This window comes from Mobula birostris, chromosome 6 (genome assembly GCF_030028105.1).
Source record: "Mobula birostris isolate sMobBir1 chromosome 6, sMobBir1.hap1, whole genome shotgun sequence".
Taxonomy (NCBI): domain Eukaryota; kingdom Metazoa; phylum Chordata; class Chondrichthyes; order Myliobatiformes; family Myliobatidae; genus Mobula; species Mobula birostris.
This window is the reverse complement of record NC_092375.1, coordinates 71,431,228-71,550,589: the sequence shown is the minus strand read 5'-3', so window position 1 is coordinate 71,550,589 and position 119,362 is coordinate 71,431,228. Positions and strand designations below refer to the sequence as shown.

Sequence of the window (119,362 nt, the reverse complement as noted above, 5' to 3'; positions counted from 1 at the left end):
CCCACTACCCACACATTTTACCCAATAGATCTGTTCCCCTCCAAAAAGAAAACCTGGTTTAGTCTGTTTACCTCTTGCCCAATTAGTCCCATTATCATCTTCCCCACTTAGATTACAGCACTGATAGGACTCTTTGTCTATCCTGAAACCCTTCAAAACAACATCCCCCCCCCCACCCCCCCCCACCACCGCATCCCATCTCCAAGACATCTGCCTTTCTCTTTGCTTGCCTTCATCTATCATCAACCTTCCTCCTACTTCCAGTTCCATCCCTTCCTTACCTGGCTGTTTCTGTCCATCATCCACGGTTTATCAATCACCAGCTGGTCAGGGTTTCACCATTTCTGACCTTTCCTCTTTATACTGGCTATCTTCCTTCCTCACTCTTTGTTCTGATGCAGGTTTTTGACTCAAAACCTCAAAAATCCAATTCCTTCACCAGTACCTCACCTGCTCCATCAGATGCTGCTCGACCCACTGAGTTTCCCCAACATGCTTTTATTGCTGTAACACCCCAGATGGTTATGTGGCTTATTCAGTGCAGAAATTAGCATGTTTTGCAGATGTTTTATTTGGAGCTAACACAAGTAAAGTTCTAAATGGTGTCACTGACTTACTGATTAAGCCTTAATACTCCTGAAGAGGAATCCAACTTGTGAGATGGGCTTTGATGTTATGTCTAATCAGGCAACCTGTCTGATGGATGTTAAGCAGATGAAACTTTGAACTGATTTTAATCTATTCTCTGGCCTGCTTCAGACGCAGAAAATTTTTTAACCCTTTATCTCCTATGTTGTAGTGGAGATGGAAGAATATAGTGAAAAGCTGCTTTTAAAGTATGAGAAGATTAGTATATGGTGCAGTATCATCTTGCAGTCATCTCTTCACAATTGACAAAAGTTAATATAAATTTTAATAAGGGTTTTAGAATATTAAAGAAGAATTGATTTTACATATCAATATATAGTCTGCTAAAACTGAGAGATTGTTCAGTCCAGGCTTCAGCCAAAAGTTTGGTTGATTTTATAATGTGCTGTTCATTTGCTGCTAGTTTTCTGAGTATCGCCATTGACTCAAAATCCAAAAATGCAGCAAGGGACTGATCTTTTCAGCCTTACAATTAACTGAGGGGTTCATGGACCCCATGTTGGGATCTTCTGGTGGAATGATTATTTTATTTGAGTCAAATAGATCCTTGCACATCCTTGGTAGTTTTGCAAGCAAAATGTTGATGCATGCATGAAGATTTTTTTCAGAGTGACTTACTTTGGTGACTTCTCTGCATTTATTACTATGTAGGGTCCATGTTTGTATTTCTTTGAACATCTTTGTTTCTCCCCACCATTGTGAAAATTGTATAAGGAGTTGGATCTAATCCTGAGTGTGACTGTGAGGTGAGTAATAGTGGATGATGATATCGTCCTCAAGACAAAAACAGAATGACTGTAATCACGAGACAGAAGAGACTGCAGATGCTGGAATCTGAAACAAGAAAACTTAAGTGCGAGAGGAACTCAGCAGACCAAATACCATCTGTGAAGGCAAAGAAATGGTTAATATTTTGAAATGGAGTCTATCTCTTTGCTTCCATGGATACAATCAGATACAAGAAGAATGAATGTCACAAGCTGGAATGACTGGATTCCACTGAGTCAGGAGTGAATTCATTGCTGGAAAGGAACGAATCCGGAGGCATGCAAACTAATCTATTGGTGAACGTGTAGAGGTCAGGAAAAGGAAACTTTTATGTCCTTTAAACTTGCGTAACAGAATTATTTTTCCTTGCCATTGCACATGATTTAGGTTGATCCCAGTTAACAGTCACTAACTGGGGAATACTCTACCAAATTCCCACACTGGTTTCAGAATATTTTCAAAGCAGGTGAACTTTGAGCTGTTAGTATTTTTACTTGCCAGTGAAAAGTAATTTCAAAGTTATGCGAAGTATTTGGGAGTACACTGTGAATCATAATGCTAATCTTTTGATTGCCCACTATATTTTGTTAAAACAAAAACATATTATTTCCCTTTATTTATTTGGAAGGAACATACCTTTATCAAAGTCAAAGTAAAATCTATTGTCAGAGCTCATACATGTCACCATATACAACCCTGATATTCGTTTTCCTGTAGGCATACTCAGCAAGTCTATAGAGCAGTAACCGTAAACAGGGTCAATGAAAAGCGCAAGAGCATATAAGACCACGAAATGTGCAAATTCAAATATAAGTTAAAGCAATAAATAACGAGAGCATGAAATAACAAGATAAAGAGTCCTTGAAGTGAGATCATTGGTTGTGAGAACATCTCAGTGGTTAGCCCCTTTTGTTGTAGAGTCTGATGGTTGAGGGGTAGTAACTTCCAGAACCTGGTGTTGCGTGTCCTGAGGTTCTTGTCCCTTTTACCTAATAGCAACAACGAGAAAAGAACATGGCCAGGGTGGTGAGGATCTTTGATGGATACTGCTTTTCTGTGACAACATCTCATGTAGATGTGCTCAATGGTTGGGAGGACTTTACCCGTGATGTACATGTTTCATAAGTTATTATAAAATGTGATTTTACTGATCAGTTGGGGATAATTATAAATATTCAGAGTGATTGCATTTTATAATATCCACTGGAAAAGCCACAGCAAAACTTGTTTTCTAATTGTAAGAAGTTATGATTTAATTTACAGCAGAACTGCTAGTATTTATTAGATTGAAATCACTGACAAAATTATGATCATTCAATTCTCATTGTACAATTGATTTAAATGCACAATTTATGCAAATATTTTAGCAATATCCTTCTATTTAAATATGTGCATTTTCTAAAAATTAAATACTAACATTTTACTAAATTAGTCTTGTTTTCCATTTGCAGTTTATATTTCCTCTAAAGTTAAGAAATTGTCTTTTGAAATTTTCTATTCCATATAGAGCCAATTTTTAAAACTCTTTAAATACCCAATCTTTTATAAAGTATTGTATATAAAACTTCCCCACTGTACAATTGTTCAACAAGAGATTTTTAAATTATGGTTGAAGGATACCTTTTGTATTGCTATAGAATGGCTTATTTTTAAATATTATTTGTCCACATGAAATAAACATTTGAAAAATGTTTTGATGTGAAAATATTTAATCTCTGAAGTATTAATGTATTGAAATTTGAATCTTTTAATTTGCGCAGAATAATGTCACTGAACCAAAGTCTGCAAAAGGGGATTTGTGTTGATCTGTTGAAATAATAGTTTTCATGTCATGTCAATGAATCACCCTGTTGGACTGGTTCAGTGTCGATCTATGGAAGTAAGTACTTAATCAGATTTGAAACTGGTTTATTATCACTGACTTAGATTATGTGAAATGTGTTGTTTTGCAGCAACAGTGTGGTGCCAGGACATAAAATTACCATAAATTACAAAAATAAATAAAAGCTTTTTTATTTTATAATAAAAGCTTGTTTCTGTAAGAGCATATAGACATTAAGAAAGAGGATGTGCTGGAGCTTTTGGAAAGCATCAAGTTGGATAAGTCACTGGGACCGGATGAGATATACCCCAGGCTACTATGGGAAGCAAGGGAGGAGATTGCTGTGCCTCTGGCAATGATCTTTGCATCGTCAATGGGGATGGGAGAGGTTCTGGAGGATTGGAGTGTTGCAAATGTTGTTCCCTTATTCAAGAAAGGGAGTAGAGATAGCCCAGGAAATTATAGACCAGTGAGTCTTACTTCGGTGGTTGGTAAGTTGATGGAGAAGATCCTGAGGGGCAGGATTTATGAACATCTGGAGACACATGATACGATTAGGAATAGTCAGCATAGCTTTGTCAAAGGCAGGTTGTGCCTTACAAGCCAGATTGAATTTTTTGAGGATATGACTAAAACACATTGATGAAGGTAGAGCAGTAGATGTAGTGTATATGGATTTCAGCAAGGCATTTGATAAGGTACTCCATGCAAGGTTTATTGAAGAAGTAAGGAGACGTGGGATCCAAGGGGACATTGCTTTGTGGATCCAGAACTGGGTTGCACACAGAAGGCAAAGAGTGGTTGTAGAGGGGTCATATTCTGCCTGGATGTTGGTGACCAGTGATGTGACTCAGGGATCTGTTCTGGGACCCCTTATCTTCGTGACTTTTATAATGACCTGGATGAGGAAGTGGAGGAATGGGTTAGTAAATTTGCTGATGACACAAAGGTTGGGGTGTTGTGGCTAATGTGGAGGGCTGTCAGAGGTTACAGCGGGGTATCAATAGGATGCAAAACGGGGCTGAGAAGTGGCAGGTGGAGTTCAACCCAGATAAATGTGAGTTGGTTCATTTTGGTAGGTCAAATATGATGGCAGAATATAGCATTAATGGTAAGTCTCTAGGCAGTGTGGAGGATCAGAGGAATATTGGAGTCCTAGTCCATAGGACACTCAAAGCTGCTGCGCAGGTTGACTGTGTGGTTAAGAAGGCATACCGTGTTTTGGCCTTCATCAACCATGGAATTGAGTTCAAGAGCTGAGAGGTAATGTTACAGCTATATAGGACCCTCGTCAGACCCCACTTGGAGTACTGTGCTCAGTTCTGGTCACCTCACTGTAGGAAGGATGTGGAAACTATAGAAAGGGTGCAGAGGAGATTTACAACTATGTTGCCAGGATTGGGGAGCATGCCTTATGAGAATAGGTTGAGTGAACTTGGCCTTTTCTCCTTGGAGTGATGTGGGATGAGAGATGACCTGATAGAGGTGTATAAGATGATGAGAGGCATTGATCATGTGCCTTTTTCCCAAGGCTGAACTGGCTAACACAAGAGGACACAGTTTTAAGGTGCTTGGAAGTAGGTACAGAGGAGATGTCAGGGGTAAGTTTTCTACGCATAGAATGGTGAGTGTGTGGAATGGGCTGCCAGCAACGGTGGTGGGGGCGGATACAATAGGGTCTTTTAAGAGACACCTGCATGGAGCTTATAAAAATAGAGGGTTATGGGTAACCCGAGGTAATTTCTAAAGTAAGTACATGTTCGGCACAGCATTGTGGGCTGAAGGGCCGGTATTGTACTGTAGGTTTTCTATGTCTCTTTTTGCAGCTTTGAAAACAAAGAGGTAGTTTTCACGGACCGTTCAGAAATCTGATGGTGGAGGGGAAGAAGCTGCATCTGAATCATTTAGTGTGGGTCTTTGGGCATCTACACCACTTCCTGATGGTAGTAACAAGAGGGCATGCACTGTAGGTTATAGATTGATGCAAAATGTAGAATAACAGCTTCCATGGTGATTAGAATTCGCATGCCATTGGCCAGTCTGACTCCTTTCACTAAGGCTAACTCAAATCTCTGTGAGAAACCAACACCTATTTCCTGCCTTTTTCTTCGGTGGTGAAGAAGACAGACGTTTGCTTTTGACTCTTGGAAACCTGTGTGCTAGTGATAATGTACACTGTGATTCAAAGCAGATAATCCTGCAAATATTATCCTGAAAAGTAATTCTCTCAGAGTGGAGTAATCCAAGCCACAGGTACAGGGCTTTCCTCACTCACCTGATGACAATACAGAGGCATGTGATCCGCTTGGGAAACCCTTCTTGAGGAAATTCCCTGAGCCGTGAACTAACATTTTAAAATCAATGAACAGTGGTAGCAGAAAAGAAAGAATTGTATTACTTTATACTTTATTGTCGCCAAACAATTGGTACTGGAACGTACAATCATCACAGCGATATTTGATTCTGCGCTTCACACTCCCTGGATTACAAATATTAAATATTAAAAATAGTTAAAATTAGTAAATATTAAAAATTTAAATTGTAAATCATAAATAGAAGATAGAAAAATGGGAAGTAAGGTAGTGCAAAAAAACCGAGAGGCAGATCCGGATATTTGGAGGGTACGGCCCAGATCTGGGTCAGGATCCGTTCAGCAGTCTCATCACAGTTGGAAAGAAGCTGTTCCCAAATCTGGCCATATGAGTCTTCAAGCTCCTGAGCCTTTTCCCAGAGGGAAGAGGGACGAAAAGTCTGTTGGCTGGGTGGGTTGTGTCCTTGATTATCCTGGCAGCACTGCTCCAACAGCGTGCAGTGTAAAGTGAGTCCATGGGCAGAAGATTGGTTTGTGTGATGTGCTGTGCCGTGTTCACGATCTTCTGCAGCTTCTTTTGGTCTTGGACAGGACAACTACCATACCAGGTTGTGATGCACCCTAGAAGAATACTTTCTACGGTGTATCTATAAAAATTAGTGAGGGTTTTAGGGGACAGGCCAAATTTCTTCAGTTTTCTCAGGAAGTAAAGGTGCTGGTGGGCCTTCTTGGCAGTGAACTCTGCTTGGTTGGACCAAGTCAGGTCATTTGTGATATTGACCCCGAGGAACTTAAAGCTTTTGACCTGTTCCACTTGTGCACCACCGATGTAAATTGGGTTGTGCGGTCCACTACTCCTTCTGAAGTCAACAACCAATTCCTTCGTCTTGCTGACGTTGAGGGATAGGTTATTTTCTTCGCACCATGCCACCAGCTTCTTAATTTCCTCCCTGTACTCAAATTCATCATTACCTGAGATACGGCCTACAATTGTTGTGTCATCAGCAAACTTATAGATAGAGTTTGATGGAAACTTGGCTACACAATCATGGGTGTACAGTGAGTGCAGCAGGGGGCTGAGTACACAGCCTTGTGTGGCACTGGTGCTCAGAGTGATTGTAGAGGAGAGCTTGTCCCCTATTTTTACAGCCTGGGTCCTGTCTGTGGGGAAGTTGAAGATCCAGCTGCAGATCTGAGTGTTAAGGCCCAGGTTCCGGAGCTTAGGAATCAGTTTATTTGGAATGATGGTATTAAAGGCAGAGCTGTAGTCAATGAAAAAGATCCTTATGTATGTGTCTTTATTCTCCAGGTGTTCTGAGGAGGAAGGTAGGGCCAGAGAGATGGCATCTGCTGTTGCCGTTAATTGTAAAACCCCCCTTGATTTAGCAGCCAAGAAGTTTCTTCTGCCGTTACCATGAAATAATGTGTTTTGTGTATAGAGATGCACTGTGTAAATCACGGGTTAGAAGCAAATCAATGTGAGTGAATGTTTGCTTTACAACGGTTGTGTACTAAAGCAGTAGCAGTCTCGTGCTGTCCCAGTGCTGCCTGGAAGACTATGTTACAGAGGTAGATAGGAAAAAGTTCCTAATGTTTACAATCCCTTGGAGCAAGCCCCCTTTCTCAATCAACTGTTGGTCATGATCCAACAATTTCCATTTCATCTTCCCCAGACTCATCATGTTGGTTACTTGCCTTATCATTCAATTTTTGTACCTTTTTCTTTTAACTTTGCTTTGCCGACTGCAGAACCTACTTGGAACCCTCTGTTCCCCACTTTTCAAAGATTGTTAGATTTAATCATTTTCCAGCGCTGGTGGAAAAATCGGTGATCTGAAATGTTGGGTTGGATCCTGAATGATTTAATCATGTTTACCATCCCCAAGGCTGCAATTTGAGGACCTGTGGATCCAAGTGCTCTTGATAACTCTACTACAAATAATGCCGGGCGCTTTGAAGGTGGATACTGAGATTTCATCTCCAGACAGCTTTGATCAATGATATTTAAATAAAGTTCAAAAGGATATTAACTTTTTTTAATAATTTGAAATTGTAAAAATTCTGTATGAGTTTACAAATTAGATTTTAAAATTCCAAATAAAATAACAGGAACAGCTGGATTAAGTTGAAATTGGCACTTCTGTCCAGGTGAATAGGATGCACTTCTCCCCTTAGCTCAGTGTTAATCAAGTTCTTTATTCTTTAGCAACACTCACAACACGCTGGAGGAACTCAGCAGGTCGGGCAGGATCCGTGGAAACGATCAGTCAATGTTTCGGGCCGGAACTCTTTGTCAGGACCGAAGAGGGAAGGGGCAGAGGCCCTATAAAGAAGGTGGGGGGAGGGTGGGAAGGAGAAGGATGGTAGGTTCCAGCTGAAAACCCAGTAAGGGGAAAGATAAAGGGGTGGGGGAGAAGAAGCTGGGAGGTGATAGGCAGGAAAGGTGAAGAAGGAATAGGTAGCAGAAGGAGGCAGAACCATGAGGGAGGTAGTAGGCAGCTGGGGGAGGGGGCAGAGTGAAATAGGGATAGAGGATGGGAATTACCGGAAGTTGGAGAATTCAATGTTCATACCAAGGGGCTGGAGACTACCTAGATGGTATATGAGGTGTTGCTCCTCTGACCTGAGTTTAGCCTCATCATGGCAGTAGAGGAGGCCATGTATGGACATATCCGAATGGGAGTGGGAAGCAGAGTTGGTGGCAACCGGGAGATCCTGTCTGTTGTGGCGGACGGAGCGGAGGTGCTTGACGAAGCGGTCCCCCATTCTGCATTGGGTTTCACTGATGTAGAGGAGGCAGCACCGGATGCAATAGATGACCCCACAGAGTCACAAGTGAAGTGTTACCTCAACTGGAAGGACTGTTGGGACCCTGAATGGTGACAAGAGAGAAGGTGCGGGGACAGGTATAGCAGTTACACTTACAGGGATAAGTGCCGGGTGGGAGATCCGTGGGGAGGGACCAATCCCTGCGGAAAGCAGAGAGGGGTGGAGAGGGAAAGATGTGCTTAGCGGTGGGGTCCTGTTGAAGGTGGTGGAAGTTGCAGAGGATAGTGTGCTGGATCTGGAGGCTGGTGGGCTGGTAGGTGAGGACAAGGGGAACTCTGTCCCTGTTGTGGTGAGGGCCGATGTGCGGGAAATGGAGGAGATGCGGGTGAGTGCATCATTGATGAAGGCAGAAGGGAAACCATGATCCTTAAAGAAAGAGGACATTTGAGATGTCCTGGAACGGAAAGCCTCATCCTGGGAGCAGATGCGGCAGAGGTGGAGGAACTGGGAATAGGGAATGGCATTTTTGCATGTGGAGGGGTAGGAAGAGGTATAGTCGAGATAGTTATGAGAGTCAGTGGGCTTGTAGAAGATGTCAGTGGACAGTCTGTCTCCAGAGATGGAGACCAAGAGATCGAGAAAGGGGAGATAAGTTTCCGAGATAGACTAACTGAATTTGAGGGCTGGGTGGAAGTTTGAAGTAAAGTCGATGAAATTGATGAGATCAGCATGGGTGCAGGAAGCAGCACCAATGTAGTTGTCAATGTAGCGAAGGAAAAGTTGGGGAGCAATACCAGAATAGGTTTGGAGCATAGACTGTTCCACATAACAATGAAGAGGCAGGCATAGCTGGGGCCCATGCAAGTGTCCATTAGCTACACCCTTGGTCTGAAGAAAGTGGGAAGAGCCAAAAGGGAAGTTATTAAGTGTGAGTACCAGTTACGCCAACCGAAGGAGGGTGGTGGTGGGGAACTGGTGAGGTCTATTATCCAGAAAGTAGCGGAGAGCTTTGTGGCCTTCTTGATGGGGGATGGAGGTGTACTTTTATTCTTTATATGGTTGAGAAGAGTTTATTCTGCAGCTGTGGTTACACTGAATCATTTGAAGAGCCACCTTAGTGTGGCGGTTAGTGCAACGCTGTAACAGCTCGGGGTGTTGGAGGTTGGAGTTCGATTCGGATGCCATCTGGAAGAAGTTTGTAAGTCTTCCCGTGAGTGTGTGGCTTTTCTCACACGTGACAAAGCTGTGCCGGTTCATCTCTAAATAAATAAATAGGAGAGATAACTGGCCAATTATTGAAACGGTATGCCAAGAGATCTTGTTCCATTAGGCGGATTCCATCCATCTGTTGTAAGACTGTATTGCATCTCCATGATGTAGATTGATGTTTGATACATGTGCTCTCTTATATGTTGTAAATCACAAATATGTTTTGTAATAAACTTAGAATCCTTGTTTTAGTGTGGAATGCAGATATGGACCATAAGACATATCAGAATTATGTCATTCAGCCTGTTGAATCTGCTCCACATAACCTTTGATGCCCTTAATTACCTATCTACGTCTGCTTTAAATATACCCAATGACTTGTCTTCCACAGCATTTATGGCAAATTCGATAGATTCACCACCCTCTGGCTAAAGAAATTCCTCTTCATTTCTGTTCTAAAGGAATGTCCTATTCTGAGGTTGTGCCCTGTGGTCCTAGGCTTTCCCACTAGGAAACATTCACTCCATATCCAGTTGATCCAGGTCTTTTAATATTCAATAGGTTTCAATGAGATTTCCCCTCTTTCTTATAAAGTACAGACCCAGAGCCGTTTAATGCTCCTCATATGTTAACCCATCAATTTCTGGGATCAATCATGTAAACTTCCTCTGGACCTTTTCCAAGGTCTGCAAGATTTTCTTCAGATAAGGGGCATCAAACTGCTCACAGTACTCCAATTGTGACCTGACCAATGCCTCATAAATCCTCAGTATTACATCTTTGCTTTTATACTACAGTACTCTCAAAATGAATATTAACATTGCGTTTGCCTTCCTTACTAGTGACTCAACCTGTAAGTAATCCTGTATTACCACTGCCAAGCCCTTTGGACCTTTGATTTCTGAAATCTCTTCCCATTTAGAAAATAGTCTATGGCTTTACTCCTTCTACCAAATTGCACAACCATACCCTTCCGTACACGATATTCCCTCTGCCACTTCTTTGTCCATTCTACCAACCTGGCCAAGTCTTTCTGCAGACTCTGTACTTACTCAACACTGCCTGCCCCTCCGCCTATATTTGTATCATCTGCAAGCTTGGCCACAAAACTATCAATTCTGTCATCCTGATCATTCACATATAATGTAAAAAGTAGCAGATCTAACACTGTCTCCTGTGGAACACTACTGGCTGCCAACTGAAAAAGGCCTCCTGTGTTCCCACTCTTTGTCTTCTGCCAGTCAACCAATGTTGCTATCTGTGTTTGCATCTAACATATAATGGGTTCCTGTCTTGTTTAGCAGCTTCATTTGTGGCACATTGCCAAAGGCCTCCTGGAAGTCCAAGTAAACAACGTCTGCTTTTTGTCGATCCTGGGTGTTGATGCCTCAAAGAATTCCACAGATTTGTCTGGCAAAATTTCCCCTTAAGGAAACAATGCTGGCTTTGGGGTATTTTGTCATGTTGCCTCCAAGTACCCTGGAAACTCATCCTTAATAATAGACTCTAAATGGGCAGCATTGCGGCATAGCAGATAGTGGAACCCTTTACAGCACCAGCTGTAAGATCGGCGTTCAGTTCTTGCTGTTATCTGTAAGGAGTTTGTGCATTTTCCCAGTCACTGCATGAGCTTCCTCCAGGTGCTCCGGTTTCTTCCAATGTTCCAAAGACATATGGGTTAGGGTTAGTGAGCTTGTGGGCACGCTTTGGCACTGGAAGTGTGGTGACACTTGCGGGCTGCCCAGCACAATTCGTGTTGATTTGATTTGACACAAACGACACATTTCACTGTATGTACATGTGGCAAATAAAGCTGATCTTTAACATTTACCAACCACTGAAGTCAGGCTTACTGGCTTATCTCCTGTTTCTACCCCCACTCCCCCTTCCCGTTAAAGACTGGAGTGACATTTGCTATTTTCCAGGCCTTTGAAACCATTCCAGAATTTGGTGAATCTTGAAGGTCATTACTACTGCCTCCACAATCTCTTCAGCTACCTCCTTCAGAAAGCTGGGACGTAGTCCATCTGGTCTACCTTCTGATTTCTCAGCTTCCCAAGCACCTCCTTAGTAATAGTGCCAGTAACTCACTTCTGCCCCTCTGACATTCTCAAATATCTGGCATGTTGCTGGTGTCTTCCACAGTGAAAACAGTTGCAAAATGCTGACATCTTCCCTTTCTTTGTTCCTCTTAACTATCTCTCCAGCATCATTTTCCAGTGGTCTAATGTCCACACTTGCCTCTCTTTTACTGTTTTTATATAGCCGAAAAAAACTTGTATACTCTTTGTTTGTTATTAGCTTGCTTACCTTCATATTTCATGTTTTCCTTATTGCTTTTTTCATTGCCTTTTAATAACTTCCCAGTCCTCTAGCTTCCTACTAATATTTGCTGTATTGTATGCCCTCTTTTATGTCTTTATGCTGTCTTCAAATTCCCTTGTCAGCTACAGTTGCCTCGTCCTCCCTTTAGATTACTACTTTGGGATAAACTAATTCTGCATCTTCTGAATTACTTCCAGAAACTCCAGCAATTGCTGCTTCACCATTATCTCTGATAGTGTCCCTTTCCAATTAATTTTGGCTAGCTCCCCTCTCGTGCCTCTGTAGTTGCCTTTAAGTCAACTGTGATGCAGATACATACAATTATGGCATCTCCCTCTCAAACTCCCCATACCAAATGGAAATGCACCCAGTTAAAATGCTCTCCACGGTACATGTATAGAAATTTGCAAGTGTCTTTGGTGACATATCAAATCTCCACAAACTCCTCATGCAATATAGCTGCTGTTGTGCCTTCTTTGTAACTGTATTGATATGTTTGGCTCAAGATAAATCCTCAGAGATATTGACACCCAGGAACTTGAACTGCAATATCTGCATTTCTAGATTCATTTTTAGACACAGTTTTGTATTGCCTAATATTAAGTGCTGTTCTCCTTTTTTATTCATTGTTTTGAATTTAGTGAACATTTCTGCATGACATTCCTGTCTTCAGTCTCTTATTTTTCTACTTGTACACTTAATTTTGATTTGAATTATTTTTTTGATTCAAACGATCAATAAGCACCTTATTTTATGTGAAAAGGTTCAACAAGTTGGACTTGCACCCACTACACTTTATAAAAGTAATAGATGATCTGATTGAAATAAAGGAGATTTTTGAGATATTTTTACAGCATGTACATGAAGAGAGTATACCCTCTTGTAGGAGAATTTTGAACCTGGGGTTTACTGTTGTGTCCTCTTTTGTGATGTGATGAAACCTCCCCACATACATCCTCCCTCCTCCCTGCCCCCCCCCCCAGGGTCCTTCTGTTCCTCAAAGGATGGTAGAAGCAAAGTCTTTGAATATTTGTAAGGCAGAGGTAGATAATTATTAATGTCAAAGGTTGCTGAGGGTAGTTGGAAATGTTGAGTTGAAGTTGAAAACTGATCATCTAGCATCTTATTGAATGTTGAGTTGGGCTGCAGAGGCTGAGTCAGCTACTGTTGCACGAAATTTGTATGTTTGAATGCATGGCAGGAAACCCAAGACACAAGCTCAGGGAAACTTTTTAGAATCAAGATTCAAGATTGCTTAATATCATTTCCTGTTCACAAGTGTAAAGGAGAACAAAATAATTGTTACTTCATTATCCCAGTAGAAGTAATGTACTGAATTAGATCATTTTACTGAGTAAATGAATAACCCAGTTTATAGCTGAATGTCAAAAGTTATGACTTTGCAAATCAGCCCTAGGTCACTAACTAACAAATATTTTTTGAACCAAAGAAAAAAGGATCATCCACTTATTCTAATAACTTCTGATTCTCCTGTAATACTTTGGTGATAGGTAGATGTATTGCCCTGACTTTCATGGGTCTTAACTGTGTGTGTGTGTGTGTATATATATATATATATATATATATATATATCCATCCATTTCAGACAATAAAGTAAGGCTATTAAATGAATCTGCATCAATTTGCCCAAGATCATTTATACTAAGTTGCTAATAATTTAAACACGACAAATTTCTTTGAGTGTCTCTTTATTTTTAATATTTTGCTCACAGTAACATAAGTGCTTTAATGCATTGATGCATTGAGCTCTATTTTAACAATCCTAATGGAGCATAATGGAAGGTTGCCATTTTGTTCTGCATGTTGAAAGCTATAATTTATTGAAGATGTTGACATTGCCTTCATCAATTAGTTCAGAACTGGCAATCTGTTTCCAGCATATATAATTTGTGCCAGTTTTCGTAAACAAAATCCTACTCTTTTGAAGGGCTGGAGCAAATGATTAAATTAACTTTAGTATTTTAGTCATATTCTTAATCCTCTAGCAAACAAAATGACGTAAAACCCTTTCTGAGGATTGAACCATTCTAGGTCCAGCATGTTTTTGAGATTTCAGAAGTTTACAATAGCAATTTTAATCAAGAAGGCTGCCATCTCTGAAAGTAAAACATGTGACCAGTGGAAAAATGTGAGAAATTGATAAGCAAATAAAGTGTTGGCAAAACATTATAGTTTCATCAGAACTTTAATGTTTAATGATATTTTAGAGTGATGGTGGGGTCTGAGAATATTGTGCTAATGAAAGGGTCATATTTCAAGTTATTACTATATTGCTTGCCCCTTCAGTTGTTGATGGACTTGTACAAATCTAGGCTTCCAATTTATTGCAGAGAGTTAACATTGTTGCATTCATGGCAAATGTCCTTGCACATAGGAGCAGCTGAAATCCAACCAATTTACAAAATCCTAACAAGATGCTGTTTCCTTGCATGCTTTTGGAGAACATTGCTGAGAAATAGGGATCCAACAAATTCCTCACCTCTATGGCTGGTGGAGACCTGGTGACAGTGACCTGGCTCTGCTGAGGAAGGGCCAGATGTAGGTGGTGTGAGAGGAAGCAAAAATGTGACAAGAGAGCTGGGGCACTGGTGCAGCTGAGAGCTAACCTGACCAGACCGATAGTACCATCACATTTCCCGGCCAATGTCCGCACGCTGGATAATGAGCTGGACTGACTGAGAATGAATGTACAGAAGGAGATGAGAAGCTGCTGCATTCTTGTCTTCACTGGAATGTACAATGCCTATAAAAAGTATTCACACCTCCTTTGGAAGTTTTCATGTTTTATTGTTTTACAACACTGAATCACGATGGATTTAATTTGGCTTTTTTTTACATTGATCAACCGAAAATGACACTTTCATGTCATAATGAAATCAGATCTCTATAAAGTAATCTAAATTAGTTACAAATATAAAACACAACATAATTGATTGCATAATTACTCAACCCCCTTCGAGTTGGTATTTAGTAGATGCTCCTTTGGCGGCAACTACAGTCTTGAGTCTGTGTGGATAGGTCTCTATCAGCTTTGCACAACTGAATGCTGCAATTTTTCCCTATTCTTCTTTACAAAACTGTTCAATCTCTGTCAGATTGCATGGCAATTATGTGTGAACAGCCCTTTTCAAATCTAGCCACAATTTCTCAATTGGATTGAGGTCTAGACTCTTGACTTGGCCCCTCCAGGACATCAACTTTTTTGTTTTCCTCCAGGATTTCCCTGTATTTTGCTGCATTCATTTTACCTTCTACCTTCTCAAGCCTTCCAGGGCCTGCTGCAGTGAAGCATCCCCACAGCATGATGCAGCCACCAACATACTTCATGGTAGGGATGGTGTGATTTTGATAATGTGATAACATAGCATTTAGTTTGATGGCCTAAAGGCTCAATTTTGGTTTCATCAGACCATAGTACCTTCTTCCAGCTGACTTCAGAGAATTCTACATGCCTTCTGGCAAACTCTAGCTGAGATTTAATGTGAATTTTTTTCAACAGTGGCTTTCTCTTTGACTCTCTTCCAGATAGTTGCAACTGGTGAAGCACCTGGGCGACAGTTGTTGTGGGCACAGTCTCTCCCACCTCAGCCACTGAAGCTTCTAACTCCTCCAGAGTTGTCATGGGTCTCTTGGTGGCCTCCCTCACTAGTCCCCTTCTTATATGGTCACTCAGTTTTTGAGGACGGCCTGCTCTACGCAGATTTACAGCTGTGCTATATTCTATCCATTTCTTGATTATTGACTTAACAGTACTCGAAGGGATATGTAGTGACTTGGAAATTTTCTTGTATCCATCTGCCGACTTGTGCTTTTCTATAATCTTTTTGCAGAGTTGCTTGGCATATTCTTTTGTCTTCAGGGTCTAGTTTTTGCCAGGATATTGACTCATCAGCAGTTGGACTTTCCCCAAACAGATGTATTTTTACTATAATCAATTGAAACACCTTGACTGCATATGGTGATCTGCATTTAACTAATTACATGACTTCTAAAACCAATTGGCTGCACCAGTGATGATTTTGTTTGTCATATTAAAAGGGATGAATACTTAAGCAATCAATTATTTTGTGCTTTATATTTGTAATTAATATAGGTCACTTTGTAGAGATTTGTTTCACATTGACTCAAGAGTCTCTTCCTGTTGATCAGTGTCCAAAAAAAGCCAAATTAAATCCACTGTGATTCAATGTAGTAAAAGAACAAAACATGAAAACTTCCAAGGAGGCTGAATACCTTTTTGGTACCGTAGTTAAACAACAAAATGCCTGACTCTATGTTTCAACTCAATAATATGACTCTGTTCCACACAGACAGGAACTCCCCGTCAAGGAAGTCCAAAGAAGGTGGAATCTGTGTGTACGTTAACAAAGGTTGGTGCACAAACACATTTGTAGTTAGCAGTCACTGTTCTGGGGAAATAGAACATCATACAATTAAATAGCAGCCATGTTACCTGCGAAGGGAATTTACAGTTGTATTCATCACCAATGTGTACATCTCCCCCCCCCCCCACCCCCGCATGGGAGAGCTTTACAGTATCTTCAGGTCCCCTACAAAACAAGCAGCTGGACAGTCTCTTCATAATTGCAGGAGACTTCAATCATGTTAACCTGCAGGACATTTTGCCCAAATTCCACCAACGTGTTACCATGGCTACTGGGTTACAAACAGACGTGGTTCTTACAAAACTATCCCTTGGCCTCTCTGACCACATATCCATAATGATAATCTCAGCATATCGACCACTGCTGAAAATGGAGAAACCAGCCAAGAGGACCATCACTGTATGGCCTAATGAGGCAATCTTTATGCTTCAGGATTGTTTTGAATGGCCCAATAGCAGATGTTCAAGGAGGTCGCCACAAATGGAGTAGACACAGACCTCGAGGTATATACCTCATCTGTTATCAACTTAATCAGAATCAGGTTTAATATCACTGGCATATGTCGTGAAATTTGTTAACATTGTGGCAGCAGTACAATGAAATGTGATAAATATAGAAAAAATGAATTACAGTGAGTAAATATGTATATTAAATAGTTAAAATAAGTAGTGCAAAAACAGAAATTTAAAAAAAAAGTAGTGAGATAGTGTTCATGGGTTCAATATCAATTTAGGAATCGTATGGCAGAGAGGAAGAAGCTGTTCCTGAATTGATGAGTTTGTGTCTTCAGGCTTCTGTACCTCCATCCTCCTGGTAACAATGAGAAGAGAGCATGTCCTGGGTGGTGGGGGTCCTTAACAATGGACACCACCTTTCTGAGGCACTGCTCCTTGAAGATGCCTTAGATACTGTGAAGGCTCGTACCCATGATGGAGCTGACTAATTTTACAACTCTCTGCAGTTTACTTCAATCCTGTGCCATAGTCTTCACCTACCCCCCCCCCGCCATACCAAATAGTGATGCAATTAGTCAGAATGTTCTCCACAGTTCATCTGTAGAAGTTTTCATGTGCTATGGATAAAAATCCAAAGTTCAAACTTCTAATGAAATATAGCCACTATCTTGACTGGTACGAGAGGTGATTGATAAGTTTGTGGTCTCAGGTAGAAGGAGTCAATTTTAGAAAACCTAGCACATTTATTTTTCAACACAGTCCCCTCCTACATTTACACACTTAGTCCAGCGGTCGTGGAGCATACGGATCCCTTCTTTGTACAAGTTCACAGCAAGTGTGATTGATAAGTTCGTGGCCCAAGGTAGGAGCAGATGAGTTATTAACTTCAAACTTTCTGCATAATCACATAAAAGAGTTGAACTGCACGTGCATGTAACGAGAGCGTCTTGGACCTCCAGGTGGTCCACAGCAGGGGTGATTGATAAGTTCGTGGCCTTAGGTAGACGGAGATGAACATGCACGTGCAGTTCAACTCAGTTCCACAGCAATCACCACTGCTGTGGACCACTTTCTGGAGGTCCAAGACACTGACTTCTGCAAAGAGGTGATCCATATGCTCCACGACCGCTAGACTAAGTGTGTAAATGTAGGAAAAAATAAATGTGCTAGGTTTTCTAAAATTTACTCCTTCTACCTTAGGCCACGAACTTATCAATCACCCCTCGTGTATAGCTGCATCGATATGTTAGGACCAGGTTAGATCCTCAGAGATATTGACACCCAGGAACTTGAAATTGCTCACTCTGTCCACTTCTGATCCCTCTATGAGGATTGGTTCTTGTTCTTTCGCCTTACCTTTCTGAAGTTCACGATCAGCTTACTAACATTAAGTGCAAGATTATTGCTGTGAAACCACTCCTCTAGCTGGAATATCTCGCTCCCATACGTGCTCTCATCACCATCTGAGATTCTGCCAACAACTATTTTATCATCAGCAAAATTTTAGATGGCATTTAAGCTGTGCCTAGCCAAACAGTCGTGGGTGTAGAGAGAGTACAGCAGTGGACACATCCCTTGGTGCGCCAGTATTGATTGTCATCAAGGTGGAGATGTTGCTACCAATCCGCACAGATTGTGGTCTTCCAGTTAGGAAGCCAAGGAGCCAGCTTCAGAGGGAGGTACAAAGACCCAGATTCTGTAGCTTTTCAATCAGGACTAAGAATGATGGTGTTAAATGCTGAGCTATACAAAACAATCCTAACATGCGTACTTCTTTTGTCCTGGTGATCCAAGGCCATGTGAAGAACCAATGAGATCGTATCCATCGTATACCTATTGTGACGATAGGCTAACTGCAGGCCCTTGCTGAGGCAGGAGATGATTCTAGCCATGACCAACCTCTCAAAGCATTTCATTACCGTAGATGTGAGTGCTACTGGACAATAGTCATTAAGGCAGCTCACACTCCTCTTCTTGGGCACTGGTATAATTGTTATCCTTTTGAAGCAGGTGGGAATTTTCGACCATAGCAGTGAGAGATTGAAGAGGGGCAACCCTCTACTACCACTTTGTGGCTTCTCCCACAAAGCCAATATCTGATGCAATTCACTATCTCTTCCTGAGTGCCAAACGACTGAACCTTTTTGATCAGCCTTCCACGCCGGACCTTGTCAAACGCCTTATAAATGCCCATATGATGTCATACCTAGTTTTCTTGTACAGACCTGAGTCACCGGACTTAAATGTCACATATCTTGCCATCAGCGGAGTACAACCCTCCTGGTTCATCCACGGCTTTTGGTTTGGGAATGTACAGCAAGTTTTCATAGGCAACACTCATCCACACAGGTTTTAACGAAGTTGGTAACAACTGTGGCACACTCATCCAGATTTGAAGATGAATCCCTGAATACAATCCAGTCCACTGATCCAAAGCAGTCCTGTAGGCGCTCCTGTGCTTTCCTTGTCCATACCTCCTTGGTCCTGACTACTGGTCTTCAGTGTCTGCCTATACTCAGGGAGTAGAAGTACACCTAGGTGATCAGACTTTCCAAAGTGAAGGCGTGGAATAGCACGGTAGGCATTCTTGATGGTGGTGTAATAGTGCGTTGCTTCCTCTGGTACCACAAGTGATTTGTTGGTGATAATTGTTTGGTGACCTTTTCAAGCTAGCCTAGCTAAAATGATGGGGAAGTCATCAAAATGTGCTGTTTCACACCTGTTGATCCCATTGCTCAGGTCATCTAGAGCCTGTTTGACATTGGCCTGAGGTGGAATGTACACTGATCACTGAAATCTCCCATGGCAGGTAAAATGGACAACACAAAATGTGTAGATGGTGTTCGTAACTCAAGAATGGTCATCTCCCTGCCCAAACAGAAGCGCTGGCTGAACTCAATGGTGTGCTCCCTGCTAAAAGCCCGGGATATTGCCGTCAAGTCCAGTGCCAGAGCAGCCAGGAGATACCTCGTTGTAGGTGTCAAGAAGGCAAAGACCGTCTATGCACAAAAAATTCAGGAACATCTGTCTGATAATGGTCCCCCGTGTATGTGGCTGGGTATCTAGGGCATTACTGACCATGCAAGGATAAGCAGCGTCGACTGTACCTCCCTGATGCTCTAAACAGCATTCCTGCATGCTTTGAGGCATGCGACATAACACCAGCCACGAAAGCCCCCCGTCCCAAGACAGCAGCCACTGTCTGTAACAGCAGCAGGTGTGAGAAAGACTCTACAGGGAGTCAATCCCGATAAGGCCGGTGGACCAGACAACATCCCAGATTGAGTACTCAGGAAGTGAGGACACCAGCTCATTGCCGATTTCATGGATGTTTCCACAACACTTCACTAATCCAGGCTGCTGTCTCCACATGCTTCAAATCAGCCACCATCATCTCTGTAGTAAAGAACTCTACACTTTCAGGAGTAATTGACTACCGCCCAGTGGCACTGACTCCAATGTCAATGAAGTCCTTTGAATGGCTGATAATGGCACATATCAAAAATTCCATTCCTACCACATTAAGCACTTATGCTTAATAACAGAACCACTCTATAAAAGATGCCACAGCATCTGTCATGGTCATGGACCTGGCCCTGGAACACCAAGAAAACAAGGACATCTACATTAGAATGCTGTTTCTGGATTTCATTTTGGCATTCAACATTATTATCCCCAGAACCTTTGTAAACAAACTGCTACTCCTCAGTCTAAATGCACCACTATGCAACTGGGTGTTGGACTCCCTAACCAACAGACCTCAGATAGTCAGGATGCACGACTGCTCCTCCCTGCCCATCATCGCCAACACAGGTGCCCCCAGGGTTGTGTGCTGAGCCCATGACTGCATGGCCAAGCACCCGAGCAATCAGTGTTCGGTTCGCCAATTACACAACAGTGGTGGGACTCAGCACCAACAATGATAAAGATGGCCTACAGAGAGGAGGCAGAAGAGTTTGAAGCCTGACACCAGGCAAATAACCTCTTCCTTAATGTCAACAAGATAAAGAAGATGGTTATCAACTTCAGGAGGACCTACACCAATCACACCCACCCCCTTCGACATCGGCAGCACACCAGTGGACACTGCAAGTGCATATCTCACACAAACCCTCATGGTTCCAGAACATATCCTAAACAGTCAAGAAAGCTCACCAACTCCTCTACTTTCTGAGAAGGAGGGCTTTGCACATCCATTCTCATGTCATTCTACAAATGCACTGTAGAGAGCATCCTAACAAGTTGCATCACCGCTTGTACAGAAACTGCATTGCGACGGACAGGAAGGCTCGACAACGGGTAGTCAAAACTAACCAACACGTCACTGGCACCAGCCTTACCCAGTAACATCATAACCAATAACTTATCCAGTCCAGCTCGTGGACCGTTTGTCCCACTCCCATCAGAGAAGAGGCTACGTAGCATCCATGCCAGGGTCACCAGACACAAAAACAGTTTCTTTCCCCAATCAATAAGTCTGATCAACACCTCCACCCACTAACTCCACTACTAGTTTATAATTTCCTGCCAGTCAACTGACATAAAGCCTAGAGTCAATTTATGGGTATACAATCAGTTTATGTACAGTATATAAGCGATCTTATGTATTTATATTTATTGTGTGTTTATTATTGTGGAATTTTTTGTACTACATCAGATCTGGAGGAACAATTATTTTGTCCTCCTATACAGAAAATGATATTAAAGAATCTTGCTTCTTAATGTTGTAGTTTTGCAAGTTAAACCAGGACCGAACCTGCAAAGTAAATGGCAGAGCCCTGGAGAATTTTGTAGAACGGAAAATCTTGGTGTTGCATGTACATGGTTCCTTGATAGTGGTTACATGGACAGTAGAGTGGTGAACATGTGTTTGGCACATCTGCTTTCATTGGTAGGGTATTACTGAGTATGAGAGTTAGGATGTTAAGGTACAACTGCACAAGACGTTAGTGAGATCACAGATATGAAGTATTGTGTGCAGGTCTGGCCATCTAACCCCTAGAAGGACAACATTAAGCTGGAAAGTGTGCAAGAGGGTTTCACAAGGACGTTGCCAAGACTGGAGAGCTTGAGTCATAAGGAGAGGCTGAACTGGATGGGACTATTTCCCCTAGACGATAGGGGACTGCGAAGTGACCATATATATAGGTACTGTATATAAAATTATGCGGGACAGTGAAAATTGCATGGAGCGAGGGGGACATATATTAAAGCCAACCTGAGGGGAAAGATTCGCCTCACAAGGTGGTGGGTATATGGAATGAATTGCCAGAGGAGGTGATTGAAGTGGGTACAGCTGCAACATTTAAAAAATAATTGAACAAGTACATGCGTAGAAAAGACTTGAATTGTGTGGGTCTAGAGGGGTAGCATAAGCATTTGGGACTAGCTCATGTAGGCAGGGCAAAATTGGGCTTAATAGGTTGTTAACATGCCGTGTAACTTTATGACTCTACGTTGGTAATGTCGAATGGTTTTACCATAACATTGACTTAATAGGTTGGACTACCATCTATGTCAGCATTAGGCAGTGTACATATTACAGTCTGGCAGTTTAACCATTAGGCTTACCGTGTGCTAACATTGAAACTGACTAATAGTAGAAACATGTTGCATAGCACAAAACCAGGCCCTTTGGACCATTGTGTCCATGCTGACCCATTTGCCCATCTATGTTCATCATATTTGCCTGATCAGGGTTCATATCCTTCTGTGATTTCCCTATTTAAGTGCCCATCTAAACGTCTCTCACATATAGTGATTGTATCTTCCTCCTCCGATAGTGAGTTCCAGGTATCAACTACACTGTTTAAAAATAAATTTACCTTGCACATGAAACCTCCTTCATCTCACATCTCACCTTTTGTTTTTGATACCTCCACCAAGGGGAAAAGATTCTGATTTTACCCTATCAGTGCCTTTTACAGCCACCTTTGTTCCAAGGAAGAGAAACTCAGCCTATGCAATCTCTCCTCATAGCTAATGTCCTCCAATCCAGGCAACATTGTGGTGAATCTCCCCTGCCTTCTCTTCACTGCAATCACATCCTTCCTTTTGTGTGGGTAGCAGAAAGGCGTATAGGAAATAGTAGAGAGGAGGAGGTGAAATATAATAAGCAATTAAATAAAATGGATCTGTGCAATAGCATTAGTGAATGGGATCACTGAACTGACTGTGGTCTGCAGCAAGTGGACTTCTGGACAGCTGCAGTGGTGCCTAGTGTTGTGAGCTTCAGTTCTGAATGTCGAATGCTTGCTTTTATTGTTTGTACGATTTGCTTTTTTTCTCTCTCTCTCTGCACACTGGGTGTTTGGACAGTCTTTTGTTTTTAATGGGTTCTATTGGGGATCTTTATTTCTTAAGGCTGTATAAGGTATACATACCTTGAAAAAAAATGTACTTTGAGCTTTGAAAGGTCACAGATGTCAACGGAGACAGGAAGAATGATGGAGGGAGATATGTGAGGAAGAATAAGGAATGTGATTATGAGGCAAAAATAGAAGGAAACTATTTAAGAAGACATGTTTTTGTGCTTATTTTGAAAGAAGTTGAAACTGCGCCCTCATCCCCATAGGGAGATATTGAGTTTCAAAACATAATATTTTTGCCACTTAATGCCAAGACTCTTTTAGTTGGGAGTATCATTCTAAGTTGAAAGTGCTTCCTTTCATTATTTCCATTTGCTAGATGAGTGGATGGATGGTTTTCGGACTTCAATTCCAGTATCGAATTTCAATTCTGCTGGCTCAAAATGACCCAAATTTGGAAGTCAGGTGCAGTTCCATTACTTTTATTCTACAAATTTATTGGCAACATGGCAGAGCCCAATTATCCGAGGCACTATTTTCTGGGTTGACACCACTGAATATAAAACAGAAACTTAAAACAAGCAGTAAAAGCTACAAAGATCCAGCTGATGGCTGTGGCTGTTTTTATTGCTCATTACTTCCTCATATTCTTAAATTGGCTATTAGGAATTTGCAATTTCACCTTCAATTCTGTAGGACAGAATTTTACTGCAGGTGCTTCTGTAGTTAGAGGCTTGGTGTTATCAGTGGAGTTTGTAATAGAATTTGAATTTCAATATGCTAGGATTTAAAATTTAAAAAAAAAATTCACCCCATCTTATTCTTTATTGGAAAAAAAATCAAAAACCCTGGAAATATGCAGCAGGTAAGGCAGCATCGGCAGAAAGAGAAGAAGGAAGTCAGATAGGTGGGAGAAGAGGGATTTCCCAGACAGATTTAAACTGAATGATGTAACATGGCAGGAAAGCTTCTTTGTTTGTTGTGTTGCTAATGTTGTATAATATGTATTGCTTGGGCATGTCCTTCAAGCCAGGCTGTATGGGGGGTGGTGAGGGGTTGGAAGAAAACAAGAGAGAAGTTACGTGATCGAGAGTTGGAGGGTTTGATACTGAGTCCTGCAACTTGCGCTGCGCCCAGACAGTAGAGGAAATGTCATTCCTTGAGCTTGCATTGGACCTCCTTGCAGTGGTGTAGGAGGTTCAAGTCGAAGCATTAGAGTCTGGCGGGAATTCATCAAGATTCCACCACCAGGCACGTTCTCTCCCCACTTTCAGCATTTCAAAACGATCAGTCCCTTGGTGGCTCTCTGGCCTCCCTTTCCAGCTCCACATCCCACTGTGCATTGTGGGGACTTTCCCAAGCAAGCATAGGAGGAGAAATCCCTGTCTTTTCACCTCTTCTCATTACACCATGCAGGGACCGAGGTGAGGCAGCAATCTTCTTCTACCTTTTCCAATCTAGTATATTGCATTCAGTGTTCACAATGTGGCTTCCTCTACCAAGCAGAGATTGAGTGATCACTTTGCAGATCGACTGTGTTCAGTCAGCAGAAGTAACCCTGAACCTCATCTGCCACTTTAATTCACTACACCACTCTGACCTCCTGTACTGTTACAATGATGTCCAGTGCAAGCCCAAGGAACAGAACCTCATCTGGACATATTGCAACTTGCAGGATTCAATATTGAATGATCCAACTTCAAATAATTTGCTATTTTTGTTTTTTGCTTGTATGAAAACTGGCCATCCTTTTGTTCTCCCCATTGTCTAGTCTGGTTTGCCTGGAACATTTCAGTCATACAGATTATACAATATTAGAAGCACATTACTGTACAAAGAAACTTCATTTGATCTTAATGGTCATTTTTGGACAACGAAGTTACCATTTTCGCCCTATCAGAGAAATTCCCCTCATTCCACCACCCATCATTCTCACTTTCTCTGCTATTCCTTCTCTCACCCAGTTCTCATGAAAGGACCCAGACCTGAAATATTAACTGTTTCTCCTGACACAGCTGCTAAGCTTTTCCAGCATTTTCTGTTTCTCGTTCTAATTTCAAGATCCTTTTAAAGTTGGTACTCTTTACTGTGGCAGACGGATGCGGAAGTCAAGTTGAATTTTGGACGTCTTTTTGGACTCCTTTTCCACTTGCTTTCCCTTTCTGCTCTGGTATAATAGCAAATTGCCCGAGTCCAGCAGAATTTACAATGCAAGGGAAAATTAAAAGAGCATTGTTATATGAGAATACATTGTGAAAAGGATTCTATTCTCTTAGAAGCCATTTGCATGTCAGAAGCAGAGGAATAACTGAGAAATCATAGACAAGAATAGGAGAGAGAAGAGCCAGTCCTCAGTCAGGTGCATCCTATGTCTTGAATTTGATTTTGATTTTCCGAGTGCTGTTACAAAAGGGAATGACTGTTATTGCTCCATGGCAGCAACTCAGCAGTCTGCTTGGAGACTCAATCAGGGTTCAGGCAATAGTTACAGGGCATGCTGCCTGATAGTTGCAGGTGCCTTTAGTAGACACCTAGGTTCTGATGCCTAAGCTACACCTTGGAGACGTGATTGTTGATTATAGTGGCAAACACTGATTTATTCAGTCCCACCAGATGACTTGCCATGTTGAGTGGTTCTCTGAAACTATCAATTCATTGTTATTTATTTTGCTTAATTCAATGTTTTTATTCTACTTAAAATATCTTGCATTATCCCCAGTGGACTCTGTTACAAAACCAATGACCTGGAAACGATGAGCATTATTTCCCCCATATTTGTAACTGTGTTTAGTACTGGTCTATCAGAGGTAGAAGGCTGGTATTTCACAGCAGAAGCACTTGTATTAATGGAAGATTTTGCTCCTGAAATACCTATCTATCTCTCTACCTCAAATGTTACCTCATTTCTACAGGTAGTAAATGATTTTAAAATAAGTTGTTTTTCCTCCTGGTTCTTTTCATATGGTTCCTTAAGCCTCTAAGGAGCTATATAACCTTATAATGGGAACAAGCTCCCACTACTTGATAAATGCTCCCAATGGCATGTGTCTCAAATAACCTCTGACAACCACATTCAGCTCCGGGCCTTCATGTGTGGATTAGCTACTAAGACTGGCGGAACTGTTTCTACTGACAGGACAAAGGGTAAAAGTGGGATACTGGCACCTTTGGGCAGATGGGCTCATCATCTATGGTTGGCAGCTTACTTAGGAGAAGGAAAAATCTAATCTCAAACCTCGGGTGCCTTGGATTTATTCCTGCTCATGGGGAAGGCTTCAAGAGAAACCCGGTGGAAAAATCTGGAGCTCAACTCCGTAAGGCAGTCCTACGTTGAGTTCGATGCTGACTGGCAACCCCTGCAACGCCGCTGGTGCCAAACTGCATCAGCCTCTGCCGTTCCTTTGGTTTCATCAGTTGTGTGGAGAGGGGGAGCTTGCAACATGGGTGACAGCTTGTGTATTGGCTTGTGTATCATGTAGAGAGCTGGGACCCCGACAAATGGTGGGCCTCCAGCTCGAGCTTCTCCCACTGCTTCTTTCAATATTTCTTTCCTTATTTTCCATAATCAAATCTCAAATCATTCTGTAATTATGAACTTCCAACAACTTGTAATGCCAATATTTTTTGAGTAGAATAAGGGTAAGAACAAAACGGGGAAAAATGGCTCACTCATGTTGATTCCAGGCCATTGTATTGTGCTTCCCAGTGTGTTAATATCTGCATGTTCTACATCATCACCATAATGATTCAATGAGTTTTGCTTCATTATGATACAATTCTTGATCGAACATACAGCAGTGATCTCAGGCCATTGCAATGGGTATGGAAGTAGTGCAGCAGTTAAATTACCAGACTAGCAATCCAGAGGCTAGGACTAATGATCCAATGGTATGAATTCACATCTCACCATAGCAACTATAAATGTAAATTCAGTTAATAATATGGAAATTGGAAAAATACATCTGCTGCATGTAAAAGCTTATCTAGCTGACTAGCATCTTTTGGGGTGAGAATCTGAGGTCCTTACCTGGTCTGCCTAGAGTGACTTTAGATTTGCCCCAACTTCAATGTCCTTTGAAATGGTGAAGTTAGCGAGTTAGTTGTGCTGCAACCACTACGTTGTTTCAAGGACGTGGCTAACCATCACTTTCCCAGGGCAACTGGGGATGTGCAATGAATTCTGAGTTTGTCAGTGGCTCTCTTTCGCCACAATTCTGCAGCAAGGTTACATTTGCTTTATCAGGTTGTGTTTAGGAGCTGAAAGAGGCTCACAGGATTAAAGAAAAAGCAGCCAAGTGTCTATAGGTTAATGAATCTGACATTACTAGATCATGGTTTATGATTAATCAAGTGTCAACATGGAATTAATTACAATTGCTACTCTCCTCAGTAGTTTAAAGTTCAAAGGGCATTATATTAACATATTAATCTTTGGAAGAAACATTCCATTCCTCTCAAGTTTGTGGCCAATGTATACAAACACACAAAAAACAGGAATAGGAGTTGGCCACCAAGCCCCTCAAGCCTGCCTTACCATGCAATATTATCATGGCTGAACTATGCTGGCTTCAACTTCTCTTTTGTCTTAGTCCCTCGATCTTCAAGCTTCCAAATGTTCACCACCTTAAGGATATCTAATGATCTGACCTTCACTGCCATCTGGAGCAGAGAATGAGAGAAGAACTTTCTTTGCACGTTGATTTTTAAATGACCTTTCTCTTATCTTGTAACTATTTCCCCTTGTTCAAGACATTCCCAGTCCAGATCTGTAGAACTGCTTGATCTCAGTGAGTGATGGAAAGAAACAATTATCAGCTGGTAATAATCAGAAATAATCTGTGCAATAGAGATTTTAGTAGGACACTTTACATCAAATAATACGAAGACTTGTATGGCTTGAAACATTGTCATGGTATAAGCCAATCTGCAGAAGACCTTCATGGCATACCTGAAAACAATAAGAAATAAAAATTAATATTTACAGAAGAAAATACAGAGACAAAGAGGGGTGGAGAGACAGGTAGAGTGGTGATGCAAAGTAAAATGATGAAACTGGCAAGCAGTGTGACCTGACATTGTTTGGAAAGCATTGCCCTCATGGTGGTACCATATACCATCGTACTAGTGGTGCGAGAGAAGTTTCTTTATGCATATCATATCATTGAACTGTACTTGGCTATTCAATTTATCTTATTAATATCACCCTATTTCCTATTATCTTGAACCCTCCATAGTGTAATTTTGGAACTCAGTCACTGTTTAATTTTGTTCATATTTCCATTGGTTCCACCTCATTGCATAAATCAAATTCTATGCTGATATACTGTGTACTTTTTTATGTTTGAGACTGAGGAAAATCTCACCTGTTAATTATAATTTATTGACTAATTTAAAATGAGAGATTAGTTTTGCTGTCAGTGGATAGGTCTGATTTGAATTAGATTATGTAAATTCACATCATTTAAGATTAAACACCATAAATAAAATTTGAAATGCATAGACCAAAGTATGACCTTAGGAGCTCACTGGGATGTATTTATTCAATTCTGTACATGTAAACAAGCAAGTCTACTACACAACTGAGTTAGACCAGATGGGCGATGCACTCCCGTGTTTGCTATTATGACGTATTAATTAGAAAGATATATGGATGGACAGTTTATCTGCTTGCAGTAGCTTAGCTTGCCTCATCTCTACCTGAATTGAAAACATCTTTAATTGTATTGCATTACTAAGTTCAATGGAAATCATCACCAGCGTCCCTACTCCTAATTATTCCTGGTTCCTGTAAATGAGTAGACATCAAGTTGAGTAGAAATAAGCTTAGTTTTGAGGTTCAGTGAGGGCTTATGAGAGTTGTCAGGGAGTGAGATAGTGGGAAGAAACAGGAACTCCTGGAACTGAATCCTACATGCGTCAACTCTTCCATAAATTCTTGTATGTGGTACACTGCTTTCTCTTTATTTCTCAAAGCTGGTAATGGATTTTTATGCCCGTTTCATGTTACTTAGCAGTGTTGGACGTTCCATTTGACTCACTGCAGAACTAATAATACAATGATTTGATTGACCATTGTAGGGGGCAGTCATAAGTAACAATCTAAGGTAAATGTGCATGTTATTTTTTATGATGGGAAGCCTATGACCAATGATGTACTGCAGGAGTTGGTGCTGGGATCTTGCTGTTAGTTCTGTACATCAGCAATATGAACTTAAATCTGGGTTGTATGATTTGTAAATTGGCCGAATGCAGTCATGAGGACAAAGTTTGTTTTCTCAGAGTGGAGGAACCTGACAGGCACACAAAAGATGAGCTGCATGGATGATGAGAAATCTTTCCCCTTAGCTGAAGTGTCTATAATCTCTGGGCAAAGGTTTAAAGCTTAGAGAGGATTTGAGAAAGAAGGGTAGTTAAAATCTGGAAAAAGGTGGTGGTACATTCGACAATATTTAAGAGAAGAGTTACTTAGATGAGCATTTGAAACATTAAGGCTATGGGTAGAGTACTGAAACATGAGATTAGTATAGACAGGTATTCGAAGACTGGCGTTGACACCATGGGCCGAATGGTCTGTTTGTGTGGTTATATGACCCTGCCTCTGATTTTTTTTGTCCAAGAAAACTTATGAACCATTTTCGTATTCAATCCAGCAACATTATTGCGACCTTTGCAGATAATTAACTTTTTAAACCATGAATTCAAAATCTCAAAGCTGGGGTGGGAATTTAATTTTGTTTTCTTGATTATTCAACCAAAATTTTGGTTTATTTGGTGAATTTGTTTGTATTTTTATGGAATTATTCTGAGACTGTTGCATTTGTTACCATAACAAATCCTTAAGCTGATAGCATTTTTCCTGGCCCACTTTTCGTGGATTCAAATGCTTGCTCTTGTTACAGTGATATGAATCTGAGCAAACATTCCATTCCTTTTGAACTATTTGCTTAAATGTCTACTCTAGGTGCAACTACGGTGTCTTATCACACCCGTAAACTTGTATCAGTGTTTCACATGTTGCAAAAAACACATTTGTGTCAATTCTGTTCTATAGAGTCAGTGTTTAAAATAAACATCTTAAATGTCTGTGTAGAGGAGAAGCCCTACAGATGGAAATATTGTAACCACAGAACATGGAAATAAGCCCATGATGACAGAGAGTCTGTCTCATCCTCCTTAAGGCCCATAGTTAATTAAACCTTGCCTGAATATACAGTGTAGTGATCTGGATGGCTTTTAAGTGTTGCCAATGTGTCCATCTCAACCACTATTTCTGACAGGTCATTCCCAATAAGTACCAGTCTTTGCAAGGAGAAGGTGCCCCTGTTGTTTCATTTCCTGGGATATTGAGGGCCAGAGTGACGGACAGGGAAATACCCAATGACGGGTACCTGTGTTTGGAGTCTCCACGACTACCAGGGCAAGTGTCCTTCTTGGATGCAATTTACAGATGCATGTATGAAAATCACCCTCTCACCAGCACACACATGAGGTCAGAGCTGTGTGCCTCATTTACCTGAAAGGTTACACAATTCTAAGAGTGCTTTAGTATAGTTTTAAAACCCAGGTCTATTGAAAAAAAAACAGTGCTTCGGGCAGTGAAAACAGAAGCAGGACCTGGTGAGCAGGCAGATGTGTGGGAACTGGGCCTCCCAGTGAGGGAAAATCAGCTATTGAACCAGATGATGCACCGTTGGGATTACTGAAGAGTTAGGTTAGCAAACTGTGTGGTTCATGTTGACCGGCATTAGTGCTACAAAGGCCTTCATATTCTTGTGTGTTCCTGGATCATCCAATATCCAGACTCCGACAAGGGTACTCAGCAGCTTGAGGGCAGGCACTGGGGCCAAAGATTGAGTCCAAGTCTTTCTTGCAGGCATTGTATTTTTATGGGTTCCATGTACCACTTTACAGAATCACATGGAACCTTTGTTTGTCAAAAAAATATGCAACTTTGTTTTCCTTTATTGCCTTTTTCTCTGATTGTCAGGCAATTGAACTATTCTCCAGTAAGCAAACCACTCCGGGTTTAATCACCTTGCTGCGACTGGGCTGCCTTCACCTAATTATGCTTAAAACTAATTTCCTGGATTTCATTTCCTGACATAAGATCGTACTAGCTTACAGAATTTTACAAGTTGAGTCAGGGAACTGGAGCTGGAGCTGGATGAACTTCGGATCATCCGTGAGGCAGAGGCAGAAATAAATTGCTACCTGTGCCACGTGCTAGTGAGGCTAGAAATAGAAAGATAATGCAGCTAAATATGTGGCTAAGGAGTTGGTGCAAGAGGGAGGGCTTCATGTTTCTGGACAATTGGGCCTTGTTCCAGGGAAGATGGGACCTGTTCCGACAGGACGGGTTGCACCTGAACTGGAGGGGGACGAACATCCTTGCGGGAAGGTTTGCCAATGCTGCTCCGGGGGTGGGGGGGGGGTGTTAAACTAGATTTGCAGGGGGAGGGGAACCAGAGCATTAGAGCAGATAGTGAGGTGGAGGAGGATAAAGGTTATGCGAGAACTGCAAGTATAGTGGGTGGAGTAAAGCCAGATCTAAAATATAAAGAGGCTTTGAGCTTTGAGGAAAGAGAAGCAGAGTAAAGGTAGTAGGACTAAAGTGCATGTACTTCAATGCAAGAAGCATCAGGAACAAAGGTGGTGAACTGAGAGCTTGGATACGTACATGGAATTATGATGTAGTGGCCATTACAGAGACTTGGCTGGCACCAGGGCAGGAATGGATTCTCAATATTCCTGGATTTCAGTGCTTTAAAAGGGATAGAGAGGGGGGGAAAGGGGAGGAGGGTGGCATTGCTGGTCAGGGATACTATTAGAGCTATAGAAAGGGTGGGTAATGTAGCAGGATCCTCTTTTGAGTCAGTATGGGTGGAAGTCAGGAACAGGAAGGGAGCAGTTACTCTATTGGGAGTATTCTATAGGCCCCCTGGTAGCAGCAGAGATACAGAGGAGCAGATTGGGAAGCAGTTTTTGGAAAGGTGCAAAAATAACAGGGTTGTTATCACGCGTGACTTTAACTTCCCTAATATTGATCGGCACCTGATTAGTTCCAATGGTTTGGACGGGGCAGAGTTTGTTAAGTGTGTCCAGGACGGATTCCTGTCACAGTATGTTGACAGGCCGACTAGGGGGAATGCCATACTAGATCTAGTATTTGGTAACGAACCGGGTCAGGTCACAGATCTCTCAGTGGGTGAGCATCTGGAGGACAGTGACCACTGCTCCCTGGCCTTTAACATTATCATGGAAAAAGATAGAATCAGAGAGGACAGGAAAATCTTTAACTGTGGAAGGGCAAATTATGAGGCTATAAGGCTAGAACTTGCAGGTGTGATTTGGGATGATGTTTTTGCAGGGAAATGTACTATGGACATGTGGTCGATGTTTAGGGATCTCTTGCAGGATGTTAGGGATAAATTTGTCCCAGTGAGGAAGATTACCAGAAGGGCCAAGAGGGCCTGTTCCCATGCTGTAATTGTTATAAAGAATAGTAGTGTGAAGGAACCATGGGTGAGGAGTGAGGTGGAAAATCTAGTCAGGTGGAAGAAGGCAGCATACATGAGGTTTAGGAAGCAAGGACCAGATGGGTCTATTGAGGAATATAGGGTAGCAAGAAAGGAGCTTAAGAAGGGGCTGAGGAGAGCAAGAAGGGGGCATGAGAAGGCCTTGGTGAGTAGGGTAAAGGAAAATCCCAAGGAATTCTTCAATTATGTGAAGAACAAAAGGATGACAGGAGTGTAGGTAGGACCGATTAGAGATAAAGGTGGGAAGATATGCCTGGAGGCTGTGGAAGTGAGCGAGGTCCTCAATGAATACTTCTCTTCAGTATTCACCAATGAGAGGGAACTTGATGATGGTGAGGACAATATGAGTGAGGTTGATGTTCTGGAGCATGTTGATATTAAGGGAGAGGAGGTGTTGGAGTTGTTAAAATACATTAGGATGGATAAGTCCCCCGGGCCTGACGGAATATTCCCCAGGCTGCTCCACGAGGCGAGGGAAGAGATTGCTGAGCCTCCGGCTAGGATCTTCATGACCTCGTTGTTCATGGGAATGGTACCGGAGGATTGGAGGGAAGGGAATGTTGTCCCCTTGTTCAAAAAAGGTAGTAGTGGTAGTCCAGGTAATTATAGACCAGTGAGCCTTACATCTGTGGTGGGAAAGCTGTTGGAAAAGAATCTTAGAGGTAGGATCTATGGGCATTTAGAGAATCATGGCCTGATCAGGGACAGTCAGCATGGCTTTGTGAAGGGCAGATCGTGTCTAACAAGCCTGATAGAGTTTTTTGAGGAGGTGACCAGGCATATAGATGAGGGTAGTGCAGTGGATGTAATCTATATGGATTTTAGTAAAGCATTTGACAAGGTTCCACACAGTAGGCTTATTCAGAGAGTCAGAAGGTATGGGATCCAGGGAAGTTTGGCCAGGTGGATTCAGAATTGGCTCACCTGCAGAAAGCAGAGGGTCATGGTGGAGGGAGTACATTCGGATTGGAGGGTTGTGACTAGTGGTGTCTCACAGGAATCGGTTCTGGGATCTCTGCTTTTCGTGATTTTTATTAATGACCTGGATGTGGGGGTAGAAGGGTGGGTTGGAAAATTAGCAGACAACACAACGGTTGGTGGTGGTGTGGATAGTGTAGAGGATTGTCGAAGATCGCAGAGAGACATTGATAGGATGCAGAAGTGGGCTGAGAAGTGGCAGATGGAGTTCAACCCAGAGAAGTGTGAGGTGGTACACTTTGGAAGGATAAACTCCAAGGCAGAGTACAAGGTAAATGGCAGGATACTTGGTTGTGTGGAGGAGCAGAGGGATTTGGGGGTACATGTCTATAGATCCCTGAAAGTTGCTTCACAGGTAGATATGGTAGTTAAGAAAGCTTATGGGGTGTTAGCTTTCATAAGTCGAGGGATAGAGTTAGAGTCGTGGGGTAATGATGCAGCTCTATAAAACCCTGGTTAGGCCACACTTGGAGTACTGTGTCCAGTTCTGGTCACCTCACTATAGGAAGGATGTGAAAGCATTGGAAAGGGTACAGAGGAGGTTTACTAGGATGCTGCCTGGTTTAGAAAGTATGCATTATGATCAGAGATTAAGGGAGCTAGCGCTTTCGTCTTTGGAGAGGAGGAGGATGAGAGGAGACTTGATAGAGTTAGACAAGATATTAAGAGGAATAGATAGAGTGGACAGCCAGTGCCTCTTCCCCAGGGCACCACTGCTCAGTACAAGAGGACATGGCTTTAAGGTAAGGGGGTGGGGAGTTCAAGGGGGATATTAGAGGAAGGTTTTTTACTCAGAGAGTGGTTGGTGCATGGAATGCACTGCCTGAGTCAGTGGTGGAGGCAGATACACTAGAGAAATTTAAGAGACTGCTAGATAGGTATATGGAGGAATTTAAGGTGGGGGGTATATGGGAGGCAGGGTTTAAGGGTCAGCACAACATTGTGGGCTGAAGGGCCTGTACTGTGCTGTATGTTCTATATTCTATGAAGCTGATTTTATTGGGAAGGGCCGCCTTAATAGGAAGTGCTCCGACAGTTGGCAGTAATGTGATTAATGAATGTAAGTTCAGGCAGACTCCCATGACAATAAACATAATTTAAAAACAAAGAGTAATTGCAGTAGATCATAATATACTGATTTGTTAATATTTAATACCATGTTCAGATTCAAGTGCAGGTTCAAGTTTATTGTCATTGAACTATACACATGTATACCACCAAACCAAACAACGTTCCTCTGGGGCAAGGTGCACAACACAATAGAAATAATTCACACACACGCCACATAAAGAGATATTACCACAAACAAATAAATTAGCAAACAATAAATTGTGTTCCCAACACAAAGTAAAAATACACATTATAACACTACCAGCGCTTCATGCATAAAGAGATCTGCGCGGTGGCAGGGAGTTCAGTAGTTTTACGGCCTGGGGGAGAAGCAATTGTTGGAGGGATCATTGACCATGCTCACGGCCTTGGGTATGCAGTGCTTCTGATAAACATCTCTGATGGGTGGATGAGAGAGATCCCGGTGACCCTGTCACCAGTCCTCGCAACCCTTTGTAAGGACTTACAGTCAGATGCCTTGCAGTTCCCATAACAGACAGTGACGCAGCTGGTCAGGATGCTTACGAGGGTGCTCCAGTAAAAATTGTTTCCAATGATGGGCTGCACCGTCCTAAAGCCCACAATCATCTCTTTGGTCTTGTCCATGAGGAAGCTCAAAATGTTGGGCTGGCACCATCCTAACAGCCGCTCTACCCCCTTTCTATATGCCGTCTCGTCGTCAGTGCTGATGAGACCAACCACTGTTGTGTCATCAGCAAGCTTAATGATTTGGGCCTAGTTGTGCAGTCACGTGGCAGTAGCGTTAGCAGCAGCGGGCTGAGCACGCAGCATTGGGGAGCACCGGAGCTCAGCGTGATGGAGCTGGAGACGTGGCTGCCCACATGGACTGACTGTGGCCTTTCTGTCAGGAAGTCCAGGACCCAGTTACACAGACAAGTGCCGAGACCCAACGAAGACAGTTTACCCACCAGCTTCCGAGGGGGCGATCATAACATTTCCAATAATATGGCGACAATTTCAGTCGCAGCAGCTTCTACAGGGTCAGCAAAAGGTGCTACTGTCCTATTTAAATGTATTTTTCTATGATCGCAGGATGGTATCATACATTAAGAACTTAAAGTACTGCTGGTCTACCCCATCAGTGAATTGCTCATTGGCAGAGAAAATTAAGGAGAGGCACATCGTGCTGCTCCCTGAGTCAAAGGAGGAGCACAGTCTACTGGCGAGTGACGGTCTTAGTCGATTTTCTTGTGATCACAAGACCCTTTTGGACATTGTTAATGTGGAATGCTGCAAGCTTAATTCACTGATTTATTGGCAGTGAGCAGGGGCAGATGGTATGGGGTCTGTGGCTTTGGTCGTAATCACCTGGAGAGATGTGTCGAAGCTGGTTCACTCCACCAGGGTGGGTGTAGCGCTGCACCCGGACTGGAATTAGTCCTCCCCACCCCCAAGTACTCACTCAGCAGAAGACAAGCTCTATTGTGTTCGACTGCAGATTTCTACCGCATTCAATGGACTCGGGGTCTGGACTATAATTTTCTTTTCGCGTGGTTGTATTTTACTGATATCCTGTATGTGCTTGCCATCTTGTATGTGGAAGGACTAGGCCTCAGGCTGTGGCATCCCCTATTTACAGCCGCCAGGAGAGAGGGCGTCAGAGCTGCCAGTTGCTCTAGCGGGGGGCGGTGTGGCAGAGTCCAGTCTGGGGGTGGTGCTGCCCCCCAGTGTTTGCTGGGCAGAAGACAAGCACTATTGCATTTGACTGCTGATTTCTGTGGGATTGATGGCTTGAGTTTGGACTGTTTTTTATTGTGCGCCTGTATCTTACTGATACCTTTTGTGTGCTTACCACCTTGTATGGGCTGTGTGACTGTCGGTACTGTGTTTTGCACCTTGGCCCAGGAGCGATGCTGTCTTGATTGGTTGTACTCACAGGTATTCATGTATGGTTGAATAATAATTAAACTTGAATTGAATTGAATATTAAATGATGAGCTGAAGTTGATAAACAGTATCCTGGCATATGTGGCACCATTTTCCGGATGGGACAGGATGATGTGGAGTGCAGAGGCTATGGCACCATCAGTGAAATGATTTGAGTGGTAAGCAAACTGGAAAAGGTCCAATGCAGCAGGAAGATGGGAATTACTGTGATCCGTAATCAGCCACTCTAAGCACTTCGATATTGTTGAGATCAGTGTCACTGGATGGTAGTCGCTGAGGCAGGTTACTGTCGTTCCTTTGGGCACCAGGATGACTGTGGCTGCCTGGAAGCCTGAGGGAACATTGGGCTGTTCCAGAGAGATGTTGAAGATGCCTGTTAGAACCCAAATTAACTGGGCTGCACAGCCCCTCACCACCTAAGCAGGTACGTCATCAGGTCCCGCAGCTCTTTCGGGTTCGTTTGTAACCAGACGGAGTGCCTGCCCTTCAGGTTCCTCGATCCATGCCAGCACGTCATTCCGTGCATCAAACTGAGTGTAAAAGGCTTTCAGCTTATCAGGCAGGGAAGCCTCGCTGTCGCTGACACGCAGGGTGGACTTGTAGTCCAGTAAGGTTGAACGCCCTGCCAGATGTACCTCACATCTCCGGCCTCACAGAAATGGCTGTATATCCTCTGTGAATAATTCCATTTTGCCTTCCTGATGGTGTGGTAAAGAACTGGTCTGGCCTGACGTGGAAGGTATCTTATCCCCCGATCCGATGGCGGCGTCAGAATCTCTCAGTCAAGTGCAGACCTCTCGGCCCTGGCTTCTGATTTGCCCTCACGTAGATGTGTTCAATATCTGTGGCGTCCTCAATGAACTTCTCTGTGAAGCCAGGCACAGATTTCGCATATATATTGACACTAATGTGATGGCTGTAGGGAGCAAGCTCGCTGAGCACTTTCCTTTTCATGTTTTCAAAATAGTTTCGCAATGCTGAAATTGCCCCTCTTAGCCAAGTCTTCATTTCCTTGAGAATTGGTTTAACTCATTTTTAATCAGTGATCAGTGTTTAGGAATTTGCATAACAGATAACTTTCAACACACACAAAATGCTGGAGGAACTCAGCAGGCTAGGCAGCATCTATGAAAAAGAGTAAACAGTTGACGTTTTGTGCTGACATCCTTCTTCAGGGCTCAGGACCTAATGTCTCTCACCTCTAATAGCAAAGTCAACATGCTAGTAGAATTTAGGCAGGGCTGTTTTCCAGTTAGCATGCGAAGTTGCCAGCAACGTTAAGCCCTGAGGGCATGTGCTTCACAAGTCACTGATGTGCCTTAAAGCTTGCGCCATGCTTCCCAGCATTAGTATGGCGGTGGGAGGGGGAGGGGCAGGGGCATGTATACAGCCACAAGCACAATAACAGTGAACACCATTGGTAAAAAGGGGGCCTGCACTTTACTGTGAAGGGCTCTATGGTAGACGAGCAATGGGTCATCACTACCAAAACGTTCACACACCAGTTCTTAAGTAATGTAGATCCATACAGTTCCACCGCAGGTCTTGCCAGAGATCGCGGGAATTCTGTCAACCTGAGAAGAGCTGAAGTCTTCCAGTTGGATGGTTGTTTCAGGGATGGTGATCTGGTGCTATGTTTCTGTCAGAATGTGTGTGCATCTGTCTTTCAACTCACACTGATTCAGTCTCTAATGCAGGTATCTAATTTATCTTCTAGCGACTGAATGTTTGAAAACAGGATCAGCAGGAGAGCTGGCCTGCAGCATTTTGCCTTTAGTCTGACACAAATAAAAGTGTGCTTTTGGTTAGGGTGGCATCAGCGAACAATGATTCCTCGAGCAACCTCTTTCAGACAGCCAATGTTTTCAATTATTTCACTTTCTCTGCTTGTTCTTTTAGTCTTGATTGTGTTTCAGAAACTGGTGGAGCCTGTGGCTTGCAGTTTGGAATTCAATTGAATGATCTGGGGCTCTGCTGTCCCCTAGAGAACTGAGAGCATGAGCTGCCTCGTGGAGAAGCCCAGAGATGAGGCGTGGGAATAGACAGAAAGAGCAGAGCACCCCGTGGCCATTCCCATCAACAATAAGTATACTGTTTTGGATGCTGTTGGTGGGGATGACCTACCAGGGACAAGTTGTAGTGGTCGCGTCTCTGGCACTGAGACTGGATCCTCAGCTCAGAAAGGAAGGAAGGAAAAGAGGAGAGCAGTAGTGATAGGGGATTCGATAGTTAGGGGGACAGCTAAGAGGTTCTGTGGAAGAGATCGAGAATCCCGGATGGTCTGTTGCCTCCCTGGTGCCAGGGTCCGCGATATCTCGGATCAAGTTCTCAGTATTCTCAGGAGAGAGGGTGAGCAGCCGGATGTCGTGGTCCACGTGGGGACAAATGACGTGGATAGGAGTAGGGATGAGGTCCTGAAGAAGGAATATAGGGAATTAGGGAAGAAGTTAAAAAGCAGGACCTCAAGGGTGGTAATCTCGGGATTGCTGCCTGTGCAATGAGACAGAGAGTGTAGGAATAGGAAGTTATGGCAGATGAATGCGTGGCTGAAGAGTTGGTGCAGGGGGCAGGGGTTCAGATTTCTGGATCATTGGGATCTCTTCTGGGGAAGGTCTGACCTGTACAAAAAGGATGGGCTGTACCTGAACTGGAAAGGGACAAATCTCCTGGCGGGCAGGTTTGCTAGAGCTGTTGGGGAGGGTTTAAAATAGTTTGGCAGGGGGGTGGGAATCAGAATGTGAGTGCAGAGATTAGGGTAGAAGGACAAGGGCATGATGCTACGTGTTCTGAGTTGGTGAGAACCAGCCTGTGTGCTGGACAATGTGGAGATTAAGGAAGAAGAAGTGTTGGATCCTTTTAAAAACATCAAGATTGATAAGTCCCCAGGGCCGAATGTGATATACCCCAGGTTGCTGTGGGAAGTGAGAGAAGAGATCACTGGAGCAGTAGCTATGATCTTTGAATCCTCTTTGGCTGCAGGGGAGGTGCCAGAGGACTGGAGAATGGCAAATGTAGTTCCCTTGTTTAAAAAAGGTAACAGGGAGAATCCTGGGAACCATACACCGGTGAGTCTTACATTGGTGGTCTGCAAACTATTGGAAATGATTCTTAAGGATAGGATCTACAAGCATTTGGAGAAGTACAGTCTACTCAAGGATAGTCAACATGGCTTTGTGAAGGGAAGATCGTGCCTCACGAGCCTAATTGAGTTTTTTGAAGAGGTAACAAAAGAAATTGATGAGGGTAGGGCAGTAGATGTGGTCTACATGGATTTTAGCAAGGCATTTGACAAGGTTCCCCACTAGAGACTCATCCAGAAAGTCATGAGGAATGGGATCAGTGGAACCTTGGCTGTTTGGATAAAAAATTGGCTTACAGGAAGAAAGCAGAGGGTAGTAGTGGAAAGAAAGTATTCTGCTTGGAGGTCGGTGACCAGTGGAGTGCCGCAAGGATCTGTCCTGGGACACTGCTCTTTGTGATTTTTATAAATAACCTGGATGAAGAGGCGGAAGGATGGGTGAGTAAGTTTGCGGGTGACACGAAGATTGGAGGAGTTGTGGATGGAGCTGTAGGTTGTCGAAGGTTACAAGAGGATATAGACAGGATACAGAGTTGGGCAGAGAAGCGGCAGATGGAGTTCAATCCGGATAAGTGTGAGGTGATGCATTTTGGAAGAACAAACCAGAAGGCTGAGTACAGGGTTAATGGTTGGTTACTTAAGAGTATGGATGAACAGAGGGACCTTGGGGTTCAAATCCATACATCCCTCAAGGTCACCGCACAGGTTGATAGGATAGTTAAGAAGGCCTATGGAATGCTAGGCTTCATTAATAGGGGGATTGAGTTCAAGAGTAAAGAGGTCATGTTTCAACTCTACAAATCTGTGGTGAGACCACACTTAGAGTATTGTGTTCAGTTCTGGTCACCTCATTATAGGAAGGATGTAGAAGCTATGGAGAGGGTGCAGAGGAGATTTACCAGGATGTTGCCTGGATTGGAAAACAAGTCTTCTGAGGCAAGGTTAGCAGAGCTGGGACTTTTCTCTTTGGAGCGTAGAAGGATGAGAGGGGACTTGATAGAGGTCTACAAGATTATGAGAGGCATAGATAGGGTGGATAGCCAGTACCTGTTTCCCAGGGCATGAATAGCAAACACCAGAGGGCATATGTACAAAGTTAAGAGAGGGAAGTTTAGGGGAGACATCAGGGGTAAGTTTCTTTACACAGAGGGTTGTGGGTGCCAGGAATGACTTGCCAGGGATGGTGGTGGAGTCTAAAACATTAGGGGTATTTAAGAGCCTCTTGGACAGGCACATGGATGAATGAAAAATAGAGGGTTATGGGGTAGTGTGGGTTTAGTACTTTTTTTAAGGAATATATGGGTCGGCACAACATTGAGGGCCGAAGGGCCTGTACTGTGCTGTAGTTGTCTAGTGTCTAGTGGGGCCATGTTCAACTCCTTTTCAAAGCGTTGAGGAAGGTCGAAGCATTGAGGCCAATGTGGTCAGTGGTTGCTCTTCACGGAGGTCACGGGATAGACGGCCATCGATAACTGGGTCGGCGCGGTGTTCGGAGCTGGTGTTCCTGCCCTCTTTGTTGGTTATGTGGAACAGTCTGTGCTCCAGACCTATTCTGGTACTGCTCCCCAACTTCTCCTTCGGTACATTGACGACTACATTGGTGCTGCTTCCTGCACCCATGCTGAGCTCATCAATTTCATCGACTTCAAACTTCCACCCAGCCCTCGAATTCACTTGGTCTATCTCGGACACTTCTCTCCCCTTTCTTGATCTCTCGGTCTCCATCTCTGGAGACAGACTGTCCACTGACATCTTCTACAAGCCCACTGACTCTCATAACTACCTCAACTATACCTCTTCCCACCCCACCACATGCAAAAATGCCATTCCCTATTCCCAGTTCCTCCGTCTCTGCCGCATCTGTTCCGAGGATGATGTTTTCTGTTCCAGGACATCTCAAATGTCCTCTTTCTTTAAGGATCGTGGTTTCCCTTCCTGCTGTCATCAATAATGCCCTCTCCTCCATTTCCCGCACTTCGGCTCTCACCCCATCCTCCCGCCGCCACTACAGGGACAGAGTTCCCCTTGTCCTCACCTACCACCCCACCAGCCTCCGGATCCAACACATTATCCTCCGCAACTTCCGCCACCTTCAACAGGACCCCACCACTAAGCACATCTTTCCCTCTCCACCCCCTCTGCTTTCCACAGGGATCGGTCCCTCCGCGACTCCCTGGTCCAGACGTCCCTCCCACGGATCTCCCACCCGGCACTTATCCCTGTAAGCGTAAGTGCTACACCTGTCCCTACACCTCCTCTCTTGCCACCATTCAGGGCCCCAAACAGTACTTCCAAGTGAGGCAACACTTCACTTGTGAGTCTGTTGGGGTCATCTATTGCATCCGGTGCTCCTGGTGCAGCCTTCTCTACATCGGTGAAACTCGACGCAGATTGGGGGACCGCTTCATCGAGCACCTCCGCTCCGTCCGCCAAAACAGGCAGGATCTCCCAGTAGCCACCCACTTCAACTCTGCTTCCCACTCCCATTCAGATATGTCCATACATGGCCTCCTCTATTGCCATGATGAGGCTAAACTCAGGTTGGAGGAGCAACACCTCATATACCATTTAGGTAGTCTCCAGCCCCTTGGTATGAACATAGAGTTCTCCACCTTCCGGTAATTCCCTCCCCCTCCCTTCCCCTATCCCTATTTCACTCTGCCCCCTCCCTCAGCTGCCTATCACCTCCCTCATGGTTCTGCCTCCTTCTACTACCCATTGTGTTTTCCTCTATTCCTTCTTCACCTTTCTTGCCTATCACCTCCCTGCTTCCCCTCCCCCACCCCTTTATCTTTCCCCTTACTGGTTTTTCACCTGGAACCTACCTGCCTTCTCCTTCCCACTCTCCCCCCACCTTCTTTATAGGGCCTCTGCCCCTTCCCTCTACAGTCCTGATGAAGGGTTCCGGCCCGAAACGTTGACTGATCATTTCCACGGATGCTGCCCGACCTGCTGAGTTCCTCCAGACTACTGGCTGTAATGGCTGTGAGAGGTGGTTCAACTAAGTACTGAGCAAAAAGGGATGAATACTTTTGAACTGCTGACATTACAATTTTTGAATTTTTATTTTACACGTTTTAAAATTTCTCATTTTTTGGGCTCTATTGTGAAAAAAGGAGCATGTGATTCACAAATAAAAAAATCTCAGTTAAATTGATCAAAATCCCTGGTTTTAATATTCATTTATGTGAACTAAGGGTCAGGGTTTGAATACTTTTTTTCAAGGCACTGTACATGGTCATCTCTCCGAGAGACGATAATGCTAGTTAATCTAAAATCATTGGGGGGCAGGGTCGGGCTGAAGGTCAAACAGGTATGAGGAGGCAATTAAAAAAGCTACAAAATGATTGAAAAGCAATAATGAAAGTTGTCCAAAGCCTGCCTGCCTCCTGTGACAAATTGAAACCTAGAGCTCATATGTGATCGTCTGCCAAGTAATAATTGCATTTAGTTCATTTCAGAAAACACAAAATGGACAATAGTGATGTCTGAAATTCAAGGTGGCTCTAACATTGTTGCTAAAGCTTAAAAATTGTAATAAGTGTAAGTACATGATAAATACAGATTCCACCAGCCAGTCCCCCTAACCCCTGAAGTAAAGTAGATCAATATTACTTCATCAGTTGCAATGATTTGTGACTTACGGAAAGTGCTTTCTGTTTGAGTAAAGGTTACACCTCCACTCTTGGATCAGTAAACCCATTCTTTCCTTCATTAATTAGAACTGGTTTCTCAGTCCGAGTATGCCAAACTAGGATCTGTAAAATGATCATAGATAAAAATAAGAACATTAACACTTCATGTCCAATACAGTACAATATCCTAGCCCATGACTTTCTAGGCGTGTTCCTAATATTAGGGATGGACTCACAGATAGAATTGTTCCAAAAAATCATGTACAATGACCAAATATCTAATTTTTCTACTTTCTCTGTACTAAACCACAAGCAAATGGATTTCATTTGAAACTATCTACATAATTAACACTTTTGCATCACATACTTGTAGACATAAGGTTAATATGAGAAATCAAGTGCTAACATTTAAAATTCCTCCATAATGTATTTATGAATTTTTAAAAAACCTCCAATACAATCTACAGCTTCTGAATGATCCAGAACTTCTATTTCAATTTATCACTGTGCAATCATCGATTCATTGCTAAGAATATTTAAAACCATTTCCAAATTGCTTACACTTCATATTAAAAGCCATCACCTCGTTTCTAATAGGCTATTAACCTTATTCCTGTCGTTTTGCATGTAATTAGAATGTTGCTGCATAGACATGAGAATTGGCCATTCAGCACCTTCAGCTGCTCTGCCAAGTCATAGAATCATTGGAAAGGTACAGCCCACTCATCAATGCCAACTGTGATGTCTATCTACTTATTTATTTAGAAACATGGCGCAGAATATTCCCTTCCAGCCCTTTTCGCTGTGCTGCCCCAGCAAACCCCCTGACAATCCTGTTTTAACCCTATCCTAATCAAGGGACAATTTACAATGACCAGTTAACCTACCCGGCATGTCTTGGGACTGGAGCTCCTGGGGAAAACCCACACATTCCACGGGGAGGACGTTCCAACACTCCTTCCAGAGGATGCCAGAATTGAACTCCAAGCTCCGACGCTGCAAGCTGTAACAGCGTCATGCTGGCCACTGCGCTACAATAGCAAGGGATCTATGCACCGTTCCCTCTAAGCTGCACGGGTACACAGCAGCACGGTAACTGAAATGCTCCCGCGCACATAGCCTTTGCTGCCACGCAGCTGGAATTCTCTAGTCTGAAGTGCCGCGTACTTTTCATGCCATGTAAAAATTTCCTGCTCAGAGCAATAATTGGTCCATGCAGCTGTTTAAAAAAAAACTAGAGGGAACATTGAATCTAAGCTAAGCTCTTTTCCAGGTCAGTCCAATATTTCTCTGCTTTTCTATCCAAGACTCCTCTGCCCTGTGAAAAAGATTCTGATGATCTATTCTATTTATGCCCTTTAGCCTGCTATATTCCAGTAAAAATAGACCCACACTATTTAATCTTTCCATATAACCAGAGCACTGCAATACTGGTGAATTCCTTTTGCATTCTGTCTGTATTGCTACAGCACCCTTCCTACAGATTGTTGACTAGAATGATACACATTCCTCTTAGTGTGGCACCTTCCAAACTGCTCCCAGAAATTTCCATTTACCTTGTTTACCTACTTTTCATTGATTTCAAAAGCCAGTTCCTGATAGGGAGGGGGCAGGGAAGAGAGTCTTAAATTTTTGATACATTTGATGTAAAACGTGTCTTAATTTTAAAATGTCCTAAATAGCACATTCAATTCAAAGATGATGCCCGTTTGTCTAAATTCCCCAGGAGAGAAAATAATCCGTATCCACCATATCAAAACTCTTTTAAAATTACTTGATTAAATTTAATCGGGACATTATAAATGAGAAAAAAAAGAAGCTTGTATCATTGAAAGAAAACTGCAGTGTTTGCAAATAGGAAATATAAACAGGATCTGGTGGATATGATCGACAAATCAGGCAGCATCTGCAGAGAGAGGTAAAAAGAATTAATTGTTCTCTTAATTTTTTCCTGATCTGATGAAAGGAGCTTAATGTGAAATGTAATTTGCAAGAGGCAATGGAAGATGCACAAACCTGCCAAGTTTACTATTCACCTTTTCCTCAAGGCGTAGGAGCAGAATTAGACCATTTGGCCCATCAAGTCTGGTCTTGCCTTTTCATCATGGCTGATGCATTTTCCCTCTCAATCCCTTTCTTCTGCCTTCTCCCTGTAGCCTTCCATGCCTGACTAATCAAGCACCTATTGACCTCCACTTTGAATACATCCAATGACCTGGCCTCCACAGTCTTTCAGCTGATTCTTGATCATTAATCTGGATGAAGCTATGATATTAGCTATGATATCAAGTGGAAACTTACTGCATGTGGCAGCAAGATTCCCATAAAACTGATGTCAATAGGGATCAAGTGGAAACGACTGAATGAATTGGAGTTACATCTCCCACATTGGCGGGTTAACCTGTTTGCTAGAAGTCAATCATCCTAGCCCCGATACATCACTGCTAAACTACATTGTGTTACTTCATAATAAACCTTTTTTCACCATAATGTCAGGACTAGGGATGTTTGCAATGTTCAATGGCAACTGCAGTTCTTCAGCAAATGAAAAAGTTCATGCCATTGTGTGAACCGATCTAGCCAATACTCATGGACTGATAAGTAGCAAGTCATGTTTGAGGCATGGGAACAGAAGCATAGATAATCTGGATGAACAGTAGTTCATTAGCAACTTGCCTATCCTCCCATTCAGTGCTATCACCGCTGATCTCCAATTTCGTCACCATTTTCCCATCTTCTCCCATACATTTTCACTACTTTTTCTCTCCTGAGATCTGTCTACCTAATTCCTTCTTACGTACATTCAAAGCCTTCTGCAGTAGAGAATTCCACAGGTTCAGTACCCTCTGAGTGAAAGTATAAAGCAGCCAACGTGATTGGTATCCCATCCATTAGTCCATTGAACATTCCCGCACAGTACGGGCACTTTGGCCCATGACATTGTGCCAACCTTTAATCCTACTCTAAGATCAATCTAACCTTTTTCTCCTGCATAGGCCTCCATTCTTGTATCATCCAATAGCCTATCTAAGAGTTTCCTAAATGTATCTGTCTCTACCACCACCCCTGGCAGGGCGTTTCACACACACACAACTCTCTGCGTAAAGGACTTACCACTAATATCCCCCCTATCCTTTTCTCCAATCAATTTAAAATTATGCCCCATGTATTAGACGTTTCTACCCTGGGAAATGGTCTCTGATTGTACTTTCTGTCTACGCCTGTTATTCATTTTGTACACCTCTATCAAGTCACCTCTCATCCTCTTTCACTCCAAAGAGAAAAGTCCTAGTTCACTCAACCTATCTCCATAAGACATGCCCTCTAATCCAGAGAGCATCCTGGTAAGTCTCCTCTGCACACTGTCTAAAGCTTCCACGTCCTTCCTATAATGGGGTGACCAGAACTGAACGCTATATTCCAAGTGTGATCTAACCTGCGGCTCCTGAACTCAATCCCCTTACTAATAATGAAGGCCAACACACCATATATCTTCTTAATGACCCTCCCACTGAGCACTCTGGCACCTCACCTGGTCCATTGCCTAGTGCCAAATCCAACATGGCCTCTCCTCCAGTCGGCCTATCCAAACATTGAGTCAGGAATTCTTCCTGGGCACACCTAATGAATTCTACCCTGTCCAAACCTTTTGCACTAAGGAGGTGCCAATCGATATTAGGAAAGTTGAATTCACCCATGACAATGACCTTTTTTTTTACACCTTTCCAAAATCTGCCTCCCATTCTGATCCTCAGTATCTCTATTGCTATTGAGGTCTATAGAAGACTCCCAATAGAGTAAACTCTGTGACTTCCCCCCTTTCTACAGCTGTGATACTGTCCTTGTAAGCAATGCCACTCCCCCACCTCTATTACTTCCTTCCCTGTTTGTATTAAAACATCTAAACGCTGAAACATCCACGAGACATCCTTGCTCTTGAAACAGCATGTAATAGACATTTATCCTAAATATTTATCATACCTTAAAGACACAGTATCTACTAGATGAACTATTTGCATAATCCATTGTAGTTTCTGGTGAGAAATTGCTCAGTCTCGTAACCCTGACTATCAAGAACAATGAGTGGAGCAGGTTCCCCTCCAAGTCCCATACCATCCAGATTCATGAAGATTTGCTAGTGCTGCATGGGGCTGGGGCAGAGGGGAGTTGGGAACAAACATGCTAATGCAGATTTCAAAGCAGTTGTGGAGAAGAGTGATCTAAAACCTACATACAAAGATAGGAAATGAAAGGTTGAGTAGGGTGATAAGAATATTTTGAGTTGTGTCTATTTCAATGTAGGTAATGTGGATAGCATTAGAGCATGGATCAACATGTAGAATAATGATACTGTAGCCATTAGTGCAGGAGGGGCAGTACTGACAGCTCAATATTTTGGGGTTCTAATGTTTTAGACAAGATAGAGGAAGAAGTGTTATGGGGGAGGGGTGGCATTATTAGTCAGGGAAAATGTCATGCCATTTCTCAGATAGGACAGACTGGAAGGCTTGTCTACTGAAGCTAAATGGGTGGAATGGAAGAATAAGAAAGGGATAACTGCATTAATGGGATTATATCATAGACAACCTAATAATCAGCAGGATTTAGAAGAGCAAATTTGTAGAAAGAAAGCAGACAGTTGCAAAAAAATAAAGTTGTGATTAGTAGGTAATTTTTAACTTTCCACATGTTGATTGGAACTCCTATACTGTAAAGAACTGGATTGGATAGAGTTAGTCAAATGTGTTCAGGAAAGTTTCCTTAATCAGTTTATAGAAGTCCCAATTAGAGTGTGATATTGGATTTCCTGTTAGGGAATGAGGCAGGGCAGATGACAGAAGTATATGTAGGGGTAAGTATGTATAAGAGATCCTAAACTAGAGAAAAGACAATTTTAATTACATCAAGAAGGATCTGGTAAGTGTGGATTTGGGACAGGTTGTTTTCTGCCAAAGGGATGCTTGGTAAGTGAGAAGCCTTCAAAATTGAAATTTTGAGAGTACAGATTTTGTATGTTCCTTCTAAAGTGAAAGGGAAAACTAACAGGTTTAGAGAACTTTGGTTTTTGAGGTATATTGACATCTGGATTAAGAAGATGAAGGCGGTGTATAGCAGTTATAAGCAGCAAGAAACTAATGATGTAGTGAAGGAGTGTAGCTACTGCAAGAGAACACTTAAGAGGGAAAACAGGTGGGCTAAATAAAGACATGAGTTTGCTCTAGCAGACAAGGTGAAGGAGAATCCCAAGAGTTTCTACAGATAGATGTGGAGTTAAGGTATAGCAAAGTGGTTTACTTGAGGATTAGTGTTGTCACCTATGATTCAGCCAAAAGAGTGTTCTCAAATGGGGTTTTGCAAAAGTATTTACTTGGGAGATGAAGACAGATTTTATAGAACTGATGCAAAACAGCACTGAGGTCATGGACCACATACAGACTGCAGAAGAGGAGATCCTTTCTGTCTTGAGGAATATTAGGGTGGAAAAGTCCCCGGAGTCTGAGAAGGTATCCCATTGGACCTTGTAGGAGGCTAGTTCAGAGATTGCAGGGGCTCTGGCAGTGGTATTTAAAGCATCATTAGCTACAAGTGAGGTGCTGGAGGCCTGGAGGTTGGGTAATGTCATTCAAGAAAGACTGTAAGAATAAACTAGGAAATTACAGGCTGGAGATTCTGACTTCAGTAGTGGGTAAGTTATTGGAAGGTATTGTAAGGGACAAGATACATGAGAATTTGGATAGACAGGGCCTGATTCCGGATAGACAACATGATTTTGTACATGGTAGGTCTTGTTTAACCAATCTTGCAGTTTTTCAAAGAGGTTAACAGGAAAGTTGATGCAGGAAATGCAGTAGACATTGATTACATGGATTTTTAGGAAGACCATTGACAAAGTCCCACATGGGAGCCTAGTGAGGATGGTTCAGTGACCTGTCATTTGGGATGTGGTTGTAAACTGGATCAAACATTGGTTTCATGGGAGAAGACAGAGTAGTAATAGATGGTTGCCTCTCTGTCTGGAGGCCTGAGGCTAGTAGTGTGTCATAGGGTTCAGAGCTGGGTCCATTGTTGTTTGTCATCTATATCAACAATCTTGATGATAATGTGGTAAACTAGATCAACAAATTTGAGGATAACACCAATACTGGTGGTGTGGTGGGCAGTGAGGAAGGCTATCAAAACATGCTGCATGGAATAAACCAGCTGGGAAAATGGGCATTAAGATGGCAGATGGATTTAATGCAGACAACTGAGAGGGCTCGTACTTTGGTAGGACAAACCAGGATAGGACTCACATAGTGAATGGCAGGGCACTGAGGAGCATTGTAGAACAGAGAGATCTGGAAATGCAGATCCATAATTCCTTAAAAGTGGTGTCATAGATAGATAGGATCATAAAGAGAACGTTTGGCACATTAGCCTTCACAATCACAATATCGAGTGCAGGTGTTGGGATGTTATGTTGAAGTTGATGAGACCAAAATGTGGAGTATTGTGTTCAGTTCTGGTCACCTGCCTACATGAAAGATATCAATAAGATTGAAAGACTGCAGAGAAAATCTACAAGAATTCAATTGTAAGAAAGGTGGGAGAGTGCAAACATGATTAGATGAGGGTTAATCAATCAGGATGGATGGACTACAGGGGGTATAAATACCACCAGACTAGACATGTCCAGCCATCATCCCTGAAGAAGATGGCAGGGTTTGCCAGTGAAACGTCAGCTTTAATCCAGCCTGCACCCAGCTGGAAGTCTGAGAAGAGTTTATTTGTCAAATACACCGAGAAAGCACTAGATCCTTTTTCAGGTTAGTACTTTATTTCCGGGAGTATAGGAGAATGAGGAAAGATTTGATAAGCTATACAAAATCATGATGGGTATAAATAGGATCAATGCATGCAGGTTTTTTCCTCTGAAGTGGGGTGAAACTAGAACTAGAGGCCATTGGTTAAGGGTGAAAGGTGAAATGTTTTTGGAGAACCTGAAGGGGAACTTCCCTCACTTAGAGGATAGTGTGAATGTGGAATGAACTGCTAGAGGAAGTGGAGGATATAGTTTCAATTTCAATGTTTAAGAGAAATCTAGATAAGTACATGAAAGGGAGGGCTATGTGCAGGTCCATGAGACAAGACAGAATAACCATTTCGCACAGACTAGATGGGCCAAAGGGCCTGTATCTGCGCTGTAGTACTCTGTGAATCCATTCAGAAATAATTCGCTAGTCCTTTTTCTTGCTAAGCCTGAATTTTGGCATTCCATCCCCACAGCACAGTAGGAGTTGCCCAACCAGAAGGAATGCAACAATTCAAGAACCTGGTTCACTAATACCTTCACAAAGGCAGTGACAATGAGAGATGGGTATTAAATGTTTGCCTTGCCAAAAAATTAATAAAAACAAATTGACACAAAAAGAGCAATCACTTACAGGCTCTCACAAATCCTAGTGCCTACATAGATCCAATGTTAGTAAATCTTTTTATAGATTTTGGTGGAATCTTCGATGGAGATGGAGTGGGCTGATTGCAGTTGGCTGCTCTTACTTGTACCTTGGGTCAGCATTGGCCTGTGGCATGAGCTAAAGGTGTGACACTCCTAGGCTGTCACCTGGAGAATGCTGGGAATTATTCTTGAAAAACAGCCTAAAGGATGGTACATTGATTGTGAGCATTGCAAGCAACATACTGGGTAAAGGGATCCAATAGTCCATTACACAGTTGACCACTATTCCTCAGCAATCCCTGCTTTGGACACTAATTCAAAAACTTTGCTGATTGGCATTCAATGTAATGGTTTGATTTAGTAATGGAATGATACTTGTAGTGGGGGTTTGTGAAAGAATAAGCATTCTATACCAAATGAGACTCAATTGGAACGTTACTCTACTTTAGTGCAATTTGAAGCTTTAGGTTCCAGTTCTTTTAAAGTTACAAGTTCGCGCAACAAGCTAGTCTCCTGGTATCCTCCTTTGACACCATAGAGCTGGAAGTTGGCTGAAGATTTCTTGAGTATCAACTTAACATTGATTGCAAATCCTGCCATATCAATAGCAAAAGGTCGATTGGGATCGAAGACAGTTTTCCAGCCAACAACTTTTCCTGCAGTGTTCACTTTGGGAGACTCGTATAGCAGTCCACCAACAAAAGCCACTGGCCATACTGAGACCTTTTTCGTGAATCGCATCTGAAAAATATAAATAAGAGATACTTTAGAAACTTCTCCATGGAATCTTTATTATAGTCCGTGTGCCTTTATTTTTCCTGATTGACAAATGTAAGCCTGAAAGCTTTCTTGACTATTTACTGCTACTGTTAACACTGCAATTCAGGACTAGTTATCTGAATGTTGTGCTGTCTCTGAGACTCAGATGTACAGTATATCCTACTCATCCTGCTTTTCAGATACTATTTGGTTTTCCCCATGTCGTTATCCTAAATAAAAAAAGTTTTCATCTATGAAACCAGTTTCCTGTTTAAATAAAATGCATTGAATCTAACACCATTCCTAAATTTGGCCCTAAAATAAGTGCTGATTTCTGACAGTGGAATGCTGTCAAGATATTATAGGTGTTTCATCATCACTGTCAAAAACTAACAAAAAGACTAGCAGCTAATACTTATGGTAAGGTAGTAGTTAGAACAACGCTCTAGAGTACCTGCGACCTAGGTTCATTTCCCACCGCCGCCTCTAAGGAGTTTGTACGTTCTCCCCGTGACTGCGTGGGTTTCCTCCCACAATCCAAAGACATGCCGGTTGGTATGTTAATTGGTCATTATACACTGTCCTGTAATTAGGCTAGGGTTAAATTGGGGGTTAAATTCTCTCCAATCTCTTTTTAAGTCTGTTCTCTACTTTCACTTTCTTAGCAATCAGGAAGGGACGGTAAATCCACTAAAGATTGAATATGCCTTTAATACATAACCCTTCAGAAGTAATCAAGCCATATTTATTCTTACACCTGTATGCACAGCTGCAACATAAAACCTATTTGCAGCACATCACAGGCACATAGCATTAGTTAAATATTAACTGCAGGTTAAAACTAATGAAGATCTTCACCCAGAGCCTCAAATACAGAAGAATCAAAATTGAAGTGCAACTCTCCCATTCAGGAGCTCAAAACTCTAGTACTGGGCTGACTTTCCACTTATATTAAATTATTATATAAAATTAGTAAGAATATATTTTGAAAAGTATCCTTACAAGTGATACGAATAAACTACCAGTGATTATTAAATACTCATTTAATTGAACAATAAAAGTGATCAAATAGTGCAAATCAGTAGAATGTAAGCATTGTTTTTCAATGCAAAGATGTTTTAAAATAATAATGAGCACCTCCTCAAAGAGTTCCAAGCTGTATGTATTATCATCGTCTGCAAAATAAACTACACCCTCCGAAGAGTCATTTGGGTTCAGCCTGTCTCTCAGCCAGCGAAGGCCCAGGTTTCTTTGCAGGGTGCCTCTTGGAGCTCGCGATGATGACTTAGTGGGGCCCAATCTCATGCTTTTTGGGCTTTGAACGTTCAAGTGAGTAAAATTCAGTCCGCACTTTTCCAGCAGCAGTGCTACTAAACTGGTCCTCCGGGGGGAGTCCTCGACCACAATCCAGTGCAAGTTCTGCACGTGGAGGAAGGTATTAGCCAGTCTGGTTAGCTCTGCTTTCTGCACAGGTCTGGTATAGGTTGGTGTTATGACATAGATGGTTGGTAAAGACTGAGACCATTGGGGTGGCCTGGTGTAGACATATTCCAGTTTGATGTAGGTCTGACTTTGCACTGGCTGCTGGTGAATACAGACATCTTGTTCCTCCTTGCTATGTGAGCTGTTGGTGATTGCCCGTTTTGTTCCATTGTCTGGCTCTTCTGAAAAGGAAACAGGAGAAGATGTTCAAATGTATTTGCTAAGGCCTTATGTCAATCAATAAACAGTATCGTTGATGGAATATCTTTCACTTGACCCAATTTTATTGAGAGTATGAGTATGTTAAGATGCAATCTGTAACATATTCAGTGTAATGCATAATCTAAAGTGGAACATTACTAACTTTTATTGTTTCCTTTAAATTTAGAGATACAACACGGTATCAGACCCCTCTGACCCAATAAGCCCATGCCGCCCAGTTACACCCATGTGACCAATTATTTCTTTGGAGTGTTGGAGGAAACCAGAGTGCCTGGTGGAAACCCAAGTGGCCATGGGGAGAGTGTACAAACTCCTTACACACGACAGTGGAACTGAACCTGGCTAGCTGCCGCCCTATTACCGCTACACTAATTGCTATGTTACCATGCTGCCCCAGCCTCATATTTTGTCATGAAGTCTCAAATATGTCAACACCAAGACCTTTAAAAATAAAGTTTGCATCTTCCATGATCATTTAAAACATTTTAAAATCATCTTGGAAATTCTGACATCATGTGGAGCAGAAGATTGGAGACAGTTTCTTGTGGACTTTATGCTACGTCGACTCAGGCCGAGGGGGTCGGCGTCGGGCACAATGACGGACTCTCCACTTCTCGCTCTCCCTCATCAGTGCGTTCAGTTCATCTAAATTAGCTGCGCCGCTGTCTTCTAGGAGCGTGTTGACCATCGTGGCATATGCGGCAGTTGTAAAATGCGGAGTGGGGCCTATTGGGATTAGCCTGTGGAGCAGGAGACTGTGAATGAGCTGGAGACAGTTCTTTGTAAACTTTAAAAAGCGAGTGGGGCCTGTCAGGACTTATGAGTGGAGTGGGAGATTGCTTGGGTTATTAGTAACTAGGGTTAATTAACAAGGGCCAATAAAAAGAGTGGGGTTTGAACAGAGTGGCTGCTATTGGATGGCCACTGTGTGAATGGGCAGTGTTAGAGTGGCCAGGCTTTAGTGAGAACAGGCCCAGGCTAGAACTTAAGTTTGAAAAGGTAGAGGCATACCAAGTGCAGGCAAGGTGGTAGTTAAGGCAGTAGAATGCTCTCCTGTGAAATTGTGATTTCAGGCTACCTAATGGTCCCCGTGATGACTACATCTGTAGGAAGTGCACCCGACCTCAGCTCCTGACTGACAAGGTAAAGGAACTGGAGTTGGAGCTGGTTGCACTCAAACCATCTGGAAGACTGAAAAGTTCATAGATGAGTTGTTTACTGAGGTGGCCACTCTGAGTGTACAGGCTTCAGACAGTGGCTGGGTGACCACCAGGAGAAGTAAGGGAAGGGGAGAAAGCAGTCAGTGCAGGGTTCCCCTGTGGCCATTCCCCTCCGCAACAAGTTTACCCTTTGGATTCTGTGGGTGGCATGACTTATGAGGGCACAGCCTCCAGACTGGTGGCTCTGAGATTCAGTAAAGTCAGATGCAGCAGTAGTGATAGGAGACTCAATCGTTAAGGGGATGGACAGGAGATTCTGCAGCTGTGAAAGAGAAGCCAGGACAGTGTGTTGCCTCCCAGGTGAGCAGCCAGAGGTCATGGCACCAATGTCATAAGTAGAAAGAGGGAAGAGGATTCTACAAAGTGGGTATAAGGAGTTCGGAAAAAGACTGAAGGACAGGACCTCCAAGGTCATAATCTCTGGATTACACCCAGTGCCACATGCTGATCAGGGAAAGAATAGCAGAGTGGTACAGACGAATGGGTGGTTGAGGACAGGGTTCAGATTGCTGGATCAGTGGGATCTCTTCCGGGGAAGGTACGGTATGACCTGTACAAAAAGGATTAATATTCTTGTGGACATGTTTGCCAGAGCTGTTGGTGAGGGTTTAAACTAAGTTTAGGATTGGAATGAGAGTGATACGGCTGAGAATGGGGCAGTTGGTATAAAAGTCAATGCAGTGTGCAGTGGGGCTCTGAGGATGGACAGACAGATGGTGGGGCAAAATTGCAGTCAGTAGGATGAGGTGAAGTGTAACATGGGGGCAAAATTGAAAAGGGTCGGAATACAGCACTGAAGGTGTTGTATCTGAATGCACAAATATACGGATAAGGCAGCTGATCTTGTAGCACAGGTAGAGATTGGCAGGTATGATGTTGTGGGCATCACTGAGATGTGACTGAAAGAAGATCATATTTGGGAGCCTAACATCAAAGGATACACCTTGTAATGAAATGACAGGCAGGTAGGCAGAGGGGGTGGGGTGGCTCTGTTAGTAAAAAATGAAATCAAATCCTTAGAAATAATTGACATAGGATGGAAGATGTAGAATACTAGCGGGTAGAGTTAAGAAACAATAAGGGTAAAGTGATGCTGATGGGAATTATATACAGGCCTCGGAACAGTAGCTAGGATGTTGGATATTAATTTCAATGGAAAGGACAAACAGTATGTAATAAGGGTAATGTTGCGATAGTCATGGGGAATTTCAATGTGCAGTTCATAGAAACATAGAAACGTAGAAAGTAGGTGCAGGAGTAGGCCATTCAGCCCTTCAAGCCTGCACCGCCATTCAGTATGATCATGACTGATCATCCAACTCAGAACCCTGTACCTGCTTTCTCTCCATACCCCCGATCCCTTTAGCAAGGGCCATATCTAACTCCCTCTTAAATATAGCCAATGAACTGGCCTCAACTGTTTCCTGTGGCAGAGAATTCCACAGATTCACCGCTCTCTGCATGAAGAAGTTTTTCCTCATCTCGGTCCTAAAAGGCTTCCTCTTTATCCTTAAACTGTGACGCCTCGTTCTGGACTTCCCCAACATCGGGAACAATCTTCCTGTATCTAGCCTGTCCAATCCCTTTAGAATTTTATACGTTTCAATAAGATCCCCCCTCAATCTTCTAAATTCCAGCAAGTATAAGCCTAGTTGATCCAGTCTTTCTTCATATGAAAGTCCTGCCATCCCAGGAATCAATCTGGTGAACCTTCTTTGTACGATTGAGAAAATCAGGTTGGGCTGGATCTCAAGCGAGGGAACTTGTAAAATGCATACAAGATGGCTTTTTAGAGCAGCTTGTGGTTGCGCCCTCTAGGGGAAAGGCAATTCTGGATTGGGTGTGTGTAATGAACTGGATTTGATTAGGGAGCTTACGGTAAAGGAACTTTTGGGAAACAGTGATCATAATATAATAAAATTCACTCTGCAGTTTGAGAGGGAGAAGCTAAAGTCAGATGTATGAGTATTACTGTGGAGTAAAGGGAATTACAGAGACATGAGAGAGGAGTTGGCCAAAGTTAATTGGAAGAGGACACTTGCAGGGATGATGGTAGAGCAGCAATGGCTGGAGTTTCTGGTGGCAATTTGGAAGGCATAGGATAGAAACATCCCAAAGATGAAGAAGTATTCCAAGGCAAGGATGAAACAACTGTGGTGATAAGGGATGTCAATGACAGCATAAAAGCAAACAATAGTAATATAATACAGTCAAAATTAGTGGGAAGTTAGAGGATTGGGAAGCTATTAAAAATGAACAGAAGGCAACTAAAAAAGCCATAAGGAGAGAAATATGAAGATAAGCTAGCCAATAATATAAAAGAGGATGCCATTTTTTTCAGATACTGTATATAAAAAGAGTAAAAGAGAGGCAAGAGTGGGTATCAGACCACTTGAAAATGACGCCAGAGAGGTAGTAATGGGGGATAAAGAAATGGCAGAAAAGCTTAGTAAGTATTTTGCATCAGTTTTCACTGTGCAAGACACTAGCAGAATACCAGAAATTTGAGACTGTCAGGGGCAGATGTGAGTATAGTTGCTATTACTAAGGAGAAGGTGTTTGAGAACCTGAAAGGTCTGAAGTTAGATAAGTCACCTGGACCAGATGGACTACACCCCAAAGTTCTGAAAGAGTTAGCTGAAGAGATTGGAGGGATTAGTAATAATCTTTCAAGAATCACTAGATTCTGGAATGATTCTGGAGGACTGGAAAACTGCAAATGTAACTCCACTCTTTAAGAAACAAGGGAGGCAGAGAAAAGGACATTATAGGCCAGTTAACCTGACCTCAGTGGTTGGGAAGATGTTGGAGTCCATGATTATGAATGAGGTTTGGAGGTACTTGGAGGCACATGATAAAATAGGCCAAAGTCAGTAAGGTTTTCTAAAGGGGAAATCTTGCCTGACAGATCTGTTGGAATTCTTTGAAGAAATAATAGGCAGAATAGACAAAAGAGACAAAGGATGTTATTTACTTGGATTTTCAGAACCCCTTTGAGAAGGTGCCACACACAAGGCTTCTCAACAAGATAACAGCCCATGGAATTATAGGAAAGATACCAGATGGAATAGAAGATTGGCTGACTGGCAGGAGGCAAACAGTAGGAACAAAGAGAGTCCTTTCCCGTTGTCCACTGGTGACCAATGGTCTTCAGCAGGGGATGGTATTGGGATCATTTTTTTCATGTTATATGTCACCAAATTGGATGATGGAATGATGATTTTGTGGTCAAGTTTGTACATGATACCAGTATAGCCGGAGGGGCAGGTAATGTGAAGGAAGCAGGGAGTTCGTAGAAGCACTTGGACAGATTGGGAGAATGGGCAAAGAAGTGACAGGTGGAATATAATGTTGGGAAGTGTATGGAAGGAATACAGAGATAGACTAATTTCTAGGTGGGAAGAAAATTCAAAAGTAGATGATGCAAAGGGAGATGAGAGCCCTTGTGCATGATTCCTTAATGGTTAGCTTATAGGTTGCGTTGGTAGGAAGGACACAAATACAATGTTAGCATTTGTTTCAAGAGGACTAAAATATAAGAGCAAGGATGTGATTCTGAAGCTTTATAAGACATTGGTTGGACCACACTTGGAATATTGTGAGCAGTTTTGGGTCCCTTATCTAAGAAAAGGTTTGCTGGCCTTGGAGAGTGTCCAGAGGAAGTTCACAAGAATGATTCTGGGAATTTAGGGGTTAATGTATGATGAGTATTTGATAGTTCTGGGCCTGTACTTGCTGGAGTTTAGAAGAATGGGGGGTGGGGGGGGGATCTCATTGAAACCTATCGAATATTAAAAGGGTTAGACAAAGTGGATGAGGAGAGGATGTTTTCTATAGTGGGGGAGTCTTGGACCAGAGGGCACAGCCTCATATTAGAGGGATGTTCATTTAGAACAGAGATGAAAAGGAATTTCTTTAGCTAGAGGGTGGTGAATCTGGAATTTATTGCCACAGATGATGATCGTTGCTAAGCCATTGAGTATATTTAATGCAGAACTTGAGAGGTTCTTGGTTAGTCAGGTTGTTAAAGAATAGAACATAGAACATAGAACAGTACAGCACATTACAGGCCCTTCGGCCCACAATGTTATGCCGACCTTCAAACCCTGCCTCCCATATAACCCTCCACCTTAAATTCCTCCATATACCTGTCTAGTAGTCTCTTAAACTTCATGGGTGTATCTGCATCCACCACTAACTCAGGCAGTGCATTCCACGCACCAACCACTCTCCGAGCAAAAAACCTTCCTCTAATATCCCCCTTGAACTTCTCACCCCTTACCTTAAAGCCATGTCCTCTTGTATTGAGCAGTGGTGCCCTGGGGACGAGGCGCTGGCTATCCACTCTATCTATTCCTCTTATTATTTTGTACAGCTCTATCATGTCTCCTCTCATCCTCCTTCTCTCCAAAAAGTAAAGCCCTAGCTCCCTTAATCTCTGATCATAATGCATACTGTCTAAACCAGGCAGCATCCTAGTAAATCTCCTCTGTACCCTTTCCAATGCTTCCACATCCTTCCTATAGTGAGGTGACCAGAACTGGACGCAGTACTCCAAGCGTGGCCTAACCAGAGTTTTATAGAGCTGCATCATTACATGGCGACTCTTCAACTCTATCCCTCGACTTATGAAAGCTAACACCCCATAAGCTTTCTTAACTACCATAGCTACCTGTGAGGCAACTTTCAGGGATCTGTGGACATGTACCCCCAGATCCCTCTGCTCCTCCACACTACCAAGTATCCTGCCATTTACTTTGTACTCTGTTTTGGAGTTTGTCCTTCCAAAGTGTAGCACCTCACACTTCTCCGGGTTGAACTCCATCTGCCACTTCTCAGCCCACTTCTGCATCCAATCAATGTCTCTCTGCAATCTTCAACAATCCTCTACACTATCTACAACACCACCAACCTTTGTGTCGTCTGCAAACTTGCCAACCCATCCTTCTACCCCCACATCCAGGTCATTAATAAAAATCACGAAAAGTAGAGGTCCCAGAACAGATCCTTGTGGGACACCACTAGTCATAATCCTCCAGTCTGAATGTACTCCCTCCACCACCACCCTCTGCCTTCTGCAGGCAAGCCAATTCTGAATCCACCTGGCCAAACTTCCCTGGATCCCATGCCTTCTGACTTTCTGATTAAGCCTACCATGTGGAACCTTGTCAATTATTAATCACCAGCCTATGATAATGCACATGTAATGATTTTATATGTTGCTGCTTTCATTCCGCTTCAGAAAACATTTTTTCTCAGACAGGTAAAATGAAGATGAAAAGTGTGCTTCTACCATCAGAACAGTAAGATAACTCCAAAGTCCTCAAGCCCATTGTGTTATTACATTTAACATCAAATGGATCCCTGCGGTCTTGCTCAGAGAATGTGACATGGAGGGTGGAATATCATTTTACTTCAAACTTTGCAAAGTTTTTCTGAGAAGTAGTGAAATGTTTTCCTGGGGAACATCAAAAATAGAGTCAGGAATCATCTATGCTCCCCTACCTGCCTTTGAACAGCTGAGTTAATGGGTATCAGGAGTCTGCCAGATATTTTGCAGTTTATTTCATTTTTGCTTCTCCTTCTGAGGAAATCTGCATCTTCACATTATACTTCATGACCTCAGGACACCTGGACTCTTCATTCAAAAGCAATATGATCACTGAGCTCCCTAACATAATGATAGCCACCACTGATGAAAATCTTAATTGGTCCAACTGCATAAATACAGTGGCTTCAAGAGTAGGTCAGTGGAAGAGTGGGTCTCAGCAGGGAAGAGAAAAAGATAAAAAGTAAATCTTCAGTTTAAAGAAGAGCACTACTCTGCATGCTACTGATGTAAAATCTGATAAAGATGAGAGTGACACAGAACTGGGTTGCCTTGAAATTTACAATGTGAAAACTAACAAGAATTAATCTGGTTATATAGCTTACACTTGAAGAGAATGGCAAATTAATTAAAGTGGAATTGAACACCAATTCGGCTGTTTTAGTGAAATGAGTGTGAATGGGATTTCAAAGATACTGAACTGAAGTCTGCAGATACCTAACTAAAAACTTCTACTGGAGAAAAGGAAATTCCTATGGGAATACAACAGTCAACAAGCCACATTAGGCTTGTATGTCGAAAAAACAGGAGGACCAGCATTGTGGGGCTGTGATTGGCAGAGGCAACTACAACTTGATTGGAGATCCACCCACTATTTGCATGCATATGCCCTGCAACAGAATCAACTGAAAGAAAATTAAGCATGGTACTGGATGATGCCACAGCAAAATTCAAGAAATGCATTGGAAGTCCAAACCTATGAAGAGTAAAATAGAGTTAAATGGAAATGCCACACCCAATCTTTACAAAGCCCATCTGGTTCCTTATACCACCCATGATAAAGAAGCTAGTGAGCAAGATCACATGGAGACCAAAGGAATTCTTTCCAAGGTTGTGTGGAGCCTATAGGCAATGCCACTTGTCCCAATAGCCAAGAAGGATGTGCCTGCCAGGATTTCTGGTGATTTTAAGGTCATTATCAACCCAGTACTGAGTCTGATCAAAACTTACTGCACGGGATAGAGAATATCTTTGCAAACCTTTCTGGAAGGAAACACTTCAGCTAAGTAGTCTGAGCTGAAGCCTACCTACAAATGGAGGTGGAAGAAGAGTCCAAAGTGTTTCTCACCATGAACACTCACAAAGGGACTTATCACTATAACAGGCTTGTTTTTGAAGTAGCAATTTCACCAGCGCTCTGGCAGAAAGCTATGGACTAGGAGCTGCAAGGATGCCCAGGCTCTCAGCGTTACCTGGGTGACAAGAAACATCTCCAAAATCTCAAGACAGCATTAAACAGATTGGAAGATTATGGTCTTAGAGCACGGCACAACAAATGTGAATCTTTAAACCAAGCATCGCCTACTGTGGTTACACCATTGATGCACAATGATTCAATGAGTGTGCTGAGAAATTTCAAACAGTGGTGGATGCCCCAAGGCCAAAGGATGTGTCACAATTACATTCCTTTTTAAGATTTGTCAATTACTATAACATGTTCCTGCTTATGTGAGAATACTGTTCTTGGGCAGTTCAGCATTCAACACCATAATTCTATTCAGGCTCGACAGGAAGCACAGAGACCTTGGCTTTGACCCTCTCTTGTGCAGCTGAATCCTGGACTTCCTGACAGATCACCAGCAAGTTGTAAGAGTGGACTCTCTCACCTCCACACCTCTGACTCTCAACACAGAAGCCCCTCAGGGCCGTATACTAAGTCCCCTCCTTTACTCCTTGTATACCCATGACTGTGTCACCACCCACAGCTCTAATCTGCTAATTAAATTTGCCAATGGCACTACATTCATTGGCCTAATCTCAAAGAATAAAGAGGTGGCCTACAAAGAAGAAGTCATCTCTCTGACAGTGGTGTCAAAAAAACAACTTCTCCCTCAATGTCACAAAAACAAAAGAGCTGGTTGTGGATTACAGAAGGAATGGAGTTGGGCTAACCCCTATTGACATAAATGGATCTGGGGTTGAGAGGGTAAACAGCTTTAAGTTCCTCGGCATCCACATCATCAAGGACCTCATGTGGTCTGTACACACCAGCTGTGTGGTGAAAAAGGCACAACAGCGCCTCTTTCACCTCAGACGGTTGAGGAAGTTTGGTATGGGCCTCCAAATCCCAATAATTTTCTATAGGGGCACAATTGAGAGCATCCTGACTGGCTGCATCACTGCCTGGTATGGGAACTGTACCTCCCTTAATCACAGGATTCTGCAGAGAGTGGTGCGGACAGTCCAGCGCATCTGTAGTTGTGAACTTCCCATTATTCAGGACGTTTACAAAGACAGGTGTGAAAAAAGGGCCCGAGTCACCCCAACCACAATCTATTCCAGCTGCTACCATCCGGGAAACGGTATCGCAGCATAAAAGCCAAGACCAACAGGCTCCAGGACAGCTTCTTCCACCAGGCCATCAGAATGATTAACTCGCGCTGATTTAAGTGTATTTCTATGTTACATTGACTGTTCTACTTATTATCAATTATTATAAATTACTATGATTACACATGGTACATTTAGACGGAGACGTAATGTAAAGATTCTATTCGTCATGTATGTGATGGATGTAAGAAATAAAGTCGATTCAATTCACCCTAGCTTCTGTGCTCCACCCCTTGGACTCATTTCTGCTGATCAGACTGAATGGGCAAGCAGTGTGAGGTTACTTTCCGAGAGGCAAGGGAAATGGTGACGTCAAACATTGTACTCACACATTACAATCCACATCATTCAGTGAAGCTTGCCCTTGAAGCCTCATAGCCTTTCAATCATATTCCTTTAAAGTTGTCAAGATAAATTACACACAAATTTACAGTGAGGATGAGAATGGTTTGGAGGGTGTAACCATTCCACCCAGTACTTTTATAGGAGAGAGTTTACCCTCATTACTAATCATCAACCCATGGTGTCCATTTCAATCCACAGAAGGGTGTTCCACTGACAGCAGCAGCATGATTGCAGAGATGGGCTCTGTTTCTTGGAGGACACAATTACAAGATCAAAAGCAAGAGGACAACCAATCCTGGAAATGCTAATTGGTTGTCCCGTTCGTCCTTGGAAAAGGAAATACCTGAACATTTTACAAAAGTGAACACCTCACTTGGCGTATTCTCTGCAATGTAAATTAAAAGCCTCCCTATTACTGCAGAAATGGTACAAAGGGAAACCAGAAAAGACTCACACTGTCTCAGGTGTACATGACAACCCAGAATGGCTGGAATGTGCAGCAGGAATTGCAGTTTCCCCATTTTTACCAGCACAGGGATGAACTTGTCCTCGACGGCGATTGTCTTATGTGGAAGTTCAGAGTTGCTGTACCAATCAGTCTGAGAGGGGAAGTGTTGGAGAGCTACATGCCATCATCTAGGCATGGTCAAAATGAAAATGTTGGCTTGATGCTTTGTCTAATGGTCTGGAATAAATCAAGCTGCTTGCCATGTGCTGCTTGGGAGGACAACACATCGAGAAGATGCCAAGAGCAGCACCTCTGCATCCCTGAGAATGGCCTGCATTGCCCTGATAGAGGATTCATGTCGATTTTGCCAGATCATTCATGGGCACAAATTTCTTGGTAGTAGTAGATGCAGCTACAAAGTGGCCAGAAGCCCCGATTATGTAGAAATATATCTGCAACCCTGAATTCTTTATGGATTTGTAACTTTTGTAAAATGTAATGTAATGAAATGGAGTCTATGAAATCCTAAGGTGCTTTGCTGGTTTGGGTGAGAAAACTTACAAGTGTGATTGTGCTATATGGGAACAAACTATTTTCTTTGATGACAGGCAATTTATTTTATGGCCAGAATGGATGTTTTGATAGCAGGGGAAACGGAATCGAGCTTCTAAAGATCAAATGTGAGAATGAGATAAGGAAAAAGATAACAGAGGAATGCAATGTTATGGAATGGAGCAACCTTGTAAAAGAAGTATAAAGGTACTTTGATTGAAACAGAAGATTGGAGTTATATTTCCAGAAGAAACTTGGCTAAAAGTATATCTCCCCTTGCAATTAAAATAACAAATGTGTTAATAATGTGATCCACTCTGAATTTGTTCTAGTTTCTTTCTTTATATTAGAAGACCTCGCTGGACAGTACATGACAACTACAGCCTTGCACACTGTTGATGTGTTAAGAAGTCTGTTCTCTAGGATTGTTTTTCAAGAACAATTAGTCAGTGACAATGGACCACAGTTTGTTGCAGGTCAGTTTAAAACAGTCATGAAAATGAATGGAATAAGACACATTCCATTCAGCTACAATGGCTTGAAGCAAGGTTTGTCCAGAGTTGAAAGAACGCACTGTGAGCAACATTAGCAGAGAACACTACACTGACACTGAATCAGAAGCTTGCCAATTTCCTTCTTGCATATTGCAATGCAGCATACTCCACAACCAACAATTTATCAGCTATGCCGTTCCCGGGTTGTCCATTGCACTTGCTCCTGGAGCTCGTCAAACCCAGTCTTAGGAGTATGCAGAACAAACAGCTGAGGCAAATTGAGGGCCCCTCAAACAAGAAGGTTTGATGTTTCACTCTTGGACAAGCAGTCCTTTCAAGGGACTACAAAAGTGATCAAAAGTGGGTCCTTGGAAAGATTAAGGATAGAATTGGACAACTGTACATTGGAGATTGCTTCTGATGTCATCTGGAGATGACACATCAATCAGTTGAGGAGACCAGAGTCACTTGTTAGAGAAGGAAGTTACCTAGAACTGTCTAGAGCCATTTCCTGTAGCCTGAGAGTCAACCTCCATAGAAGTGGCCTAAAAACCTGGGATTGTTTCAGAGCTGAATACCTCAACTGCCAAGCAGTGTGACAAGTCCCCCCCCCCACCCCCACCACCGGTCAGGAAAGATGTTATCCTACAAGAGTAAGAAATCCTCTACAGCGATTAAATCTTTAGGTTTGAATGGGACAATTTAAAATCTACTATGCTGTGGATGTCTGTATAGCAATTGTATTATATAGTATTCTGTGTATCTAAGCTGACTTGAGAGAAATACATTACATATCTAAGTTGACATACATTCTGCATTGAGTGGGAGTTTATAGCTAAGCATGGAGGAGTTTAGTTTATTTAATATTTTAGTATTATTTGAGTAATATTGTAAACTTATTGTTTGATAAAGCATTCTTTGTTTGTTTACATAATTTATTCCGGATGAAGTGTAGAAGTGTGTGAATAGCATACGTCATTATGCCACCACGTCATATGGGCACGTCTCAATAAAGAAAAAGCAACTAAGCACACACATCCTGGTTCCCATGTTTTTCTTTCAATTAGCTTCTGCAGTTACAATACATAACAGTTTTGACCAGGATACTGTATGTCAGTCTCTTGCTTTTCTTTGAATTGATGCTAAGGCAACCTTGAAGTCAGTCTCAGAGTGAAGAGGCATCATAGTTGAACATTGCATGACTTATCAGAGAGTGCAGCATTTCTTTCAAAGTACATCATTATCAGTGAGGATATTTTTGCTCAGATTCCAAAATTAGTTGCAGATCCTATTCAGGGGTGGCAGGGCTACACTAAGAGGTACAATTTATACATTTATATTTGAGGAAAGTTTCTGTCATGATAGCCTGACTGAATCTATCTTCATTCATGATATATTTTGTTTCTTGAGTTCTTGTAGCCAGATGAAACTTAAAGAACTTAACCTTGCAATTATTATTATTTTTACCATCTTTCCTGAATCAGATCTGTTTACAGTATTATTTGGATTTACGTATTTAAGGAATTGGGGCAAAGATGAGAAAGACAAATTTTACTACCTATCTTTAATTGCATTTGAGAAGATACTGGCTTCTTTTAGCTAGTTCTGTATGGTGAGGTTAACCCCACAATGCAGTTTGATAAGGGATTCCAGTATTTGAATTAAGTGATAATACAGACTAGAACTACATCTGCAAGTTGAGATATAATTGCCTTTGAATTTGTGCACTCCAAAGTCTTTAAGTGGTAAAAAAAAAGGCTCTAGTCCTTTCTCAGCATATATGACAGTAAAACTTTTCTCGGGCTTCCAGCTGGATACTGGTATCAATTATTACAGGTGTGTCTATGACAAACTCTGCCATCTTCTTCAGGGATAATGCCTGGGTATGTCTAGTCCAGTGGTATTTATACCTCCATGATCCATTGTTCCTGATTGGTTAGTCATCCAATCAGACTTCCACCCAAGAAGAGTTTATTCATCTTTAAGTGGTGTTGGGGAGTATTCATTGTGCGGTATATGGATTTTAGTAAAGTGTTTGACAAGTAGGCTCATTCAGAGAGCTGGGAGTCATGGGATCCAGGGAAACTTGGCTGTGTGGTTTCAGAACTGGCTTGTCCATAAGAAGGCAGAGGTGGGATTAGATAGAGCATATTCTGCTTGGAGGTTAATGACTAGTGGTGTTCCCTAAGGATCTGCTCTGAGATCTCTGTTCTTTGTAATTTTTATAATTCACTTGGATAAGGAAGATGAAGGGTGGGTTGGTAAGTTTGCAAATAACACGAAGGTTGGTGGTGTTGTAGATAGTGTAGAAAGTTGCTGTAGGTTGCAACTGACATTGATAGGATGCAGAGCTGGGCTGAGAAATGGCAGAGGGAGTTCAATCTGGAAAAGTGCAAAGTAATTCACTTTGCAAGGTCAAAATCGAAGGCAGAATACAGGGTTAATGACAGAATTCTGAACAGTGTGGAGGAACAGAGGGATCTTGGGGTTCATGTTCAAAGATACCTTAAAGTTGCAGTGGGGGTTGATAAGGTGGTTAAGAAGGCGTATGATGTATTTGCCTTCATTAGGCAGGGGATTGTGTTCAAGAACTGCGAGATAATGCTGCAGCTCTATAAAACTCCGGTTAGACCAGACTTCAGCTATTGTGTTCAGTTCTGGTTGCCTCATTATAGGAAGCATGTAGAAGCTTTAGAGAGGGTGTAGAGGAGACTTACCAGAATGCTGCCTAGATTAAATAGCATGTCCTGTGAGGACAGGTTGAGTGAACTAGGGATATTTACTTTGGAGTGATGAGAAGTGGCATGATGGAGATGTACAAGGTGATAAGAGGCATTGATCAAGTGGACAGTTAGAGACCTCTTCCCGGGACAGAAATGGCTATTACAAGGGGGTATAACTTTAAGGTGTTTGGTAGAAAGTATAGGGGGTATTTTAGAGGTAAGCTTTATTACACAGAGAGTTGTGGGTGTATGGAACACTCTATAAGGTGTGCTAGTAGAAGCAGATACATAAGGGACATTTAAGAGATTCTCTGATAGCCACACAGATTGAAGAAAAATGGGCGATTATGTATGAGGGAGGGGTTACATTGATTTTGGAGTGGGTTAAAGAGTCGGCACAACATTGTGGCCAGGGGGCCTGCACTGTTTTGAACTCTTCTGTGTTCTATTTTCTATGTTCAATTACTGGCCAGTTTTAGTATGTAATGCAGTTCATGCAATCTATGTAAGCATTCTGCATCTTTGTCCAAATTTAGAGCAGTGCTTTACAACAACAAGATATTCCAACCATTGTCTGTCCACCGTCTCTTCTACTGCTATAAACAAGCCAAACCCAGGTTGGAAGAGCAATACTTAATATTCCTAATGGGTAGCCTTCATCCCAATGGCATGAACATTGATTTCTCTAACTTCCAGTAATTACTATCCCCTCCCTCCTTCCCTGTCTTTCCATTCCCCATATCTTTTTTATCCCTTCTCTTCACCTCACCTACCTATCAGCTCCATCTGGTCCTATCATATTCTTCTTCTTCAGCCCTTTACCTCCTCCACCTATTCCCTCCCAGCTGCTTTCTTCATCCCCCTCCCTCACTCACTCACCTTCCCCCTCACCTGGTCTCACTTATGAATTGACACATACTCTTTTCCCTCTCTCCACTATCCCCACCGCCCCTCCTTATTCTGACTTCTTGCCCCCTTCATTCAAGTTTTGATGAAGGTTCTTGAGCTGGAATGCCAACTGTTTATTCCTCTCTATAGATGCAGCCTGACTTGTTGAATTTCTCCAGCATTTTTTACATCCATCTAAATGCATTCGCTGATCTCAGACTAAGTTTTAAAATATAGTTCTCAAGCTCACTTGCATCGTCCTGCTTCTTTAGGACTGATGCAATGGAACATTCCTCTTCAGGGATTACAGAAATGGATTCCAGTTAACTGGGCCATCGGTTAATTCAGACAACTACTTATTTGGGACAAAAACCAATCAAGAAAATAGCCAGGATCTCCTTCATTTATTTGGGACTCTGTGCTGCTTAATTGGTCAGGAGAATTTTGCTGAACATTTTCCTACTAGCGTCAGTCATCTGCACTTCTGAGGCTGTTAGCCACTACACTGTGCTTAGAGTGCACTATTTTTTAAATGGCATCAGTTGTGTGTGTTTGTGTTCAAAAATTAGTGATTTTTGTCACTGATAGTTGCAGGGAAATAAGCAGCAAGACAATTCAGAACTGTTTTGCTCACTGCAGTTTCCAGAAAGCTTAGAGATGCAAGAGTGAAAATGAAATGATTTCACTTCTTCAGCAGGTTAGGAACTATGAAGAATTTGAAGATATCAACAATCCTTCTGAATGTTGCAATGAAGATGAAGATTTGGGCGATGCAACAGTTTCTGACTGTCATCGGGCACATGCACGTGTGTGGCCTTTAGACACTACACCATGCTAAGAACAAACGGTTTTTAAACAGCATCCGTTGTGTCTGCTTGTGTTATGTTTGCTCCGACTAATGCTGAAATAAAAAGTGGTGAGCTTTGACAGTACTTCATACAGGAAGACAATGAAGGCAGTCCATTATCTGCACTAGGTATCTGCACTGATTTTGTTCATATACAGCCAATCAAAAGAACATGCCAGCTTGCACTGTATGAATTCCTCCGTCGCTAACTATTAAGAACTAATACAGAGTTTTATCATACTGTAATAATATTGGTAGTGTTCTAATTTGTTCTTTATTTCACTTAAGTACATAATTCGTTACTCAGTTAAATGTTTGTGTGACTTTTTAAACTTTTTCCATGAAATGTCTCCTAATTGGGTCAGCCACTTAATTGGACCAAAATGTACTGGTTCCGATCTGCCTCAATTAACCAGAATCCACCAAACACTGCTGTGTCAGAAGGTAATTTGAGCCAAAGATAGCATTACCATTTGGGCACTGATCCCCTTGGTACTGAGAAGGAATTGTTTCATGATATTGAAAGTTATCTTGTGTCTTCACCTTTGACATTGACAGGAACTTTTATTTCTGAAGTTAACCTCTAAATTTTCAATCGAAGCACACAAATATTGTTCTCTCTTTTTTTTAGAATTGGTATACTTAGCTTAAATCAAATAACCTCAGGAAAGATTTTGTCAAAACGTATGACTCTTCCTAGCAAAACCCAGGCTCATTGGGAAGTTATCAGGCAGCATCCAGCATACAAGGGAACTGACACAGCTTTCATCAGATTTATTTGTTTTAGGCCCACAGGACAGCCTAGAAACAGGCCCAGTGGCCCACCGCGTCTATGCTAATCATCATGCTCATTGTTACTAATTCCACTTCTCTGCATTAACTCCATATCCATCTATGCTATGCTCATTCAGGCATCTGTCCAGATGCCTCTTAAATGTTGTTATTGTTCCTGCCTTCTCCACCTCCTCTGGCAGCACATTTTGGGTGAAAAACTTACCCCTGGAACCCCTTTAAACCTATGTCCTCTCGTTTTCGATATCCCTACCATGGGAAGCAGACTCTGGCTGTCTACACTCCCTGTACGTCTCATGATATTGTAGACATCTATCATGTCACCTCTCAGCCTACCTCACTACAGGTACATCACACCCAGTTATAATTCAAGTCTTCCAATCTTGACAATATTCGAGTTCATCTTTACTGTATCGTCTCCAGTTTAATCACATCTTTCGTAGTATGGTGACTAGAACAGTATACAGTATTCCAATCAATGTCATGTAATGTATCATTTCTACACTTGACCGATGAAGTCAAGCAGTTATGCTCCTTCTTCACCATCCTCTCTACCTGTGTTGCCACTTTAAGAGAAGCGTACTTGCACTCCAAGGTCTCTCTGTTCAATAACACTACCCAGGGCTCTGCCATTCTCTGTGTTTATACCACCCTGCTTTTTGCTTCCCAAGCTCCGTCACTTTATATTATTTATATATCTATTTAGAAGTTCAGCATGGTGACAGGACCTTCTGACCTAACGAGCCCACTCCACCCAGTTATACTTCTCTGACCAATTAACCTACTAACCCATATGTCTTAGGCATGTGGGAGAAAACCAGAGCACCCAGAGGAAACACACACAGTCATGGGGGCAAACGTTTAAACGTTTATATTTAAAATGTACTCTACTACCTACTGGCCAGGAACAAGAAGGAAGCATTAATTCATGGCTAATGAATACTGTCAATTTACACAAGAACACAATGATTTCACCTACTTCTCTTAATGGCAAAATAAAAATCCCTCGAATTCTGATGCCAGATTGTTAAGAGTATGGTCCAGGGTAAGACGATGAGGATTGCGGTGAGAAGATTTCTTCGCCTTGGCATTTTGTTGGGAACTCACTGTAGGAAAAGTGCCTCATTTCTTCATCTATACCTTCAAGAAGAACAGAAGAATAATATTACAGATGGAGACTTGCTTGTATCTAGTGTTCGTTCAGTGTAATCAAATACACTGAAAATAAAAAATGAGTAGATTAACAAAAATTACAATGACTAACAGCCAAGAACTTAAACAAGAAAAAATCTGCAGATGCTGGAAATCCAAGAAACGTGCACAAAATGCTGGAGGAATTCAGCAGGTCAGGCAGCATCTATGGAAAAGAGTGCAGTTGACGCTTCGGGCCAAAACCCTTTGGCAGGACCCTTTGGTATGTTCTGCCAAAGGGTTTCGGCCCGAAACGTTGACTGTACTCTTTTCCTAAATGTTGCCTGGCCTGCTGAATTCCTCCAGCATTTTGTGCGTGTGGCCAGGAACTTGTGTAATACAATAACATGCTCATGTATATTGGGTTCATATTACATTTAGATTTATGCTTTGAAGAAAGGACCTGCATTTATGTGACTTCATAACTTTGAAGTCCAGGATGTATTATTGTCAATGAGTATATTTACCATTGTACTGTCCATCAGATTTGGACACTACAATGTCCTGCAAACAATTATTAGCAATATGACTATATCATGATTTAGCGATGGTGGCTGGAACATTCCATTAGTGGATATTCCAGAAAAACACAGGACCCATATTCAAAGTGACTGAGAAGAGATTATTATGCACAGTTCTAAGACAGGGGGAAAAGGTTGAATCAAGATGTTCAGAGGTTACAGGATGAATTAGTAACGAAATTAAGTTCAGAATCAGATTTAATATCACTGGCATATGTTGTGAAATTTGTTGTTTTGTGACAGCAGTACAGTAGTGTTAAAATGGTTGTGTCACACTGGCGGGGCATTGGGAGCAAGGGTGGACCCAAATGCAAGACACATCTTGTGAGGTTACAGATTTAGTTTATTGTTCGATACCAGGAGAGCAAGGCACGAGCAGGAAATAGCGAACTGGACAAGGACTCAGGATTACGACTAGGCTGGGACCAAGGGTCTGGGCTTGTACTCGAAATCGGCTCCCAGAACTAGAGGAGACATGAAGAGGCTAGAGTATGGACTCCGAGCCCGAGACTGGGCAAGGACCCAGTGCCTGGGTCTTGCTTCGGGCTCGGACCCCAGAACCAGGCATAGACATGACATGGGCTAGGGACAGGAGGAACATGGAAAACAGAGCCTCAGTCTCGGGAGAGCAGGTACATGGAACCATGGACACATACACAGAACACAGAGTCGGGACCCCTCGTTGGGTACAGGACATAGTGCCGGGACTCATACACAGAACAGAGAGCCAGGACCCCTCCTTGGGTACAAGACATAGGGCTGGGACTCATGACCCTCCGCGGGGCACGGCAAGACGGCCTGACTTACCCCACGGAGGCGAGGACGAGACGAGACAAGACATGACTCTCCACGGGACAAGGGCAAGATGGCCAGACTTACCCCACGGAGGTGAGGACAAGACAAGACAGAAGATGACCCCCCGCGGGGCAATGGCAAGACAGCCTGACTTACCCCACCGAGGCAAGGACCAGATAAGACAAGACACGACCCCCCACGGAGCATCAGCAAGACGGCCTGACTTACCCCACTGAGGCAAGGACAAGACAAGACAAGATCAACACGAATGAACACCAGACAGTACCTACCTAGCTCCGGCGATGGAACTAGACTGAAGTGCAGGCGGGGGCTGCAGACGAGGGCTAGGGGCGAGGGGGGCACCGAAGGGATTCAGACAAGGGGGTAGGACAGGAATCACAGACCTCCAGGGCCAGGACTTGACTCAGAACAGGGAAGCCGCCAGGGCCAGGACTTGACTTGGTACTTGAATGCCGCCAGGGCCAGGACTTGACCTTGGTACTTGAATGCCGCCAGGGCCAGGACTTGACTTGATACTTGAATACCACTGGAGCCAGGACTTAACTTGGATCCTCCGGGTAGTGGCGAGCTCTCGACTCGACCAGGGAGCAGTAGACAGTGGTTCTTGATTCCCTCTAGCGGGTTAACTGATGGACCCACCTCGGTGAGGAAACTTTGCAGGCTCGCTTTGGCGAGGTAACTGGACAGGGTTGCTCCGGTGAGGAGAGTCAAATTACCGGCACTCGTTTCGGCAGGGACTAGGCTTGCTCCGGCCAGATGACATCGGCACACCGTACCTTGGATGACTTTGCAGACGCTCCCGCGCTGAACGGCTGAAAGCCGGAGACTATAGACTACCGGTTCAGCCGAGTGTTAATTGCTTCTAATCACCAAAGTCGAGGGACACGGGAAAACAGGGAATCAACGGTCCGGATCTTAACATAAACAAGGTAAATTTAAAGGGACCCCGATCCGGACCATGACAGGTTGTGGTGATACATCTAGAGTGGTAGTGTAGTAGGTAGTGCTTGTCGCTCTCACTTGCAGCTTCCACCACTGGCTAGCAGTCTTGCAAAAAGGAGAGTTGAATGCATAAGTCTCTCCCTGCCAGTACATACCAAGCCTCACGTCGTGCCTCCTTGCTGGCGACGCATGGAAATTGGAGTCAGGCTGAACTACAGAGAACGGGGAGGAGGTCTGGCTCCTGCACACGTGGCACACAGGCCCACCGGTGTGTGGATACGCCCTGGTGCTCATGAACCAGATCCCCAACGATGGATAAATAGCATCACTGCCTTGTGGGCAGCCTCGGGTGAGCCGAAGTCTACAGGCGTAAACCCAGACTGCAAATCCAGAGTGGAGCCCCTCAGTTGGGTGGGCCTCATTGAACTTCCTTCCAGCAGTTCCTGCAGCCAAGCCGGTGCCAAACATTTTGCTTCATTACCTTTCCTTTGGACTACACTGGCAAGACCAAGAGGGGGATCTTGACAACTGGGCATCTTCATAATTCACTTTGTAGGAAGCAATGTCCTGCAAATGTTGACAGTGCTGATGTGCATCCAATTCCATCTCCAATTTCAATCGGAATTGCTTTCTTGCCTTAAGAATAGTCTTCCATTGGTCGTATCCGGACTTCTTTTATCTTTCTAGATCGCCTGTCTTGAATGCCACAGATCTGGCCCTCAGTAGTCTAAGAATGTCTTGGTTCATCCATGGCTTTAAGTCTGGATATGTCCGCTATGTTCTTGAAGACACACACTCATCCACACAGGTTTTGATGAAGCCGGTGACAACTGTGGCGCTTTCATTCAGACTCAAACATGAAGGCCTAAATATTGTTCAGCCCACTGACTCGAAGCACTTCTCCGCCTCTCTTGACCCTCACCACTAATGCTGCAGTCTTTCGTCTCTGCCTAAATTTGATGAGTATGAAAGGGCCAGTGAAGGAGGCGATTCATATTGATCCACAAAGATGCAGCATAGATCTGAACGGATAAAGGGCCTCCTTCTCTGCTTCAACAATCCCAGGAATCTGTTCATCCCTTGACTGTCCCATGATATAACTCCTCCAGGTACAGTAACAAAGGATATTATCACAGTTATGTAGTGGTTAGTGCAATGCTTTACAGCACCTGCTGTAAGATCAGGGTTTGATTCTTGCTGCTGTCCCTAAGGAGTTTGTACGCTCTCCCTGTGACCACATGAGTTTCCTCAGGGGGTCCAGCCTCCTCGCACATTCGGAAAATGTACGGTTAGGGTTAGTGAGTTGTGGGCATGCTAGACCGGCACCAGAGGTGTGACCGCACTTCTGAGCTGCCAAACACAATCTTCACTGATTTTAATTCATGCAAACTATACATTTCACTAAATGTTTCAATGCACATGTGACAAACAAAACAAATCTTTTCTCTTTCACACTACTGAAAACAAACACATATATGTATTATAAAATAACCCATAAAATATTTCTTTAATTGGCGTCCAACTAAAGCTTATTTCTCTTTCAACTCAGGCTCGGAAATTGGAAAGTGTTGTGACGGCTAATGTTGCACTTAAATAGAAATGTGGAGACGACTGATTAGACTTTGATAAGATTCACATAATTTTATTGTAATTAAAGATTTATTTCATTAAACTTTGAGAATAATTCTGACAACTAAGCAGTGGCATGCCTAATATTGTTGAGTTGATTACCAAGTGAAGCATTTGGGTCTTCAAAGACTTTTATCATAGTTTGAGAGCGATCTGACTTCTGTGTGTAACAGTAAACATTCAAACTGTTCATCATTCACAGTGCAAAGCTTTTGAAATAGTTGAGAATTGAAAGCAAAGGACTTGATTTTGTGATGACAGTAATTAATGATTTGTGCAACCACTCACTTAGGACTTTTGTGGCAAGATGTTGTCTGTGCATTAAACAGTGGATGGTAAATACGTTAGGTGCAGCTTTTTTCAAAAAAGTAATGACCCCACGGTGGTGTCTTGTCAATGATGATGCCCTTTCTGTTGCACAAACAAGAGCTTTCAAATGCCTCAACAACTATAACACTCTTCGAGCAAAGTCTAAGTAAACGGTGGGTTAACAAGAGATCAGGTGATTATGTCATCATTGTAATCAATTATGAGGCACTGAGGATCAAATACTTACAATAACTGTAATGGCCTGGTTAAGATTTCTATTACTATGCCCTAGGTATTTTATGTTAGCAGTTTTCTGCGAAAGCGGTATGTCCTGCTGGTAGAATGTTTTGGCTAAAGATAAGAAGCCCTGCTGTTCAGTTTAGGAATGTTGTGTCAGCCAGTCAGGATGGTGAGATCTGGAGAAGGTTCCAGAGAGGCAGGACAAAGGGAGTTTTGTGACGGGCAGTAGTCTGGTTAGGGGTCTTTTGAAGGGAGCTACAGAGTGGGAGAGAAGGGAAGATGCTGCAGAATGCCATGGAAGGAGAGTACCCATTGCAAGAAATGCTTTGTGCAAATGAGTGGCCCCAAGGATGAGGGCCAGTCCTCCTGAGAGAGAGCCAGTTTGTTTGAGATGGTCTTCAAGGGAAGCTTGGACTGTGGCGGGGGGCTTTCCATAGGTTCATCGCCGTGAGTAACGGTTATACCCAGCTTTGGAAGAGACGAGTTACAATGGTCATGTGCACATTTAGACTGATCTAACTGTAATGGACCTTATTTAGTTTCTTTTTCTTTCTTTTAATGAGTGTTTGATTAGCTGCAATTAGTAAATTTACTTTCTTTATAATTTTATGTGCTGGACAATCTGTTCTAGCTGAATGATTAATTATGTATCGGCAGTATTTATACAGCACTTGCTCAAATTCAGATTTCTTTAATCAGAACATCACCACATTCCTGTTTGGATGAACCCCAAATCATATCAACCCTAGACATCTATTGTTTATGATAGGAGGCCATCTCGCTGCTGTTAGCAGAGATGGCTGACAAGCTGAGTTTGAATACAAGCCCTGGTGAGAGGGTTCCACAAGTATTTCATTTTGTAAATTAAGCCTATAATCCCTCAGCTGTCCCCCTTTCCTACTGAGTGCCTCCCACTGCCCCCTTAGAAACTCCCCCCATCCCTGGGAAGGGGTGACATCATCCACTTTTGGACAAGTGCTCTAAATTAATGATAATCCTGTGGTAAAATAGCAAATCAGGCCCGTGTCAGCAATAAGAAATAAGAATTATTTGCTTTAACCGGACGACACCGCCAGCCAGATGTATAAGATCACTGACACTTACAAGTCCTTACACCAAAGGTAGTCAATCCCCTTTTAGCCTTGTGACTCTCGTCAGACCCAGAACAGATCATTGAACCCACTGAGAATTCTCAGATTACACCGATCGTGCTCTTGTAATAAATTTGCATGTGTAGAAAGAATGTTAATTGAAAGCAAATCTGCAGTTGATGGAAATCTGCCATACAATAGAAAAAGTTCAGCTATCATGAAGCATCTGAGGAGTGAATAAAGCAGTTTATGTTTCAGGTCATTATTACTTTATATACAGCATGCATTCATTAAGGGATGTGGGCTTTGCTGGCTGAGTCAGCATTTAATTGCCAATCCCTAAACGTCCTTGAGAAAGTGATGGTCAGCTGCCTTCTTGAACTGCTGCTGACGCTGAGGTGTCAGTATGCCCATAATGCTTTTAGGGAGGGAAATTTTGACCCAGCAGCGGTGAAGGAATGATCATCTAGAGTGGTGCTACAAAGTTTGTGAACCCTGTAGAATTTTCTCTCTTTCTGCATAAATATGTGATTAGTTCTTCACACAAGTTCTAAAACAAGATAAAGAGAACCAATTAAATAAATAACACAAAAACTTCATACTTGTTCATTTGCCTTTTGAGAAAAATGCTCCAATATTACACGTATTTGTTGGAAAAACTATATGAACCTCTGAACCTCTGGGTTAATGCCTTCTGCAAAAGCTGTTTGGAGTCAGGTGTTCCAATCGATGAGATGAGGTTGGAGGTGTGGATTGTAGAGGTGCCCTGCCCTATAAAAAACACACACAAAGTCAGGTTACCGACAGAGCCTGCTCTTCTCAGGAAAATCTGTTTATGTGCACCATGCCTCGATCTAAACAACTTTCAGAGGACCTTGGAAGAAGAGTTTTAGAAATGCATGAAGCTGGAAAAGGCTACAAAAATATTTCTAAAGACCTGAGTGTTCATCAGTCCACAGTAAGAGAAATTGTCTACAAATGGAGGAAACACAGTACTGTTGCTACTCTCCCTAGGAGTGGGCGTCCTGCAAAGATCACACCAAGAGCACAATGTGCAATGCTAAAGGGGGTGAAAAAGAACCCAAGGGTAATAGCAAAAGACCTGCAGAAATCTCTAGAACTTGATAAAGTCTCTGTTTATGTGTCCACTATAAGAAAAACACTGAACAGGAATGGTGTTCATGGAAGGACACCACAGAGGAAACGACTGCTCTCTAAAATAAAAACATTGCTGCACATCTCAAGTTTGCAAAAGACCACCTGGATGTTCTACAATGCTCCTGGGACAATGTTCTGTGGACAGATAAGACAAAAGTTGAACCTTTTGGCAGAAATATACATTGCAATATTTGGAGGAAAAAGGGCACTGCAGACCAACACCAAAACCTCGTCCGAACTGTGAAGCATGGTGGAAGGAGCATCATGGTCTGGGGCTGCTTTGCTGCTTCAGGGCCTGGATAGCTTGTAATCATTGGGGGATAAATGACTTCAAAATTGTTTCAAGACATTTTACAGGAGAATGTCAGGGTAGCAGTCCATCACCTGAAGCTTAATAGAAGCTGAATAATGCAACAAGACAATGATCTGAAACACAAGAGTAAATCAACAACTGAATGGTTTAAAAAGAAGAAAATTTGTGTTTTGGAATGGCCGAGTCAAAGTCTTGACCTTAATCCTATAGAAATGTTGTGGAAGGACCTGAAGCAAGTAGTTCATGCAAGGAAACCCACCAATCCCAGAGTTGAAGCAATTTTGTAAGGAGGAATAGTCTAAAGTGCCTCCAAGCTGATGTGCAGGACTGATCAACAGTTACTGGAAACGTTTGATTGAAGTTATTGCTGTACAAGGGGGTCACACCAGTTACTGAAAGCAAAGGTTGTCATACTTTTTCCAACAAATACATGTAATATGGGATCAATTTTCTTAATAAGTAAATTCACAAGTATAATGTTTTTGTGTTATTTATTTAATTGGGCTCTCTTTATCTAGTTTTGACACTTGCGTGAAGATCTGATCACATTTTAGGTCATAGTTATGCAGAAATAAAGAAAATTCTGCAGGGTTCACAAACTTTCCAGCATTTCCAAGCCAGAGGAGTTGCAAATGATGCTGGACATTGTGTATCCAACGCCTTTAGTCATTTCTTGAGATCACACGGAGTGACTCAAACTGATAACACAAAGAGGTTTACACATTCCTGCTCTCCCCTAAATAACCAAATGAAAAGATACCTATCATCAATCATTAAAACAATATCAGGGTGTAGCCAAAATCCAATATTGCTACATCTCTTCCAAAATATTTGGGATTTTTCGGACTGACATCTACCACGCTGGGGACCAAGATGGATCATTCACTTGGCACCTATAGCTAAAGATTCTCGAAACTGTTTCTGCTTCCTGTTTTGCACTGATGCGCTCAGCTCCCTAATTCTTGAAATGACTCAGCATCAGTAAGATGAAAGAGCTGATTGTGGGAATAAAGGGTAGGATGAGGGAACACGAAACAATCCTCGTGGAGGGATCAGAAGTGGAGGAGTGAGCAATTTCAAGTTCCTGGGTGTCAAGATCTCTGAGGATCTATCAATGCAGCTATAAAGAAGGCAAAATAGCAGCTGTATTTCATTAGTTTTGGCTTGTCATCTAAGACACTTGACAACTTCTAAAGATGTAGCTAGGAGAGCATTCTGACAGTCTGTATCACTATCTGGTATGGGAGAGCGGCTACTGCACAGGACTGAAAGATTGTACAGAGAGTTGTAAGATCAGTCAGCTCCATCTTGGGTACTATCCTCTGTAGTGGTGTCTCAGAAAGGTGGCACTCATCATTAAGGACCCCCATCACCCAGGACATGCCTTCTTCTCACTGTTATCATCAGGAAGGAGGTACAGAAGCCTAAAGGCACACACTCAGCGATTCAGGGTTTCTTCCCCTCTGCCATCCAATTCCTAAATGGTCATTGAACCCACGAATAGTACCTCACTTTATAAAAAATATATATTATTTCTGTTTTTGCACTATTTTTAATTGAACTATCTAATATTTTTAGTTGAATTTGATTTGACTTGATATGCATATACAGTATATACTTACTGTAATTGATTTACTATTTATCACTGTATTATCATGTATTGCATTGCACTATTGATGCTAATTTATCAAATTTCACAACATATGCCAGTGATATTAAACCTGATTCTGTTTCTGAAATTGTAGAGCCTGTCCTCCACTACTTGAAAAGTATAAAAACATTTCTGGTTGAGGCTATTTCATCTGATGAAAGACATGAAATATTTATTCTATTTCTCTTTCAACAGATGTTGTCTGATGTGCTGACTATTTCCACATTCTGTTTCTATGTCAACCCAAGGTTGCTCAACAAATTGTAGCCAAGTCGACGGAAATCCAACTGAGTTGCTTCTGTAATTGTTTGTTTATTTAAACTCCAAAGGAACAGCCTTTCAATGGCTACTGTTGCCTTTAATTAGTCCATCTAAATTTAATACAACATTAACCCTTGATTCCACATCAAATTGGGACCTTTGTGTGCTTGCTTCTGGGATGGAAAGCAGGTGGCACATTACAGGTTTGCTTGGTTGGATCCTGCGGCTCAAAGCTGCTGATTAAAGGCTTACAGTGTTTGAGGACTCCTACCTCAAATTAGGCCTTCTCATTCAGTGTAAGCAAGCCCACATTCAGTTCAACTAGAAGCTCTTAATGGGATGGTAACAGGTTGTTTCCACTACATGCTTCAACCACACAAGGTTTATGGATCCAGTTCTCTCTTTGTTGGGCTGCTCCCCACACTAATGAGTTCAATTACAAGCCAGCCTCTGGTTAAATAGAATTTGGATGTTTCCCTTGGCGCAGGTTATGCCACAATACTTTGAAAATCAATAATATTTAAGAAAGAAGATGCTTCAAATCACCTCACTCCTAAGGGAAGAGTTATTTAACATCCTGTTTAATTTTACATTGTGCCACACTTTCTGCTTAAGTCAGTGAGACTTTTAAGGACAGGATGTTTTAAAATGGTAGCGTAATAACTCCACATTATTAATTGCATCTTAAATAGAACATTTAATTGTCACAAAATACCTACTTCACTTTAACTGTGATATGACGAGCATTTCCATTTCAAATGTTTCCGTTTGTTTTCCGACACTGGGAGAAGAAATAGAGATACAATGAATGACCAAAGGAGTAACAAGTAGGATAGAGAGCGTAAAATTCAAAGCAAATCTTAATGATGGGATTAAGAACAACTTGATTGAATAAAGTTTGTGACGTACTGAGCAACTACAGGATTGATAGCATATCCAAAATTTGTGCAAGACAGATGCAGTTAATAGACATAAAATCTTTAACAAAGAAGGCACAATAGTGTATAATATTTCGTTTATGCTGCAAAAAGAAATGTTATTCCACTTCAATGGTTCCATGCTAAGTTAAAATGTCTATATTATTAAGACTCGAATCAGAACTATGATCCTATTTGAGGCCTGGTTATTATAAGTGTTCTGTATTTATGAAATTTATCATAAAATACTTTGAAATGTGTCTGAGATTTAAAAAAATCTACCTCCAGTGTTGGAATTATTTACTGTACTTACCTTGTGAAAGCTAAGCTGTTTTTTTTGCTGCATTTGGTCAATCACCTGATCGAATGTTCTTCCTCAGAATGAAAATTAATTGCACTCATGACCTGCGAAGCCATCAGCTCTTATGATGAGCTCTGTTACACAGGTGTCAAATGCTCCTCACACACCTTCAAATGGCAACACAAGTACAAAAGGAAGCAGCAGACAAAATATTGTTCATAATACAGTAAAGAACAGGTTACATTGGAAATAAAGGACCATCACAAGTTGTGAGAATAGCCAACAACATTATTGGTAATATTTTCAAGAATTTGTTGGAATTTCAATTATCACAATAATGCTTACTGTCCTATAAAGCTGTGTGAGTTGACTAGAATTGAGATCCCACTAGTTTACATAGATTTGACTGAGATTAATCCATTTTTCGGGTAGCCTTACTCCACATTGACATTCAGTGGACTTTTCATTAGATACACCTGAACACCTACACGCTGATGCAAATATCTAATCAGCCAATCATGTGGCAGCTACTCAATGCACAAAAGCTTTCAAAGGGATGTGAGGGGTAAGCGTTTTACTTAGGGGACAGGGAGGGAAAAGGGAGGCATTTATATCAAATACAAAAAAGTGTTGCAGGTACTAGGGTACTTTATACTTTATACTTTATTGTCGCCAAACAATTGATACTAGAGCATACAATCATCACAGCGATATTTGATTCTGCGCTTTGCGCTCCCCGGAGTACAGATCAATAGTAAATATTAAAAATTTAAATTATAAATCATAAACAGAAAATAGAAAAGGGAAAGTAAGGTAGTGCAAAAAATACCGAGAGGCAAGTCCGGATATTTGGAGGGTACAGCTCAGATCCGGGTCAGGATCCGTTCAGCAGTCTTATCACAGTTGGAAAGAAGCTGTCCCCAAATCTGGCCGTATGAGTCTTCAAGCTCCTGAGCCTTCTCCCGGAGGGAAGAGGGACAAAAAGTGTGTTGGCTGGGTGGGTCGTGTCCTTGATTATCCTGGCAGCACAGCTCCGACAGCGTGCGGTGTAAAGTGAGTCCATGGACGGAAGATTGGTTTGTGTAGGTAGTGGATACAGAAGAGAGGAAACTGTGTGGACTAGGTTAAGGCTGGGGCACTGTGCATTAAACAAAACATTGAAAATGATAGGGAAACACCAGGGAGGATTGTGTGAGTAATGTCAGGAAGAGGAGTCAGTAGAACATGTAGTTCTGAGTTGCAGGAAGTATGGGATACAGAGAGAGATGATGAGAATTAATCTAAGGGAATTGGAGGGTGCAGGAATTCACATTAAAAGGGTTGCTGGGCAGGGGTGAGAGAGCACAGGTCAGGGTATTTTTAGCTTTCTTAAGGGGTATGGATATGACAGATAAGCAGGAATAAGGTAATAGGATGGCCAAAGATGGAGGATAAAGTGTAGGTTAGGGTATGTGTGGGTGTGTGATTGGATGAAGGGATTTAGAATGTAAGTCTATTGCACACTCCGGAGCAGAAAGTGGTGGTAATGCAACATTAAGCTGGGTGCCAACCGCCATAAAACAAGATGGAGAAGAAGCGGTAGAAGTGTTTTACTCAGAGAGTGGTTGATGCCTGGAACATACAGCCTGGTGTGATGATAGAGGCAAATAGATTAGCGGCTTCTAAGAGATGTTTGGATAGGCACATGGATGTAAGGAAAATGGAGGGATAAGGATATTGTGTAGGTAGGAGGGATTTGTGTTTGGGTGTTTATGATTTCATTTTGAGCTGGTTCAGCACAATATTGTGGGCCAAATGGCTTGTTCCTCTACTGTACTGTTCTGTGTTCTATGCATCACCCATTAGGCCCTGTTTTGTTAAATACACTATATAAGATCTGGTAATTTGTGGATCATCAAAGTAGAGTTAACGAATGCATTGACCTAATGTTGAACATACTCTGAGAAGGGGCATTATAGGTATAGAAGGATTCATTAGTAATGATTAATATCAAATTGTCAGACTCACAGCCTATACTGGGAATAGAGGTTGTACCCTGTTCAAAATGAGTTTGATAGTTTACTAACATACATCTTTAGAATGTGGGAGGAAACCAGAGCACCCAGAGGAAACCTACGCAGTCATGGGAAGAATATACTAACTCCTTACAGACAGCAGCAGGAATTGAACCTGGGTTACCCAGCAGTGACTCTGTCCAGCAAAGATAAGCCATCACTGTAAACACATAAAATTTGAAGAAGGGCCAATGAAAATTGTAAATAAAAATTAAAGCAAATTCCACAGAATCCACTGCAGTGGACTAGACCTTGGTCATTATACACAAGGAACTGGGAAAGTAGCGTGCTGTTCTGCTGCACGTGTGTTCATCTGCTATACACTGTGCACACTGGGAGAAGTCTGGTGGTGACTCAGGGAAGCCTTAAAGGCAAGCGGATAATCATTTGAACAAGAGAGGATGACAAAGATTAGCACTAAACTCCAGTTGAAGTAGAAAAGCCGAAAGTGATCAGTTAGGCAGAATACCCCATTTATATGACACAAGTACTATATTAGTGAAGAATAAGACTGTTAAGTGAACCCAGAAGATCATTATGAGAGAAATTGCACTGATATCATCTTGTCCCAGAGCTACTTATCTCTACCAGAATTTGATTTGTCCAACAATCTGAAAACTAATAAAATTTAAAACTGGTTTCATGTAATCAATGCTTCTTCTATTTCCTCACTTTTTCTTTTCCATTTGATAACTAGGGATCTAACTTCTTAATTTTAACCACAAACAACAGAAATTCTGCAGATACTGGAAATCCAAGCTTTAGTAAGAAGAGAATCCTGTCTGTGAAAATGCAAATTATAATGCCCTTCTAACAATGATCTGCTTGTATTTCCCAAGCAGTTAAGGCTGGTGAATTGGTTTGCAAATCTACTCTCAACAGCCACTTTATTAAGTACAGGAGTGGAACCCAGTGTGATCTTCTGCTGCTGCAGCTGATCCACTTTAAGCTTCAACAGGAAGAGTGAGGAGGTCCTGAAAGGCGAGTTTAGGGAGTTAGGCGCCAAGTTAAAGGACAGGACCTCCAGGATAGCAATCTCAGGATGGCTACCAGTGCCACGTGCAGACAGGTTTAGAAATAGTAAGGTAGCGCAGATCAATACATGGCTGAAGACATGGTGCAGGAGGGAGGGCTTCAGATTTATAGATAATTGGGCAGTTTTCCAGGGAAGGTGGGACCTGTTCCGGCAGGACGGTTTACATCTGAACTGGAAGGGGACAAATATTCTTGCAGGTAGGTTTGCTAGAGAGGCTCCAGTGGATTTAAACTACAAGCGTTTGTAGATACAAGGGGGGAGGGGAAACAGAGTGTAGGAACAGATGTAGGGAGAAGGAAGAAAAAGAAAATAGTAAAGTTGTTTGCAACGTTAGTGATAAACAGAGAGTAAGAGGTGGAAAATTTCTTAAGTGCATTTATTTTAATGCTAGGAGCATTGTAAGAAAGGTGGATGAGCTTAAAGCATGGATTGATACCTGGAAGTATGATGTGGTAGCTATTAGTGAAACATGGTTACAGGAGGGGTGTGATTGGCAACTAAATATTCCTGGATTTAGGTGTGATAGAATCGGAGGGACAAGAGGGGGAGGTGTTGCATTGCTTGTCAGAGAAAATATTACAGCAGTGCTCTGGCGGGATAGATTAGAGGGGTCATCTAGGGAGGCTATTTGGGTAGAATTGAGGAATGAGAAAGGTGTAGTAACACTTATAGGGGTGTATTATAGGTCACCAAATGGGGAGCGAGAATTGGAGGAGCAAATTTGTAAGGAGATAGCAGACATTTGTAATAAGCACAAGGCTGTGAGTGTGGGAGAGTTTAATTTTCCACACATAGGCTGGGAAGCCCATACAGTAAAAGGGCTGGATGGTTTGGAGTTTGTAAAATGTGTGCAGGATAGTTTTTTGCAGCAATACATAGAGGTACCAACTAGAGACGGGGCAGTGTTGGATCTCCTGTTAGGGAATGAGATAGATCAGGTGATGGAGGTTTGTGTTGGGGAGCATTTCGGGTCCAGTGATCACAATGCCATTAGTTTCAATATAATTATGGAGAAGGATAGGTCTGGACCCAGGGTTGAGATTTTTGATTGGAGAAAGGCTAACTTTCAGGAGATGCGAAAGGATTTAGAAGGAGTGGATTGGGACAATTTGTTTTATGGGAAGGATGTAATAGAGAAATGAAGGTCATCTAAAGGTGAAATTTTGAGAGTTCAGAATTTTTATGTTCCTGTTAGGTTGAAAGGAAAGGTTAAAAGTTTGAGACAGCCAGGGTTTTCAAGGGATATTGGAAACTTGGTTCGGAAAAAGAGAGATATCTACAATAAATATAGGCAGCAAGGAGTAAACAAGGTGCTCGAGGAATATAAAGAATGTAAAAAGAATCTTAAGAAAGAAATTAGAAAAGCTAAAAGAAGATACAAGGTTGCTTTGGCAAGTAAAGTGAAAATAAATCCAAAGGGTTTCTACAGTTATATTAATAGCAAAAGGATAGTGAGGGATAAAATTGGTCCCTTAGAGAATCAGAGTGGGCAGCTATGTGTGGAGCCAAAAGAGATGGGGAGATTTTGAACAATTTCTTTTCTTTGGTATTCACTAAGGAGAAGGAAATTGAATTGTGTAAGGTAAGGGAAACAGATAGGGAAGTTATGGAAACTATGATGATTAAAGAAGAGAAAGTACTGGCGCTTTTAAGGAATATAAAAGTGGATAAGTCTCCGGGTCCTGACAGGATATTCCCTTGGACCTTGAGGGAAGTTACTGTGGAAATAGCAGGGGCTCTGACAGAAATATTTGAAACATCATTAGAAACGGGGATGGTGCTGGAGGATTGGTGTATTGCTCATGTTGTTCCATTGTTTAAAAAGGGTTCTAAGAATAAACCTAGCAATTATCGACCTGTGGGTTTGACGTCAGTGGTGGGTAAATTGATGGAAGGTATTCTTAGAGATGGTATATATAATTATCTGGATAGACAGGGTCTGATTAGGAACAGTCAACATGGATTTGTGCATGGAAGGTCATGTTTGACAAATCTTATTGAAGTTTTTGAAGAGGTTACTAGGAAAGTTGATGCAGGTAAAGCGGTGGATGTTGTCTATATGGACTTCAGTAAGGCCTTTGACAAGGTTCCACATGGAAGGTTAATTAGGAAGCTTCAATCGTTAGGTATTAATATTGAAGTAATAAAATGGATTCAGCAGTGGCTGGATGGGAACGCCAGAGAGTAGTGGTGGTTAACTGCTTGTCAGATTGGAGGCCGGTGACTAGTGGTGTGCCTTAGGGATCTGTACTGGGTCCAATGTGTTTTGTCATATACATTAATGATCTGGATGATAGGGTGTTAAATTGGATTAGTAAGTACGCAGATGGGTGGAGTTGTGGACAATGAAGTAGGTTTTCAAAGCTTGCAGAGAGATTTAGGCCAGTTAGAAGAGTGGGCTGAAAGATGGCAGATGGAGTTTAATGCTGATAAATGTGAAGTGCTACATTTTGGTAGGGCTAATCAAAATAGGACATACATGGTAAATGGTAGGGCATTGAAGAATGCAGTAGAACAGAGGGATCTAGGAATAATGGTGCATAGTTCCCTGAAGGTGGAATCTCACGTGGATAGGGTGGTGAAGAAAGCTTTTGGTATGCTGGCCTTTATAAATCAGAGCATTGAGTATAGGAGCTGGGATGTAATGTTGAAATTGTACAAGGCATTGGTGAGGCCAAATTTGGAGTATTCTGTACAGTTCTGGTCACCGAATTATAGGAAAGATGTCAACAAAATTGAGAGAGTACAGAGAAGATTTTCTAGAATATTACTTGGATTTCATCACCTAAGTTACAGAGAAAAGTTGAACAAGTTGGGTCTTTATTCTTTGGAGCATAGGAGGTTGAGGGGGGACTTGATAGAGGTATTTAAAATTATGAGGGGGAGAGATAGAATTGACGTGGATAGGCTTTTTCCATTGAGATTAGGGGAGATTCAAACAGGAGGACATGAGTTGAGAGTTAAAGGGCAAAAATTTAGGGGTAACATGAGGGGGAACTTCTTTACTCAGAGAGTGGTAGCTGTGTGGAACAAGCTTCCAGCTGAAGTGGTTGAGGCAGGTTCGATATTGTCATTTAAAGTTAAATTGGGTAGCTATATGGACAGGAAAGGAATGGAGGGTTATGGGCTGAGTGCAGGTCGGTAGGACTAGGTGAGAGTAAGCGTTCAGCACGGACTAGAAGGGCCGAGATGGCCTGTTTCCGTGCCGTAATTGTTATATGGTTATATGTTGTACATTCAGGGGTATTCTTCTGCGCACTACTGTTGTACCATGTGGTTATTTAAGTTACTGTTGCCTTCCTGTCAGCTTGAACCAGTCTGGCCATTCTCCTCTAACATCTTCCATTAACAAGAACTGCTGCTCACTGGGTATTTTTTGTTTATCGCACCACTCTCTGTAAACTCTAGAGACTGTTTGTATGAAAATCACAGGAGATCAGTTGTTCCTCAGCAACTCAAACCACCTCAGCTGGCACCAGCAATCACTCCATGGTCAAAGTCACTGAGATCACATTTCCTCCCCTTTCTGATGTTTGCTCTGAACAACTTAACCTGTTCATCATGCCCTCTGATATTAAACATTTCAACCCTGGGAAACAGATACCCTCTGTCTACTCTATGCCTCTCATAATCTTATAACCCTCTATCGGATCTCCCATTAGTCTCTGGTGCTCCAGAGAAAATAACCCAACTTTATCTAGAATTTCATGATAGCACATGCCTTCTAAACCAGGCAGCATCCTGGTAAACTTCTTCTGCACCCTCTCCAAGGCCTCAACATCCTTTCTATAGTGACTCGAGCTGTATGCAATAACCAGAGTTTTATGAAGTTGCAACATAACCTCTTGACTTTGGAACCCAATGCCTCGACTTATAAAATCAACCATTCCATAAGCCTTCTTAACCACTTTATTGGCCTGTGCAGCCACCTTCAAGAAAGCTATGAACTTGGACACCAGGTTCTCTCTACACAACAACACTGGTAAGCATTTTGTCCTTAACTGTCACAATGGTGGGGGCATTGGGAGCAAGGGTGGATCCAAATGCAAGACACATCTTGTGAGGTTAATTAAATTGAGTTTATTGTTTGATATCAGGAGAGCAAAGCAGAAGCAGGAATAGCGAACTGGACAAGGACTGAGGACTACGACTAGGCTGGGACCAAGGGTCTGGGCTAGGACTCGGAATCGGCTCCCAGAACTAGAGGAGACATGAAGAGGCTAGGATATGGACTCCGAGCGAGAGATTAGGCAAGGACCCAGTACCTGGGTCTTGCCTCGGGCTCGGACCCTAGAACCAGGCAAGGACATGACATGGGCTAGGGAGAGGAGGAACATGGGAACACAGAGCCTCAGTCTCGGGAGAGCAGGTACATGGAACCATGGACACATACACAGAACCCAGAGTCGGGACCCCTCTTTGGGTACAGGACATAGGGTCAGGACTCATGACCCTCCGCAGGGCAACGGCAAGACGGCCTGACTTACCCCACAGAGGTGAGGACAAGACAAGACATGACCCCCCATGAGGCAACGGCAATACGGCCTGACTTACCCCACAGAGACGAGGACAAGACAAGACAAGACATGACCCCCCCATGGGAAAACGACAAGACAGCCAGACTTACCCCACGGAGGCAAGGACCAGACAAGACATGACCCCCCGCGGGGCAATGGCAAGACGGCCTGACTTACCCCACGGAGGCGAGGACAAGACAAGACAAAACATGACCCCCCGTGGGGCGACGGCAAGACAGCCTGACTTACCCCACGGAGGTGAGGGTCAGACAAGACAAACACAAAAGCACACCAGACAGTACCTATCTAGGTCCGGCGATCGAACTAGACCGAAGTGCAGGTGAGGGCTGCAGACGAGGGTTAGAAATGAGAGGGGCAGAGAAAGGATACAGACAGGGGGGATAGGACAGGAATCACAGACCGCCAGGGCCAGGACTTGACTCGGAACTTGGAAGCCGCCTGGGCCAGAACTCGACTCGGAACTTGGAAGCTGCCAGGGCGAGGACTCGACTAGGAACTTGGAAGCCGCCAGGGCCGGGACTCGACTCGGAACTTGGAAGCCGCCAGGGCCATGACTTGGCTCGGTACTTGGATGCCGCCAGGGCCAGGGCTTGACTCGGAACTTGGATGCTGCCAGGGCCAGGACTCGATTTGGTACGTGAATGCCGCCAGGACCAGGACTCGACTTGGTACTTGAATGCCACTGGAGCCAGGACTTCACTTGGAGCCTCCGGGTAATGGCGAGCTCTGGACTCGGCCCGGGAACAGTAGACAGCAGTTCTTGATTCCCTCCGGCGGGTTAACTAACGGACCCACCTCGGTGAGGAAACTTTGCAGGCTCGCTTTGGCGAGGTAACTTGACAGGGTTGCTCCGGTGAGGAGAGGCGAATTACCGGCACTCGCTTCGGGTGGAGACTAGGCTTGCTCTGGTCAGATGACATTGGCACGCCGTACCTTTGGTGACTTTGCAGACGCTCCCGCACCGAACGGCTGAAAGCCGGAGACTATAAACTACCGGATCAGGCGAGAGTAATTGCCTCCAATCACCAAAGCCGAGGGACACGGGAAAACAGGGAACCAAAAGGAAACAGGGAGTCAACAGTCCGGATCGTAACATAAACAAAGTAAATTTAAAGGGACCCTAATCCGGACCATGACATTAACAGTGTACTGTCTCCTTGTATTTGCCCTACCAAGCTGCAACACCTCACATTTATCTCGGTTAAACTCCACCTGTCTTTTCTCTGCTCTGCAACTGATCTATATTGCACTGTATTCCTTGCCAGTCTTCTACAGTATGCAATCTTGGTATGATCTGCACACTTACTAACCCACCCATCTACGTTTTCATCCAGATCATTTATATACATCACAAACAGCAGAGGTCCCAGCACTGATCCCTGCTGAACACCACTAATTACAGACCTTCAGCTTGAATAAGTCCTTCCAACCATTATCCCCTACCTTCTGTGCGCAAACCTATTCTGAATCCAAACAGCCAATTCGTCACAGACCCCATGCATCTTAATCTTCTGGAGTGTTGCTTAATCTTCTGGATTAGCCTCCCACAATGGACTTTGTTAGAAGTCTCACTAAAATCCATGTAGACAACATCCACTGCCCTACCCCATCTTTACTTTGTCAAAAAACTCAATCAGGTTGGTAAGGCATGACCTGCCCCTCAGAAAGCCATTATGGCTCTTCCTGATTAGGCCATGGTTTTCCAAATGCTCATATATCCTGTCCCTGAGAATTTTCTTCAGCAATATCCCTACAACTGATGTGAGGCTCACTGGTCTAGTTCCCATAATTTTCCTTTGTTCCCTTCTTAAATAGAGGTACAATATTAGTCACTCACCAATCCTCCAGGACCTTGCCTGTGGCCAGAGAGGACACAAAGGTACTGGTCAAGAGCCCAGCAATCTCGTCTGTTGTCTCCTTCAATAACTTGGGGTAAATCCCATCAGGCCCTGGGGACTTATCCAATTTAATACTCATTAGGAAGCCCAACACTTCCTCCTCCTTGACCTTTAAATACCCTAACATATCTATACCCTCAGCACTGATCTCCTGGCCCTCAATATCCTTTTCCTCAGAAAATACTGAAGGAAAGTACTCATTAAGTACCTCACTCACATTCTCCACATCCAGGCAAATTTTTCCCTCTTTATCCTTGCCTGGTCCCACCATCTCCCTTATTATCCTCTTGCTCTTGATGCATGTATAAAATGCCTTAGGATTCATCCTAATCCTACTTGCCAAGGACTTTTCATGCCCCTCCTGGCTTTTCAAGTTCCCTTCTTTAGTTCTTTTCTGTCTTCTTTATCATGTGTGCTTCATTTGATCCTAACTTAACTTCTGAAGCTTTACAGACGCTTCCTTTTTCATCACCTCTCTGGACATCCAAGATTCTCTTATCTTTCCATCCCCAGGTGCAATGAACCGGATTTGATCAGGGCCCTCGAGGTAAAGGTGCCATTAGGAGGTAGTAACCATAATATGATAAGTTTTAATCTACAATTTGAGAGGGAGAAGGGAAACTTGGAAATGTCAGTATTGCAGTTGAATGAAGGGAACTATGGTGCTATGAGGGAGGAGCTGGCCAAAGTTCAATGGAACAATATCCTAGCAGGGATGACAGTGGAACAGCAGTAGCAAGTGTTTCTGGGAATAATGCGGAAGGTGCGGGATCAGTTCATTCCAAAGAGGAAGAAAGATCCTAAGGGGAGTAAGGGGAGGCCGTGGCTGACAAGGGGATTAATGGACAGTATAAAAATAAAAGAGAAAAAGTATAACATAGCAAAGACGAGTGGGAAGCTGGAGGATTGGGAAACTTTTAAAGAGAAACAGAAGGTAACTAAAAAGGCAATACGCGGAGAAAAAATGAGGTACAAAGGTAAACTAGCCAAGAATATAAGGGAGGATAGCAAAAGCTTCTTTAGGTATGTGAAAAGAAAATAAATTGTTAAGACCAAAATTGAGCCCTTGAAGACAGAAACGGGTGAATTTATTATGGGGAACAAGGAAATGGCAGACGAGTTGAACAGGTACTTTGGATCTGTCTTCACTAGGGAAGACACAAACAATCTCCCAGATATAATAGTGGCCAAAGGACCTAGGGTAATGGATGAACTGAAGGAAATTTATATTAGGCAGGAAATGGTGTTGGATAGACTGTTGGGTCTGAAGGCTGATAAGTCCCCGGGACCTGATGGTCTGCATCCCAGGGTACTTAAGGAGGTGCCTTTAGAAATCGTGGACGCATTGGTAATCATTTTCCAATGTTCCATAGATTCAGGATCAGTTCCTGTGGATTGGAGGGTGGCTAATGTTGACCCTCTCTTCAAGAAGGGAGGAAGAGAGAAAACAGGGAATTATAGACCGGTTAGCCTGATGTTGGTGGTGGGAAAGATGCTGGAGTCAATTATAAAAGATGAAATTTCAACACAACTGGATAGCAGTAACAGGATTGGTCCGAGTCAGCATGGATTTATGAAGGGGAAATCGTGCTTGACTAATCTTCTGGAATTTTTTGAGGATGCAACCATGAAAATGGACAAGGGAGAGCCAGTGGATGTAGTGTACCTGGACTTTCAGAAAGCCTTTGATAAAGTCCCATATAGGAGATTAGTGGGCAAAATTAGGGCACATGGTATTGGGGGCAGAGTACTGATATGGATTGAAAATTGGCTGGCTGACAGTAAACAAAGAGTAGCGATTAACGGGTCCCTTTCAGAATGGCAGGCGGTGACCAGTGGGGTACCACAGGGTTCAGTACTGGGACTGCAGCTGTTTACAATGTGTATTAATGATTTAGATGAGGGAATTAAAAGTAACATTAGCAAATTTGCCAATGACAAAAAGCTGGGTGGCAGTGTGAAATGTGAGGAGGATGTTATGAGAATGCAGGGTGACTTGGACAGGCTGGGTGAATGGGCAGATGCATTTTAATGTGGATAAGTGTGAGGTTATCCACTTTGGTGGTAAGAATAGGAAGGCAGATTATTATCTAAATGGAGTCAAGTTAGGGAAAGGGGAAGTACAATGAGATCTAGGTGTTCTTGTAGATCAGTCACTGAAAGCAAGCATGCAAGTACAGCAGCAGTGAAGAAAGCTAATGGCATGCTGGCCTTCATAACAAGGGGAATTGAGTATAAGAGCAAAGAGGTCCTTCTGCAGTTGTACAGGGCCCTGGTGAGGCCACACCTGGAGTACTCTGTGCAGTTTTGGTCTCCAAATTTGAGGAAGGACATTCTTGCTATTGAGGGAGTGCAGCGTAGGTTCACAAGGTTAATTCCCAGGATGACGGGACTGTCATATGTTGAAAGATTGGAGCGACTGGGCTTGTATACTCTGGAATTTAGAAGGCTGAGAGGGGATCTTATTGAAACATATAAGATTATTAAGGGATTGGACACGCTGGAGGCAGGAAGCATGTTCCCGCTGATGGGTGAGTCCAGGACCAGAGGCCACAGTTTAAGAATAAGGGGTAAGCCATTTAGAATGGAGTTGAGGAAAAACTTTTTGACCCAGAGAGTGGTGGTCTCTGGAAAAAGGTGTTCCCAATTAACTCCTGTTAGTTCCTACCTAATGTCCTTGTAATTTCCCTACTCTGATTTAAAACTTATCGATAGCTATCCTGAAAGTTAAGGAGTTGTGGTCACTGTTCTCTAACTGTTCACCCACTGAAAGATCAGTCACCTGGTCAGATTCATTACCCAACACCAGGTCCAGTATGGCCCCTGCTCTCATTGGACTGTCCACATATTGATTTAACAAACCTTCCTGGATACACTTAGCCAATTCTGCCCCATCTAAACCCCTTGCACTAAGAAGATCCCAGTTTATATTAGGGAAGTAAATGGTAGGGCATTGAAGAATGCCGTAGAACAGAGGGATCTAGGAATAATGGTGCATAGTTCCCTGAAGGTGGAATCTCATGTGGATAGGGTGGTGAAGAAAGCTTTTGGTATGCTGGCCTTTATAAATCATGGCATTGAGTATAGGAGTTGGGATGTAATGTTGAAATTGTCAAGGTACTGGTATGGCCAAATTTGGAGCATTCTGTACAGTTCTGGTCACCAAATTATAGGAAAGATGTCAACAAAATTGAGAGAGTACAGAGAAGATTTACTAGAATGTTACCTGGTTTTCATCTCCCAAGTTACAGAGGGAGGTTGAACAAGTTGGGTTTTTATTCTTTGGAATGTAGAAGGTTGAGGGGGAACTTAATAGAGGTATTTAAAATTATGAGGGGGATAGATAGAGTTGACGTGGATAGGCTTTTTCCATTAAGAGTGGGGAAGATTCAAACAAGAGGACATGAGTTGAGAGTTAAAGGACAAAAGTTTAGGGGTAACATGAGGGGAAACTTCTTTACTCAGAGAGTGGTGGCTGTGTGAAACGAGCTTCCAGCAGAAGTGGTCGAGGTAGGTTCGATGTTGTCATTTAAAGTTAAAATGGATAGTTATATGGACAGGAAAGGAATGGAGGGTTATGGGCTGAGTGCAGGTCAGTGGGACTAGGTGAGAGTAAGAGTTCGGCATGGACTATAAGGGCCGAGATGGCCTGTTTCTGTGCTGCAGTTGTTATATGGTTATATGTTATATGGTTATCACTGCTTAAATTTATCACCATGTAACATAACCGACCTTCAGTTGCTCTGTAAGTAAGAGAAAGAAAGTAACTGACTTTCTCCATAAAAGAGAGGTCCTTTATGGAATTTACAGCATGATGGAGGTTTGAACATAGAATATTTTGGGGATTAGACTTCCTCAACAGGCTCTTTGTTATAAAAGGTAAAATAAAAATCTCTCAGCCTTTGTTATAAAAGAAATATATTTCCAGATCCTTTATAATATACGCAGGCAATAACATCTCCTCCTCACTGATAATCAACACTTGTGCTTCTCAAGGAGACGTGCTTACCCCACTGCTCTTTTCTCTCTACACCCATGACTGTGTGGCTGTGCACAGCTCCAATGCCATCAATAAATTTGTTGATGATGCACCTATTGTTGGCAGAGCTTCAGATGCCGATGAGGAGAAGTACAGAGGTAAGGTAGATCAACCGGTTGAGTGGTGCCAAAACAACAACCTCGCACCAAATGTCGGTAGGACCAAGCAATTTGTTATGGACTTCAGGAGGGGAAAGTCGAGGGAACACACAACAGTACTCTTTGAGGGATCAGCAGAGAAAAGAGAGCAGTTTCAAGTTCTTTGGTTTCAATATCTCTGAAGATTGATCCTGGACCCAACATTCTTGCTGGATGTGTCACTGTCTGGTTTGGAAGGGCCACAGCACAGGATCTGAAACAGCTGCAGAAAGCTGCAAACTCTTCCAGCTCCATCATGGGTACCAGCCTCCCCAGCACTGAGGACATCTTTGAAAGGTGGTGCCTTAAAAAGGCAGCATCAGTCATTAGCAACCGCCATCGCCCAAGACATACACTCTTCCCATTGCTACCATCAAGGAGGAGGTACAGAAGCCTGAAGACAAATACCCAGTGTTTTAGGAACAGCTTCTTCCCCACTGCCATCAGATTTCTGAATGGACAATGAACCCATGTACACCACCTCAATTGATTTTCTTTGTTCTCCTTTTGCAATACTTATTTAATTATATATATATATATATATATTCCTTATTAATTTATAGTTTTTAATATATATATTGCAAGGTACTGCTGCTGTAAAACAACTTACTTCACAACATACGCCCATGATATTAAACCTGATTCTGATTCTGATTCTGCTTCTAAAGCAGCAAGTGAGAAAAACCATTAAACTGAAGAGTACTTATGTAAGTATTTCTTGTTCAAACAGAGCAATAAAATCTCAATAGTTTGACAGATTTGAAAAGAGCAGTCCTTTTAAACCAGGATGAATTGGCACAAGGCGTGGTGCAGCCATGATTAGTCTAAATGACTTATTTCATAAACAACACAAGATATATATCAAGCCTTAAAATTACACTTGTTTTTTGTCGATTACCTTTAAAAGCTGGAAGGGAAAAGTCCACCATCCAGGAATGTTGCTGAAGATTGGGAGTATCGCTGATTCTCCAGGCTACGGGACAGTAAAGGTTTCAACTTTGAAAATCGGCAGCAACCAGAGGAAGAAAAAATACTTGTAAATATCAAGGGCTGAAGGGGGACAGATTCCCAACAGCTGTTGCCGTCAGCTTCAGAGCTGTTTCTCTCCCTGCAGTGATATCTGGTAAGTTTCCAGCTGGAACCAGTCTAGTCTTAGTCCAGAGTACCAGCACTTGGCTCATTTGATATATTAAGTAATGATTCCCACTCCCAATGCTTAGGGCTCTTTTGCCTCCTGCATTCCTGTCAAAGTGATTAAAGCTTAAATTCTGAGCGATGGGTCACCAAGCTGTTCCAAACTGACACAGAATTCTGCCTAAATATCTTTTTTTATTCTGTTGTGAGATTTTTATAGACTTCTGGCATGAAATAGGGATTCATAAACACAAGAAAGTCTGCAGATGCTGGAAATTCAAAGCAACACAAACAAAATGTTGGAGGAACTCAGCAGGTCAGGCAGCATCTATGGAAATGACTAAACAGTCAACGTTTCAAGCAGAAACCCTTCATCAGGACTGGAAAGGAAGGGGGAAGATGCCAGAATAAAAAGGTGGCGAGAGGGGAGGGAGGATAGCTAGAAGGTGGTAGGTGAAGCCAGGTGGGTGGGGAAGATATAGGCCTGGAAAAGAAGGAATCTGATAGGAGAGGAAAGTGGACCATAGGAGAAAGGGAAAGAGAAGGGGACCCGGGAGAGGTGATAGGCAGGTGATTGTTACATTTGTTACAAATGGGGATGTTTTTAGAGTTTGTTCTTTTCCTTGACCCAAGGAGGATTCAAATGTTTGCCCACTGCACCATACATTTATGGAATCCGTTGAGCTGAACATGTAACAGACTCTAAACAATCAATGGGAATTTACACAGTATTAGATGCTGATGTCTATCAGTGGGGAAAGCTGATTTTACCACACACCAGCACATTGGAGCAGCTTTTATACCTGACCTCACAGAGCTGTGCATAAGTTCAACATCAGGAATAACCAGTCTCATTGCTTTGTAAACCAATAAACAACTACTATTGAGCTAATTGTTAGTCACGTTCTTCTATCAGCAGCTACAAATCTATAAATGTTTCAGACTTTCCGTTGCGTTTCTAATGGCAGAAGTCTGAAGAGGGGAGTGTGACTGGTGCAGATTTCGAGGATTGTAGGCAAACCCAGCTGTCCCTGGACTAGCTACTTTCCATGGATGAATCGGGAAGTGAGGAAAGGAGCTGCAGGGCAAGTACAGCTGCCAGAAGAGAGAGGAAGAGGAGGAGAAGTTCTCCAGGAAGGAGTCCATATTTTCCATGTTGTTCAGGAACAATTCTTCAACCAGAGCCTCAGCAAAGAACAATGTGTGGAAAATGTGTTTTTCAATAAAAATTATATTGCATTCCAGACTTTGGGGCTTGAACCTTGGCATTCAGTCCCATGATTATCTACTCTTGGTGCCTTCTCATTGTGTTGGCAACACTCTCTGATCCTTTGAAAATGTAGGACACCTTTCATACATTCTGCATCCACCAAGGCCATCCTTACGGTGCTTGGAAACCACAGAGACTGGTTCTGCATTGTTAGGCCTTTCTACAACCTTTCTCCTGTTAGAATCTCTTACTCTGACTATAGGCGGTTGCTTCAATTATAGAGTTGTAGGGTGGTATGAAACAACGCAGAGTAACTTTTACCATAACCGACCTTCTGCTAATTCCACAATACGGTTAAGGCCAGCTTGACATAAATGCACTGAGTTGAACAAGTCTTTCAAAACTGGGTCAACAAGGTATTACAATCTCAGCAACAGTTTTTGTTGGTCATTAAAAGTAACCTCCACCTACATCATTCCTACATCAATGCAAAGCTTTGAGCACCATTCTGGTACTCAACTTAGATAAGGCAAAACTGAATCCACAGTAAGGGTAAATTGTGACCTTCAGAGTATTAACATCCATCAAATAAGCCCAGGTATTAAGATTCGTAGTGGTGCTCCAAATAATGTATTATTGACAATGGCTTGCAGTGCTGTGAAATCAATGAGTGTCTACTGAACGTGGGGCTGGTTAGGACAACAAAGTCAAAGCAACATAACTCCTCTGTATACCGGGGAAACCTGTGCTTGACCTATGGGGACTCGCAGTCTTGGGCATTCTGCTCCTTTCTTTCCATTTATTAACTTCAGACTGTGTAACTCCTAAATTGGGACTAAATTACATCCGCAGCCTCTAGTTCTTGCTCCATTTGATCACACCTGGATTTGGAGTCTATGTACACATCAAGGATATGTTAAAATTGGATTAATTGACCCATTTGAATATAGTCTTATACTATCTACAGTGTAAATAACGTAGAATCCTAACGCCACAAAATAATTGCAGCAAAAGACACAACCTGTACAATCTTGTGCATTGATGTGACAGTAAAACATTCTTTTAGATAAGAAACTGCAAAGATTATAATTATAAGTCATACAAAACCAGAGCGAGGAAGGAACTTATTGTGTGTTTGCTAATAAACTCATGTTGCTGTAGTTGAACAGATGTGTGACACTGACTTTTGAATCAGCTCTAGCGACAGCATCAGAGCTCAGAATTTATTATTGCCTCCAAACAAAATGCAAGCCATTTTCAAGAATTCTTTACAATGCATGGAGAAAAGCACTGCCCCTTCAAAAAAAACTCCACATATGCTACATGCTGCGAGCACTGCATTTTTGCTTTCAGTTTATATTAATGAAAGATTAATGGAGCTTATACTATCTGCATCTCTAAGTTTATAACTGCCATGTCTTTTCAACTGTGCGTTAGCATTTCCCAGTTATTGTTTTGCAGGTGTGTAAGGCCTATGTGCGTGGGAGGGGTTGAGCGAGGTTGCTTTATCCATTTTTACTTTTTCACTTCTGTATCAACATTAACGATTTCACGTATTTTAAACCATTGAGAAGGAAGAACAATAACATTGAAAACCAGGCTATGAAACTTCAGCCGTGATATTTAGTCAAAGGTAATGGCAATAATGATTTAACTTCTGTGGCTCTTAAATGGTGACAGAGAGCGCCTTGTACAACCAGAAGCAAGAAATAAAAGCACGGATGCTAGTTAGAGCCCTTCTGGAATCTTCAGCTATCTTGTTGAATTGTTCACTCCAGTTTCCTTGAGAATGTGATGTTGCATTATCTGACGAAGGGTCCTGACGAAGGGTCTCGGCCTGAAACGTCAACTGTACCTCTTCCTAGAGATGCTGCCTGGCCTGCTGCATTCACCAGCAACTTTGATGTGTGTCGCTTGAATTTCCAGCATCTGCAGAATTCCTCTTGTTGCTTTATCTTGCTGGGCTGCTGCAAAACGCATTTGAGTGACTCACGAGGTCAGTTGTTTAGAAGTGTGAGTAGAATTACATTAATCCTCAATGAGCAAGACTGGCAGGCAAGGGGAGTGTTTTCTAATTACTTGTGGGCATTTTCATTGAATGCAGACCCTGGGAAGTACTGCACAGGAACAAATCCTTTGGACCTCTCTGTCTAGGACAGATACAGTTGGAATAAGGCCTGCAGCACTTCATGAGCTGCTCACTCAGCCTGTCCCATCTGTGGAAGAGTCTGCAGTCCTCACCAGAACCAGCAGCAGCGGAGTGGGAATAAATCATCCCCAGTCCTGAGGAACCTCTTAGGAAGAAGTAAGAACAGATTCCCAGCTCTGCGATATAGCTGCTGAATCTTCAGTAATTGGCAGCCACAACCATTGATGCTCATTACAACACATTTATCAATTTTAAGTGATAGAAAGATAAGACATAAACTCTGTTACATTATAATGAAAGTACTGAGTCAATAAAAGTTGGCCAAACTGGTGAAGAACTATGCTTCCTTATTCCCTTTGTGATTTAGGAACAGCTGAAGATATTGTCAAATGCTGCTAATTCAGACCAATAAAGGTAAGGGTAACGGATGCTGACAGAGGGGATTTAGAATGAAGTGCATCATTTATAGTAAGGTCACCAGTGTTGAGATGAGGCCAGTGCATGACAACTATGAAATTAACAACGAAAATCAAATGTTAGTGTATTGACCTTTCACGTTAGTTAAACAAGAATTCATATTCACCAGAAGACAAACAATGTGCTTCGAACAAGAGCAAATTAATATTAAGGTTTAGATCAATGGATTAAAGGAAAAAGTAACAAAGTATCCAGATGATTTATACCGTGATGGCTTCAAGGCCGTCAAGCTAAACATGATCAAACTTTTTAAAGGAATGGTATCACTTTAAGACACCAGCAGTTATTCACTTCCATTAGTATCTTGTCTAGGTTTTTCTTTTTGTGTTTAAATGGAATTATGCAGTGAAAACTAAACACACTGGATCAAACATAGGCATGGGGTTATAATACATGAATCTGTGTTCTTTGCTCCTGACACAGGAGGAAATTTACTGTAGGTCCATGCTTCCTGGTGGTTGGGGGATTATCCCCACCATGAACTCTACAGTTTGGTCATCTAACCTCCCAGCAAGAAACAAAATGCACCTTATAGTTATTATTCAAAGTTGGTCAGCAATCCTGAGTAGCTCAAAAAGGAGGTGCATTATTGGTAATCAGCTGTTGGGTTTTGTTCAGGACGAGGAACTGAAGAATGGGACTGTGCACAAGAGAGATGCAAAGTCTTCCAACACAGCACTGAAGGCTGAGGTGTAGGAGGTAGAGTAGAGGACACATGCGATTGACAGGGGACGGAGGTTCTCCAGGTAAACTCTCCAGGTAAGAGTAAATAGACCAGATGGCTCTGGTATTCAGTACCAGGAACCAAGCTGCAAAGGATCTGGATATGGTGTCACGAAAAGTTCAATGTCCTTGCATAAGCAGTTAAGGTCTGTAAATGCATCTTCAAATCCCCATTCCCAACGACAGCACCCCCATCCTCAAACACAACTCAGTTCCTCACATTCCCATGAATGGGCCCTATCAATCAGACTCGTACTTTGCATTTCTACGCCCTGTGACTCCACAGCAATCTTCAATCCAGATTTCATGAGTTACACATGCTACAAGCTGCACAAATATGACAGATGTCACTCAAGCTCAGTACAATTTGTTCCCTTGTCAGAGCGGTGGGCAAACAACTGAAGGCTGTAGATAGACATCCTCATTTTCATAATGAAGATGGTGTTTGCTATCTATGGAGCAATGGGACCGAAATAATAGGCAATGTAGCTTGTGGTCTGAATTAAAGTTAATTATGTTGTGCACATTAATATGATTAGGAACGTAGCTGGGCTTTCATTTTGTAAATCTTGTTTGTAATATCAGTGAAAAGCTAACATCCATTTCCATCACACATTACAAGAAGCTTAATTCTAAACTCTGACATTTTGGTAAAGGTCACCACTGACTCTCCAAACCGTATGTTGGTGATTTTCAAGTAACAGTGTCAAGGCTGAATTTTTTGCGCTGAATGGATAGTAATAATGGTATGGGTGATACTTGATGGATGAGGTCAATATGTGCCTGACGCCTTGTTTAACCAATGTGAATTAAATCAATAAATGGTTAATTTACACCATCAATCTCTTTCAGGCATGTTGAACCCATTCACAGCATAAAGCTGTTTCTTTGTGTTAAGCATTTCTGTAATATTATTTATATCTAACCTAACCATTTTACAAAGCCAGATTGAGGACTGCATGTGCGATTATTGCTGATGCTCAGGTTCCTCTTTGAAAATACTATAGCTCATTCTGATGAGAGGGAGGGAGGGAGAGACAGAGGGAGAGAGAAAGAGAGATAGAACCACTCTGACACATTTATTTATCAAGATTTAGTGTAGAATGGGCCTTCCCAGCCCTTCCAGTTGTGCCGCCCAGCAACCCCTGATCTAACTCTAGCCAAATGATGAAACAATTTACAATGACCGATTAACCTACTAACCAGTACATTTTCGGACTGTGGGAGGAAACTACAGTGTCTAGAGGAAGCCCATGCGATCATGGAGAGAATGTACAACTCCTTACAGATGGCGGTGGATTAACGCTGCTGCCATTGCTATGTAACCCACTGTCAACATTCACAACTCACCAGAAAGTTCTCAGTTGACCAGAAACTCAGAAGTAGCAGCTGCATAAATCTTGTGACTGCGAGAGCAGGTCAGGAACTGGGTGTCCTGCATTGAGTGTTTCACCTCTTGATATCCCAATACCTTCCAACCATCTAGAAAGCACAAGTCAGGAATATGATAGAATACCCTTCACTTGACCGCACATGTATGGCACCAACAATTCTGAAGAAGCCCAGTTTCTTCAAAGCTGCTGCAATGTAAAGCCCTAAGGTCAGGTCAAGTTTTGAGTTCCCAGATATGGTGTCCAGTAAATAGTGACCCATGAGGTAATCTGGTGATTGTACACATTCTTCTACTCTGCCTTGTATTTTTTTTGGATAACCAGTTAACAAACAAGGGGCACTCAGGGAAATAAAAACTGGGAGAAATCGCTTTTAACAATTTGTTAAGGGTAGTTATCACATCAATTGCTCTATTAACATAAAACCCACGCAGTTCTCAAGGGCACTTTCCCACTGAAATTATAGTTCCTGCATTTTTGTCTCCACAGATCTTGGACTGTAAATCTTAGACTCTATCCACAGCAGCCACAAACCAACAGCATGTTTTCAGTGCACTTTAAGCCCCATGCTGTGAATGGTCTTTAAGGCACTATGCACATGGGCTCATCACTCTAATGAGATTACAGCATGTACCTGAACTATGTGTTGCTGTGCTAAATGTTGTGAGACCTCACCATAATGTGTGAAATAAACAGATGTTGAGATCCAAGTGAGAATCCTTTACAGCACACACAGAGTGCTGGAGGAACTCAGCAGGCTGGGCAGCATCTTTGGAAAAGAGTAAACAGTTGACGTTTTGGGCTGAGACCATTCATCAGGACTTCCAGCATCTGTGGATTTTCTCTTGTTTGTGAAGATCCTTTACCTCATGGCTCCTTGCATTGGAATTTGCTTCTTGTTTTCATGGGGAAATAACATGAAGCTGACCAAGTTAATGATGTAATTCTCCACACAAACGATGCCAGGAAAACATGAGATGTGCCAGGGTGAACCATGCGCAGGATCACCTGCTCCATTTCCATGGTGATTTGCATTTTAACCGCAAATGTTTGCTATGAACTTAAAACAGAAATAAAGCACTTCCATTCAAAACAAATAGATGTACAAAATCCAATTTCTTTGCTATTGCCTCTTTTAGTATGAAGTTCTAAGGCAATAGAATACTTAAAAGTTTTATTCGAGGCCATACACTATTTGATGTTCACTACTAATTTCAGAAATTTGAAGTTCCTTAGCAATTGGAGGGTCCAGAGCAATGGGCCATAACCTTAACAATAGAGCTATATCGTAGGATGAAGTGCTGGGATGCAGTTCATCACACAATTAGTAGTGCTGACCTGGAATTTACTCTGCTAATAATCTGCTGAGTTTTGATCAATTGCAAACTTTGCAGCTGAGATGAGAAATGTATACCAAGGAAGGTTGGTGAACTTAAGGTACAAGTTAGCCATGGTATAACTGCATCACAATTGAGGGACTGAGTGGCTTGCTCCCATTCATACCTGCCTATGTTCAAGTCGATGTTTTTTTTAAGGTGACCTCAGGCTGCCAGAACTGTCACCTGCATGAGGAGCTCAGTGATTCTAAGAAAAGACTTGCCACCAATTTTGCAGGTTAATTAAGGGCGATCATTAAATGGGATCACACCAGCAGCTTCGTCCAGTGCACAATTCTGAGGTGTGGGCAGGGAACAATTTCTGCAAAGCTGGTAAAGAGGGCTTGTTTTTCTCTTCGTTGCTAGAGCACATGGCTTGAAATGTGAGGAGGTGGGAAACACGGGTACAATGGGTGGGAGACTTGTCCCAGATGTTACACAAGTCATCCTGTCTGAGAAATCCCACTCCAGGTGGCACAGTGCTATGTCTGTCACGGAACAGGGCACATTGGATGGAGGCACGTCTCTGAAGAAGGTAACCGTCGGTAAATATGCAAGTCCTTGTATAGCTCTGAAGCATGAGACACTGTAAAGATGCTCAACAAATATCGAGGTGCTGGGTCATAGAAATGCACAACCAAGGAGAAAGGTGATGATGCATTTAAGACCATAAGGCTAGAAGACATACAAGCAGAATTAGGCCATTTGGCCCATTCAATCTGCTCCACTATTTCATCATGACTAATCCAGTTTCCCTCTCAAGGCCATTCTGCCGCCTTCCCCCAGTAACCTTTCACACCCTGACTAATCAGGGAAATAGCAACCTCTGCCTTAAGTATACCCAATGGCCTGGCCTCCACAGCTGCCTGTGGCAACAAATTCCACAGATTCACCACCATCTGGCTGAAGAAATTCCTCCTCATCTCCGTACTAAATAGATGTCCTTCTGTTCTGAGGTTGTGTCCTCTGGTCCTGGACTCCCCCACTATAGGGAACATCCTCTCCACATCCATTCTGTCTAGGTCTTTAAACACTTGATAGGTTTCAAAGAGATTACCCCCTCGTGTTTCTAAATTCCAGTGAGTGCAGGCCAGAGCCATCAAATCTCCTCATACGTTAACCCTTTCATTCCTGAGATCATTTTCGTGAACCTCCTCTGAACCCTCTCCAATGTCAGCAAATCCTGTCTTAGATAAGGGGCCCAAAACTGCTCACAATACTCCAAATGAGGCCTCATCGGTGCTTTATAAACCCTTAGCATTACATCCCTGTGTTTATATTCGACTCTTCTTGAAACGAATGCTAACACTGCATTTGTCTTCCTCACCACCGACTCAACTTTTAGGAAATCCTGCACGAGGACTCCCAGTCTCTTTGTATCTCGTATTTTTGAATCTTCTCCCTGACTAGAAAATAGTCTAGGCTGAAGTGCGTGACCATACACTTCCTGATACTGCATTCCATCTGCCACTCCTTTGCCCATTCTCCTGACTGTCTAAGGCTTTCTGCAGCCTCCATTTCCTCAGTATTACTTGACCTTCCACCTATTTTCATATTGGCTGCAAATCTGGCCACAAGGCCATCAATTTTGACATTCATATATAAAAAGAAGTGGTCGCACTACTCCCCCCTGCAGAACACTACTAGTCACGGCAGTCAATCAGAAAAGGCTCTATTTATTCCAATCACAAGCAAGAGAAAATCCACAGATGCTGGAAATCCAAGAAATACCCACAAAATGCTGGAGGAACTCAGCAGGCCAGGCAGCATCCATGGTATGAGTAAACAGTCGATGTTTCAGGCTGTGACCCTTCATCAGAATTGATCTCTAGACACTGCCTGGCCTGCTGAGTTCCTCCAGCATTTTGTGTGTGTCTCTTTATTCCCACTCTGCCTCCTGCCAATCAGCCTATGCTCTATCCATGCTAGTACATTCCCTGTAATACCATGGGCTCTTATCTTGTTAAGCAGCCTGATGTGTGGCACCTTGTCAAAGGCCTTCTGAAAATCCAAGCACACAGCATCCACTGATTCCTCTTTGTCTATCTATCTTGTTATTTCCTCAAAGGGTTCCAACAAATTTGTCAGGCAAGATTTTCCATTAAGGCAACCATGCTGGCTTTGGCCTATTTTATTACGTGTCTCCAAGTATCCTGAGACCACATCCTTTACAATCGACTCCAACATCTTCCCAGCCACTGAGGTCAGTCTAGCTGGCTTATAAATTCCTTTCTTCTGCTTCCCTCCCTTCTTGAAGAGTAGAGTGACACTTGCAAATTTCTGGTCCCCAGAACCATGCCAGAATCTAGTGATTCTTGAAATAACATTACTTATGCCCCCACAATCTCTTCAGCTACCTCTTCCAGAACCCTGGGATATAGTCCATCTAGTCCACATGACTAACTTACCTTCAGACCTACCAGCTTCCCAGCACCTTCTCCCTAGTAATAGCAATTACACTCACATCTGCCTCCTGACACTCCTGAACTTCCGGCATACTGCTAGCGTCTTCCACAGCAAAGACCGATCTAAAATACGTTTTCAATTCATTCACCATTTCCTTGTCCCCCATTACTACCTCTCCAGTGTCATTTTCCAGAAGTCCGATATCTACTCTCACCTCTCTTATACTCTTTGTATATCTGGAAAAAGCTTTTGGTATCCTCTTTGATATCAGAATCAAGTTTAATATCACTGGCATATGATATCAAATTTGTTACGTGTCAGCAGTACATTGCAATACAAAATAATAAAAGCTGCAGGTTACAGTAAGAAATATATATATTTAAAAAATTAAATTATATAAGTAGTGCAAAAAGAAGTAAAATAAGTCAGGAAGGCTAAAAGAAGGCATGAGGTTGCCCTAGCAGACAAGGAGAAGGAGAATTCTAAGGGATTCTACAGATATGTTAAAAAGAAAGGGATTGCAAGGGGCAAAATTGATCCTCTAGAGGATCAGAATGGTAATCAATGCAGGGAGCCAGAAGAGATGGGGAAATCTTAAATGAATATTTTTCATCAGTATTTCCTCAGGAGATGGACACAGAGTCTATAGAAGTGAGGCAACACAGCTTCACTTGGACTCTATACAGATTACAGAGGAGGAGGTGTTTTCTGTCTTGAGACAAATCAAGGTGGATAAATCCTCAGGGCTTGACAAGGTATTCCCTCAGATCCTGTGGAAGGCAAGTGCAGAAAATGGCGGGGCCTTAGCAGAGATACTTAGATCATCCTTAGCACCAGGTGAGGTACAAGAGGACTGGAGAATAGCAAATGTTGTTCCGCTCTTTAAGAGAGATCTAGAAATAAATCAGTAGCTTATAAGCCAGTGAGCCTGATATCAGTAGTGGGAAAGTTATTGGGAGGTATTCTAAGGGACCGGATATATGATTACTTGGATAAACAGGGACCCATTAGGGAGAGTCAGTGTGGCTTTGTGCATGATAGGTCATGAATATCCAATCTTTTAGCAATTTTGAGGAAGTTACCAGGAAAGTTGATGAGGACAAGACAGTGGATGCTGTCTATGTGGACTTTAGCAAGGCACTTGGCAAGATCCCACATGAGAGGTCGGTCAGGCAGGTATAGTACAGAACGTGGCGGCGTGACGACAGCATGCATGGCCTCTCCGGTGATGAATATCTGTTATCTGTCAAGTAGGGTATCGTGCACAATCCTGATTTGATGGAGACAGACGTGAGTGCCCAGCGGAACATCTGGAAAACTTCTGAAATGTCTGCTTTGCTACCGCTGCTACTGCGTGGTAACCAGTTTCTCTGGAGCTGCAGGCTTCAAAATCCTCAGCTTTGCGTGCTTCAGCGGCCGGGGAGAGGTCGAAGGCACTCAGCAGAGGATGGCGCTCGGGAGGCTGCTCGGAAGCTCGGAGTTTTCGGACGGATGGACTCAGGGTCGGCTGTGGTCGGCTGCTTCCAAGGTATCGGCAAGTTGATGGTGCCTGGAGGTTTATGGCAGGAAGTTTCTCCCTTTTGCCACCTGCTATCGGGGACTTGGGAGTCGATCGACTCGGGACTTCGAAACTATCTTTTTTACTGTGCCTATGGACTGTTCTTCATCAAATTATGGTATTGCTTTGCACTGCTGTAACTATATGGTATAATTATGTGGTTTTGTCAGTGTTAGTCTTTGGTCTGTCTTGTTTTCTGTGATATCACGCGGGAGAAATATTGTATCATTTCTTAATGCATGTATGCATTCCTAAATGACAATAAAAGAGGACTGAGTGTTCTCATAATCTAATAGTTTGTTGGCATTCAAGATGAGATAGTAAATTGGATTAGACATTGGGTTTTCGGGAGAAGCCAGAGAGTGGTAGTAGATAGTTGCCTTTCTGACTGGAGGTCTGTGACTAGTGGAGTGCCACAGGAATCGTTGCTGGGTCCATTGTTGTTTGCCATCTTCATCAATGATCTGGATGATAATATGGTTGACTGGATCAGCAAATTTGTGGATGACACCAAAACTGGGGAGTCTAGTGGCCAGTGAGGAAGACAGTCAGAGCTTGCAGTGGGATCTGGACCAGCTGGAAAAATAAGCTGAAAAATGTCAGACAAATGCGAGGTGCTGCACTAAGGGATTCTACAGATGTGCTAAGAGCAAAACGATTGCAAGGGACAAAATTGGTCCTCTGGAAGATCAGAATGGTAATCTACAGTATGTATGGATGGCAGAGATCCTAAATAAATTTTTTGCAACTGTACTTACTCAGGAGGCAGACACTGAGTCTGCAGAGGTGAAGCAAAGCAACATCAACTTCTTGGACCCTTTACAGTTTACAGAGGAGTGGGTGTTTGCTGTCCTGAGGCAAATTAGGGTGGATAAATCCCCAGGGCATGACAATGTGTTCCCTCAGACCCTACAGGAGGCAAGTGCAGAAATTGCCGGGGCCATAGCAGAAATATTTAAATCATCCTTAATGTCAGGTGAGGTACCGGAGAAAATAGGGGACACCTCCCTCTCCCTTGCCAGGGAGAGAGAGAGAACCTGTGGTTTGTCAAATTTCGGATGAAATGCAAAGACTTTGGGGTAACTTTGGTCTATGTCTTTGCTATTGCTTAGCAACGCTTGGGCTTGGTGATGGCATCGATGCGCTTTTATTTGCTGATGGGGGAAGGGGGATCGTTGTTTGCTGCCGCTTACGCGTGGGAGAGGGGATCTGGGGGGGACTTTGGAGTTCTCACATTTAACTGTCGTTCATTCTTTGGGGCACCTCTCTGCTGTTGTGGATGATTGCGAAGAAAAAGCATTTCAGAATGTATATTGTATACATTTCTCTGACATTAAATTTAACCTTTGAACCTCGAAATTTAATGTAGAAAAGTGTAAGGTGTTGCAATTTGGTTAGACCAATCAGGGTAGGTCTTACCCAGTGAATGGTAGGGCACTGAGGTGTGTAGTAGAACAAAGGGATCTGAGAAGTGGCTTCACAGGTAGATAGGACTGTAAGGAAAATTTTTGGCACATTGGCCTTCATAAATCCAAGTATTGAGTACAGGAGATGGGATGTTATGTTGAAGTTGTATATGATATTGGTGAGGCCTAATTTGGAGTATTGTGTGAAGGTTTTGTCACCTACCTACAGGAAAGATGTAAATAAAGTCGAAAGAGTACAGAGAAACTTTACAAAGATGTTGCTGGGTCTGGAGGACATGAATTGTAATGAAAGATTGAATAAGTTAGGATTTTATTCCTTAGAACATAAAAGATTGAGAGGAAATTTGTTAGAGGTATACAAAACTATGAGGGGTATAGATAGGGTAAATGCAAGCAGGCTTTTTCCACTGTGGATGGGGCTATAACTAAAGGTCATAGGTTATGGGTGAAAGATGAAAAATTTAAGGGGAACATGAAGGGGAAACTTCTTTGCTCAGAGGGTTGTGAGAGTATGGAATAAGCTGCCTGCACAAGTGGCGCAGATGAGCTCGATTTCAACACTTAAGTGAAGTTTGGATAGCAGGGGTATGGGGGGAGTGGCTATGATCCCAGTGCAGGTCAATGGGAGTAGGCAGTTTAGATGATTTTGGCATTGACTAGGTGGACTGAAGGGCCTGTTTCTGTGTTTTACTATATAAAAAAAAGCACTTCATTACCTTAGACGTGAGTGCTACTGGACAATAGTCGTCAAAGCAGCTTACCCTGCTCTTCTTGAGCACTGGTACGGTTGTTGTCCTTTTGAAGCGGGTGGGAAATTCTGACTTTAGCAATGAGATTGAAACGGTCTTTGACCACACCCGCCAGTTGGTTGGCACAGGTTTTCAGAGCCAACCAGTTACACCATTGGGGCCTATTGCCTTGCGAGGGTTCACCCTCTTAAAAGCCGTTCTGACTTCAGCCCCTGAGACAGATGACAGGGTCACCGGATGCTGCAGGGATCCTCATACTTGTAGTTTTATCCTCCTTTTCAAAGCGTGCGTAAAAGGCCTTGAAGCATCTCTGCCATTCTTGACGTTTCGCTTTGTAGGAAGTGATGTTCTACAAACTCTGTCCGAGCTGACATGCCTCTAACCTCAATTGGAATTGTTCCTTTGCTCTTGAGATAGACCTCCTCATGTCATACCTGGCTTTCCTGTATAGTCCTCAGTCACCAGACTTGAATGCCACAAAGCCACAAGCCATCAACAGACTACGAATCTTCTGATTCATTGATGGCTTTTCATTAGGGTATGTACAGTCTGTTCTTGTACACACACTCATCCACACAGGTTTTAATGAAGTCAGTGACAGCTGTGTCATATTCATTCAGACTCAAAGATGAGTCCCTGAATACTGTCCAGTCCACTGATTCAAAGTAGTCCTGCAAATTCTCATGCGCTTCCCTTCTCCATACCTTACTGGTCCTCTCTACTGGTGCTGCAGTCTTCAGTTCCTGCCTATACTCGGGGAGTAGAGGTACAGCCAAGCGATCAAACTTCCCAAACTGTGGGCATTTGACGGCACAGTAAGCACATTATGGTGTATAGCAGAAGCCAGTGTGTTGGCTCCTCTGGTTCCACAAGTAACATGCTGATGATAATTAGCTGGGGCCTTCCTTGGTTAAAGTCCCCCAAAATGATGGGGAGGGCATCAAGATGCACTGTTTCATGCCTGCTGATTACGTCTCTCAGCTTGTCTAGAGCCTGTTTGACACGGGCCTGAGGTGGAATATACACTGATACTAAGATGATGCTGAAAACTCTGGCAGCAGATAAAATAGACGACACTTGTTCGTGAGATTTTCCAGGCCAGGTGAGCAGGACTGGGACAGAAACACCACATTTGTGCACTATGAGGAGTTAATCACAAAGCCTATTCCTCCTCCTCTGTCTTTGAAAGACTCAGCAGTCCTATCTTGGTGGAGAGTTGTGAAGCCAGCAAGCTGTATTGCTGCATTCAGACTAGAGGGGATATTCAAGTCTCTGGAAAGCAAAAACGTAACAATCCCTTATGTCCCTCTGGTACAGCAGTCTTAATCTGAGGTCTTTGATTTTATTTACCAAAGGCAGTGATCTAGTGCTTTCCTGGAGTAAATGACACATAAACTCTTCTCGGGCTTGCAGCTGGGTCCAGGTATTGATTTTAACCAATGTTTCAATGACAAACTCTGCCATCTTCATCAGAGATGATGCCTAGGCACGTGTAGTCTGATGGTTATATATACTCAACTCCCGTTGTCCATCAATCCTGATTGGTTAATTCTGCACCAGTCAGATTTCCGTTGTCCCACCTTGTTTAGGATCATATTTGAGTTCTTACCTAGAGTGAGAACTTCATCTTTGTTGAGATGAAACCTGATTGGTTGATCATATAATGATCACTGCCTCCAAAGGGTTCTTTTACCATAGGCTCCCTGATCAAATACAGTTCATTACACAACATCCAATCCAGAATAGCCTTTCCCCTGGTTGACCCAACCACATGCTCTTCTAAAAAACCATCTCATAGGCATTCTACAAACTCTCTCTCTTGGGATCATGCACCAACCTGATTTTCCCAATCTACCTGCATATTCAAATCCCCCATGACTATTGTAACATTGCCCTTTTGACATGTCTTTTTCAGCTCCCATTGTAATTTGAAGCCCACATCCTGGCCACTGTTCAGAGGCCTGTATATAACTCCCATCAAGGTCTTTTCACCCTTACAGTTTCTTAACTTTGCCCAGAAGGATTCTACATCTTGCAATCATATATCACCTCTTTCAAAGGATTTGATTTCATTTTTTAACGACAGAGCCACCTTGTTGATTGGGAATTGACTTTGAGGCATCAGAGTGACATAGGCCAAGAAGTAGAAATTCTTCAATCAATGAAAGTCCTTAATATATATGAAATACCTTTCTACAGAGGAGGAAACAATATCTTGTTGACATGTGTGGAGATATGGGCTATGAAATCTTTCTACTGGCTAGTAGAGATAAATAGGTCCACTCAGCTGGTCCTGGTTATAGCTTATGTGTATTCATATGTGTCATCAAGGTCTTGGTGACAGGGACCGAGCCTCTGTTTTTCTAATAAGGTCTCACTGGACAGTGAAGAAATCCAGAAAGCACCCATGTACAGGGTGAATTGGCTTCACCCTTGCTGAACACTGGTCATGTGGCTTCAGGGACACCCAGCAGACTTTGACCATCAGATACTGGAAGACAAGATCAAAGGCTGCCAGTCAAATCAGATAACTATAGAAAGCTGAAGGTCAATAGTTACTTTACAAGCACCTGGGGTAGTGATAGAATTTACAACTTGGGATGAGAGTTCCATGAACACAGGCAGCTTCCACAAGATCCAGTGTGACGATTAAGTGCAATTGGTGACGCACTGTCACCAGGAGAGGTGGAACTTATCAGCAGTCCTTCTGATGAGAAATGTGTAAGCTGAGCTGGAGAGAGGGCCAAGCAGTTAATGACTCCTTTCTGTGTGTGTGTGTGTGTGTGTGTGTGTGTGTGTGTGTGTGTGTGTGTGTGTGTGTGATGTATATGAACACCACAAAAGACAATGGCACATGGCAAGGAGGTGTGGTGAAGTAGTGTGGCAGTGAAGAAGGCAATACTTCTACAAGTGAGGTTCTGGTTAGACTGGTAATATTAACAAAGAACAGAGCCTTTCAGAGACATAAAGAGAACCCTGCGGATATTCTTCAGGAGTGAAAGATTTACTGTGTTGGCTGCTCAGGTGTCCATTGGTGAGGGCTGGGCGCACGTCTATTATGCCGCAGGGCAACATGTAAAGGAGATGATGTGAAAGGAAAATACTAGGGCAGCAGGCGTTGATTACAGAAGTGCCTTTGGAAGCATTCTTGAGATTGACAAATTAGCTTTTAAGCCGAAGTAATTAGCAAAAGAAATAATGAGACAGAGGAAATGAAATTCTAAACCTGAAAGCAGTGAAGACAGTCCATCATAGATGAACTTAATCAAAGGCGGCAATTGTCAATGCTGGGTAATTTCAGGTCACAGATCTTGAAGGTGTGTGGGCCTGAAGACTTCACGTGAGAGCCAGTTCACAGAAATTTTATAGCATCAGTTCTGTCATTACAATAATCCACAGGAAACGCAAGAAAAAATAAGAGAAAATTTGTAGATTCTGGAAATCCAAGCAACACACACAAAATACCGGAGGAACTCAGCAGGCCAGGCAGCATCTATGGAAAGGAGTACTGTCAAAGTTTCGGCCCAAGACCCTTCATCAGGATCGTTCTGATGAAGAACCTCAGCTCAAAATGTCGACAGTACTATTTTCCATGGATGCTGCCTGGCTTGCTGAGTTCCTCCGGCATTTTGTGTGTGTTGCAAGAAAAAATAAGCTCAGCATAATTGTAGTGGAATAGTCTCGGCCTACAGAGGGGAGGTGGAAAAAACTGAGGCCTGTTGCCAGGCAAATAACGTCTTCCTCAATGTCAACAAGACAAAGGAGATGGTTATCAATTTCAGGAGAACTTGCTGCCCTCACACCCCTCAGGCAGTGGAAATTGCGAGTAGTTTCAAACACCTGGGAGTGGACATCTCGCACAAACTATCATGGTTCCAGAACACACTCCACAGTCAAGAAAGCTGACAGGTGCCTCTACTTTCAGAGGAGACTGAAGAGAGCTGGTCTCTACACATTTATCCCACGTCCTTCTGGAGATGCGCAGTACAGAGCATCCTAACATGTTGCATCACTGCACGGTACGGAAACTGCACTGTGGCAGACAGGAAGACTCTGCAATGGGTAGTCAAAACTGCCCAACGCATCACTGGCACTCACCTACCCACCATCGAGGACATATGACAGAAAGGTGCCGAGAAAAGGCCAGCTATATTCTGAAGGAATCCACACACCCTGCCCATGGATTGTGCGTCCCACTCCCATCAGGGAGAAGGTTACTTAGCATCCAAGCCAGGGCTAGCAGACTGAAATACAGTTACTTTCCCCAAGCAGTAAGGCTGTTCAACTTTTCCACCCACTGACCCACCCAGTACCACAGACTCCAGTCAGAGTCACCGATGTACAGGCACTCCTGTACCCAGCATCACTTTATGTGCATATAATCAATCTATGTTTATAAACTATCTTATGTATTTATATTTAGTGTTTTTTTATTATTGCGTTCTTTATCTTAGTATGTTTTATATATGCTGCATCAGATCTGGAGTAACAATTATTTCGTTCTCCTTTAAACTTGTGTCCTGAAAATGGCATTAAACAATCTTGAACATTGATTGAGTCGAGTAAAGGAATAGACAGAGTCAATAAAACTGTGTGAGTTCTGGAGAGAAAATCAGCGTCTACCACAATCTGGCAGATTAATAGAATTACTGTATTGATCGAATAAACTGCAGATTAACATGGGTGCTTTAAGACAGAATGTCATTGCAATACAGAGGCAGTCCCAAGCTAAGAAGATTCAGTGGAATACTGCATGCTACATCAGGCAAAGTGTTATTAATGTCAGCCCAAACCAACATAATCAGAATGTGACAGAGTTGAAAGTGGTTGTATTCTTGAAGACACTGCGGAAAGGGAGTGTCAGACGGAATGACTTCATGTTTCCAATGGTGTCAACAGGAAAGAGGATGGGTCTATGTTGTGCTGTGAGTCAGGATGTACTCACATCGAACTTTCCATGTGAAGTCAAAGCAATGAAGATGGAGAGTTTCGAGAAGTAACTGAAGTAGAGATTATTATCACTATGTTTCTGGCACTCGGTAATGTATGGGGTGCCACAGTAGCGTGATGCTGTTACAGCTCGGGGTATCGGATTTTAGTGTTCAATCCCGGCGTCCTCCTTAAGGAGTCTGTACGTCCTTCCTGTGGAATGCGTGGGTTTCCCCCGGGATGCTTCACTTTCCTCCTACAGTCCAAAGACATGCCGGGTTGGTAAATTGTCTTGTGAATGGGTTAGGGTTACATTGGCATTGTCGGGGTTTGCTGGCCCAAAAGGCAGGAAGGGTGTACCCCGTGCGGTATCTCTAAAGTAAAAAAATAAATTACTGTGTTATTGTATTGATAGGTTACTGGCCTCTGTGATAAGTTTAGATGTGACATGTCAACACGTACAGATGAAACAAGAAAATGATGATCTGGAATGTACAATACAAGATATTGTAAGTTATGTGTACAACTATGTTGAATCACCAGTTGCTGAAGAAGAGGTGAAACAAGATCTGTGTCAGGGGTCTGAAGGATTCATCGAAAATGCTGATGGCTGAAGTAGATACTAGAGAAGACAACTGCAACTTGTTATAGTGAGTTCAGAGAACAAAATGATCAAATGATGGAATGAATTTGTGTTGTAAATAGTTAACCAGAATTTCATGTAGTCAACAGTTGTTAGTTTGCATGGTCTTATTTCTTATTTTAAAGGATCAGTAGTGCAGAGTGTGCAAGTGCACTTTTAAGAACTAACTGCATCATTTGAAATGACCTTGATGCATTGCTGTATCAAAACACCAAAGGGTGTTTTGGCTGGAAACGTTAACTCTGTTTTTCTTTCAGTGGAGGTACGAGGGAGAATTTTTTCACTCAGGGCAGTTGGAATCAGAAATTAACATTCCTGAGGAGGAACGGAGGTAGGGACTTTTGTGACATTTAGTAAGTATTTTGACCCTAAGGCCAAGTGGTGCAAAATGTGGTTAATATAGGTGGGTACTCTGTGTTCAGCATGGATGTAGACAACAGAAGATTCCACTTGCATTCTGTATGAATATGACTCTATTGCTATTTGTCTGGTGATTACAGATTCATTAACGGATGCTGTTAATTCTTAAATCTGTTTCTTTACTAACAAGCAACAACACAGGAGAACCTATGGAGAGTGCAAACCTTCTGTTCATTCTCTCCACTGCAACCAAAAAGATGGTTATTTTATTGCAGTTGTGTTCTTTGAAAGACTGGAAATGTGTTAAAACTAAGCAGTCCATAGAAAGTGAAAGATCCAAAGTGTCAAGAAAAAATATAATGGGCTCAGTCTGTAAAAATGACTTCACCATTAGAGAGCACGGAGAAAGAAAATTTCCAAACACCAACTCAGAGTCATTTCTTCTATATCCACCAACAAGTTTTCAGCATGGCCACAGTTACTGTTTATCACGAATGAGGAAACAGGACTCTACATGTACATCTTCTGCATCATGTGAGCACATTATTTTAAATTCAAGTGGTTTTCAGTCCCATGACAGGTAGATGAACAGATCTACTTCAGTATACATCATACATAGATCTGGATCTAACAAATTATCCATTTTTTAAGCAATGTACGCCCTTTATTACTTCCTCTTTAATGACCTCATAAATGTTCCTACTCATTCATCCTAACTGCAGCATCAATACATGTATCATTTTATTCCTTTATGAAGATAGTCATAAAATATTCATAAAGAACCTTCGCCCATGCTTTGTCTCCAAAGTACTATTTTTGGTTTCTACTTTTTCCAAGTTTTCCTCTTGCTCTTTACATACTTAAACTATATATATTTGAATTTTCTTCAATGTTACTTGCTAAGATTTACAGTATTCATATCCTCACTGTGCTTTTCTCATTTTCATTTTATTTTCACTCCAGTACTTTTAATTTTCTTCCAGACATTAAACTAGTGTTTGACATACAGTATACTTCCATTTCCTCGTTATTTTTCTCTCTGTGCATTCTATCATAAGCCGTCCAGTGGTGTAGTGGCATCAGAACTGCACTTCGAGGCGAATGGTCCGGAGTTCAAGTCCGGCTGGCTCCTTGCACACTTTCCATCTGTGCTGGGTTGAGCATCGAGCTAGCAACTCAGCCTCGTAAACATAGTCAAGTGCTACGGAAGCAGCAAAAAAAAAAAAAAAAAATTGCCTGATGCACCACGAGGTGCGAAAAGGAAAAGCAGCATTCCATCATCTGGAAGCTCTCAGACTGGCAGGCCCACCGTTTCTTCCCTACATTTCCCCTGAATGCCTTGAATGCTGCTTATTTATTATTCTGAGACTAAGTCTTGCATGGCTCCTATGAAATAACTTCCCTAACACAGGTGTATGCCAGCTGCCAGAGCAATCCCATTCCATCACTTATTTCCCTTTAAACCACTCTCGCTCATGTGCTCATGAACTGCACTTGGTGAATATAAAGTAGCCAATTAACCTACCAAAGAGCACATTTATGTGATGTTTGGGGGCAACCAGAACATACAGGAGAGCCCATACAATCACACATAGCACCTGCAAGCTCCATGCAAGTAGTCCCAGAGGCTCAGATCCCGCTTGCTGAAGGCATTGTGCCACTATGTTGCCCTTAGTCTATAGCTAAGAAAGTATTGTTATGAATGGAACATAAAAGCCTAATGCATTTATCTTTTCCAGAATGCTGGGAGCACTCAGCCGGTCAGTGTGCACTCCTCTCCTCGACGATGTTGCCTGACCGGCCGAATGCTTCCAGCATTCTCTCGAGCAACACTCTAAGCAACTGGCTGAGCTTCTCCCGCAGTCTCTGTTTTGCTTTCAAATTTGCAGGATCTGTATTTTTGGTTAATATTTTTTCCAGACTTTTCAACAAAATTACATTAACACATTAACATTTATTTTTAAATGGCTGGGGAATGTGAACATCTTTCATATGTTGTCAATAGTAATTTCTTGGCTTTTAGGTAGACTGAATGAAGTAAAACACTCTGTCATGAATTGCTTCACACAAAATTGAAGGATGTTAATATAGATTGCACAACAGTCAATTTGGCCTAAAACATGCTCTTCCTAGCAGCAATGAATTATAATCAGCTAATTCATTTTGTTGTAATACTGCTTGAGGGATGAATATAGACAAAGGACCACAAATAATTCACTGAAAGAAAACCATGGATCCCTTATGCTCATCTAAAAGTCCTTACCTCCAACGATGCAACATTTCCTTGTTCCTACGTGAAGAAGCAACCTAGACTTTGTGTTCTTATCTTCAGAATGGGACTTCAATACGCAACCTCTGATTCAGGTTTGAAGATGTTACTGATTATATCACAGCTGGTGCAGAGACTATGATGCCCTGTTGAACATATCATTCATGGAAGCAGTTATGTTGTCATGGTGACAAACAACGCTCAATACAAAATTAATCTGGGGAAAGCTAATATACCATATAAAATGTTGCTCTCTAGCCATGTTTAAAATTTATGGTAATCTAGCATTTGATAACAATCATCCCAATTCTGCCCTCTGAAGGCCACTTTATTTGCATCATAAGCCACTTAACGAATGGCACAGCTATTAATTGTGCAGGGTATTTGAACTTTCTCATTTTGTCCAATGAGCCGGGATTTTGACATACAACCAGTGAGCCCATTATGGACAGAGATGGTTCTAGGGAAAATCTTGGCCATAAAGATCTCAGTAGTTATCAGTTGACTTGAAAGGCATTGAAAGGCATTGTCTTGGTGACCTTGCTGTCCAAACTTAAAAGAAATACTCAGAGAATATGTACATGTTAAAACAATATCCTTGCCTTCATGACACATAAACACTCAAGATTACGAGGTTTTTAAGCCTTTGTTTGAAACCTTCAGCCATGGTGTGATGTAGCTGGATCATCATGTTCTCCTAATGTAACGTGTGATTTAATTGGCAATCATCAAATGAATATACTTCCAAATGCCCAACCATTTTCTTCAAACCCATTTCTTTTCATGGGTGCAGTGGAATTCTATGTTCTTACACTTACATGGCACTTAGTTAAAAAGAGCATTTGTGAATAGGTTATTTAAATGTGAGGCCTCCGTTGGTCGGGGTCAACCATGGACGTTGCGTCCTAGCTGCCTACATGATACACGGGCCAGGACGCAAGCCAGGGCAGTACGATTATAGAGAGGAAACAGGCTCCCCTTCTCCATGCAGTTGATGAATCCAAAGGGACGGCAGAGACTGATACAGCCTGGCACCAGCGGCGTCGCAGGAATTGGCAGTCAGTGGACAGCCTTGGGGACTTCAGCTCCAGACTTTTCCCTCAGGGTTTACTCATGAAGTCTTCCCCAAGAGTGTGTATAACTGCAAGACAGCAGAGGTTTGAGATCTAGGTTCTCCTAGATGAGCAGCCAACCGTGGCTGAGGGGCCCCATCTGCCCAAAGCAACTGGTTTTAAGGCGCCAATAACCTGCCTTTTCCCCTTCTCCTGTCTGTAGAAACAGTTCTGCTGGGCTAGTAGCTAAGACACACTTAAAAGCCAGGAGCTGGACTTGGTTGTCAGAGGCTATTTGAGACACACCATTGGGAGAATTTACTAGGTAGTGGGAGCTTATCCCCATTACCTCCCTGGCTATGACAACCTTAAGGAATCTATTCGAATGAAGGTTTAAATCATTAAATTCTTAAATGTATTGCATTTAAGAGAGACACTTTTAGATCACTACACTATTAAAGTAGATACGCTGATGTTCCTGGATTCAGATTTGGTCTATTTGAAACTGAAGATATTATTTTCTGTTTGAATGCAGGCTTTTGCTGCTTGGCCTGCTGCGTTCACCAGCAACTTTGATGTGTGTTGCTTGAATTTCCAGCATCTGCAGAATTCCTGTTGTTTGCTTTTAAATATTAGTCATTGTTTCTTTGTACAAAACAGCTGAACAAAATGAATAGGAAACGCTATGTAAGCTTGATTTTTGTTTAACCTTACGTCCAGCATACATACTTCAACAAAAGAAATACTGTGCTTCACAAGAAAAGAGCCATATTATCAAAAATCTATTATGTGCTATGTAACTGGTCTGTTTGTTCTCACTGAAGAATGCAATCTAATATAAAAAAAATCAGGGAGTCTCTTTTATGTATTCTGAAGGTTATTTCTGCGAAGATTTGCAAAGGTCTACTGTATTTCAGGCCATGACAATAAGGTTTTTTAAGTACTTAAGGGATCATTGTTTGCAGAGGAAATGCAAATGTAAAATATTTTATGTAAGATATTCCCCAGATTATGATGCTGGAATGTCAGAAATCACTGCCACTAAAATACT

At 42.5% G+C, this 119,362-nt stretch overlaps 1 protein-coding gene across 3 annotated transcripts; it reads right to left on the bottom strand.

Moving 5' to 3' along the window:
- Window positions 1-25,967: 25,967 nt before the first annotated feature.
- On the bottom strand, window positions 25,968-95,501 carry LOC140199104 (galactosylgalactosylxylosylprotein 3-beta-glucuronosyltransferase 1-like). 3 transcript variants are annotated; one of them, XM_072260624.1, is made up of 8 exons: window positions 95,357-95,501; window positions 80,258-80,319; window positions 76,758-76,926; window positions 70,396-70,556; window positions 52,602-53,128; window positions 51,150-51,446; window positions 43,277-43,390; window positions 25,968-27,969 (listed from the first exon to the last, which is right to left on the bottom strand). In XM_072260624.1, exons 4-7 carry the CDS (start codon window positions 70,505-70,507, stop codon window positions 43,304-43,306), a joined length of 1,023 nt encoding a protein of 340 aa, XP_072116725.1. In that variant the 5' UTR covers window positions 70,508-70,556; window positions 76,758-76,926; window positions 80,258-80,319; window positions 95,357-95,501; the 3' UTR covers window positions 25,968-27,969; window positions 43,277-43,303. The 3 variants fall into 3 exon arrangements, with proteins under 3 accessions (XP_072116725.1, XP_072116727.1, XP_072116726.1); XM_072260626.1 differs by lacking the exon at window positions 76,758-76,926; XM_072260625.1 differs by lacking the exons at window positions 76,758-76,926; window positions 80,258-80,319.
- Between the last annotated feature and the right edge of the window lie 23,861 nt (window positions 95,502-119,362).

Bases quoted from the DNA above. Each gene is read 5' to 3' on its own strand.
- LOC140199104 (XM_072260624.1), bottom strand. From the start codon at position 70,507: ATGCCAAGGCGAAGAAATCTTCTCACCGCAATCCTCATCGTCTTACCC. The intron at 53,129-70,395 runs GTAGGTGAAATC...TTTCCTTTTCAG, and splicing joins TTATTTTGCCATTAAGAGAA to AAGAGCCAGACAATGGAACA. The intron at 51,447-52,601 runs GTGCTCATTATT...TATATTTTTCAG, and splicing joins GCTTGGAACTCTTTGAGGAG to ATGCGATTCACGAAAAAGGT.